The sequence below is a fragment of the Ursus arctos genome, unplaced genomic scaffold, assembly GCF_023065955.2.
Source record: "Ursus arctos isolate Adak ecotype North America unplaced genomic scaffold, UrsArc2.0 scaffold_1, whole genome shotgun sequence".
Taxonomy (NCBI): Eukaryota; Metazoa; Chordata; class Mammalia; order Carnivora; family Ursidae; genus Ursus; species Ursus arctos.
In genome coordinates this window covers 97,615,972-97,748,446 of record NW_026622763.1, presented here as the reverse complement: position 1 = coordinate 97,748,446, position 132,475 = coordinate 97,615,972, and the positions used below count along the sequence as shown (strand labels likewise).

The 132,475-nt window shown below is 42.6% G+C and overlaps 1 protein-coding gene and 1 long non-coding RNA gene across 2 annotated transcripts in view; one reads left to right on the top strand and one right to left on the bottom strand.

The window, feature by feature from the left end:
- Positions 1–12,711: 12,711 nt before the first annotated feature.
- On the top strand, positions 12,712–74,504 carry IRS1 (insulin receptor substrate 1). Its single transcript, XM_026491815.4, has 2 exons — positions 12,712–16,446; positions 69,902–74,504. The coding sequence occupies exon 1, from the start codon at positions 12,712–12,714 to the stop codon at positions 16,423–16,425; it is 3,714 nt and encodes a 1,237-aa protein (XP_026347600.2). The 3' UTR covers positions 16,426–16,446; positions 69,902–74,504.
- Positions 74,505–126,257: 51,753 nt separating this feature from the next.
- LOC130542272 (uncharacterized) overlaps positions 126,258–132,475 on the bottom strand; it is an 11,677-nt gene continuing 5,459 nt past the window's right edge. The window contains exon 2 of the long non-coding RNA XR_008956727.1: positions 126,258–128,973. This is a non-coding gene — a long non-coding RNA (uncharacterized LOC130542272). The remainder of the gene's footprint in view (positions 128,974–132,475) is intronic.

Sequence of the window (132,475 nt, the reverse complement as noted above, 5' to 3'; positions counted from 1 at the left end):
AGTATAAAGAAGCTATTTAAATACATCTCTTATAAAACATCCAATATTCTTAAGCCAATTTTCTCAGTATCCCAGAAAACCCCAAGCTACATTCCTACCTCCTTTCCTGTAATCTTCTTTGCTCCTGGCCTAGAATTATCCTTTTTCTCATTTGTCTATCTAAATCTTACCTATCTGCATTAGTAGCACATATCCAGTTGCAAGTAAGAAAACTCAAATGAAACTAGATTAAGGAATATTAAAAGAGAGGGGAGGATAATAATTGCATGGATTCTAAGTCATTCACAGAATTGAAAGATGACCTGCAGGTTCTAGAGCGTTTCTAGAGACCTAGGACCAGAGCCTGCACACACGGCTCTAACTATTCAATTATAACTCTGTGAATCTCTGTATGCTTTAATTTTCTTCAATGGTAGGCTGACGGGTTTCATAACTACCAAAAATGTGAAAAGGTAGCAAAGTAAAAATACGAAACTTCAAAAGATGTTTTACACTGGCAAACCTCTGGCTCTCCATACTTTTGGTATCCTCTCCTTAGACGGAATTCAAATGAGAAGTTTAAAAGGCACTGGTAGAATGTCCAGAAAAATCATTCCTCCTTAATATCAGGGAGTTGGAATTTCACTGTTATTCTTTATAATAACGTCCTTTAAGTGTAAGTTGTCCAGGGACGCCTGGGCGGCTCAGTCAGTTAAGCGTCTGCCTTTGGCTCAGGTCATGATCCCAGGGTCCTGGGATACAGTCCTGCATCAGGATTCCAGGGAGCCTGCTTCTCCCTCTGCCTGCCGCTCCCCCTGCTTATGCGCTCTCTCACCCTCTCTCTCTCTCTCTCTGACAAATAAATAAATAAAATAAAAAATACATTTAAAAAATAAAAAATACATTTAAAAAAGTGAAAATTGTCCAACAACAATTCCAGAATCATCTCTTCTCCACCTACATGACTAGGATATTTTGGAAGTCCCCCTTGGTCACGCTCTCCGTGGTCCTGAACTACCACATAGCGCACTGTTTTAGAGTCCGTTGAAATGTGATAGGAGGAGGAAAAGGGAATAGAGAAAGTGAAGAAGCTGTTGAGAGAGAAAAGAAAATATTTTTGTTTTGTTAATTTTTAAATACTCTCAGTAACCAACAAAGAAACCATGATCAACTTTGGCCAAGCAGAAAGAGAGCAAGCAATTTTGTGGGAAGCATGGGTCAATCTGTGCAAACGTCCACCTGCACAAGTGTGGTCACACGGGGAGTCAGCAGATCATCACTGGGGAGAGGCAGGATGGGTCAACTGTCATTCACAGTGAACATACAACAAATTACATGGATTTTCTTTATTTTTACTTTTATATTATGGTGGGAAAATTGCAGAACTAAATAAAGTCTCACAATTCATAAAGCTGTGTTTAAGTATATTTTATAGTTCTATAAAGATTCTAAGAGGTATTGTTTCTACTCTGGTAAATTGTGTGCCTATCAATGACACAGTCATTTTTATCTTACATAATTATATTGTTGGTATTGATTTATTTTCCATATGATTTTATTTCTTACTTTTCCAGCTTAAAACTAAGTACTAGTATTAATATTTACCTTTTGGATGCACTGTCTTACTTTCCATTAATTGTTAACAGTAATTTAAGATAAAGGGGAGAGCTATCATTTATTTGGGAAATTTTTTGATCAGTAGGATTTGATTAATCTGTAAGTAAACTTCTAGAAATAAACTTTCATCTAAAAATATTTAAAATTTGGTAAAAAAAAATTAGGACATACTCTCTTGGAAATTTTTTCTATGACTTTCTCTCCCTCTCCTCCCCTTCCCCCTTCCCTCCTTCTGTCTGAATTTTAAGAAATGTCTAGAAGTCTAAGTTTCAGGGATACATACACACATGAGGAATGGGTTGAATGCTAGTGATTTCCCTGAAGAATCAAATCATACCCCAAGCATTCTCTGTGTTACTGAGATCAATGGTAATTGGTCCCACATACAATACAAACACATTAAGGCTAAACCCTGTGCCCATTCCAAGGTTTTCCCTGATTGGCTCATCAGTGGCAATTGACTCAATTGTTGACTTTCTTCTCCCTGATACAGTACCTTCCCTTCTCCTTAAAGAGAACAACCTTAGTAGTTGCTCTTCTTAGTCTCCTTTGCTGGTTCCTCTGTGCTATTCTGTTCTCTACTTTCTGTCTCTTGATAGTCTTGTCCAGTATCATGGGCTTTCAATTCCACATATGCCGACAACCTTCACATTTACATCCTCTGCCTGGATGGGCCTTTTCAACAGCAACTTTATAGATACAAATGCCTACTTGATATCTCCACTTAATGGTTGACAAACATCTGAAAATCAACATTCTCTTCAATCAGGAGCTGAATCTTCCTGATCTTCCCATCATCCCTGTACCGGTTTACCCACAGCCATCCAATCTGTGTTACTTTTTTTTAAAAAAATGGCTACAAAGTCTTTGTTATTCTTCTCAGGAAGAAATATGGTCCAGGTTTCCTCCCCTGTAATCTGGCAGGGGCTGGTGACTGCTTCTACCGACAGAGTACATACTGAAGTGAGGCTCTATATCTCTGAGATGGGGTCATAAAAGGCTACACAACTTCAGCCTGGCTCTCTTGGAATACCCCTCCCTGCATTTTTGCTCTTTGGGTACTCCATCTGCAGCCTCGATCCTTTGGAATTTAGCCTTCATGCTGAGAGAAGCTCTAGCCACATGTTGAGAGCAGGTATAAGGACTCTGATTGACCCAGCCTTTCAGTCATCCCCATCCAGGTGCCAGACATATGAGTGAAGACACTTCCAGATGATTCCAGGCTCCAGCCATTCGAGTTGCCCCCAACTATTCATACTATCCCATCCAGGGTCCTAGACATCACAGAAGAGAGACAGCCTTCCTCGCAGTGCCCTGACTGAATTCCTGACCCACAGAATCCTAGAGCATAATGAAACAGTTAACATTTTAAGACACTTCCTTTGGAGTGGTTTGTTAACCTGCTAATAGAAAACTGACACATCACTCCAGCTGATGGAAACTTTACCTTTCTGGTTGCACAGATTAAAAAACCTTTTTCTCTCACATCACATCTAAACTACCTGCAAATCCTGCGAACTCCACCTTCAAAATACATTCAGAATTTGACCACAACTTCCCATCTCCACCGTTAGCTGGATCTCCACCTCTTGATTGGATTTCTGTAATAGTCCTTAACAGGTCTCCCCACCTCTGCTTTCATTCCTGTCTCCTCTCCCCCGACAGTCTGTTCCCAACAGAACTGCCAGAATGGGTCTTTGAAATAGAAGTCCGATTGTGCCGATGCTCTGTGAAACACCTTCCAGTGGCTTCCATCTCATTCAGCGTAGAAACCAAAGTCCTTAAAATGACCCACATGATCTTTTATGATTTCATCTACCATGCTGTCTTGAATCCCTTGCCTTCCTATTCTCTCCTCCCCCACTTGGCTTCAGCAACTCTTCCTTCCTCACCATTTCCTTGAATGTGCCAAGTATGTTCCTAACTTGGGCCCTTTGTATGGCTATTTTCTCTGGATAAACACTTCACCATTTCCAGTTGGCTATTAGCTCATCTCCATCAGGTATCAATGTTACCTTCTTGAATGAGACATACCTGAATGGACCATCTACTTCTAACTGCAACCCTCTGCTACTACCAGCACTCCCAAACCTCCTAATCTTGATTTAATTTCTTTTTCTTCCACAGCACTTATCACCTTCTAACATACTAGATGTTCTAATCATTTAAGATGTTTACTTTTATTGCCATTTGTCTTCCCTTATTAGAATATAAGCTCCTTGAGAGCAGATGCCTGTCTGCTTTGTGCTGTATCTCAGGCACTTGAATAGTGACTGACAAACAGTAAATGCTCAGTAAAGATTTGTTGAGTGAATGAACCAGAATTCGCCTTTAAAAATTGAATTCCCTAGTACTTGGAGAAATTTATGTTTGGTAAATTGGGTACAAAACGGCATTTAACGTTTTCACGAGTTTAATGAAACTAATGTCAGTAAAACTAAATTACTAATAAGTCGTTCATTTTTAAATACATCTCCTTTACAAAAAAGGACAGTCCCTTTCCTATGTAGCCTCAATCCAAAACTGGTGGAAAATAAAATATAAATTTACACGAGTTTATTTTACATGTATTTACATCTACTTCACCTCTTTCCCCCAAATACTTCATACACAGTGCAAGGTAAATGACATCAACTCAATATTACAAGGGAATAAAATTGGGAAATGATAATAAACGTCTGTAATCTTCAAGAAAACACTGACTGAATTACATTGTGTTGTTCATTTGCCTTTCGCCTATATTTAGATTCCCATTGTTAAGATACATGGGAAATTCGAGTGTAGCAGATTTCATTGCTTAGCAGGTACAGATTGGCTTTAGCTTAAGAAAAAAGGTAGTGGGAAAATCATATTTGGTTCATACTAAAAATAGTATAATTTAAATGAACTAGAATCCATCGGAAATACCATGCACGTTTCCTTAAGAGACGTGATGGTTAGCAGGACCTCGGAATGAGAGGTGGTGGTTGTTTTGCTTTTGAATTCAGAAATACGCATGTAGTGAGGCAAACTGCAGATCCTGACACCTTAATGTGCTCGGAAACTAATTTAGTGGGTCTTAGCGAGCATTAAAAGAAGAGCATGAGAAGGAGAGAGAAAAAGAAGAGGAAAAAGATCTGGGTGCACAGCAGGCCATAAGGGTAGGTTGTATTTCAGTTGCTTGCCTGCCTGTGTAAGGGCTTGCTGTACAATGTGTTTGTAAATATTTTTACCAGGGGTCATGGTCAAAAGATTTTAAGTCACGGGGCACCTGGGTGGTGCAGTCTGTTAGGCGGCCAACTCTTGGTTTCGGCTCAGGTCATGATCTTGGGGTGGTGGGATTGAGCCCCAGGTCAGGCTCTGTGCTCCGCCTGGAGTTTGCTTAGTTTTCTCTCTCCCTCTCCCCTGCGCGCTCTCTCTCTCTCTCAAATAAATAAATAAATCTTTACCAACCCCCCCCCCCCCAAGAAAGTTTTTAAGTCACTGCAGTTGAGTATTTCAGAATAAAACTATTGACCAAAGGTCAATCCTTATGTATTTCATAATATTTTCATTTAAAATATATAGTTTAAGTCATAAGCTGATCAGTGCTTTTCACATCTTAGCACACGTAAAACTCAATGGGGGAAGTACACAGTAACCTAGAGAGCATCTGATTTAGTAGAGTCAGGGGTGGGATAGAAAAAGCTGCACATTTAACAAGCACCCAGGTGATTCTGATGTGGGTAACCCCCTGCCCACAGGTAGAGCTGCTCCAGGAAACACCAGAGGTATCCATGTAATCACAAATGTCGAGTTCAAATTAACTCATATGTTCCTAATACACACATATTCCTAAGCTTCTAATCAGTTGCATAGTTGTGGTTTTTCATTAAGATTTTATTTATTTATTTGAGAGAGAGAGCACAAGCAGAGGGAGGGGAGGACCGGACTGGGGGGTGTTGGGGAGAAGCAGACTCCCCACTGAGTGGGGAGACTGACTCTGAGCTTGATCCCAGGACCCCGGGATCATGACCTGAGCCGAAGGCAGATGCTTAACCAACTGAGCCACCCAGGCATCCCTGCTTTTTTTGTTGTTAAGTAAAGAAACTTGAAATCATGAGCCAGCCCCAGTTTGAGGAATTACTTCAAAAAAAAAAGAAGAGGAAGAAGAAGAAGAAGAAGAAGAAGAAGAAGAAGAAGAAGAAGAAAAGAAACAAAAGATATGATTATTAATCTTGTCACAGGGGCGGGGCCGGGGGGGGGGCGGGGAGAACAGTGAGCCGCTGTGGGAGACCGAGGGTTCTTTGTTAGGAAAACCAACTTATTTTACCGCCAGACCCTGACTACTAAATAAAAGGCATTGCAACTTCATCGTTACAGAAACTCTTATTAAAAAACAAGTGAAGTTGCAGAATTATTTTGAAGACATTTTTTGGTTATCAAATTTTAGACTGAGGGCACTGCAAAGACGACTTTATGATGAACAATGGGACAAAACCAAGAAGAGGTGTTGTAAAGTCTATAAATCCTTCTGGGCATATGCTTTTCCAGATACAACAGATGTCTCTTTGAATACAAAAAACAGCTGGGGGTTCCTTCCTTGGATTAAGTGACCAAAAGATTTGGTAGCATTATCTAAGATGACAAATTGACTGGCAAACCTCCAGTCCTTACAAAAGAATGTAGAAAATGAGAATATATTAAATCAATAAAATTTTTAAAAAGACAAAGCAAGTCTTTCACATAGATGTCAGTAATTAGGGACTAGCCTAAAAAATCACAAATCAACAAATTTTCCAAAATGGAAAAGTTAAATAGTGACATAGAGTTTTCACCTTCTCCCTTTCCTCCAACCTTAGTCATCTGTTTATTTGAGGCTTTGTTTATACCAAAAACAGCAAAAGGTTTGAAATTGTCCGTTGAGGGCGTTAATGCCTTTCTAAAATCCCATGTTAGTTCTCGGTGTGTTTATCATCTCTGAGTTCTCTCAGAGAGGGGGGGGATGAAATCAAGACCAGAGGAGAACTGGAGTCTTACTGGCTGGTTGCCTGTAATTGATTTTTCTCAAAGCCTCAGAGACTTTCCAGGCCTGGGTCACTGCCGGCTCCACCCAGCTGTAGTAAATAGCCCCCAGGTAGAGACTTTTGTTTACTGGTTAAGGCTGTGCATTCACCTGTTCCCAAGATATTTAATTAAACATTTTCCTTTGTACCTAAGCCACTGATTCTTCAATTCTAGTGTAAATAAGAGTCTCTTGGAATGCTGCTGCTCAAAATGCAGATGGGGGGGGGGGGGATGGGAGGGGGTCCAGAGTTCTTTAAGAAATTCTGGTTCAGTAGGACTTGGATGTAGCCAGAACTCTACATTTGTAATCGCACCTTGGAAAACACTCACACAAGTGCTTAAGAGACACAATAACTCTTCACACTTGTCAGAAAGATGTGATACCTGTGAATGAAAAGAGAGAAGCCCCAATGCAGTAATGCCTCAGTTAAGTAGAATCTTTACTGCTGTTGTTCTCTTGGAATGTCTAGAATACTGAAATGTAAGTACTCTGCTTGCATTTTCCAGCAGCATATTATCGTGCCTTTCGACCCATCATCAGTCATCCGAAACTGTGCTAGAGAAAAGGTGGTGCCCACACGTACCCAGCAGAATCAGTAGCCCTGGGAATGTGTCAGAAATGTGGGACAGCAGCCTGCCCTAGACTTGAATCAGAACATTCTCAGGTTTGAGAAGCTTTGATTTAGCAGATTCTCAAGCCCAATGCAACTTTCTAGCTCACTTTCAATTTCCCTACTTCACATTTTTTTTAAATCTGAAAGGATGAGAGATTATAATTACAAGAGAGGACAAGGTCAGCCGGTTAAGCAGGCAGACTCTTGATATGGCTCAGGACATGGTCTCATAGGTCCTGGGATGAAGCCCCGAGTTGGGCTCTGAGCTTTGCCTGGGAATCTGCTGGAGATCCTCTCCCTCTGCCCCTCCCCCCACTTGCCAGCTCTCTCTCTCACTCTCTCAAATAAATAAATAAATCTTAAAAAGAGAGAGAGAAAAAAAACAAGGTTATTAAGGGGAGGGGCATCTCCAGGCTCCCAAATCCTATTGCTTGTGATTGATGACTTTTAAATCAGAAGGCAATAGGTTGTTATGGGATATCATTTGCGCTATGCCTACTTTTTTTTTTTTTTTACAAGAAAGATCACAGTGCTCTGTGATCATATTCATTTGTTTCCCACCTTTACTGTAAGCTCCCTGGGGGCAGGATCATATGCCAGGAATCTAAATCTTCAGAGCCCAGCTTCATACTTGACAAAGGAAGTGCTCCACTGCATCCCAATGGGGAAAAATTTGCTTATCACTTATCTGAGTGATAGACACCCTTTGAGTTCAAGCTTAAAGTTTCTCTCCTCCACAAAGATTTCTTTAGTTATTTCATCTGCCATGATCTCTACCTGCTCTCAGTACATACCCCTTATTCAACATTTAACACACACACAACACACACACACACACAACTATGGGTATCATTCACCTTTATTTTGTATCTCTTATTATCCCATCAAAGCTTTGAGAAGCTGTCTTTTTTATATATTTCATACTTCCTTGCCGAGTAGGCAAATACCTGTTACTATGAAGCTATCTTAAAATAAAAAATAGACATTACAATGAGAAAATTGACAAGTTTTTATTTCCCTTCAAGCATCATTCTAAATTGCCAAAATTTTAGAGATGACAATATTTAAACAGCTCCTCCAGGTACAAGTTATTTATCCTAAGTAGAACATGTTTTGATACAAGAAGTACTTTTTAATTGTCAAATGCTTAGTTGTACCTTCAGCCAATTCGAATCTAATTTCTGCTATTTTTGACAGTAACTTATACTTCCTTATGTTCACAATATATAAAATGTTTATTTATAACAGATTAATTCATAACCAAACTAAGTTTCTAGGTAGAGATCACTTTAAGGATATATGTAATAATTGATAAAGTTCGTATAATGTTCCTGATAGCATTACACAAAGATCAATATTTTTATTTCAAAGCTAATTGTAGACATATTGCCCAATAGTGAACCCATGGAATACGAAGTTTTAGCTCCTGGAAGCATAACTGCATTTGTGAATATCAACATAACTGACCCAGTGTTCTGATGAACCATTTCAGCTCTGAACAGTTTTAAGATGCGCTTCAGTCTATTACACAAATCATCTCTAACTATCCTATAGATGGCAGCATTGAGCAATATATTTGGTAATAGGTTGCTTTTTGGTTTCGGTGAATTTTCAGCTAGGTCTGAATGTTTCATACAGTGTATTTCATTACAGTATGCCACAAGACTAATTTAGCGTACGGTGACAGGATAATACTTGTACCTGCTCCAGATTACTTCGGATTCCACAAAAGCATCTCTTTCTAGTCTGTATCTTATATGAACCAAATGTGCATTTCCAGAGCTATCTCAACCATTAATAAAAAAATGTGAAGAACAAATGAACTTACTATAGTATAATTAGAAGAAATATTAACCACCCTTAACGTTGGTAGTAAAACATCAGCAGGGAAGAAGAAATGGCACTAACGTCCCATGATCAGCAATTACCCTCCGCCTGAAACCCACTGGCCTGAATGGATTTTGTTGCAGCAATCTGGCTTATTGCATGGTTTCTATAGAATATTTTGCCACTGAAATTGAATTTTTAAGGCAGAAATCCTTTCCCACTGAGACTTTATTTAAAAAAAAAAGCTTTTGTATTATTATATAATAATTTGTTTTATATGATTAAAATCCAAACCTTTCTGTGAAGGTTATTGTAGAATATTTGTAAATTAAAATCATCTTCCTTCCTTCTCCTCCTTTTAGTAAAGAGTATTTTGTTTTCCATAGGGGTATATTCCCTTTAGCTTTTGGGGGGAAGAAGGGGGGAGGGAGAGGGTCATTTGAACAGTGAAAGTCTATGGATTTGGACTGTTTTCCTACAAAATGTGAAATATCCTCCACTCCCACCCGCGCTAACCATCAAACCTGTTAAAAGCCCTTTGACCTTAGATTACGTTGTTACTAACAAACAACCCTTTATCTTACTTTTTTCTTGCCAAGGGTAAAACCCCACACAATTACACTTTACTACTAACCCCAGTCTTCCCGGCTCCGCATCCCCCTCCCCTGCTCCCCATAAAGCAAGCTATGCTCCCAGAATCTCGGTCACTGTTGTTACCGCCTCGTTCCCAGCTCCAAATATCTGCTATTTATAGCTTTGCTGTAGTGGGCACGTGTGCCCTCATCGCCAAGCTGTCAGAGGGAGAGAAGGGCGGGCTCTCAATTCAACAGTGTGTACACAAATGATAGATTAACCACGTTTAGACGAGCTCGCGTGATGTTGGGGAACCTGAAGGTAAGAGGAGAAATGAGGAGCTCCCAGGCTTCCGCAGATGCCGGGTCCCCAATTCTCGTATCACACGCCACTGAATGGCGCCTATGGTTCTTCTCTTTTATTTTTTTTACTACGCTTTGCAACCTACCTTGGTACCCTCACCCTCTGTCCCCACCTCCCCTCCTGCAATGCAAGGCTTGAAAGACAGGCAGCCCTACCAATCAGAAGGCTTCCCCAAGAAACAGCCCCCGCCCCTCACCCCCGCTTTAGGCCCAGGCATGCTCCTCCGCGGCCCAGCCGGCCGTGCCAAGGAGCGTGCCCAGCGTTTCTCTGCTGCGTTTCCCCCGGAGCATCCCGCAGTGTCAGATAGCCGGAGGCAAAGGATGGTCTCCGGCGTTAAGAGGGGGGCAGAAGCCCCAAACCGGCCAAGAATGGGGTGGATAAATAAGATAGCATTACACCAAATGACAAACGTCATCCGTAGGGTCCTTCCTGCCAGCTGGGCAAGGAAGGGACACATTGCTTCTTTATAGGTCAGCTTTAAAAAAAAAAAAAAAAAAAACCAAAAAACTTTGGGGAGGTTTTGCTTGTGGTGAGGCTGATACTCCAAGGTAACTGTAAGAGTCTGTTCAAGTAGATCCACGATGCTGGACTGTTCTACTCATGAAGTACCCCTTTTCCCATAGCGTCGAGCTGGCACGATCCTTGTTTTCTCCCGATTATCCTTGTGGTCAAGGGTAAAAAATTTATGGGGGGGTTCAATGGGTGTGGAAGCTGTGCGTGAAACAAACACTTAAACTAGTATTTATACAGTAGGGTTTTGGTCTTATGAACCCTCCGTAGGTCCCTAATATCTTTTTAAAAACACAGATTCCGGACTATGATAAGGGGCATCTCATTTTTTTCGCCAAGTCTTTACCCCTGTGGATCCCCGCCCCTTCCCTAGGAAGGAGGGGGGGGCAGGGGGAGCCGTGATATTTATATTTTCTCCCTAATTGATCAGCAGGTTGCTGCACAGCGCCGGACAGAGGACACTCTACCGGGATCCTTCTTCTCATTTCGGAGTGACCAGAATCCCCCAATATATGCCCTTGGGAGCCCCTCTGTTCCTTCCAGGGACCTCCCTGCAGTGATTTCGGGGATTCCAAGGTGGAAGGCTGGCCCACAAGTCCCTTAGTAGACCTTATAAAAATACAGATTTCCTCACTGTGGCCTATCACCCTGAAACTGAAATCTAGCTTTTATGTTTTCTGGGAGAAAAGGGCTTGACTAGAAACCTCCTTCTCTAGGGGTCGATCTTACCTGTTCGGTAAGATCTAGCCCAGCTCCCGCGCCCCCTCCTCCCTGGACCCTCCCACTCAGGGCCCCGTAGCCGCAGTGCCCCCCCGTCGCCCCCCACCCTCACTCCTGCGTCTTCCCGAGCTCGCCCCCCCGCCGCCGTTTTCCCAGACTCCCCTCGTGCTTTCGGGTAGCCACCCAAACACACCCGCCCGCACCCGCCGCGGGGATTCCTGCGGGCCGGGGGCGCCCTGGGTGGCGCACGGGGAGGACGGCTCTGTGCCGGGGCGGGCGGCCGCGCAGGGGCGCTGCCCGAGCGCTGCGCCGGGGCCCAGCGCGGGCGCCGCTGCGGCACGGCCGGGGGGCGGAGAGGGGCGGGCGCGGGGCGGGCTCGGCCGGGAATGTAGAGACCCGGGCGGGAGCCTCCCGGCGGCGGCGGCCGGGCTGCGGAGCGCGGAGGCTCCGTCACGTGTTTTTCTCCTCCGAGTGAGACGGCGGCGCGGTCGGCGGGGGCCGGCGCGCAGAGCCAGACGCCGCCGCTTGTTTTGGTTGGGGCTCTCGGCAACTCTCCGAGGAGGAGGAGGGAGGAGGAGAGAAGTAACTGCAGAGGCAGCGCCTCCCGGGGAAGAGGCGTCTTCCCCGACTCCTTCCCAAACCTCCCCCTTTGCCTCCCGCCCTCTTCCCCTCCCCTCCTCCCCTGCCGACTGGAGCGAGGGGCAGGGATGAGCCTGTCCCTCCGGCGCGTCCCCAGCTCCCTCGGCTGCCTAATAGCGTTTTGCGTGGAAAAGGCACTTTCTCCGCCTGCCGAGATGGGCCCGAATGGGGGCTGCAGCGGACCCGTTCGCGGGCGGCGGCAGCAGCAGCAGCAACAGCCGCAGCGCCGCGGTCTCTGCGATTGAGCTGGTATTTGGGCGGCTGGTGGCGGCGGGGCGGTTGGGGGGTGGGAGGAGGCGGAGGAGGAGGCGAAGGAGGAGGAGGAGGGAGAACCCCGTGCAACGTTGGGACTTGGCAGCTCGCCTCCCCCTGCCCAAGGATATTTAATTTGCCTCGGGAATCGCTACTTCCAGAGGGGAACTCAGGAGGGAAGGCGCGCGCGCCTGGAGGGGCAACGCGGGGACCCCCGGCCGCCGCCGCCGCCCGCCTGTGCCAGACTCCAGCCCGAGTGGCAAGAGATGCATCTTCGCCCCTTCCTGGCCGCGGCGGCTGTGAGGAGACTTGGCTCTCGGAGGATCCGGGCTTCACTCACCCTGGACGCACTGCCTCCCCCCCAGGGCATGAAACGCCCGTAAACTCCGGCCGAGGCCATCTCCTTGGCGCAGCAGCTGCGTCCCCCTTCGGCTGCCCCTCCCCGGAGCGGGGGGCGGCGTGGTTTTCGGAGTCGGGGGTTCGGCGATCTCCAGCCCTGTTTGCATGTGCGGGGCCGCGGCGAGGAGCCTCCGCCCCCCACCCGGTTGTTTTTCGGCGCCTCCCTCTCCTCCGCGGCGGTGGCGGCGGCAGCATGGCGAGCCCTCCGGAGACCGACGGCTTCTCGGACGTGCGCAAGGTGGGTTACCTGCGCAAACCCAAGAGCATGCACAAGCGCTTCTTCGTGCTGCGGGCGGCCAGCGAGGCAGGGGGGCCGGCGCGCCTCGAGTACTACGAGAACGAGAAGAAGTGGCGGCACAAGTCGAGCGCCCCCAAACGCTCGATCCCCCTCGAGAGCTGCTTCAACATCAACAAGCGGGCAGACTCCAAGAACAAGCACCTGGTGGCCCTTTACACCCGGGACGAGCACTTTGCCATCGCGGCGGACAGCGAGGCCGAGCAGGACAGCTGGTACCAAGCCCTCCTGCAGCTGCACAATCGGGCCAAGGGCCACCACGACGGGGCCTCGGCCCCCGGGGCAGGAGGCGGTGGGGGCAGCTGCAGCGGCAGCTCCGGCCTCGGGGAGGCTGGGGAGGACTTGAGCTACGGGGACGTGCCCCCAGGACCTGCGTTCAAGGAGGTCTGGCAGGTGATCCTGAAACCCAAAGGTCTGGGTCAGACAAAGAACCTGATTGGCATCTACCGACTCTGCCTGACCAGCAAGACCATCAGCTTCGTGAAGCTGAACTCGGAGGCGGCGGCCGTGGTGCTGCAGCTGATGAACATCAGACGCTGCGGCCACTCAGAGAACTTCTTCTTCATCGAAGTGGGCCGTTCCGCAGTGACAGGACCTGGGGAGTTCTGGATGCAGGTGGATGACTCTGTGGTGGCCCAGAACATGCACGAGACAATCCTGGAGGCCATGCGGGCCATGAGCGATGAGTTCCGTCCTCGAAGTAAGAGCCAGTCCTCCTCCAACTGCTCCAACCCCATCAGCGTCCCCTTGCGCAGGCATCACCTCAACAACCCCCCACCCAGCCAGGTGGGGCTGACGCGCCGCTCTCGCACCGAGAGCATCACCGCCACCTCTCCGGCCAGCATGGTGGGCGGCAAGCAGGGCTCCTTCCGTGTGCGAGCGTCCAGCGATGGCGAAGGCACCATGTCCCGCCCGGCCTCGGTGGACGGGAGCCCTGTGAGTCCCAGCACCAACAGGACCCACGCCCACCGTCATCGCGGCAGCTCCCGGCTGCACCCCCCTCTCAACCACAGCCGCTCCATCCCCATGCCTTCTTCTCGCTGCTCACCTTCCGCCACCAGCCCGGTCAGTCTGTCGTCCAGCAGCACCAGTGGCCACGGCTCCACCTCGGACTGTCTCTTCCCACGGCGGTCTAGTGCTTCTGTGTCCGGTTCCCCCAGCGATGGCGGCTTCATCTCCTCCGATGAGTATGGCTCCAGCCCTTGCGATTTCCGAAGTTCCTTCCGCAGTGTCACCCCGGATTCCCTGGGCCACACCCCACCGGCCCGCGGTGAGGAGGAGCTGAGCAACTACATCTGCATGGGAGGCAAGGGGTCCTCCACCCTCACCGCCCCCAATGGTCACTATATTTTGCCTCGGGGTGGCAACGGTCACCGCTACATCCCAGGAGCTGGCTTGGGCACGAGCCCTGCCCTGGCTGGGGATGAAGCGGCCAGTGCTGCAGATCTGGATAATCGGTTCCGAAAGCGGACTCACTCTGCTGGCACATCCCCTACCATTTCCCACCAGAAGACCCCATCCCAGTCCTCTGTGGCTTCCATTGAGGAATACACGGAGATGATGCCTGCCTACCCGCCAGGAGGTGGCAGTGGAGGCCGACTGCCTGGCTACCGGCACTCTGCCTTCGTGCCCACCCACTCCTACCCTGAGGAGGGTCTGGAAATGCACCCTTTGGACAGGCGTGGGGGCCACCACCGCCCAGACACATCCACTCTCCACACTGATGACGGCTACATGCCCATGTCCCCAGGAGTGGCACCAGTGCCCAGCAGCCGAAAGGGCAGTGGGGACTACATGCCCATGAGCCCCAAGAGCGTGTCTGCGCCGCAGCAGATCATCAACCCGATCAGACGCCATCCTCAGAGAGTGGACCCCAATGGCTACATGATGATGTCCCCAAGCGGCAGCTGCTCTCCTGACATTGGAGGCGGGCCCAGCAGCAGCAGCGCCGCCCCTTCTGGGAGCAGCTATGGCAAGCTATGGACAAATGGGGTAGGGGGCCACCACGCTCATGCCCTGCCGCACCCCAAACTGCCCGCAGAGAGCGGGAGTGGCAAGCTCTTGTCTTGTACTGGTGACTACATGAACATGTCGCCAGTGGGGGACTCCAACACCAGCAGCCCCTCCGACTGCTACTACGGCCCAGAGGACCCCCAGCACAAGCCAGTTCTCTCCTACTACTCATTGCCAAGGTCCTTTAAGCACACCCAGCGCCCTGGGGAGCTGGAGGAGAGTGCCCGGCACCAGCACCTCCGCCTTTCCTCCAGCTCTGGTCGCCTTCTCTATGCTGCAACGGCAGAGGATTCCTCCTCCTCCACCAGCAGCGACAGCCTGGGCGGGGGATACTGTGGGGTGAGGCCGGATCCTGGCCTCCCACATATCCACCATCAGGTCCTGCAGCCCCATCTGCCTCGAAAGGTGGACACAGCTGCCCAGACCAACAGCCGCCTGGCTCGGCCCACGAGGCTGTCCCTGGGGGATCCCAAGGCCAGCACCTTACCTCGGGTCCGAGAGCAGCAGCAACAGCCGTCCCTGCTGCACGCTCCGGAGCCCAAGAGCCCAGGGGAGTATGTGAATATTGAATTTGGGAGTGATCAGCCGTGTTACTTATCTGGTCCTGTGGCTTCCCGCAGCTCGCCTTCTGTCAGGTGTCCATCCCAGCTCCAGCCAGCTCCCAGAGAGGAAGAGACTGGCACTGAGGAATACATGAACATGGACCTGGGGCCAGGCCGAAGGGCGACCTGGCAGGAGAGTGCCGGGGTCCAGGCAGGCAGAGAGGGCCCTGCACCCCCTGGGGCTGCTAGCATGTGCAGGCCTACCCGGGCAGTGCCCAGCAGCCGGGGGGACTACATGACCATGCAGATGGGCTGTCCGGCACAGAGCTACGTGGACACCTCACCAGTTGCCCCCATCAGCTATGCTGACATGCGGACAGGCCTTGCTGTGGAGGAGGCCAGCCTTCCAGGAGCCACCGCGGCGGCTCCCTCCTCATCCTCTGTAGCCTCTGCTTCCCCCACTGCGCCTCAAAAAGCAGGGGAGCTGGTGGCCCGCTCTTCCCTGCTGGGGGGCCCACAGGGACCTGGGGGCATGAGCGCCTTCACCCGGGTGAACCTCAGTCCCAACCGTAACCAGAGTGCCAAAGTGATCCGTGCGGACCCACAAGGGTGCCGGAGGCGGCATAGCTCTGAGACCTTCTCCTCCACACCTAGTGCCACCCGGATGGGCAACACGGTGCCCTTTGGAGGGGGGGCTGCTGTAGGGGGCGGTGGTGGTGGCAGCAGCAGCACAGAGGATATGAAACGCCACAGTTCTGCTTCCTTTGAGAATGTGTGGCTGAGGCCTGGGGAGCTCGGGGGAGCCCCCAAGGAGCCGGCCCAAGTGTGTGGGGCTGCTGGGGGTTTGGAGAACGGGCTTAACTACATAGACCTGGATTTGGTCAAGGACTTCAAACCGCGCCCTCAGGAGCGCCCCCCTCAACCGCAGCTGCCCCTGCCCCCGCCCCCTCATCAGCCTCTGGGCAGCAGTGAGAGCAGCTCAACCAGCCGCTCCAGCGAGGATTTAAGCGCCTATGCCAGCATCAGTTTCCAGAAGCAGCCAGAGGACCTCCAGTAGCTCAACTGGATATCACAGCAGGTGCGTTTCATGGTGACAAAGTCAGAAGACAAAACTGCTTTTAACCTTGTGCTGGAATTCTCTTCCTCTTTGCCTAGGCCCCTTTCCTCTCCTTCCCATTGCTTCCTTAGGGAGTGCTTTCACAGGATGGGGGAGGGGAGGGCACACAAGGTGCTCCCTCCACCAGGACACTTGGCTGACAGTCCAATAAACCTGTTGGAGCCACGGTCCAGGAGGCCTTTCGTTTGAGGCTCCCAAGTGAAGTACTTATTGTAGTATTTTCAAAACACATGGCCTATACCGGTTCTGAGGCTTGTGGAGTTCGTATATAAGTACCTTTTTCTCTTTACTGAAGTTTTCTTTTGACTATATATTTAGGTCAGTCCCTAGAAGGAACAGCTCTACAAAAATATTTGTTAGCACAGGGGCTAAACCAAACCTTTCATTTCAGATAGTTTCTTGGAGCTCTTAAGGGTGATCTTATCAAGTTGCTCTGTGTACTTTAATTCTGTGATTTCACAATACCAAGGCAACATAAATAGCAGTGGAAACATCCCTTTTTATTCTTGCTGCCCTAAAAAGATCTGAGAGTAAGAGCTTGTTTAGGCTTACATATTTAGGGAGATATACCTGTCTCTTTATGACTCTCTGTAGAAAGTAATTATGGGTGACATTCTCTTTTTTGCTCCTGAGCCAGGATTTGTGAAATATTATTCACACACCAACCCACCACCTCACAGGCATGGCTGCTTTTGCACGGAGTCTGCAGTGAAGTCTGCATGTGTCTGGGACTCGTTATTAGTGAAGAGTTATGGAAATTCATCCCAGCGTGTCTGCCTTACAGTTTGTCTGTTCTTGCAAAGGCCTGCAGGGAGACATCACACAGATCATTTGGGGGCTACTGTACATCTTCTGTAAAATTACTTAACGTTTTTACATTGAAAAGAAGGAGTATTATGTTGGGGAAATGCAGGGCTTTGGTTTTGTTTTGCATTGAATGTAAAGGCTAGGAGTACTCTTCCATTTTTAGAGCATTTGTTGTTTGCCTCTAAGCGCAGGAATAAACATATCAGTACATGTTGAAAGTTGGCTTTACGTCTTCAGTGGCTAAGGCTCTATTGAAAATGAAAAACATTTGTGATAGGAAATTTGCCTGTCCTTCATTCTGTTGAGCCTATTTTCTGGTGGTCATAATTGTGGGAAGAAGAGAGGAGTATAGTTTGCAAATAATGTGATGAGTTGGCAATGCAGAAGTTTCCAGCGTTTGGAAACGTTTTATTCTGACAAACTGATTATCTTGTGATAGTCTTTTTGATGTATGCTTCATAGAATGAGCTGTTAAATATGTGTCCATTCATAAGAAATTGTGCATTGGGTTCCTGTTGGTAGGTATTTGTTCTGTGGTCTCAGTCTCCTTGATCCTAACCAGTTTCTAATAATTGACCCATATCATTCGCTGTTTTCTAGAACAAGATATAGGTACACAAACATTCAGACTAAGATTTTTCGGTGATACCAGGCATCATTTGATTAGCATTTAGTATTTATTTTTGTGATTCACTAGAAGAGATTTGATTATATTTGTCAACATCAACAGTTAAAAACTTTGGTTATTTTTAAGTGATTAAAAAAATGACATTTTTGGGAATGCGAATCCCTCTAATACTCTAACCATTTATATTGCACAGTGTTTCATTTATAAAGTAATGAGGATTTGTAGGAAACAAACCCAGCAGAAGCAAAATTTTCATTTTAGAGAAGACGAAAGAAGAGGCTAGGAAACAATAAATTTTCCTCACCTGTTTTCTTAGTTTGGACAGGTTTCTTTTTATAGAGAGAAGAAATAATATTTGCTTTGAAAGAAATTGATGACCACATAGAGTTTTCGTCTTTTAAAGGAGCTTTAAAATAAAATCCTCTTTATGAGGCGGGTACATTAAAAACAAACTGACCAAAGCAAAACGATCTTCTAAGCTTTCTTAGGGAGAGTGTAATATGCTGGAATAAACATCATCATATCCCCAATAATCTTGGAGTAGCAATACACCGTGCTTTGACAGCCCCATGCCAGAAAAATTCTACAGTGTGTATTTTGTAAGATGTAAATGGAAAGATGAGAGGTGTTTGTGGTGTGTTTTAAGTGAGGCACCAAATGCTACTTGACACCCTTCCATCCTGAATTCTCCCTTGCCTTTGCCCTGTTGAGTTTAAGGATGTGATCTGATCGTCAATTATCATCTGAAACAAAAAAATCTGACCTGCCTTGGCAAACAGCTTTTCCTAGGAATGAGTATTTTGGTTGTGGAAACATCCTTTTCCTAACTTCCTCAGCAGTTCCTATCTGCCTCTCTTGCTCATGGCTCAGGTAAAACCTGAAACAGGAAAGGCAGGGGTGCTGAAAGGGGTGTGTGCTTTCTCCTAACCCCTCGTTTTTAAACGTTGAGGCTTGTCTAATATTTTTCCCTGTCTGTTAAAGGAGAACATTTGTGAGGCAGCTCAGGTGCTCAGGACTGCTGGTTGCCCTTCTCATTGACCCCATGTCCAGTTTCCAATTTTTGTCAACCGGTGCCGCCTCTAACTTCGTTCTCATTTTGAGTTCTTGCTTTCCAGCATCCCCTTCTCCCATTCCCTTTGTTTCCCACCTCTTATTACTTCATGTTTCTGGCCTTGTCTTTTTTTCTCTTTTTCTCCATTTCAGAATTTCGCAGTCCTTGTGGCCTCCTCTCTGCAGAGAGTGGATTGAGAGCCCAAGAAAGAGGGCAGAAAGGACACGGCAACCCAGTTATCCTTAACCCGCTTTTACCTCAAATTTGTTTTGTAGTTTTTGAAATCGCAGCTCGGGCACATAGAGCAGGCTTTGGCAAAGGCACAGCCCCAAGCCGCCCCCGTTTAAGTGCCTTTTATTTATTTATTTTTGTCATTTTATTATGCCCCCCCCCCAAGGGGGGGCATTTCTCCTCCTTTCACTCCATTTGCTTGTGGTGATTTCAAGGATTCCGTACCTCCAGGGCTACCTCCCATCTCTCCCTCCTTCTTCCCTTCCCCTCCCTGTGTGGCCTTTTTTGTCTGGCGCATACCGTCTCAGCTCTGGCACTTTCCCGTTTCCCGGGTCACCTCCGCTTCCTGCATTCCTCCCTATTTATTTGGCAGTTGGCTCCCCTCCCTCCTCCGAGCCCCTTTAGCCGGGGGTTGGGGAATCTGTAGCAGGGCTGAGGCCGCCCTCACAAATCTCCCACCCCGCCCACCTCCGGTAGCCTGGAGGCGCCGGGCTGCCCGGCCCCTTCCCCGCCCCGCCGCCGCCGCGTGGTCCGCTGAGGCTGGTGAGCCCCGGCCCCTCGGTGCAGGACTGGCTCTGAGTGGGCGGGGCGGAGGGCCCTGATTGGCTCCTGCCAGAGCCAATCAGCGCGAGTATCTGCCGTGCTGCGGCGGGCGCGGGGTGGGGCCTCGAGCCGGAGGTGGGCTGGGGGGTTGGGGCTGGGACCTGGGTCCAGCGGTGGCCCCCGGGGCTGGGCGTCGGGGGCACCAGCCCTCCCAACTCTCCCTCCACCTCTTCCTTCTGGTGCCTGCGGAACTGAGCCAAATACGCGCCCCCCTCCCCTCCCAGAGGATGTTATGCACTCATCCTTATTCGTGCATCCAGCCCAGAATCCTAGGAATGAGAAAGTCCAACCAGCCCACTGACAGAGGCCGGAAACACACACTTCCTCTTATTTTTAATTGAGAAAAATCCAGGCCATGACCATGTGACGTGCCCCATTTTGTTTCCCTCCTCTCTTTACTACGGTTTACTACGACGCCACGTTCCTTCATCTTCCTGTCTGGAAATTCACGAGCACGTGGTTGTAGGATTGATTGGGTTGGCTCAAGATTCTAACATTTACGTCCCTTACTAATGGGAAGGAGGAGGGAAAAAAAAAAACGGAGAAGGAAACACAAGTGCTGTGGCTGGCACTGTTTGGGGATCATTCAGGAAAAACTCATTTGGCTGGAAATTGTATTAGGGTCAACACTATATATCGAGCAGCTGCAGTTTGCAAAGCGCAGAGCCGGATAAGATCAACAAAAACTGACCCTTCTAGGCCCAGGGGAGCTCACAGTGAAATGAAAACGCCGGATATGGCTTGCAAATCATGAGAATCTAGAGATTCATTGCAAGGGCCTGGGTAGAGTTTGGTACTGAGGTTGGAGGAAACGCTGCTTAAGCTCTCAAAACCAGATTTGTTTTTGACCAGTGACAGCCCACGTGACAGCTCCTCAGGGCTGGCTGGGCTAACCTCCTGAAAGCTTGCTAGATTTGTATTGTGGCCCTCACGTAACCAACGTTATGTGAGGTGTATTGCTCTATGGGATGAAACATTTGTTCCAGTTTTCCGTTCTAAAATAAAGGAAAGTAAGAGAGAAATTAATGGAGGTGTTCCCCTTCCCTTCCCCTCTCTAATAAGTCTTTCTCACCAGCCAGCCAGCATCCCTCATGCATCACTGAATCATAAGCCCCCAAGGCAGCGTTTTTCCGTAGGTGTGAATGTAAGGAAGAAGGACTGCCCTGGTGTAAATGCTATGCCTCATGCTGCTTCTGAGCGGTGGGTGAGTTTCTCTGTTGTTCAAGAAAACTTGGAGCATCTAACAATCTTCTTAATCTCTACTGTTGTTTAAATAGCTTTTTATGTTAAAAAAAATCTGTAAAAAATTCCACATACTATAATCATTTCTCTGATTGCCACCCAGATAAATACTATCTAGTATATTGCCTACTACAGTAAGGGACTTGGAATTCAAAACTTCATGCCTCCCCTGTTCCCTGCTGTTTGGTTTTTTGTTTTTGTTTTTTTTTAGTTTAGTTTTGTTTGTTTTTTGGTTTTTTGTTTGTTTGTTTGTTTGGTTTATCAAAATTCCTGGAAAATAGCTTTATGTTATCTTGAATGATGCAATGGAAAAAGCAGTTCCTGGGAGCCAGAGAACTTGAGTCATAACACAGCCTGTACCCTTCACTAGCTAAGTGACCTTGGGCATGTCACTTGATTTCTCTGGACCTATTTCCTCATCAGTAATTGAGAATTTTGTTCTAAATTATTCTGACCTCCTTTGCAGCACTAAACATAGGAATATTTTGGAGAGAATGATATTTTTTAATGGGTCAGTTGTAATGAGGATTCTTTCTGAAGAAGCTGTTGATGGGGTCATAATGAAGTACGTTAGAATATTCTGTTTCTTCTTGTTTTGGCTTTTGCATCACTCATTATGGTTTGATTCAGGACTTATTTTAACCTTTCTGGTTTGGAGGGGAGCAGACTTTAACAGACCTTATAACAATCCCTCCACAGACTACACAAGTCTGAATTTTTGGAGCCTTTTCTAGACTGAACTGAGCTCCTCCCCCTCCTCCCTTTTAAAAACATCAAACTTGTGTGAGAAGCAAGTCAACAGCTAGTTCCTTGTGTCCTAAGGTCAACCGTTGGAAGCATACCACCCCACTGTATAGGTCAAGCTTTAACCAAGCCATGTCCAGGACATTATTCTGTTTATTCTACTGGAAATCACCCCTTCTTACGCAGGTGTTCTGTTTATGGATAATGTTTCTCATTTGTACCATCAGAAGCCTTCCTTCAGTGAGGAATAACCACTTGAGTGAATAGAAAGGAAATCTGAGAGGCCAACTGAGGACTATAGGAAGTCTTCCACAATTTTTTGTTCGGTTTCAGTTTTCTCTGTCAGGTGTATGGAAAAGCTCAGTTATTTCTCTTGCCGGCAGCATGAATGTTGTCCAACTTTTTTGTGTTTTAGGATTTTTGATTTGTTAGTTGAGCTGTATACTGCTTTGCCGACCTGTTATTATCTTGGCTGTCAAGTTGCCAATGTATTCAGAAGTTCTGGCCCTTTGGGTACCTCTGTGTGGATTGCGTAATTCATTAGAATAGTCTATTGACTGTTTCATTCAGAATTTCATTGACTTATTCTTTTCCAATCCTTCTGCTACAATCATATATATTTCTTGCTATATAGTATGTAAATGTTTCCTTTTATTTTGGTGGGTTGGTAATTTTAGGATAATGGAACACTTCACAATTGTAAGGTTTTGTTTTAAAGAAAGCTATTTTCCCAATGATTTCCTCTTGTTACAGAGGTACTGTAAATTGTATTCAAGGAAAATAGTGTCTCGTGAGTTCAGTTTGAAGTCAGTTTCACACTAAAGATTCTGTAACTCTTTTTGCCACATTTACAATTATATTCTTGATTTATTATTCCTTGCCTTACAAGTCCATAGCTATGCGGCAAACACTAAAAAGCACTTTTTAAAATGTTACTGAAACATGTTTAGAAGTTGTAATTACTTTGAATTTTAATTTAACAGAATTACATTCTAATATGTGTATGGTATAATAGCATGCTAGTTTCTAACTAATATGAAATAGTTGCAAAAAAAAAGTTATCGTAAAGCTTTTTTAAATGATGGTCAGGAGATGTTCTTGTCTTCCATCGTGCTTTTGTCTTCTATCGTGGAAATGGTAGCATCTCTCCCATTCTTGATTCACAGAAAAAAGGAGAAGATGGATTAGATGAGTATAAGATACTGTCATCTATGGGGAAAGGAACATTTTCCATCTTAATAATATTCTTGCTGCAGGCTCTGCTATAATCTATTTGTTAAAATAAAGTTGGTTGGTTAAATGTTATTTGTGCTTCCTCAATGAGCCAGTGATCTTTGAATAATAGAACTTTTAAAAATGATGTGTTTATATTGAAAAGGCAGCTTTTCTTTTTTTTTAAGCCCCTTTCTGCATTTTCATTCATGACGGCAGTAGAATTGAATATATTGGTCAGGCTATAATTTTAATTGGATCATCGACTCTATCTTCAAGCAGAGAGGAAATTTGTGGTTTTATTACCCCACCCTGAATGTTTAATTGAGTAATGTTTTACTAGTAAGTATTCACTGTTTTCCTTTTGCCTTTCCATGTTTGATCCTTTGTTTGCTGCCCACTCTGTGTCACTTTCTGCCATCCACCCCGGTCCTGTTTGAACCAAAGCCACATACATTGGATGCTAATTGGTTGGCCTGAAGAAGATGCCAGTAAACCCAAGTTCATAAACTTTCGCTCTTGTTTTCTGTTGACCGAAAAATACTTTGATGCGAGTTCTCTGATCCGCCCTGACGTATTTAGGTCATGTTGCTGAACAGTTTCACTTAATCTTGAGAAATTGATAGTTGTGTTATGTTTGTTGAAATGATTAAAGAAACATTCTTTCTCTCTCTTTTTTTTTCTTTAAACGTATCTAGCGTGGCAAACAAATTCTATTTTGCACAGAAAGTCATGATTCTTGGTTTTAGGAAGGTTATGGATCCATGTGAAACAGGAAAATGTAAGAAAAGACATTTGTAAAAAATATAGCAGTTAAAGGTCTCCAAAATATTCAGTAATTACTCTGTCTTCCACTATTATTCATCTATTATTCTCCAATGATTGTGTCCCTGTTTATTTTAAAATAATTTGAAGGGCTTGCTAGGATACCGGAAATAATCATACTTACCCTTGAATTTTAGGGATTGTGGGAATAATCAGAAGAACCTTAGCTTCTTTGGTTCAAGATCAGAGGCCACCTGCCCCCCAACCTCAGCATGAATGCTCTGTCTTCAAATAGGCCCCAGACCTCAGTTTCCTGTTGGTCCCTTTCCCTTTTTTCTTCAATAAACAGCAATGAACACCTCTTGTGTTCCAATAACACATATTTTGTTGTAAGAGAATGGGGGTGGACACATGGAAAGGAGGGGGAAAAAGGTAGTGAAGGGAGTTCATCCAAGTAATTACCAAATTTCTTATGGCACAGCTTATCTGAGGGAAAAAAAAATCAAGATTCAGGATATGTAATCCATGAAAGTCAGCATTTTTCATATACTTACTGGGTGAAAGTGCCCATCTACTTCAAAGTATTATGCTTTTCTGAATCATTCTAACCCTGGCTTCCTGGCTGGCAATAACACCAGCTTACTTAAATAGCTCACAAGGCTCTTGAAACTATTTGGAAGAGTGGCCCTTTTTTGGATACTCAGCTGGCAAATATAATATTAGCAAGAAGCAAGAAAAAGCTATCTTTGGCTCTTTTGTCCAATGAAGCAGCCAGGAGAGGGGTCCAGGTGTTAAATGAACAGTTCATGAGTAGGAAGCATGGGGTAAAGGTGGGGCTGCAAAAGAAATTGTCGTTTTTTCTTTCCATCCTAGAAGCTTACCATTTGAGAATGTTTTTTTCCCTTTGGGTGGGTGGTTTTTATTTTTAGTAGTGAAAGGCTTTAACCCTCTGACCTGTGGTTCCTGTGCTTGCTTTTGGCTGGAAGTATAATCTCCTTTGAGATTTGGTCATTGCTGTTTCTTAAGTGTGTTCACTTGCACTCTTTCTGCTTTGATGACGTGCAGTCGTATTTGTTTGTAAGTTCAGACTAGTTTCCTACAGAAACCTAAAAAAGCATTTTTTTTTTTTTTTTTTTTAAGACCACCTAAGACCATGATAGCGTGCTGGGTCTATTCACACTTGTGTTTTCCCTTTCATTTTTTGGTGTTGGCAATTCATGCACATACTATAAGTTTCAAGTAGTTTCAAAAAATTTTTTAAAGGTATAAAGTGAAAAATAAGATTCTCTCCCACTCTTGTTCTCCAGCTTCTCTTCTCATAGGCCACCATCAATGCTGGATTTTGTTTATGTTTCCAGAGATGAACTGCTCATAAATTTTGAAGCTTAGCAATAGAAAGTTGGTGAAATGCCCAATTGCTTAGAGTCCCCACGTTTTGCACTGAAGGAACACAGCAGACAACATAGCTCTTACAGTAGACTCACTGCTTTTTTTTTTTTTTTAAAAGGAAAAGAGAAAAGGAGTCTGTACTTCCCATGCCTCTTGAGACTCTTCAGGTTTTAAAAATGCATCATCTAGTATAACCCAGTGATGGGGGGAAAGCATTAGTTGGGAAATGATCTGCTTTTCTAATTTTGAACCATTTATGAAGGGAAAGGTGTCTAAGTGTGAGTCTTTATTACTCTGTTTCTCCCCTGGTCCTTCTGCAGTAGCATGTCAGCACTTCCCTGCCCCTCCACCAGAGTGAATAACTAGTTCTTAATATAGTGTGGTAGGATTAACTCTAAAGGTTAAGGAGCCTTTTGAAGACGTTCTGGTCACCAAGGTCTCATATTTTCAAGAGTTCAGAAGAATTAAAGCTTTCTATTGGAATAAGCAGAAAGCATGGCAAAACCATTTCAAATTCTGGGAGCAGCTTATTTTAGACAGAAGAATTACCTGTAAATAATAGAATAAATTGTTTAGTAATTTTCTCTCACTCCAAGTATTGATAACTTTGGAGGAAATTAGTGGAATTTAGGGAATCTGTTCCATCTCCTAAGAAGCATATTACCGTGTGTATGACTTTGATAATCTCTACTTTGAACCAGAGAGGACCTCGAATAGTTAAAAACATTTATAACTGATGCCCTGATGTTCTTGCTGATTGTGGTCCACGTATAGGGTGAATAGGATGGAGTAGTTATCATTACAAAATAGAAACTTTCAAGAATATGATAATGAGCTTTAAGTCTCAGTGATCAATATTGTATCATTTCCGGCAACTTGTCAATAAGGATATGCTAAAACAGTAATACCAGTTTTCTTCCAGGTCATCTGCAGTGAGGAATGGAATTCAGCAACATGCAGAAACTTTTAAGAAAGCTGTTCAAGAGTTTAGTCTATGAAACAAGCTAGTTTCTTAGATGTATGCCTCATTTAGCTTTGATCTGTCACAAACCACCCCAAAACCAATGGCCTTAGAACATCAGTCATCTGTTAGATTGCAGTTCTGAGGGTTGGTGACGGAGGCTGTGTTCTGTGGGGCAGTGCCTGTCTCACCTGGGGAAGCGCACGTGGACAGTCGGACAGTTGGCCGAGGACGGGTTGATGTAGAATGGTTTCCCTCACTTGTCTGGTGGACGATGCTGGCTGTCAGTGGTGCTTGCTCTTGACTGACCCAGAGTGGGCTGACTCAAACTTCACATAGTATTTGAATGAGCAACCCGCAGCAGTGAGAGGGGGCACCAGTACTTTCCAAGCCTCTGCTTACATCGCATTTGCTCCTCTCCCATTGCCCAAAGCAAGTCCCAAAGCCATGCCCAGTTTCAGGGAATAGAAAAATAGATCCTGGGGCACCTGAGTGGCTCAGTCAGTTAAGCAGCTGCATTCAGCTCAGGTCATGATCCTAGAGGCCTGGGATCGAGCCCCACATTAGGCTCCTTGCTCAGCAGGGAGCCTGGTTCTTCCCTTCCCTCTGCCGCTTCCCCAGCTTGTGTGCTTTCTCTCTCTCTGACAAATAAATAAATAAAATCTTTAAAAAAAAAAAAGAAAAGAAAAATAGATCCTACTTCTTGATGGGAGAAGCCATTGTGTCTGATTTATACATTGTACAGTGTATTTATAAACACAGTTATGTATACCGTCATTGACTATTTATCCAGTCGCATGTTGAACGCCTAGGATGAAGTGATTCTTAAATGTTTATAATGTTTATAATGTTAAAATAGCTTTGGGTGAAATATCAATGATTTCCTTCATATTGGTGGTATCACTTTTTTTCTTTCTAATTTTTCTTTGAGAAACAGGAAAGCTTATACTGTCTCAATGAACTTTTATTGAGTTCATACTGTGAGCCAGGCACTGGGGACCGAAATAGGTGTGTTGCTGTCTTCCTGGTGCTTGTAGGAGGCAGAGAACAAAGAAGGGAACAATGAATTACATTACTGCAAAGTGTGGGGACAGGAAAGGATTTGAGAAAATAGTAAATAATGTGGTCCTGTCATTCAGGTTCTTGAAGGGATAGCAAGGATTTTTATATCACAGATGCAGATCTTCTTTAGAGTTTGATTCTCTCTTTTATAGAATGAGTGGAAGCTGGAAGTTCACCTCTAAGAAAAACGTGAAAAATGACTACCGAGGTTTCTTACCAGAGACTGTCGTCTGTATTTTTAATGCCATTGGTGGTTGGTGAAAATAGTTACGCTATTTGCCCGAGGTCAGAGGACAACACATTCTAGCAGTCCTCAGGTGGCTCCCACAGGCCTAGAGATGAAATGTGGTATTAGAAAGGGGCCCAGAGCCACAGGAGAACATCAGGTATCTTGTACCGTCCTCCCTCCGTTCTTCACCAGACTGCGCTTTCCCCACATACACGGCTAGCTGGGCCAGAGCAGCGCTTGCTTAGAGAACCAGGCTTTTAGTGGGGAGTGGTGGGGAGCAATGGGTGAAATGGAACCAAAGACTTGAATGGTTTGATGGGGCGCCTGGGTGGCTCAGTTGTTAAGCATCTGCCTTTGGCTCAGGTCATGATCCCAGGGTCCTGGGATCCAGTCCAGCATCAGGCTTCTTCCTCTGCCACTCCCCCTGCTTGTGCTCTCTCTCTCTCTCTCTTTCTCTGTCCGATAAATAAATAAAATCTTAAAAAAAAAAGACTTCAGTGGTTTGAAAGAAGTGTTCCCACCTGAGCACAGGTAAGGACTCTGGTAATGCGGAGTTGCTGATTCTTGGGAAACCAATGCGGATGGTCGGCAGTATCCCACTCAAAGCCACGGCGGTGGTTTCTTGAACCCTGTCTCAGATCTCTTACCAGCCAGTATTTACATTTTCTGACACCAGAACCTTGAATGCCTTAAAGTTCCTGAGGTTACAGAACAAAACAAAATTGGGACACTGAGTAACCTACCTCCTATCGGGAGGGTGGGGGGGGAGTCCATAAAGGGTTTGGAGGGGCCTGTTGAGCGGTGTATTTATATCCTGATCTTGGCAGCTCCCACCCACCCCCCACCCCCCAGCTCCTCATTGGCTTGCCCTTTCTGCCCCCTTCCCAATTCCAAGGCACTCTTTGAACCATAGTTAACAATACCTTCCTTTCAAAGCTGATCCCATTCCCTCTGGTTAGATGAAGGAATATAAATATTACATGTTTTTCTAAAGAATGGGTAATGACTTGACTTCTGAAAATATTTTACTTCCATTGGTAGGATACCCTGGAAGTCATTGGGATTATAATGAAAACTTTCCTTTTGCTTAAGCTTGTCCTGTGTAGTGTGTGTGTGTGTGTGTGTGTGTGTTTGGAGGTGAGGACGGTTAGGGAGTGGAAACTGCATTCCAATAAAAAAGGTTACATTCCTAGAACTAGGTCTTTAAAAATATTTTGCAGCCTGAGCCTTTGGCCCCTCACAAGTTCCTACAAGGGACAGCCGTCAGACAGTGTACAGGCTTGTTGATTCTCGGGCCTTTGAACTGGGTGAGGAATGTGTCTCAAGTCGGAAAAGGGAATGGTTCGTTCCTGCTTTTAGCCTCTAGCTTGAAAGCTGGAAGAATGTTATTGTGTCTTCAAAGCCTTTTTCCCACCATGCTGTATTAGCTGGGCTCTTGGAAAGCGTCTTTGCATTATCTAGTACACAACAAAAACCCATGCCACCCAATTCGATCTAATTCAATGGCTACTGGTAGGTGCAATTTAAATTAATGTGTCTCTTCTGTAAGAATGGAGCCCCATTCCACTCCTCCCTCTTCACCCCAGTTGAGGTGATTTCTAGTTATTCACTAGATAAGAACACCTTAGGTCTTTGTTTGGAGGGGGGGACTTGGGGAATATTATTTAAAAAAAATAGTGGCAGAAGTATTTAGGAAGGTAAGAGTTCTTAGCTCTGTAGAGTTGAGAAGGTATTTCTATGGGAAGTAAGTCAAATTGTGTTTGCATTTGTAAAATCGATACATTTAAATGATCAAACATTTAGAGTATGTTATTGGCTGGGTTCAAGTACACCTACTGTCCTCTCTCCCTCCTTGCTTTCAAAAAGTTTACCCCTTCCTGTGGGGATGGAAACCCCCATCCTTGCTCTAATTACTCATTTCCCAGCACTCTCTGCTAATAAAAATTGTGAGCTCATTGAGAGCAGATGCCAGTGTCTGAGGAGGAGAGGACCCATGTAACTCTTGCCAAATTAAAAACTTGTTTATCAACAGTCTGGAGGATAGTTGTTGAATCAAGGCAGAGGATAGCTTTAGAAAAGTCCCAAACAGAAACAAAGCTGTGGATATATTCTGGGTACCTCAAACCATTTCATTCACTGGATATTTTAAAAATCAAATTCAAGGAGCACCTGGGTGGCTTAATCAGTTAAGGGTCTTCCTTTAGCTCAGGCCATGAACTCGGGGTCCTAGGATTAAGCCCCATGTCTTTGGGCTCCCTGGTCAGCGGGGAGTCTGCTTCTCCCTAGCCCTCTGCCCCTCCCCCTGCTCGTGTGCTCTTTCTCTCTCAAATAAAATCTTAAAATCAAATTCAAATTCAGATTTCACATGAATCAAACAAAATGACAGGCGTTCTTGCCATCTGATAGGACTAGAAATGGAAGCTTCGATGAAATTAATTACAACCGCATCATTCCTGCATCTGAAATCCTGGAATACTTCCTCTGTTTCCCCCAAACCATTCTCTTATAGACTGAAGGAAACTTTGCTTTGTTTTGAGGAGATTTATTTCTCGGCTTCCAACAGTCCTTTACCACCTTTTCTTGTACTAGTAGAGTTGTTCTGATGTTAACTGCAGTTTACAAATGTAGGTCAGAGCTTAGCGTTTTCACTGAGGTTTAAAGATACCAAAAGCGATGAGAAAATGATTTGAAAAATAATTATTGTATCATAGTTACCTCTATTTTTAAAAGGAGGCCAGTTACTCCGTGCGTGATTTGGAGAGTCCCCTTTTCATTTGTCCCCTGTACTCGTGCCTTTTCTTCTCCTGAGTTAACGGTTGCTAGTTAGCCCCTCTACTCAAGTGCCAGTAAGATCTGGGAAAAGGAATTAAATTTCCGTGAGTGCGTTTTGCCGCTGTGGCACTTGTTAGCTACGGTGTTAAGCTTGGTCTGGGAAGTTGAACCTAATTGCCAAGATAGGAGTCTTGTTTGCCTGTGTTCTGTTTCCACACTTCATGGAGGCGGGGTTGTGTTGACGGCCACGGTGATAGAATGTGTATTCTATCTGATAGCAAGTCTTCTTAAATATTGCTTGATATTTCAAGTATTAAGCTAAAATGTAAAATCCAAGCAATGTGACACATAGCAAAGCATTTGTCACCCTTTGTTCTAAAACCCTACAACTCCCCAACATCTGTAATATAAATGTGTTCTATTTTATTTTAAAGAGGATTTCCGTTTTCCTGGCCCTTGGCAGTCATTTGACATGTATGCTCCTTTCTAAAACTTAGTAGTGTTTTCTAGCAGGTATGCGTCTGGTATCAAGCTAGGCTATTTCTCTCTCCACCAGCGTGGTTGACTAAGTTCGAATGCTTAGTGCAGTGAGTTTGGCATTTGGTAGATACTGTTTGTTGTAGATACTGAATGAATGAATGTGGGACCATATGTTTTTAAACCACAGTGTGGGAAGTATGCCAGCACTTCATTTATCTGTAGACCAGAATCATATTCCATGCAGGAGGACAGAGAGTTTTTAACTTCGCTACTGCTTCCTCCCACTTGGTGGGTACTTGTCTCCAGTTTTTCTGCTCATTCCATAATTAAGCTGCTGCAATTACTGAACCTGGACATATGAAGAAATCATAACTGGTCGTAAAGATAGTGGTGGGCAATTGCCAACGAGCCAAATGTTTATAGACCAGACATGAGAGAATGTTCTGGTTCATTAATGCAGCAAGGAGTTAGTGAGTTGCTGCTGAGTACCAGGCATATTCCTAAGTTCTGGAGTTAGCAAATGTAAAGAAAAAAGACACTAATTCAGGCCCTCATAGAGCTTCTTTTCTTAGGGACTGGTTGAGGGAGAAGGCTGTCAAGGATCAGCTTCCCCAGAAGACAAATGAGACCCACTGAGAGACAGGACAAGGGTGTCTGGCCCACGTCGTGGACTGGAGAGGTTGACAACATTGATTTGTACATACGCTTTTACCTTAAAATTCATCACAATTCCTTTGCCTGGTTCTAAGTACGTCATGTGTACTCTGCATGGCTTATCAGTTATGATTAAGTTTACCTTGTGACTCATAAATGGAGCAAAGTCACATTTTTTCTGCTGTAATGGGGCAGTATATGAGAGAGAAGGAAGTAAGGGTTGAAATTGATATGTGTCTGCTTGGAAGAGATGGTCTCACATGTAAAGCCAGGATCTGGAACAGATGACAACTAGGGAAAGAGGGTGAAGAGTATGTGATACCTCTGGGGGGGCCCTGGAAAACATGGGGATTGGCACAGTATGGCCACATGTGTGTGTTGGTATCATGAATCATAGCTTATGTTGCAGCATTGAGGTTAGTAATTTTCACTGGGTATTAAGGCTTTTCTTTTGAGCATTATTATGCAAAACTGGTAATGTGTAATACCCATCATTTCTGAAATTTTGTCTGAAATTCTGTTGGAAAAGTATTTAGTATGTTTGCTTTTCTCGACATTTATTCCTTGTTCAAAATGTTTGCAAGGAAAGACCAAAATCTTGAAACTACTCTTATATAAAAAGCTTTTATTTCGATATTGTTGTTTATTTTACTATTAGGGATCTTCAGGCATAATCCTGTTGGATCCATATACCACAAGAGGAAATCCCACAGTTTGAGGTAACTCTTTCTAGTGGTTTAAAGCTTTTATGGTGAGGAAATGTCTTTATAACTAACTTAAATCCCTTATTGTCAAGGGAGAGCATTTCCCTCTTTCTGCTTTTGGTAGTGGTGACAAGTGATGGCCCCTGTCTTTTTTTTTTTTAATTGGGTATATAAATTTTATTTTATCCAAAGATTTAAACATACATATAAAATCGACTTAAGGGACAGTAAGGTTGTAAAAACAAATTAAAAAATAAAACATAATGACTATGTTTAAATGTGCAGAAGATAAAACAGGAAATCATAACAACCTTGGTATTGTTACTAGTCAGTTTGCTAAAAGAGGAGATAAGGCTGGAAATGAATTTAAACAAATTCTTAGAAGAAAATAGCCATAAACATAAAACGTTTCATAAGTGATTAGAAATGATAATTAAACTGGATATGACTTTCCGGGTTTCAAATACAATATATATTCATTTGCTGAAATTACAGAGTCAAGTTCCTCTGAAAGAAACTTTCCATCATCCAACTTTTTGATAAAAAAAAATGCACCCAAAACAGTTACAATTTGGGGTTCTTTAAAGATTTTATTTTTAAGTAATCTCTACACCCAGTGTGGGGCCCAAACTCACAACCCTGAGAACAAGTTGCCCAACTGAGCTAGCCAGGTGCCCCCAATTTGGGGTTCTTTAAAATGTCCAGGAAGTTTAAAGGTGCTTGAAAACCAGGTAGCAGAAGTCATGAATATTTGTAGAATGTTTTTTCAAGCAGACTTGTTTTGTCATTCATTTTTAAGGATTTACTTATTTATTTGAAAGAGAGTGCATGTGCGTGCTTGCCAGTGCACAAAAGTGGGGAGGGGCAGAGGAAAGAGAGAGAGAGAGAATCTCAAGCAGGTTCCATACTGAGCACAGAGCCTGACTCAGGCTTGATCCCAGGACCCTGAGATCTTGACCTAAAGCTGAAACCGAAGAGTTTGTGGCTTAACTGACTGCGCCACCCAGGTGCCCCTCCTTCATTTTTAATTCAGTAGTATTTTTTTTAAGCATTTCCTTACTTTCTGATACTATAAGATGCTCTGGGATCATCTTATTTGTTTCCTGCCCCAGTCCTGGAATCTTCTGTTTCTCCAAGAGGCCCTGGTTCCTTTTATTGGAGAATTGTATTAGACACCCACATATTGGCACTAGGCGTGTTTGTTGCTATTGGGGTGTCATTTATTTTCTGCCCTCTCAGTTGTCAGAGCAAGGAAATACATGTGTGTATGCTACGTCACATGTATACACATATCTATAAATATTTCTATATGTAACCATCTGTATCTCTACTAAGTTCATACTGATGTCTCTTAACTCTAATGGATTTCCATATGGATTATTCTAGCGTTTCCCCTTGTTTATCTGTCACTTCCCACTCCCACAGTGAGAAACTTGGCTGTCACCCTCCTCCATCCATTTACTTACTTGTTCAATGCAACTGCATGCATACACAGAACGCTTCCAGAATTGTTAAGCTATGCCCTATAGGAAACAACTTTATCAACCAGAGCGTGGTGCTTACATACAGTTTCTTTTGCCTTAAGTCTTACAGATTCACCTCATTTCCAAAGTTACACTTTGGTTAGCACCTTGTTCCTTTGCCCCCTTCAGTGAGGTAGTTTTGTACATTTGTGATACATTTCGATTCTTCTGTCACATTCTATGTTCCACCTGTGCTCACTGACCTCTTAATGATTTTTTAAAATTTGTATCCATAAGGTTTATTCTTTGCGCCAAAGAATGCGCTACGTTTTGACAAATGCTTAATATCATGTGTTTGCTACAACAGTCTCATGCAGAATAGTTTCCCCACACAAAACATCACCCGTGTTTCCCTATGCAACCCTCTTTCCCTCTCCCCTGCCTCTGGCAACCACTGATCCCTTGATCATCTCTGCAGCTTTGCCTCTTCCCGAATGGCATATAATTGGAGTCATACATATGTACATTTATCAGACTGGCTTCTTTTATGTAGCAGTGTGCACTTCACATTCATCCAGGTTTTTTTGTGGCTTGATTAGTTCCTTTTCTCTTGACTGCTGAGTAGTATTCCATTGTGTGGATATACCCCGGTTTGTATATCTAGCCCAATGGCCTTTTATGGGCTGTTTCCCTACATGCGTTCGAAGACCTCCATGAAGTGAGCTCTCAGTTTTCCCTTAATATTAACCATTTTTAGGTTTTACTCATCATTCTGATTTCTCAAACCTGCAATCAGTTTTGTGGTTCTTTCCAAGACCTATAAAATTTTCCACAATTTTTCCTCCCCACAATTGGCCAATGTTCTATAGTTGAGTGTTTCAGACCAACCCAGGGTACAGCTGGAGATCTGCTTCCTGATTTGTCCACATTCTTCCCATTTTAATCTGCTCTATGTCAGTGTTGAGTTGTGCAGTAACAGCAGAACGTTACAGATTTTTGCATCCCCTTGGAGCCTCTGTGAGTGCGAGTCCGTTTCAGCCCTCTTCCGGGAAGGACCTGGCTGTTTGGATGTTTTGAAACCATGTTATTTGAATCCTTCTACTGGGAGTCTTTTAAAAAAATTATTTTGTCATCTTGCCTCATGATCGATATTTATAAAATCTTCCTTTTGCCTCTGCATACCTGACTTCCCAGTCTCTGGGAATCAAGTGAACACAGTTCATTTGAGCCTGGCCATCATCAGCTCTAGACACACAGTGGGAATCTGGCACTAGGCACACACTCCTGCCGGCACCGGGCACGGCGTGGGTCCTGTGAGGCAGCCACAGGGTTCATCCCCATCCGAATTTGTCACCTGGGGACAGGGCTTTCCTTGTTGGACTGTAGGAAATTGTTATAATTATAAAGGGGCCACTCAGTGGTGAATTCACGCTGATCATTCACGCTGATCACCTTTGCATGAGAAAAGGCAGCTACTTAGCAATTGGCTGAAAGGGGCTTGAAGATCATATTTATACAGAGTCTTTCAACATCATTGAGTTTTTGTTTTGTTTTGTGTTTTGAGCATTTACTAAGTACAAGGTGTAATCTGCCTTAAGGCTACTCTCCCCTGGGGTGGCTGCCATTGAGAGGAGACAGACCCCTTTCTAGCCCTGGGGAAGTGGGTGTGCTGTGGGGCAGGTAATCAGCAGAGGGAGTGACAAGGGGGCCATAAAGGCACAGATGTTTTGTTCAAACACTAGGACACAAAAGACAAATAAAATCCAGGTCATTTGTGCTCCATAGTCTCATTCTATACAGTCTTTTTTTTTTTTCCTTTGAAAACACAGACATTGATTTTTTTTCTGTCTCTCTGTCTCTGAAATTGTCTCAACTTGTGTTTCTGGCAGTGGCATTCCTGACATATTAGGTCATAAAGATTACAGCTAGGCGTCTTTTATATCTGTGTGTGTGTGTGCGCGCGTGCGTGTGTTTTCTCCATATATTTAACCTTGGGTTACATGTGTAATTTTTCAACATTCCCTTATAATCAGTTTTGTTGCCTGTACTTGTTGGCTATGAAAGCCTCTGGAAAAGTTGTTTAAAATACAGGGCTCGGGTTTCTTGAAACGTATCCTTTTCACCAAAATGAATCTCTGGATAAAAGTTATTTTTAAAACCATTTAAAAATTAACCGACCTAAAGCAAATCTTACGTTCTTTTTGAACCTCATATTAAAAATAGGAATGTATATCTGCTAATGGCCATGATTTCAAAATATCCAGAAATATCCAAGCAGTGTTGCATAGGTCATTGGCAAGAGACATTCATGGTGTCCTCCATAGAGTTTCTGGGGCTGCTTGATGTTGCACATTCCAGATTGTCACCAGAGTCTAAAAAGAATTGGTCTGACCGGACTATATTTGCATTTAGAGTGTTAGCAACCCTCCAGAGTATACACACTGGGCTATTTATGAAGCAACTTCAGCTGACAGCTGAAGATCAGAAGATTCTATTTTGGGAAGTGTCCTAAATGTGAGGTTCTGTGGTGAAAAAATTTAGTGCCCTACAGATAAGAATACTTAAAACAGGAAGCAGTGGTAATTTATTGCTTCCTGTGTAAGTATTCTTATCACTATGATAAGCTTTAGGTTTCGGTTCTGCTTTCCTGATCCCAAGATTTCTTTTCTTGTAATCAGCACCTATAAGAGGATTAAAAACGGAAAAAAAAAAAAAAAAGGCAAATGTTGGGGGTGGGGGGTGGGGCGAAGAGAATTTACTAGCATGATTTTTCCGGTGTCGAGAAGATTCTTGTATTTCCTACCACTCAATAGTATTTGGTGTAGGCTCAGAGAAAAACTGTCTACCACTGTTGGCTCATCCCTTTGGCTCCATCTGTTGTGTGTGTGCATATGGCATCCATTCCAGGTTCGTGTTAATGCAAGACTGGGTTGACTGTTGCATACGAAAGGTCGAGTAATGCACACAACGATTGCACATGGTAGAACCAGCATGGGTAAGGAAAGAGGAGGTAGGGATTTTATTCCTGATTCTGCCACTTCCTGGGATCTACGCTTCTTTGACCTAGTTTTCTGGTTCATAAAATTAGAGGTAGTACTATTTCCCCAATCTATCTGATAGCGTTGTCCCAAGGAGCAAGCGAAGGAATTTATGGAAGTACAGTTAAGAACTGGGAGTTTCATCTTGAGCCCGAGGTTTATAGTGGCTCCGCTCACTTCCTGCCACTCCCCTTTCGCCCCCAGAACACAAGGGTGCTTTTGGTGCATGTTCCTTCCTTATTAAAAATATTTTTCAAATTCAGTCCGCTACCTAGATTTCTTGGCAGGATGACTGTATCGTGATTGAGTGCCGGAACAGAAAGATGCGTCAACGTTGACTCTCTAGTTCAGATATTTGTTTCATGAAGTAGGAGTTTGTTGTACTGTTAAATTCAAGGGAACTGGGTTGCGTTTATTAGCTTGGCGTAGAAAAATCAAAGTTCTACACATGGGCTAAATTATTTTATAAGCTGTAAGTATAAATCAGGATTAAAGACTGAAACGTATTTATTAAATTTTAAAAGGAAGTACGTACATGCATTTTATAGTTCCTATGGATTTAATTATATGCCAAATACGGAAAATAAAAGTATTACTGGGTCACATTGAATGTTTTCTTCCACAAAGTTCTTGTTGATAAATGTCTTTACTCTTGAGTCTCTGCCCTCTTTGCCCAAGAGATCCGGTGTTACGTGCTGTGCCAGGTAGAAGGGACGGCCATCTTGAAGAGATGGGTAAAGGAAAGTCAACAGCATGACTCACTGATTTAAGTGAAGGAGCTAGATCGACTCTTTAACGTAGACTCTAGATGATGCAATGTACTTTTCCCAAAAAAAGGCAGCTTTGGAGAGTACGAACCAGTTAAATCATCTCCTAGTTCACGCTTGCTCTTACGGAATGACTTTTTGTAGTGTTGGCTGTGCCGTGATTTTATAGGGTGCCATGTTTCTATGTGAGTGTTCAGATGTGAGCTCATTCTTGGTCCTGACTTGGCGCTTGTCGAGGTCACAGGTTTATGGGCAGGATGATGATGATAGGGTACACATGGCTTGTGGAGGAGTTCACAGCTGGGCCCTCTTTCCTGTGTTCAAGTGTATGATACTAGCCAGCTATCCCAAACAATTATTTCAGTGGCTCGCTAGGCTTATTTGTGTTCCAGAATTATTTCAGAGCATTGGCTTCATTGGTCAAGGAAAAACAAAATAGAGATAAAATGAGAAGAACAAAGAGGTTAGAGGAGGAGTGAAATTCATGCAACGGTTTGGTAGCTAGCCACTGACCATAGTTAATTAATGATTTATAATTACCCAGAGGTCAGAAGTTAGAATTTTTGTTCTTTTGCTATTTTGTTTTATGTAGAATGGATTATGCGAACCTTCTATGAATCTTTGAATTTATCGTGAAAAATATTAGGCCTGGAAGTGTCCTTAAAGATGATAACACTTAAAACATTCATTCTATTGATAAATAAATTCAGGCCCAGAGAAGTTAAGTAAATTGCTCAAGATGATACAGCTATTTCATGGTAGAGTCAGCAAAGAATCCTAATATATCTCCAGCTTGATGCTTTTCCCCCCATGCTAGACTATATAAGGATGGATAGGCATGGAATGCTGTGTCAATTTTATATTTATAAATGTTACTCATGTTACATTCTCACGTATATATGTGTACAGAGAGTATGTGTTGCAGATGTAGTTGTGCATTTATTTGTTCCTCAAATAAACAAACAGATACTGTTTTGGGTGCTAGGAATATTCCTAGGTACTGTTTTGGGTGCTAGGAATAAGGGCGTCTGCCCTCATGGAGTATGTACTCTGATGGGACAGACACTAAGCAGATACGTGTATTTCAGATGGTGGTTCGTACTCTTCAGGGAAAATCCAGCCGGACGGAGGGAATGGGCAAAATGCATGATCATCAGTTTATCAAAGAAGCGAAGTGGACTACACTCAGATTTAGTTTTAATTTTTGTTTTTGAAGTAGTTTTGAAAACTTGGATTGGGCCAGAAGCGTTCAGATTTTCAAAGATATGTTTAGGAAAAAATTGTAAATTTATGAGAATAATTAAAGGATTTAAAAGATTGCTTGTTAAATGCAGTTTCCTCTTTTATATGCAGAGTGTTTGATTATTAGCCATCTATGAAAATAATTTATGAGCACTGGTAATTAACTGCCTGTATCCTTGACTTCGTCAACCCTCTCCATAAAGTTTTAAAAATGCATTTATGACTCCTAGGACTTTATTAGTGCTCTTTTTTCAACCTCCTGTTTCCTTTCTGGGGGAGGAAGTACTTGCAGTGCTCTGCCCACAAAGGGGAGGAGATAGGATCCCTGAAAACAGTGATGCTGTATTTTATATAACTTGGAAGGCCATACCTTAGATAACAGTAAGGCAGTCAATGGATGATATGTCTTCACTAAGACAAATGTATGCTTGTTATCAATGAATAGCCCCTAGTTCATTCAGAAAAGTCGGAAGACTCTTATTTCATTGGCTTATGACTTATTTTTATATGGACCTGTTTTCCTGCAGCCATAGATAAAGCGTTTCCTGAACATAATGACAGAGGAGTCCTTCCCTACTATCTCCCCTGTTCCCACTAGAAAGCTCGCTTTGTTAAACTACTTTGATGTTGTAATAATGGGTTGATAAGTTGTTGCTTTTAGATTGGAAGTGAAGTCTGGAGCCTCCTGTGAAACTCTCAGGAGGCCTAAGATGGTATGCCTTGCATGTGGAGGTCTTCCATCCATAAGCTGGGTGGCTAGAAGGACAGGCCCAGAAATGGCTCTCTGGTCCCATGGGGTGCTGGGGGCCTGCATTGTTTTGACCTGGTGTTTGGACTTTCTGAAGACACTCTGGGCAGTTTGGCTTGAACTTCTTTTCCTTTTAGTCACTAATCGTTTGAACCTAGGCTGTCCTGATTTTAGTGTCCATGTCCCGCATGGCCAGTGTCCCTTCTTGGCTGGGCAATGGCTGGTGTCCTAATTGTCTTCAGTGTTGTTGTTTGTTCGTGGCTCTTTCCTGAGTGTGCTCAGTTGATTGCAATCTTTTGCATGTCTTCTGTGCTTTAAGAGCATACTTGTGGCCACAGAGTAACTTGGTGATAGTGGTAAAGTTGAATTAGGAGAATTCTAGTATCAGTTTCTAGGTTCTGATTGTCTTTCCACATGCATAAACTATTTGCAATATATTGAACAGGGGCGCCTGGGTGGCTCAGTCATTAACCGTCTGCCTTCAGCTCAGGTCATGATCCCAGGGTCCTGGGATCGAGCTCCACATCGGGCTCCCTGCTCAGTGGGAAGCCTGCTTCTTCCTCTCCCACCCCCCCTGCTTGTGTTCCCTCTCTCGCTGTGTCTCTCTCTGTCAAATAAATAAATAAAATCTTAAAAAAAAAAAAAACAAACAACGAAATATGATGAACATAGTCACATAAAATCCATAGAACATGAGTGGTCCCATTACGCAAAGAAGCGTTAGGACATTGTTGGGGACTAGGTTGCAGGTAGGGACATCTATCCTGTCTCAGTCAGTTCTGATGACTTTAAAGAAGAATCAGGATCTTGGTGACTTTACAAGGGCCTCCAGATTGTTTTGGTAACAGCCAACGCCTACTTTCAAATGGATTTTGAGGTTAGCAAATATAGGGGAGTACGCAAGGCAATTTTACCTCATCAACTCTTGACATACCCTCTGGTCCACAAACACCTAAATCTTTGATTAGCCCTTTGGCTTTGGTTTGGTTTATTTTCATCTTATCAATGGTTATTTGCTTATTATATTCATTATTATTTCATTATTTCATAAAATATATTTGTATCCATGCAACTCGTTTATGTCCATTCGTTCATTTCATAGGTATTTACTTGTTGAGTGGCTACTGTGTACCCAGCTACTTCTTTGGAAGATGGAGAGTCCAGTAAATTAGGCAGAATTAGGTTTTTATCATCATAGAGTACATATTATCCTAGTGGAAAGAGGCAAATGATAAACAAGTAAACAGAAGTACGTAATTTCAGGGACTAAGAGCTACCAGGAAAAATTAAGTAGCGTAAAGTGATGGAGAAGAAGGGGGAGGGTGGGTTGTTTCTGAGAAGGGTAGTCAGAAAGGAAGGGTTTGAGCAAACACCTGTGTGAAGTGAGGGAGAAGGCCATGTGACTGGTGAAGAGTGTTCTCAGGAGTGGCAGATGCAGTTCTGCAAAGAGAACAATTCTAGCATATTCTGGTTCATCTGGAACAGCAGAGAGAGGGGTAGCAGAAGCTACTGGAGTAGCAGGTGAGGGCCAGATTTTGGAGGGCTTGATAGGTCATGCTGAGTAGTTTGTATTCCATTCTAAGTGAAATGGGAAGCCCAGTTAGAAGGTTAGCTTCTGTACCAGGACCACCCTGCAGGCCCACCTGGAGTTCTTCTGTACAATTTCTTATTCCCCACATCTTCACTTTTGATTGAGACCAATCAGCTGGAGCCTCTTCTATGAACGAAAGCCACCTCTGACCTAGATTTTCATCGATTCCTTCCTAGCATCACTCAGGCAGGCATATTCTGGGCGTACCTCAAGGAGATTTCATCTTTATCTTGCCATGTTGCCCAGGCTGCCGAGATGCTTGTGGACCAAACCAGGCCCCTGGGGATATTGTGCCTACAGTTTAGTCTTCCTTCTAGGGCTGTCTGGATGCTTGGCCGCCCACCTAGTGATTGTTGACACATTCCTTGCAAGACACCCCGACTCTGGTTCCTTTCCAGCCAGATCACAATTATTCTATAAAGAATGGCAAGGGCCCTTCCTTCTGGGGTGGGATCATCGATGGAAGCCTCCAACAAGCATTCTAGCTGTAAGTACTAGAACCCAGTTTTGAACTGTCATTTTGTTTTGGAATACGTGTCACCTGCCATGACCCGTTCTCATGTTGGCCCTGTTAGGGCTCACACTTATTTCAGCCCTCTTTTTATCTTAAGTGGTTTTTAGGTTATGAGATCCAAATTTAGACTTGCTGATAACACTTGGCTGCCAGTGGACTGGCACTGAGTAGAAGTCTGTATGTTTTAGGAAGTACAGTATTAGCTCATTTTAATCCTTTAATCTTCCTGTATGCTGGATCCGAGTCTGCTCTAACACCTCCATTTCAGAGCATTTTTTTTTTTTCTGTGACATTTAAGAGCTATAATGGAAACATATGGCACTAGTCGGGTCGAGTGAGTTAGCTTTGACTTTTATTGCTTTTTTGTTGTTGTTTTTTAACTGGATTTTACCTACTTCCTGGAAAATGTTGGCAGAGTTCGCTTTCAATGATGTTTTTGATACGCCATTTGCTTTTAGGTGTTCATTCTGTGATCATTCTTGTTCCGAGCTACTCTGGACAGCTGGCTCTAGCGGTTTCGTGGGGACACGCTTGCGGGTCGATGAGACCCTGACTATGTGCGAGGCGGGGGGAGAGTGATCTTCGTTAGCTGAGGTCCTGCAGTCGTCAGGTTTTAGCAGGGAAGCGGAAGCGATAAAAATATTCACTAATGAACTAGCCACTTCTAGAATCTCCTCTTGCTGATTATGTCTCCATACTTATGACCAGGGACGGCTACCTCCCTCAGTTTTGTTCAACCTTGAAAACATACATTTTGCAAAAGATGCAGGATTTCATGAAGTCCGTGAAAATGATGCTGAAGGACCGCTGGGATTCCCAAGTAGTCAGTGACAAGTACAGATCTAGCGGAATCAGATGAGCCAGCTGTTGACTCCTGGGGCGCCTGGGTGGCTCAGTCAGTTAAGCATCGGACTCTTGATCTCGGCGCAGAGCTGTGAGATCGAGCCCCACTTCCAGCGGCCCGCTCAGCTCCCAGTCTGCGGGAGATACTCTCCCTCTGCCCCTCCCCCTCCTCTCTCTCTCTTTCTCTAAAATAAATAAATCTTCAAAACAAAAACAAAAAGATGATGACTCCTTTAGGGAATGGTAAAAATACAGGACTAAGAGAGGCCCATGGGGAGATGGATAAATATTTGACTATTTCTATAGATGTGATCTTTTTTTATGATTGTTCTATGAAAACCACAGAACTCAAAGATGAAATGTGCAGGGAAAGTAGTCCAAAAAATGAACACGTTGATCACACTTTTACATTCTAAGACTTTGCCGGTAGATGCAATTGACTTATATTTTGTTAAAGATAGGTAAGATAGATTTTCCCATATATTTTTAGTTTTAATATTTATAATATTTTAGTTTTCCGACATAAAATTCCGTCAAAGTGCTTTTTACTATAAAAATGGGCTCCCTCTTTTAAGTGGATTTCACTTTTTTAAATGGCCTTTTTCTGGTACCAGTTATGCTCAGCTGATAAAGACATTCTGTGTATTTATTTTATGCATGTGACATAAGACAGTCATGGGGAGCCCTTCCCTTTTCCTGCCCAAATTTTGCAAAACAGAACCTGGAGTTCCTCGTTGTTGAGTAGGCAGGTAGGAAAACGCCAGGATACTTCCCTCTTGTGAGCCCAAGAGAGACCATTAGTGCTCCTGGGTTGTTTTTAAAAACACGTTGGAACAGAGTGATGCTAGCCAACTTTATAGAAAACACAAATACGTTGCCAATTCCACAGGGTCCCAATAAAAATTCTTCCTGGCCCTTCCAGCTGGATATGGATCAGTCCATAGAGAGGAGCTTCTAAAGACGATTGTCTGACAACAAATAGCCATTCATGAAAAGCTTGCTACTGGCTAGTAGATAAAATTTAAAATTTTAAGGCTATTGTCTCATGTCTAATTCCTATTTCAGCTCAACTGCGTTTTTCCTGAAGGAGGTGAATTAAGAGTAGATTTTTTTCCTAAGAAACGAATGTGAATCGATGAAGCCAGAGTGTGAGATTGGGCTAGATAGGGATATCATCCAAGGGGAGGGAGATGAAAATATAAACAGATTTTCTTGGCTCTGAAGAGAATTACCAAGAAACGAAGTTTGCTTGGTAGAGTTCTAAGCACTCTATTGATGGCATTCCCATAACCACTACTTCAGTGTGATGATGCCGTGAGGTCCTCAGGGAGCACTCAATTAGTGTTCTGTAGAAAACAAACAGTTAGGCAGCTGACCAGTTTCTGATCTGCTCACACAGAAATGAGCATTCCAGACCTTAAGACCTGCAACACCAAGGATAAATTGAAGCATCATTTGTGTATGGAAATGATGCCGCAGATGACCGCCGAGATCTGCTTTTAACTCCTTCTTCTGGATGCATCACAGTGTCCTCATTCGTTCTTTCTCTTTTTCCCGGTCTTCTTGTTTCAGGCTTATGGAGTACTTTCCCTAGGAATTTAAAAATCCATATTTTAAAATCTGATTCTTTGTCACATTCTTCTGGTGATTCTGTGTTACTGCCAAGCGAACACATACTTTTATTAGTGCAGTGAAAGCAAAAGCAAAATATTGTTTAGAAAATCTGGTAGAGGGAGAAACCTTAAAATTTATTTTCAGATGGAGTATTTTCAGATGAAATGGTATTGGATTGTGTGCTGTTCAAGTTTACCCATGTTCTATCTTTCATCATTTGGCATGGACTACAGAGTTGCGTATAGGGATTTTCGTTTTATTGCTATTTGAAATTCATTTACTGTAAAACACTGATACAGATGAGTTTTGAAGCCCTGATGACTAAGTGATTGACCTAAAGATTATTATACGAAATAGGACATATTAATGCCCTGAGGCTCATTGTTGGTATTGACAAGGAAGGGAATGGTAGCTTGGGTATTGCTCAAGAGAAATTTGATTCAAAAGTCAAAGTTTTTGTGAATGGAACATTTATGTAGGGTCTTTTTTGATGACATTTGAAGTGGATTTGGAATTATTGGGAGGATAATGAATAATTCCAGATGGAGTAAAACTTGGCTTATATCATCGAAACCAAGACAAAAAGACCACAAAAATGTTGATACCTTGGCCATTAGAAAGCAAATCTAATATTTTGGATTGCTGGCGCTAGAGAAGAAGAAAACTATCTTGCTGCTTTTCTTTTGGAAAGCAGATGGCATCTTTTTTAAAAATACCCTTGAAATTCCAGCTCTCTGGAGTGCTCATTTCATTTTCACGTTGGCATTAAAGGAGGTAACCACTGGGATCTGAGATGTGGCATCTATGGCACTTTTTGTGGATTTTGTTTGTAATATTTTTGTCAGAAATGTGGATAGCAGCCTTCCAGAGAGCCTTAATACAGGACTCTCAGAATCTTGCATAATTTCAGGACCGAAGAAACCGCACCATGGTATAAAAAGAAAAACCCCAAAAATGTAGTAATTTGAATAAAAAGGAACCCAAAATAGGATGGTATGGGAAATGTTTAGGCAATGACGAGTTAAAACTAACAAGACCCTCCAGTGTAAGGTTCGCAGCCATACATTTTCTCCACTTCTTGTATTTCTTACGCTAGCCATTTTCCTTCCTTGCCTTCAAGGGTGTTGTCTCTTCTCCTTTTGTCTTTCCATTCAGAAAATTACTGTACATTCTTTACTATGAAAGCATTTAAAAAGAAGAGGGGCGCCTGGGTGGCTCCGTCGGTTAAGCATCCGACTCTTGATTTCTGCTCAGACCATGATCTCAGGGTCATTAGATCGAGCCCCATGTCAGGCTCGGCACTCAGTGGGGAGTCTGCTTGAAATTCTCCCTCTCCCTCTGTCCCTCCTCTCTCTCTCAAACACATAAATAAATCTTTAAAAAATTAAAAAAGCATCTCAAGGAAGGTAATGACACACAACTGCTCTAAGTTAGTCATACTGTCTTCTGGGTGATCAAAATAGTATTATAATATTTTGTAAGAATAACAAATAGATGTTTATCCTTGACAGACTCCTCGTTAGCTGTTTGCTTGCCTGATTCCTTGCATTAGAAAGGTGTTCGTACTCGCAGGGTTGTTACTCTGAGCTGCTCTGGGTTTTATGTGCAGTCCTCTTTGTCTTCTTATTCCTGACTTAGAGTAAAATATGTAATTCTACTTTACAGTACATAAGGAGTTGACAAACTAGAGCCTCTGGGCTAAAATCTGGCTGTTGCCTGTCTTTTATAGTTTTATGGGGGTAGAGCCACCCTGTTTCTTTATAGGCTGCTTTCGAGCTGTAAGAGCAGAACTGAGTTGTTTCCATAGAAATTGTAGGTCGAGATGGTAGGTAAAACTTATGTTTTGATTGCTCTTTAGTTATTTTGTGCATTTCTAGGGTCTCATGGCATTTTAGACGGTTGTACCACAGGCATGAGCTGTGTGTCTTCAATGTGACATCTGCAATGACGTCCCAAAGAATCCTGGACCATGATTCCAAGTCAGGATGACACCTTCAAATGGTGATAGTGCCTTTTTATAGTCACTAAGAGCAAGGTTTTTAAAAACTTAACTAAATGAATAAGTCATACCAAATTGGAATGTGTCATTTCTGGAAAGTAATGACTGCCAGTTGTTGAAAGAAAGTGAACCTTAGGGAGCTTTCTAGCTTGTGTTTAGAGTGTTTCTGTAGTGAGTAAGGCCTGGCTAGATACAGGGCTACAGGTCAGCCCTTCGTATTGATTGATCATCCTAGTCCTCTTTTATATGTTTCTTGGATAATCAGGATGACGTACCTGTGTGATCCGGTATCCAGTACAGGGGTCTTTGCTAAAATTAATGAGAAACTTTAATTTTCCTATAGTTTATGATGGAAAGTAATAGCACTTGGCAACCTCTGTTCATGACCATGCTTACGGCTCTGTCATAATTTCTAAATTACAGTCATGAAACAGTTATTCAAGATTCATGGTTCGTAGTCGAATCAGGTTAGACTACGCTTCCTTGGGCAGATTCCTTGGATTTGGAGAATTTCGGGTTTATCGGAATACCTATAAAATCTTAGTTCTGTTCGAACGTTACAACCTGTATCATCCACAGTTTGGATTCTTTGTGGGAAGAAGAAAGCTCTTTGAAACCTCAACCAGCCTGTATTCAGTATAAGGTTTGTTAAGAAGCAAAACTTTGTGTTTGATAAGAAGCAAAACTGTGAATGGCAGTTGACCAGGGTGGCCAAGGTGGCTGGAAAAAATTACATAGGCAAGTATCAGGGATAAAATGGATAATTTCCAGCTTTTTCTGAGGCGTAGCTCTTGGTAACTGGTTTAGAATGACTTAAATAAACACAACCACCAAACTGTGTATGGCGCTGTACACAGGGCTGTTTTCACACAGACAGTGGTATAAATAGCGCCCCCTATAGTTGTACTGGCCTAACCTCAGTTACAACTAAAGCCAAATTAATACCGAAACACATTCCAAAGCCATTATGTTGTTTTAAATTACCTGGACAGTTTGGTTTTATTACCCTGCTTTGCTCATTAAAACTGAGAGTTAAAGGGCGCCTGGGTGGCTCAGCCAGTTAAGCGTCGGACTCTTGGTTTCAGCTCAGGCCATGATCTCAGAGTCATGAGATCGAGCCCAGGTCTGGGGCTCCCTGCTCAGCATGGAGTCTGCTTGAAAGATTCTCCCCCTCTGCCCCTCCCCCCCTCGTTGGTGCTCTCTCGCTCTAAAATAAATAAATCTTTAAAAATAAATAAGATAAAACTGAGAGTTGAGAATTGGCATTGTCTGTAGGTTCACACCCCTGCTGGTTAGGTGGTGTAGTTTGCTACAGGACTCAGCTTGGTTCTAAGTTTAACCTCATGTCCTGAGCCAGCAGTGAAGCCTAGAAGTATCGGTTTTCAGGGAAGCAGCGTGGAAAACCTCGGCAATGCCTGCCTCTCTGCTGAAATGCACATGTATGAGACCGCTGCTCTGGGGAGGACCGAGCTGCCCCGTGAGGGCTCACGAGGTGGGCCTCAGCGTTCTGCATCTTTGCTCCCAAGGCTTCTAGTAAGGCTAAAAGACCGATCCCTGGGCTTCGGGAAGCTTCCTGGACAAATTTCTGAGTTTTGTCCTTGCAACATCTTTTCAACAAGGAATGATTTGGTGTCTAATAAAAGTACAGAATTTATCTTTTTAAAAGATTTTTATTTATTTATTTGACACAGAGAGAGAGTGTGAGGGAAAGAGAGAGCGAGCACAAGCTGGGGGAGAAGCAGGCTCCCTCGTGGGGCTCGATCCCAGGACGCTGGGATCGTGTCCTGAGCTGAAGGCAGATGCTTAACCGACTGAGCCACCCAGGTGTCCCAAAGTACAGAATTTAATTAAAAAAAAAAAAAAAACCAACTCATATATATATATATATATATATATATATATTTTTTTTTTTTTTTCTTCTATCTTCATTCAAAAGTGGGAAGAAGAGGGTGCTGGAGGGATTCACCATTTGGCCAGTGTCTGCAGGCACATGAGTGGGTGCCTTCATACGTGCCCAGATCTCTACCAGCTGTGTTCTTGTTCCTCTTTCACAGGGGTGAGGGTTTTCCTCTGACGTAGAGACATTCCAGATGGACCAGCGTGTAAATGCCAGGTTACATTTTTAGGGGCTTACTAATGGAGCCACAGCAGATTAAGAGGGGGGAAAAAAAGTATGACTGCATGTATTTGTAGGGAAGTGTGGACCGGACACCATTAGATTAGCTCTTCGTGAGATCCTCTTTTATTGACATTTTATAAACTCATTGGGTATTTTCAGCTCTCTCCAAGGAATAGAAAGTAGATTCTTAATGTCACCTTTTGTTGAAATAATATTTCAGGCAACCTTTTAGTAAAGCCACTTATTGAATCTTGGTTTTAAAATTAATTGCTAATCTTGTCTTAGGGCAAAAGACAACAATGCAAGGGGAAAAAACAAATTTAATTTGTGCAATTAAAAGACTTGTTTGAAGGGTGGGCTTATTCTGTGAGTGACTTTTCTTTCTCATTCAAGCCCGTGGACACGTTCTAACAGCACGAAGTCAGGGCATTTCAGTTGTATTTTCCTAGTTTCGTTATTCATGGCGCTGCTGCCATATTTGCGTTTTACTGTGACTTTTGGTTCTCTTGGGTTTTCTCTAGCATAAAGAAAGTGCCATGTTTTAAATTATAATTAAAAAATGGATTTTGTTTGTCTTTGCCTGATTTTTGAAAAAAGAAGTTGCTATGCTGCTTTTCATTCAGTTTTTAAGTGCATTTGAAAACGTATATCTGCTTTGATAATAGTCCTTTTCTGCTTGCATAATTTCATTCAGCCTTAGTGAGGAAATAAATTTCACTGCATATCAACATTTTACTATATTATAGGAAGTGCTACAGAGTTTTGGAATGTGACTTGCTTCAGCTGCTGTTGGTGGTTAATGGTTCAGGACATTCGCCAGCTGCCATGGTTTGCTGGCGATGTCAGAACCTTTGTAACTTCAGGCTCAAGAGCCCAGTGCTTATTTGCCCCTTTATTAAGTGCAGGTGGCATGTTTAGAAGTTCCTTTGCTCCAGACCTCCATAAAAGTTTTCTCTGGACAAAGTGTTTTGCTTTGTAGAAAGAACTTTTTCCATTGACCAACATGGCATCATAAACATACAGCAACTTTATCTCGCCTTTATAAATAAGCATTTGGATTTGGCTTTCAAAAGCACATGGATGCCTAATGACTATTACTTGCTAGTAGTGACTTTTATTTGTGCTTTGAGCCTTGTGTAATATTTTTTCCCCCTGAAACAGGCAATTTTGGGTATTAGGGCTTATTTTTTCATTATCCCCCATTGGGCCTCTATGAGTCATATTCTGGGCACAAACAGAAGTGAATGTATAATTGTAGAGCCTCTCTTATTCCACAGTTACTGGATAAAATAATTTTTAATGTGCAGTAAGTGCCTTTGTTAGAGGAATTTACAAAAACGTCTTCAAGACAATCCCTGTATCTATCTGTAGTTTCAAAAATTCCACTTACTTGGATATTTTAAGAACCTTGGATTATGTCCTATCTGGTTAATTGTGGGGGGTTGTTCTCATTTGCATCTGATAATTCAAGGTCATCCCTTCCCTGCCACCTTTTCCTTTTTACTCCCTATAAACATTATGCTCATTGTGTTTCATTTCCATATTTCTGGCAGTATACGATGTATACACATAAAGATATTTTAGAAAATATGTAAATCATTCCAGCCTTTTGGAAACCAAGAAAGGGATGCAAGTAGTAGTCGGCTACATTGTAATTATTTTTATATTACAGAAGAGTTTAACCCCATATGGTAAAACTGCTACCCAAGTCCAAATACTCACATTTAGACATTCAAACTTCACATGTTCCCAATATCCATAGCTGTATATTGAGAAAATATTTAGGCTAAATGGGAATATAACATTCTTTTTAATATTTTGAATAAGTGTGGTGTTTTCATTTATAACGTTTTTTTGTCATTTTAAAGTACTCATTGGGGACGCCTGGGTGGCTCAGTCAGTTAAGCGTCTGCCTTCTGCTCAGGTCATGATCCCAAGGTTCTGGGATCGAGTCCTGCATTGGGCTTCTTGCTCAGCAGGGAGTCTGCTTCTCCCTCTGCCTGTGGCTCCCCCTGCCTGTGCTCTCTCTCTCTCTGACAAATAGATACAAACTTAAAAAAAAAAATAAAGTACTCATTGTGTGTTTTGGTCATGGTGGCAGACTAATTAATGGTAGAGTTGGTTTTCCTAGCAATGTAAAATAGTATTACTTTTGTTTGTGCTTCTCAGATATTATTTAAAATTACTTGCATAGTAATAAACCATTTCATTTCTATGACGTTCTTCCACCAGTGCCATGAAGGTAAAAATAAAACGGGCGCCTGGGTGGCTCAGTCATTAAGCGTCTACCTTGGGCTCAGGCCATGATCCCAGGGTCCTGGGATTGAGTCCTGCATCAGGCTCCCTGCTCAGTGGGGAGCCTGCTTCTCCCTCTCCCTCTGCTGCTCCCCTGCTTGTGCTCTCTCTCTCTGTCAAATAAAATCTTAAAAAAGGTAAAAGTAAAACAGCTTTCATACATGAGCCTTGAACACTGAACAATGGTTGTCTGAATTGAAATTGAGTCTGAATAATGAGGGGACAAAGCTTGCTATCTCCACATTCTCTCTCCCCACCCATAAATGAATGAATGAATGAATAAATAAATAAATAAATAAATAAATTTCATTTTCCTTCACAATCTGAGCAGCCGATTCTTTTGACCTATAAATTGTATGCCAAATTATAAATTATTGGGCATTAACATCTTACTGACTACAATATGAAATAATATCTACATATTTTCTGATCCTGAGTTTGGGAAACACAGGACTAAACAAAATGTGAAGGTTCGAATGTCAAGTGGGAGATATATCCTGAATGTTGTTAGCCACAGAACCTTCTTTCTCATGGAGCTCATGATCGAACAAGTTTGGTACGGCCAGCTTACTGCCTGCCCAGAACTGAGTTTGCGGGAGTGCACAAATTTGGGGGCACCAACCATCTCCCCTGATGGAAGCTTCTTACTTTGTATGTTGCAGGTTCCCCCAAATGTCAGTATGACTTGGAGTCATTGTCATGACCCATTAATTGTAGTGCTTTATAAGTAGATAAATATATTTGTACTTCTTACACATGCCCTTCATCATTGAAAGCAAACACATAGGCATTTAGACCTTTCTTTGCTTTTTAGATGGCTGCCTTCTCAAAAGCCTGTTAAGGAAAGGAGGAACCATTATATTTTACAGGAGACACTTTGGGGCTTCCCTAGAAGTCTGTCCCAGTTGTGGTTTGGACTATTGCGTTTGAATTCACACTGCTTTTGTAATGCATGGATAAGGATATAATTGATCAATAAGTCATCTGATTTCTAAAACTATCTTCTCTACTTGTATTCTGAATGCAAAATATATTAGTTCTGTGTATACGTCCTCATAAACTTTCAGATGGGTGTTAACACTTAGAGCTTTGGATGTCAGGACATTGACTTTTAGTCGCACAGTGAACGTTTTCAAACAGTGCCTGGTAACTTTGGGGCGATGGATTCACTGACATAGGAAACATCCAGGACCGTTTCACCACCTTCAGTGGAGCGTATGTTTTGATTCAGTGAGGTCATCGATGCCAGATTTGCACATCAGAATTATCTCGGTCAGATGAAGTTGGTGATTCACCTTGGCTCGTACCTCAGACATGCGGGTATAGGATAAATGCTTCCTTAATGATAGCCCAGGGCAGCCAACTCTTTTATCTGCCTGAACTTATTGGCTCTCTCACCATTGATATTAATTGGCTACTCCTGATGGAAGTGAGCTTGTGTTCCAATTTAAAAGGTACTTAGAACGAAGTATCTCCCTTTATACAGACAGTTGAAAATAAATGTGTGAAGTCTGTAGATGGACGTTGTCTTTTAAAGACTTTTTTGCCAACTGCTGAGCTCTTGAAAAATCTAACAGAATGTTCGAGATTTGCTCCTCTTCTACCTACATGTGTTGGGATGGGGGAGATCCATGCTTTTTGGGTTAGCTTCTTGTTGCATTCACGCTTTAATGCTCCAAGGCAAGGATTTAAAAACTGGTTGTTGGGATGGGGCCACCCAGTTTTCTAAGCCTGAGTGTCAATACTAAGGCTGATAAGTCTTTATGGGTGGCACTCACTGATCGGGAGAAGCTATTAAGGGAGAGTTAAGAAAAAAAAAGTTGGGAGGAGGAAGGGGAGGGAAGCAAGGGAGGAAGGGACAGAGTGTCTCCAATACTGGCCTCCCCTGTCACCCACGCCTGGTGCCCCCCAAGTTCCACGTACAGAGCTTTTCGGCTGTTTTGATTTGTTAAGCTGCTTGTATCCCCTACCGTGCAACAGGGAACACGCACTCGGGCTCGATGCCATTTTAAAGGTTACATGTATATTTTGGAGTTTTCTGTAGACAGAGATAATTGACACAATTACAGCTCTCCGCTTGAGCCATTCAGATCAGTTGCTGCCAACTAGAATAATGACACTGAAGCTCTATTTATATGTAAACTGTGTAATATCTTAAAGCTAACGTCATTGTTTTCCTCTCCTCAAGTACAGCATGTTTTGATCTACATAGGGAATATTTTTAAAAACTGGATGTCTAAGAATGTAAACACTTGGAAGGGGAGATGCAGCTGTTTGTGATTTACTTTTTAATCTTCTGTTCTTTGGTGGCTGCCAACGTCAAAGGACTTTTCTTTACATATTATAGTGTATGGCTTATGACCATGAGTATGCTCTTTCTGGTTTTTATTTTGGCTTTCTAAATAAAGGACGGAAGGACTGAAGGAGAAGTAGTTGGATAAAAATACTCCCCCCGCAGACTGGGTCCTGCACTGGGAGCACCGGCCCAGAAGAGCCTACAGTCTTGGAAGGGACAGGGTTTCTATTTTATGGGGCCCATAAATGTCAGGCCTTGTGCTTTACCTTTCGGCTCTGTTTGTGTGTGTTTGTCAGAATCTATTAGTCACACCCAGTTGCTTGCGTCTACCACTGTCTAGACTCTTCAAGAAATGAGCAATTTCGTAGTTAGTGTTTTTACAGGAGGGCACATAATAAGGGATAAAAGCATGCTTACATGATGGCAATCTCTTTTGCAGACTGTTTTCCAGAAGTGGAGGTCTTTCTGATATCCAGGTGCCTATTGTGTGAAATGGTGTTTTAGCTGATTTCGTTTAGATTTATCAGAATGGCATTTCGCTATGTAATTTCTCATCACCCTTTGTAAACAACGAAGCTTACCCCCATTTCCTGTTATAAAAATAACTTTGTCTATTCCGGTGGACTGTGTTTAGATGAGAGGCTTGCCAGTACTTCCACCCATGCTTTTTCTAGCATTGTCTGTAAATGTGTGGTCATGAGCATGAATTTTGAATCCTGGTGGCCCCGTTTACTGGCTTTGAGATCTTGAGGAATTTACTATCCTTTCCAAACCTCAGTTTCTCAGTTTTAAAACAGGAATGGTAATAAAATCTCAGGATGGTCATGAGGATTAGATGAAATAATGCACATTCAAACTGATGACATAGTGGTTGACATGGGACAAACGCTGGCTGTATTACTGGTGGGGACTCTGTGTGTGTGTGTGTGAGAGAGAGAGAGAGAGAGAGACAGAGAAATGTATTTACATATCACATCCTCACTCCAGGAGTGGTTTACTCTAATATTTGGGGAGGGAGGAGGATGCAAGTGAAATTTGAAAACAATTGTAATCAATATAAAATTTGCTTTACTTTTTTAGTCATATTTAATTTGTAGTATTAAAAAATAGATTGAGCTTTTTAAAAAAAAATTTATCAAAAGGGGGATCATACTTTTAAAAGGTTAACAAACCCCTACTTACTGTTAAATGTAAGGGAAACCCGAAAAACTTAAGAGCCATTTTTCTTTGTCTAAAATTACTTTAAAAAAAAATTTATTTATGTATTTATTTTAGAGAGAGCTAGAGGAGCGGAGGGGCAGAGAGAGAGGGAGAAAGAGTCTCAAGCAGACTCCATGCTGAGTGTGGAGCCCGATGCAGGCCTTGATCTCCCTGAGATCATGACCTGAGGCGAAACCAAGAGCTGGATGCTTAACTGACTGAGCCACCCAGGTGCCCCTAAAATTACTCTTAATCAAGTCATATGGACCTTAGCATATGTGTATATGTGCATCTGATTTTCTTATATATAACTTTATATCTATAAAGTTATTTATTGAGTGCCAATTATGTATGAAACACGATGATAAATCAGATAGAGTTGGAGATGACAAGCATCAGGAACAATTTGGCAAACGATGTTTATCAAATGGAAGTTTATTCACAGAGTCAGAAAATTAAATTTCAGGGCATATGTGGAATATAGTATGATTCTACCATGCCTAGATATAATTTTACCTTTCAGCTAATGAAGTACAAAAATTCAGGTTATAAAAGTTTGGGGTGCTGGGGCACCTGGGTGGCTCAGTCAATTAAGCATCCAGCTTTTGATTTTGGCTCAGGTCATAATCTCAGGGTCATGAGATCAAGCCCCACGATGTGCTCTGAGCTCAGCACACTGTCTGCTTGTCTCTCTCCCTCTGCTCCTTCCCCCACTTGCACATACCCACATACACGCTCTCTTTCTCTCTCAAATAAATAAATAATTAAAATCTTAAAAATTTAGGGTGCTTTAGAATTGCTAAGGACAATCCATGTTAAATCATGGATCAACTGTTAAAATGATAAGTTCAGAGAACAATAGGAAGCACCTTCATACCCAGTGATAAAACGATGGGACAGTATTCCTTATTGACGATGAGTGTCATTGTCGGGCTCTTACACCATTTTTTGAGGTGCTCCTCTGCAGACACCCCAGGCATATTGCAAAGTGCAGGGAGCTTCTGTGGCAAATACCTTCCTTTTCCTCTGAGTTCCTCTTTCTCCAGTCCCCTCCCATGGTCCACGGTTTCTTGCTACTGGATGGGCTGAATTAATTGTTCTATAATTGCAATTGTTCTATAATTGCCTAATGGTCAGGCACGTTTTACAATCACCATCTCATTTAATCCTCACAACAGCCCAATGAGCTAAGTGGGCATTTTTAGCGCCATTTTACCAGGAATAGCAGCTCAGTGATGTTGATCGAGTGCCTGAGTGCTCCGGGGGGAGCTAGGGTCTTTCCACCATCAGGTAGCCACAAGGGTAAGTGCCTTGCAGACAGTTTCCATTCCTGCTGTATCCCACAACCCTTGATGAAATGTATTTTCATTCTGTCCCCACTGCTTAGGAAAACAACTCATGTATTCACATACATACATTCACATAGCATGCGAACTGCACTCCCCAGCAGTGGTTTTAGAATTAGCTCTTGGGGAGTATGTCTGGCCATCCCATGTTCCTTCCATTTCCTAAAGCCATTAGAAACCTATGCTTGCCTTGCTGGGGCTTCTCTTCCAGACCAGTAAAGCAGCACCACCTGGTCAGAACAGCAGGTCCGGCCCAGTGAATGAAATTGCCATCAAATAATGAAGACCTTTGCGCTGCCGTAAAGCTTCATTGACGTGAAAACGGAGCCTTGTCGTAACTAACTTGCTAGTAAGTTGGACCGAAGGGCATGCTCTTGAAGAAGGCTGTTTGCTTTCTTCTAAAAATCGGACCAGTTTGCTTCTGTTTGTTGATGTGAATGGAAGTTACTAGTACACACAGTCCATCCTTCTGTGCTTGATGTTTAGTCTTTTCCACATTTTGATACCTTGGAGTCACGACGGCTTTGCCGTCTTCCCGGATGCAAAATGTGCTGCTTCCGGATCTTCGGCTGCGTGCGTCCTATGGTTGTGGGGGTGAGATCCCTGCACGTAGAGTCAGCCTTTTTCTACAGAAACGTTATGGAGGATAAATGAATGCTCTGGAGAAATGGGATCATATTTGGATATCAGTACTTTCAATGCTTCAAAAGTGCAGGTGTTGTAGATCACTATAAGCATTTCATTGATTATGTTGATTCTCCTCGCGGCATTCGAGATGAGATCTGAGTTGGGGATTGGTGGCTTTGCCTACCTGCTTGTTCCCTCGAATAATAAAGACCGAGAGTTAAGAACTAACCTCCAATTTGTGCCTTGAGGTTTATTTGGTAAAAGATGGCTGGAGGGCAGGGTGTATGTTTTCCTTTGGGTTGTGGTGAATGCTTGTTTATTTGGGTTCTATCATCTGTGAGCTAACACACATGGCCCCCGCTCACTTCCTCTTGACCAGGACCTCCAGACATCAAAGTAATCTGCATCCGTGTTTTTTAAAGAGATAGAAATGTATTGGATCACAGTTTCCAGCCCTCTTTTCCCAGTCCTCTTTAGTTTCCTGAACCCTGAACACTAAGCAGGTAGAAGAAACCCACCAGTGTGGGGTCTGTTGTCTTCCCAGTGTCGTCTTTGCAGTCATCCAGGTCTTCTGTGTTTTTTCAGGAGCCCCAAGGCAGAGATTTCTCATTCTTGTCCAGTTAACTCTTCTAGAACCTTTCTGCCTGGAAATTTTTCTTTGTGTTTCAGTTCAAAACTATTGCTGTAATTTAAGCTCGTTTTCCCTCCTGAGATGGAGAACAGATGACTTATCATGTAGCCCTCCTTAAAGTCCCCAGTTAAGCCCTCTTATTATTCTTTTACTGAAATTAAATAGTATGTTTCCCCTCTTCTTCAAGGTTCTTTCCTCCTTTGCTGCTCCGAGTGTGGTCCCCAGACCAGCAACATCGGGGTCACCTGGCAGCAGGGTAGACCTGCAGAATCTTGGGCCCTACCACAAACCTAGCGAATCAGAATCTGCATTTTAACAAAACCCCCAAGAAATCCTAAGCACATTAAAGTTTGAGGACGGCTTTATTTTATCACTTCATAATTTAGATTATTATTTTCTCTGTACTTTTCTCCAGGATGCCTGAAGAGTAGAGACCAAAGCTAGACATGGTATTATAATAAGTAGAAATACCTAATGTATATCGATCTCAAATCCCTATTAATTTAATACCTATGATATTATAATAATTTTGAACTAAATTGGTGTGTATTCTTCATTTATAATAAATCTGTAGCCTTCAGAGACTTTCTGGGGTCTTTTTCTGCTATATGGTTGCCCCATTTACCTAATGGAAGTCCCCATTGTATAGTTGAATTACTCGGCTACTAAGAATCTTGCTTTGCATTCATACTGGGTACCACCTTGTTTTTGCTCATTGGGGGATCTTTTCTTTTTTGCGGGGGTGGGGGAGCTCTTTTCTTTTCTGAATAGTTGGGCTATTAAGATTTTAATGACTCATGGTTAGAAAGAGGACTGTTGGGGGTGAGAAGACCCCAAATCTGACCTCAGTGCTATTCTTCACTGGTTTCATGGGCTCAGGCAACATGATTCTCTTAACAATAACCATAGGATCAAGGAAGTCCCCGTAATACCAGGTGTAGGACTACTTTGATTGTTCTGTTTATATTAATCTATGAACCCTTTCTACAGTGACTTGGTCACTCATTGGAAGTCACCTGTTGAAATGGGAATGAAGAATCTAAAACAAAAGTTGGAATAATTGCCATCCAATTGCATATTTAGGTTAGTGCTTATACTACCGTTTCCACCAGCTATTTACTTATGTCGAATGGTTCTCAAGTCACCGTCCTGTTAACTCCCTCTAGCTCTGCGTTAAAAGAGGAAATTCGCAAGGATCTGGCTGCTCTTAATCCTTGCACTTCTGTTGGAGGGCCTTTGTTTCTACTGGAAGCTCTGTGGGGAGGATCCAGCAGAAATAATGTGTGTAAAGTCAGTGGCTATGTTTAGAGGCTCTGTTTGGTGCTGCTGATGGTTGGGAGTGAGGTGAGCTCAGGGTGGAAGGACAGGAAGGAAGAGAGGCATCTTCTAAGAATAAGATTTGACGTAGACACTTACGTAGTCATGCTCTTCCTTATGCTGTTCAGGAAGGAAAGCGGGAGTAGCCAAACGCAAGAGGTAGACCATTGCCCATTTGGGACATGGTTTTATGGGAAAAACATAAGGCCGTTTTTGAGCAGAATTAAGCAACGTGCATCATAGGGGTGTTCATTAAATGTTAAGTACAGCCTGTCGCTGTTGGGTGATGATGGTGAAATTGTGTGCTTGGGTTTTACTCTGAAGGCCTTCTGTCAGCTTCATCGGCAATGATGCAGAAAGAATAGAGGCTATTGTTTTCTTTATGAACTAAAGCACCCCAGTGACTTCTGTGGCTTTATTTCAGGAGGCTTTGTTCTTATTACCATTACCTTCGGGTTCCATCTGAAAAGCTTCATACTTAACCACCGGGAAATCAACTTGTTCTTTCTGTTCATCGTCCAATTTTAGAATCTTGAACCCTGCGTACTCTCATTGATGATGCTTTCTGTGCTCTGCCCCCCACCCAGCTATTTTTCAAGTTTAAGTTTTAGGGAAAACAGACCCAAAAAGTATCCTCCTGGAAAGACATCTTATACTTAGAAACAGCAACTGAAATTTCTATCTTGAACTTTGACTTTTTTTTTGTAATTAATCATCTTCCAGGGTGAGTATTTCATAAAGTGAAAAAATCCCTTGGAAATGTATTCTGACTTAGGAGTCGCCTCTTAGCAAAGTTAGTGGATTTATTTTTAAAAGTTGACTAATTCTGGAACAGAGGGGACTTCATTCTTAACTTCCTTTTTCTCCCAGATATTTGAGGACGATGAGCATGACCAATAGTCACAGATAACAAAAGGAAAGTCTCTTCTTTCTTACTGAGTTTTACAACTGATTGTGAGGACTAGATATTTTCTCCATTTCATTGAATTGTGAAAGCAAAGCGGGGTCAAGTGACTTGTCCAAGACCAACCACAAAGTACTGGCTCCGTTGGATGAGATACACGCCTGGGAGTGATCAGGGGTATCTGCTCGTGGGGTCCATCTGTCTTTCAAGGTCATTGTGGACGGAGCAGCCTCACACCTGCTGGTCTTCCCCAGACTCTGTTGCTTTGGCCTCCACCGTGCCTGGTATTCTCCCCTCTTTAGTCATTGCTTTTGTATCACGTCCAGACAGTCTTGTTTTCCTGTGAGGAGGGACACGTGAAAACATGGGCCCCGACTGGATAATCAGATCAGCTGTCTTCTCGTAGAAAAGGAACAGAATGGGATACAGCAGAATAAGTTTCCAGCAGTGACAAATTGGGAGAGGCTGTGAGCATGGAGTGTACCCATTGGGATTCTGGAACTGTGGCCATCATAAATAAAGGAAGACCTTGGAACAGGAACACCTACCCCTTCCCTCCCTCTCGTCCACAGAATGGGTGTGCTCCACAGAAACAGTTAACAAGCGCATTTGGTGGCTTCAGCAACAACTCTGGAGTGTGGTTTCTCAGCCTCGGCTCCACTGACATCTGGGGCCAGATAGTTCTTTGTTGCAGGTGGCCGTCCTGTGCGTGGTGGGAGGTTTAAGCGTATTCTTGGCCTCCACCCACTAGATGCCAACAGCTTCTCTCCCACCTCATCCCACCCCCAGTTGTGACAACCAAAAATGTTTCCAGGCATTGCCAAATGTCTCTTGCAGGGAGAGATTATTCCTGCCACCCAAATTGAGAACTCGAGATTTGGTGAAATGCTTGGAGGCTAGAAGGTCTCCGCAGAGAAAAGTGGTTTGGCCCCGTGAGTGCATTTCAGCTGAAATCCAGATGGTTCCTGCCTGGCACACAAGCGGGCCTGGGGATCACCTTCACAGATCCCCCTCTCTCTCTCCTGGGGCTCTGATCCCCTCAGGGCCACTGATATTCTTTTTTTTTATTTAAGATTTATTTATTTATTTGGGGTGCCTGGGTGGCTCAGTCAGTGAAGCATCTGCCTTTGGCTCAGGTCATGATCCCGGGGTCCTGGGATTGAGCCCCACATCGGACTCTCTGCCAAGGGGACCCTGCTTCTCCCTCTCCCACTCCCCCTGCTTGTGTTCCCTCTGTCTCTCTCTCTGTCAAATATAAATCTTTAAAAAAAATTTTATTTATTTGAGAGAGAGAGCACGTGCGAGTGGGGGCTGGGGGAGGGAGGCAAAAGAAGCAGAGGGAGGGGGACAAGCAGACTCTGTGCTGAGCGAGGAGCCCAATGTGGGGCTTGATTCCATGACCCTGAGATCATGACCTGAGCTGAAATCAAGTCAGAAGTTCAACCAACTGAGCCGCCCAGGCACCCTGAGACCTAGCCTTCATAAGGATCCCTTAGTTGAGAGTTGCCACCACCTCTTAACGAAGAATTTGGCCCCGCTGTCCTCAGGAGGCTTCTCGTTCAGCCGGGTGGCCAGCTCAGGACCTGGCGCAGCTCAGCTCAGCACGCCATCCCGGGGAACTTATCAGCGGGTGCCATTCTCCAAATGAAAAAGCGAAAGGCTGAGATGTCAGATAATGGGGAACAGAGAGAGGAACAAGGCCAACATGGAAGTGAGACTTGAGAGATGAAAGCAGAGGACCACGAACTCTGGGGTCAGCGGGTGAAAGGTCAGCCACTCCTTGTCAACTGGAAGAATTTTGCCTCCTTCTCCTGGACAATAGAGAAGTGTTTGCAGTCACTTAGAAATCTGCACCATTGTCTGCTTCAAAGACCTTAGAGAGGCAAGCAGTGTATACATCATCAGTGATTTCAGATTATCTTTCCAGTTGCTCCCCCCCTCCGGCTGCCCAACCATTAGCCGTGTGCATCTGGCAGCAATTTTTCGTCAAGTAAGGCAGGCAGTGTTGACTGGCTGTGTCACACTCCTGTTCAGTTCCTTCCGAGGCAAGACTGGGGACAAGAATTCAGAAACAAAAGCCACCCATTTCCTCCCCCAACAATTAGAAACATGCTTCTTCGGAACCTGGAAATAGTGCCTAAGAATCTCACGGAACATCCATTTAAGCCTATTCAGGAGAATTCTTTGTGAATCCTTTCATGGAGCATTGCAAGTCTTTCATTAGCCGACTTAGAAGGGATGCGGGGGTGGGGGGGGCTTCAGGCTTCTAATTTCTTCTGAGAAAGCAATAGAAGTGGGCTTTCAGCAGTGTTTCTGTGGATAGCATTAATTTAAGATCTGCTCAAAGATATGCTAATGCTATCTGTCCTAATATTTAACTCCTGCCGTTCCCTGGGTAGGTAGATGGGTCTTTGTCTAAAATTTTATCCCAGGGTCTTATTTTTAGCTTCACCTCTACTACTTTTACCTTTTCTTTTTGTTCTGCCACTTCCCCCATACCACCTCCTCTCTCAAATAACGTTGTCTCCCTTCCCAAGACACATCCTGATCTTGGCTTCCGCCTCGGCCCCTGGCCAATGGACTCATTCTTGCTTCCTAACTCCACCAGCACATTTTCGGTTGGTGTGTGTTTTCAGGCATCAGGAGAAAACTGGAGATCCAGGGATATCTAGTTCTTAATAAGAAGTCTTACAATAAGAGCTAACAGTTGAGGGCTCACAGTGTGTTAGGCACAGCGATGAGAATTTTTCACGTATTATCTCATTTAACCTCAAGGGATAACCCTATGAAATGGGTACTGTGATCCCCATGTTACAAATGAAAACATTGACATGAAGAGAGTTAGTCACATGCCTCTGATAAATCACAGACGTACGAGAGATCAAGTAAGTTGTCTTAGTTTCCTTTTAAATTTTAACTTGGAAATAAGTTTTGAGTTAAAATTGATCAGGCTGTAAAAAGCATAACAGCCATGTGGCAGAACCGTCCTCATTGTCAAAGTAACCTTTTTGGGATTGAATTTCCTAAATTACATTTTAGGATGCAGAATCCCATACAGAATACTCATCACTCAGGTAGTGGCAACTCAAGGGAAATACACACTGGTTGCATTACTTTATTGCAAGCAGTGTTAGAGCTTTTCTTGACCATAACCCAGTTACACAGAGGTCCCACCTGTGGCCTTCTGTAGCCCAAGACGGATGGGACAGTTTTCCATCCTCCTTCACACCGACTTCTAAGACTTGCTTTCATAGCCCAGAAATCTTTATGACTTGCACTTCTTTAACAAGAATTCTTTAGGTAAAACGAGTCACAATTGTGCACTGAATACATTTGAAATATACTGCCCTATACTTCTGTATCAATGACCAGTTTCGATGGGTTTCAGACAGTTTTCATTCATCGTTTAGACCCCAGAAGTAACAACAGCTCACCCAACGTTGAAGAATCTGGATGAAATTCTTCCCCACAATCTCCCCATAGTTCTCAACGCAAGAAGGAAGACAAAGGGTAAAACCTTTCTCTCTGTGATTTATGATGATGGCCTCCAGGAGATGTTAATTAGATGTGTGCAGAAGGGAAGGTCTTCTAGTGAGCTTGACCTTACCGGGAACAGTTGGGAATGGGCCTGCTGTCCGTTGGGCCCGTTTAATGACCAGAATACCTCCAGAAGATCAGGGCCACACGGCTGGGGTACTTCGTGGTTCCTTTTAAAGATGCTTGTTCAGTTCAGTACATTTTTCTTGCATTACCAAGTTCTTCCATAAAGTCAACCACAACCCATATTATCGGGGACTCCGGCTAAAACTTGTGGTGAGTAGGAAGTCGATTAAACACAGGTTTTCCCTTTTCTCCAGCTGCCAAAAGTGATGTCAGTGGTGTTAATGATCTTTACCTCAGCCCGCTGCAGACCCAGGGCCGTCTGTGTGAACGCTTGGTCTATGCTCTGGTTCTTAGGCTCTTACGGAAGAGCTGCTGATGGTTGATAAGAAACAATTAGGTAGTCAGACAATTACTCAAAGGTAAAATCAGGCACTTGCCTTCTTGAAGCAATTTCTGATAGGACTCTGGGGAGTGTGCAAAGAATGTGAAATCTATTTCGTGTTTACCAGAAAAATTAAAGGCAGTACGACCGGGCTGAGCCTGCTTGATTCTCTTTTGCCTAATTACAGAAATGGTATTGCAAACACTTTTTTACTATCTCTACACCACATTGTAAACTACGGTGGGATTTTAATTTAAGTCTACTGGTTTGTATCAAAGCCAGACCAATAAAACCTATATCCTGTATTTCTGAACATTAAAAAAAAAACAAAACAACAAACTGATGTGAAATTACAATATAAACCATAAACCTCAGAACTGGAGTTTAATTCCTAGGAGAGAGCATATACTGCAGAAATAGGTCCCATAAAAGGAGAAGAAAGCCTGACTTTTATGACTTGCTTTCTCAGGTAAGGAAGAGGGCATCATCTTACTTTCATGTCTTCAAGCAACAGGCTTATTTTGGTTGAGCTCCATTAAAATTAAAGCTTCCTGTTCCACGTTATGGGGTCTGACTTGTAATGTAGAGGGATTGTTTCTCGGAGTTCCGCTACCTTGACTGTCATGCATGTGGGGATGCATTCTAATTTCGGTGGAAGAGAGGTTGGAGACATTTTGAGTTCCGTTGCGAGGGGATGGGGTAAGGGCTCTTATGGTGCTGAACCCCCATTTGCCTTATCTTCTGCTTTATCAGCACACTCCCTATTAATAAAAAGAATGGGAAATAACTAAAGTGGATATTCTTCAGCTTAAAAGATTTCTGAATGCTTATTCAGATTTCCTTAGTACATTATTGGCAGGATACTTTTTTTTTTTTTAAGATTTTATGTTTGAGTACTCTCCATATCTAGTGTGGAGCTCGAACTTAGGACCCCAAGATCAAGAGTCACACGCTCCACTGACTGAGCCAGCCGGGCGCCCCTGGCAGAATACTTTTAATTGTTGCGAACCATATGTTGTTGTTTTTGTTTTCATCTGTCTTCTCCATAAATCTCTAACCCTCTGGACAAGTTTCCCGCCCCAGCTCCTGCCCTTTGTTGCTGGGGTGGGAGAAGTCCACAGTGCTGACCGGATTCACAGCGGGGGCGCACAGGCTGGACCGTCAGCTCCTGGGTCAGCCCCTCTCTTCTCTTCTTTTCATAATAATGTGCCTTTCTTCACTGGTGGACTCCTGAAGTCACCAGCCCTGCCAGAAGGACTTTCACTGGGACAAAAGGGGAACTGGAGCGAGGTGGCCTCTCACATGTTGGCAGCTCTCCCTGAATGTTCCTCCCTGGCAGCCCTGCACGCTGGAAGGCCTGGCCAGCAACCTTGTTATCTGCACCAGCTCTCACCCATGTGACTCGCACCAGGCAAAAGTGCTCTTAAAGCAGCTCCGTGAAAACACTGGCCTGGCTGGTCAGTTACCCTTTGCCTTTTAAGACCACAAAACCAAGTCTTGCCAGCTCTGTTCTGGCCTATTATAAAAGATGTTGGTTTAGCTTCTTGTTAACGTAAAGAAGCAAACGTCTTATGGTCTTACCTCTAATTCTTTAGTTCAATCCTGTCTTGATTTTTCTTTTCTCTCTCCTTCCTTCCTTCCTTCCTTCCTTCCTTCCTTCCTTCCTTCCTTCCTTCCTTCCTTCCTTCCTTCCTTTCTTCCTTCCCTCCCTCCCCCTTCTCTTCCCTTCCCTTCCTTTCCTTCCTCACTCCCTCCCTCCCCCCTTCGTTCCTTCCATCCAATCATCCATTCTCTCTCTCTCTCTCTCTCTCTCCCCCCCCCCCACCCCCCAGCTTAGTTCTGTCCTTTGCCAGAGTCTCAGCTTGCCCTGACACTTCCAGGTGCACCTTGTAAAGAGCAGAGTGATTTTCCTTGTGTCCAGAACTTGAAGCCCTCTGGAGTTAGCTTTTCTTTTTATGTAGGTGATTACCATAGCTAACAGGACTGAGCTCCTCCCTAAATGCTGCCCTCCAACCCCCGGTTGGTAGAACCAAACTCTAAGTCAGGAAGTTTCTTTAATAAGCCTTACATAGCCCATCAGATGGGTCAGTGGTCTCCCTTATCCAATGGGGATTAAATAGTGTAAATGTTAAAATGCAGGACACCTGTATACTCCTGGGACTATGAATTTATTTAATACTGATGATTTTTTTAAATTTACTGGCCTATTCACCAGGATCAGGTATGCTTAAAAACGAATACTTTTGCAGTGTTTTATAAGGTGCCTTATTAATATGTAAGCATTCTAGAAGACTTGATCTTCTCTGACTTAGTGGTAGCATGAATTATTGCATCAGCGTCAATGAAGCGGCTGAAGAATGGTTCGCGATCACAGTAGTGCAATGCAGTTGAATATAATTTTGTCAAATAGGAAATTGACAGGCTTGGGAAGACAAGATTAGAGAGAGGTCACAGGTGCCGTATTCAGCATCCTACCACGGATGGAGCTACACACCGTGCCAACCATTTCTCTCTTTATTCCCAGGCAAAGGGAACTGTTTTCTTTTCTGAGAGGGAGTCTCCTGTCCTGTTCTGCATACTTCGCCTGTGCCATTCCCTTAAGGATTTGGCTTTTGGACATCAAAGCCAGGAAGCCAGAGGCTTTTTCTACTTCAACCTGCCATTCCCCTCCCCATACACAATGAATTGGGAGGAGGGAAAGGAATAGAATACCAACAAGGTTTAAAAGTCAGTTAACATTTCAAATATCTTCTCATCACAGAGTTTTTAGGAACAGGGAAGATCTAAATATGATGGAAACATTATTTTCCTGTCCTATTGAAACATTTTTGACATTGAATGCAGAATTTTAAAAGTTCAAGTCCTTTAAGCGAACAGTAGCACCACAGCTGAATCGTGGCTTTCCCTGGGTGACAAGAATTCAAGAAATGTTGAGTCCTTCTTTATATTTTCCTGTGGTGTCTAAATTTTCTATATTATAGTCAAGAATATTTTTAAGTCACAGCTGTTTATTTTAAGTGAAAGAGAAATGTGCTGTTTTGACACATTTCTTTAAGTGGAGGAATTCATTTATACAAATTTTTCTAGTTGAATCTACAATGTAAGACTTCAAACAATGATCTCCACTGAAGAAAAGTCATTACGATAGTCATTTTTTTTTTCCAGCATAGTTGTGTGAGGAAGAGTTCTTTTGTGGCTACGTTTTGGTATAGAACAATAGCCAAGCAACTTAGAATATTTTACTCCTGCTTTCTTAGTGGAAGTAGAAACTGCTAGTAATGCTTTAACGAGATATTTATTTATAACTGTGTTGCCCTTGACTCAACAAATTGGCAGGAGGTTTCGAGGCATTTGAATACAAGATAAAACTTTTAGTTAATGGGTTGGACCAAAAATTCATTGTTGAAGGGGTGTGGATCCTTCACTGTACACGTATCATAACCTTTTGCTGTTTTCAGCTGCTTTACAGTGAAGCCTAATCAGTAGGCTGAGTGTGAAGGGAAGCAGAAGCTTTATCTGTTTCTCAGCTCTCATAGGCATAGTTTAAGTGGGTCGAGTCCAGAAGATGTAAATTCCGACCGGATGCAATAACGCAGTAATCCATAGGTCTCAAGTAGCATCGCTCAAGTGTTGACTTATTTGATAATGCTTTAAAAATTACATTTTTCATTACTGGCAACAGGATTAGGTGGGTTTTATCTTACGAGAAGACACAGGGAAGGGGACAAGAGATGCGGATGCGGTGATGAAGTTTTGTCAAAATGTAATTTCCTGCTACTAAATCTCATGACAGGTGCATCGTCTTTCTGGGTTCAGACGTTATTCCCCCGTGAGGTAACGAGAGAGGACGTATCATAGGAACCTCACCATTTGATATTTGCCCAGCTCTTCTCCGAGGAGATGTTTTGCTTTTTTGTTTCCACTTCGTGGGTGTTACAGATGAGTTTTTGTATTTGTAAAACATTGCTGCAATATTTGCTTCATATGGCCGATATGAGCCAGTCCGGGTTGTAGATATAAAGTGCGTCAGAGTACCTCTACCCATGGCTTCCTGTTCAGTGCTTAGAATCGTCCTTTTCACTGCGTTTTTATTTGTCACTCAACAGGTGTTTCTTGAATTGAATGACTGCGGGAGCCTAGTGTGGGTGTTGGTTTTTTAAAAACATATCCCCAAAATGTATGATATACACGTGGGCCTTTCTTCAAATGCATTTGTGGCCTTCTTGACCGCAGTTGTGTCGAGGCAGGCATAAAGGCAAATGAACCTTAGTCCCATGAACCTATGCTAAGGTCTGTCTGTAATGTCCTCAGAGTTCATTTCCAACAAAACTCATCAGAGCAATTGTGAACAGCTATGTGTGGGGAACCTTGGTTTTGGGGTTTTTTTTGATTTTAGATAATACCTCACTCGGAACCATTACCCAGCTTAATCAGCCCCTTTATTCACCATATTTGACTCTCAGAGCTTTTTGGCCATTTCCACAGATCAAATATGCCCTCAAAGGGCCGAGACTGGCTGCTATGGAGACCATTCGAAAGACAATGCCCAAGGCTGAGAAGGCAATCTCGAAAAAGAAATGGGAACTTGAGAAAGCATTCCAAAAATGCTTCCAAAGGCTTGGCTGCCTGCTTGAAATAAGTGTGCAGACCCCAAAGAGGCTGCAGGGAAGGACAGTTCTCACTCAGGGGTGTCTTTTAAAAATCCGTTATCATTTACTCAGGAGCTACGCTTTGCGCGCACGCGCGCACACACCCCTTGAACAAAGGTAAACAGATGTGAACTTCAGACTTTCCCTTGAAGTTTTTCCTGGCCTCTGTTGCCTGTTGATCGCCTCTGTGCCCATCCCCTCCCCTTCAGCAGAGCCTCCCTCTTTCCCACTGGCTCCCTTTTTCAGAGATCCCCAAGGTGATGGCACAAGCAGGTAGCATTGGTGGCTGAGACATTTGTTGATCAGGATTGACGATAAAGGGCTTCGAAGAGTAGTGCGCTGAGACTTTAGAGGGACAGTTTATGGTGCCACTGATAGATCCTTTTATTTCCTGCTCTTTGAACATACATACTTGTGGGGAATTACAGGGAGGGGTTCAGAGTGGCCCAAAGCAATAGATCTCAGCATCTGGTGAAGCCGGAGTGTGTTCCCTCCTCAGAGAGGCCCCCAATCTTCGCCCCTCTGCATCCACGCAGGTTGGCACGTGCGAGGACAAAACTGGATACAGTTTGTGGTGAGCTGAGCTGTTCATTCAGCCCTTCTGGCTGAGAGCCAGGTATAAAATGAAAAGCATACCACCATGTGCCCTTCGCTCATCCTGCCCCCCCCTTCTATAAATAAGCATTTTGTTTGTTTGTCTCAAGCCCTTTAATAAAGTGTGGACTTCCCACTTCATCTTGGGCCCAGAGCGGTGAAGCCGTGTGAAGCTCTGTCTGCATATTCTTGGAGGAACATTCTGAGAGATTGCAGTGTGAGGTCAGGAAAATCTTGAAAGTAAATTAGCGATCTGGAGATCGGTCTCCGGGGTTTTTGAAGGGGTGGGTTTTCCTTTCACTTGTAGGAACCACGCAAAGTAAGACCTGTTTCTCTGACAATCAGAGGGACAAGCCTGGAGTCCTGTTTTGTTTTTACATGGGTGTCTCCATGGGAAGTCTTTTTTTTGTCTGTAGAAAAACAGAGTGTTTACCTGTCATTTAGAGGCAGCGTTAATATTTTAAAAAAAACAACAGAAATCTCATAAAACTGGAGTCCACGTTTAGTAAATTTCCGCTTACCTGAAAGCCAAATGGTGAATGCTGACTGGTCCCAGCCATACTCTCCTTCAAGGGAAGAGATAGACAAGCAGTTGTGTTGGCAACATATACACCGTATGGCTTGTGGAAGCTGTTCCTTTCCTTGGTGCTGACATGCGTTAGTACTGCTTCATCTGGACATATCCTGAAACGTGTCCTGTTGTCCCTAGACTTAGGTAAAGGTACTTTTGCCTTTCATTCGAGATTCTTCGCCATCTGTCCCACCCACATTTGCAGATCTACCTCCTGTGACCCTTTTCACAGACCTTAGGATTCAACACACCCATCCTTTTCCCCCTGGCCTGCCCCTGGCCATACCCTTCATTTTATCACGTGCTCTCAGTGGGACCTGGGCTTTGTCCCTTTGATTCTTTCCATTCCTATTTAGTTGAGTTTTCACTGTGCGCCAGCCCCTGTGCAAGGCTCTGGGGATGCAGTGAAGCAGCGAAGACAACGAGCCCATTTCCACAGCCCCACACTGTTCCTTTTCTTCCAGTCCAAGCCAGACGTGTCAGTGGGCTACTTCCTTTCTCTTCCTGGCTAGGAGCCTTCTTTCCCTCCCTCCTTGCAGCGAGAGCATCTTCCCTGTGCATCTGCCATGGGACGTACCCCCTTTTTCTTTTGCATTCTTTCTATTTATGAATGGAGCTTACCTTCCTTTTTGGGTTTTCTAGAAAGCAGGGCCTGTAGCACAATTCATCTTTATATCCCCCCCTAGCATTTAATGCAACGAGTTACCCATTCGGCAATATTTATTATCTACTCTGCGCCATTCTATAAATCTTGGTATTTATAGATAACTTTGGACTACATAAAAAAATGTGGGCTTCAGAAGGACTAATGTTAATACTGGAGAGCAAAAGAGGGCTTATGAGGTTAAATAAGGTGTCTCGTCTCTGGAATGGCCTGGGTAGTGCCTCACAAGGTCTGCCTTCTGGAATTGCATAGAAACCATGTGCCTCTGCCAGAATAACATTTCTATTAGATCTAAATCAGAATCCCTTTCTTTTTTAATTTAATGATTAACTACGTCTGTTTCACTTGGGTCTCCTTTGCATCTAAAATGCTCACGTCAAGCAATGTCACGTTAGAAACTGACTTCAGATTTTGTAATGTTAGGCCCTGCAACTTGAAATTCTAAAATCTGCAGTTGACTTTGAACCAAAAGAAGGTGAAGCATAGCCTGACTGTAACCCGCTTACCGTATTTGATATACTTTGACCCAACAACTATAATTCACATTTTTTGTTCGGATCCTCAGAACATCAAAGTATTTTGTGTTTTTGTGTTACTAGACTCTGAAGCCTCCAAATCACATCGATCTGTTGACTGATTTAATATTGACTATTTTGAGTTTGTATTTGCTTTAGACTCTTGCATTTTGAAAGGGGGGGGAAGTTAAATACAGCGTGTTGATTTTATTTAAGTACACAGTACTGTTTGTGCCCGTAACTTCTGCCTCTCTGACACTGCCTCCTTTTTAAAGAAAAACCCTTCAAAGCTGATGGAACGTGCATTTTGCGAGGCCAGGGGTGACGGATCCTTTTGTTTTCCTTTTCAGAATGAAGACCTGAATGACCTCAGCAAATCCTCCCTTTCCTCATGGGTACCCAGACTCTGAATATTTCATGATTCACAACCAGGACCTCACATCTTTCTCCTCAGTAGATGGTACGATGCATTCATTTCAGTTTGTTTACTTTCTGCAATCCTCAGGAGTTCCTTGACTGAACTGCACGTACTTACATTGTGCCAAGCAAAAAAGCACTGTGACACCCGAACCATGAGTCTGCATAAACTTCATCTTCGACCTTAAGGACTTAGCTGGCCACGTGAGCTGATGTGCCCACCACCACGCCACGAGAGAATGGGTTTACTCTCATTGCATTTACAAGATCCATTTCATCTGCTGCTGAAACTGTGTATGACAAAGCATCCTTGTAAATTATTTCATACAAAACTGTTCGTGTTGGGTGGAGAGAGTATTAAATATTTAACATAGGTTTTGATTTATATGTGTAATTTTTTAATTAAAATGTAACTTTTCTTACAGCACATCTTTTTTTTTGGATGTGGAACTGAGGTATACAATGTTCTGTTGTAAAGAGTGGAGCAGATACTTAAAACAAGGCTAACAAGAGTAGACTAGGGTACGATCCTTGTTTTAAGATTGTAATTCAGAAAAATAATATAATAAGAATCATAGTGCCATTAGATGGTTCTCAATTGTATAGTTATATTTGCGGATACTATCTCTTGTAATATAGCCCTGATGTTGAGCTGAGATCCTTACAAGAATTGATCTTAATTTTGTATTTTTTCCTGTAAGGCAATAGACCATGTTAATTAAACTGAAGAAGGATATATTCTACGGGGTATTTTCAAGTGTCAGCTTAAAATTGGCCATTGAATGGAAACAAAATTACAAGCAAAGGAAATCAAAGTCTTCCATTGTATATACTGTAAAGAGGAGGAGACTTGGGTGATCCCTTTAAATCAAGAGCTCTCTTTGGAATGAACAATGTGGGTGTTTGTAAATTCTGGAAATTTCTTTCTATTCATAATAAACTAGAGACTGTTGATCTTTTCTTCTCCCCCTCCCCCCACTTCTGTAAGCTTCCTGCTCCATTGCTACCATTTTTTTTTTTTTTGTGCACACGTTAGGGTATTTTATTTCTGGCATCGTCTCGAGAAAAATGGTAAGACAAGTGAGTACTTGTCTTTGATTTCTAACCAGAAGTTAAAATTTCAGAAAAATGGTTTTTAGCACGACCAGGGCTACGTGTCATTTCCCACAAGACCCTTATCTCTTGTTTTCTGAGACCCTCCCATGTTAGTTACATGATTTAGCCGAACGTAACTGGTTCCATTTGCCCTGGTGGGTACTGGCCTATTAGCGATTCGTTAATAAAACCCAGTATACAGAGAGCATGTCAAGGCATAATGACCGGCTCCTGAGACATCAAGCCAGCAGTGAAGATGTCAATCTTCCTCTTGGTTGGAAAACACACACATCTCGGAATTTTTCCTTGTGAAAAAGAGAAGGCCGTGAACGTACTTAAAGATATCACCTACCGTGTTTTTAATCTTTTTTGCCGGGAAACTTCCTAAAGGTTAAGTGAACAAATGCCAAGGTCAGGCTCCCTCAGAGTCCGTGTAAACGATTAGAAGTTCCCAGCCGGGCTGTGGAGAGGAGCAACGTTCCATTCCTCTGATGGGTTGAGCTCCCTGGGTCGGGGAGGGGCTACAAGGAAGGGACAAGGTTGGGGGCCTTTGCAGTGGCTGCTGCCCCTCGTCCAACAGGTCGGGGGGACCCCTACTCTACTCAACAGGGAGTGGAGATAAATGGAACCCCTCGCGCTGCTGAGGCCTGTGTTACTGTTAATTCAACCAGATGGCATGTACCTCACAGATTGGGGAACGATGTTCATTGTCGCAGATTCTAATCATTTGCACGCTCATCAATTTCTAAGATGAATAGGTCCGTAGTCATAAGAATCCATTGTTTTCAAGGAACTTGCTGAATTACATCATTTCCTATGAGGAGAGAACACTACCGATTTAAAAAATCTATGAATTTTTTTTTTTACACTTTTATAAAAAAGACTTTCTTAGTCCAACTAACTTTACATTTTTTTCAAATATTCTGCCTCCTGCTCCTGCTAGTGGAGGAAGAAAGCAAGCTGTCCTGCTTTCGCTTGCTCTCTTCCATTGAGGACAGAAGTCGTTAAAGAGACATCAGTGAACAAAGTCAGCCCCAACTGTTTTCCTGTAGAGCTGGTTATTATTCCTCAAGGAAACTATACTTTGAATATGTATTCCCGAGATACCTCTGCATGTGGAGAATCAACATATTTTAGGTGAGAACAGAAATGAACAGACTGGAAAAGCCATCTCTTGGTTAATTTCTCTGATGTTTTGTTGAGTCAAATAGTATAAAGGTAGAAATTCTTATTTAATGAGCTGCTTCTAGTGGTCCCTGAGCTGGGTTTGGTGGTGGTATCAGACTTCAACAATTTAAAACTGGAAGTTGCTGGTATTTAAGGCAAAAGCTCGTGCTCTGCCTACGGAGCATGACCTTGAGCAACGGAGCATGACCTTGAGCAACGTCAGCTGCTAAAATCCTTGTGTTCAGTTCCTATTGAGAGCTGGCTTTTATCCATTTCCAAGTATTTGTAGGCCAGCCAAGGAATTACATTAATGGGGCTTCTCGTGGCCTCTGGTTAACCTATAAGTTAGTGGCTTTTTCCTCATGAGACCAACCTTTTATAGTGTTCTTTCTTAGAGACCTAGGCAGAGTTTTAAAATTCTCCTTTGTGGAAAGAACAAATATAGTTCATGACTTTGATGATATCTTCATTCGGGGAAAAAAAAAAGTCCTAGAACGAGCTAGAAGTGAAGAGAATCCATTAATGATCAACCACCTGAGTCAATAATGACAATTCAGTACTGATGTTACGTCTGTGGCTATTTCTTGCTAACTTTCAAAGGTCAGGGACTCTGAACTAATCTAGGTTGACTGCAAAAATGGGTTTACTAAAAATCATCTAGCCAAAAGTAGAGATTTTTAACCTTTATTTTCCCCTATTGTGTCCTAGCTGTGTTTTAGATCTGAGACATTTTAAGTATTAAGAAACAATATTACGATACTGTAAGGAACAGTATTGTATAATACCGAAGCCCTGTTTTGTTCAATCTTGCATCCTGAATGCAATTTGCCAGGTAGTTGAAAACTTTAATTTTCTTTACTGCAGGTGGTTTAAAAATGCGAGGGGAGCTCATCGTCCACTGACAGTAGAGCCATGAAAAATGGGAGAAATGTGAAGTGCTCTCAGTGCTCTGGCGGAATTCTGTGGGTCAGTCCATCACGCAAAGAGGCTCTGAAACCAGAGACACTGTGGGAATTAAGACCTTGACTGGGGAGAGACAGGAGGACCCTTTGGAAGGCACGCAAAGGAGAATGGATGGAAGCCGCACACGAAGTCGCTTCTTTGTGATGATTGACAGGGGAGTTAGTGTTCCTAGGACACCGTGTGTGTTATTAGCTGGAGGTAATGCTGCATTCATAAAGGTGGCTGAAAAACTTTAGGGGAAGAAACATGCACTTCTTGGGATGTGGGGAAATATGGCCTTGCCAATACTAAGAGAAAGACCTCCAGTCTTGTGAGCTTAGTTCTGGAGAGCAAAATAGCCTTCTTCTAGTCAATAAAACATCAAGGGTTAGACACTGGTGCCTTTGATCACCTCCAAAGTCAAGCCAGATAAGGTCGTGGAGATCCCACCATAGCTCTGTCCATCCATCTCCTAAGCGTGGGTAGAGAATGTGTGGGTCAGAGGGCATGTTGGGTTTCCCACTGCTTGTAACCAGAGCATCCAGTTAGGTGCTGAGAGGAGGTAGAAAGATAGTGAAGGTGTTCGATCCTGTTCTTAAGGAATTTGTCAGCAATAAAGAACTTATAATTAGCTAATAAGATTAGAAAACGTGACTTAGCTGGAGAGTTGTCCCCCTTTCATCGTTTGTTGATGACTTGGCATTTGTGATGTGTACGCCAAGAGCTCACCTGGCATTTAAATCTCTCTTTGCTTATGTGGTTACTTTCCCTAATGTTAACCAATACGCCACGTGATAGGACAAATTCGGTAAACAGGAAAACTTGTCCGTATATGTATAGGCATCTTTAGTGCTGTTTTGTTTTTGTTTTTTTGTTTTGTTTTGTTTGTTGACCTTAGAACTTTGCTATTGGCTTAAGAATGTAGTTCCCGGAACAATTTTTCTTACAAAGTTCTTTCCTTACACCTCTTGGCTGCAGGGTGGGCCAAATGAAATCCATATATATTTTTTCATTTGATGTATGTGCAGTTTGGTTTATCATCTTCAGATGGTGGTGCTGCCGATGGTGCTGCTTCATCTGTGTACAAAAGGACCAAGGCATGGTCTGTGTTGCTACCAAAACATTGATTGTATATACGTGTATAACATATGTATTATGTATATATGCAATGGGTACCAGGCCAGGTATATATTTTTATTTAGAAGTGTTTCACTTTTCTGAGTTTTCTTTATAGTGTTATGCTTATTTTCGGGTTTTTTTCCCCCCTGATTCTGTCTGGTACTTAGAATTGTAGTGTCTTCATCGTTAATTAAAGAAAACTGTCTAAATGAATTCACGGATGTGAATGCTAGTGATCCTTAATGTTTTTGGTTATGGGACATGGAACAGAAACTGCCAATTAAAAGTTGCTGGGGAATTTGGGTAAGAGCAGTATACACTATTTAAGATACTTTAATTAATAAATGATTTTGGAACAGATAGGTTTGCCTCACACGATCCCTCTTCAGTTGGCTTTCAGTGGCCAAGAGGATAAAGAAAGAGCCCTCTGGAAAGATTTCAAGCTGCTTTTGTTGGTGGTGGTAAAATGGGAAGAGGGAGTGGGGAGCAAAATGCCGTCCTCCTCGGGATGGAAAGATAGATGTTCTGTTGATAGGCCCTTTAACAGCCTCGTCCAAACCGTCAGTGTGCACATGGATCCCCCAAGAGGTTGTTCAAATGCAGATCGCCATTGAGGGGTTGTGGGCACGGGGCCTGAGATGCGCTGGCTACATGTTACCATCATCTGGATAGCTTTTAAAAAACTTCAATGGCGGGGCCACGTCTAGAGGCGCTGATTGACTTTGGGGTGGGGTCTGGGCGTTGGTCGTGGCTACAGGCCGCCGCTTTTTACACTCTCCACGAGACTAGTACAGGGTCAGGGCTGAAACCCACTGTGGAGAAGTGTTACCCAAACTTGTCTGACTGCTAGAGTCACTTAGAAATGCTGATTCCCTGGAGCTATCTAGGAGTGTGTGTTTAAACAGGCAACTCATGGTGGGCGAGTTGGGAAACCCCTGATTTCTGTGCCAGTGGAATCTTTTGGAATGTTTCACCACTAGAGCGATAGGACACTGATGATTTTTGTGAATAATAAAACACATTGCTGATATAGAAACAGTCAACTCTCCCCACTTTCTCCCAAACTGAGCTTTCTTGCTCAAACAATTTAAATAGATGATTGGTGTGTCTTACATAGTTAGGGCAAACTCAAATTACTGAACATTGTGGAAACAGATTGGAGATTTTTTTTTTAATTTCATTTTTTTTGAATGAGCGTGATACTCCACTGAAAGTAAGCAGCCTGAGTTTTCTGACTTGGCACATCAGGCTAGAGGGGTCTTCCGTCTGCCCAGCATCGTAAACGATACCTGCGTTGCTCACAGGTGGCACAGAACGTGATTGAATAAACGCTTGAAATCATTATTTCATCTACACTGTATATTCACTGTGTCCGTTTACTTTTAAAAGAAAAACAATGACCACAACTGATTGTTGCCTCCCAGCGGTATCACACGGCAAACATCACTCTAACCTCTATTGAAATTATACGTAGACATCGCTGTTGAGCGGTAATTTGAGGGCAGTCTAGTTGGAACGAATCGGTGGTGCGATTTATAGCATAACTGTCTTATTGCCTCTGCACGTATACAGAAACAAACCGTATCAAGTAAAACGTCAATAAAGGGTCTGCGAGAATTAATCATCAAGAGTTGGGGATTATGTCCCTGGTTCTGCTACAAACAAGAGCGACATTCGTTCTGCATGCATTCTAGGTTAACTGCGAGGATTTGCAGCAATTATCTCCCTTCAGCCTTCCGGTAACCCAGAGGTAGGTACCGTCTTTTTCCCTGTTAACCAGATGTGCAAGCAGAGGTGAGGAGGGGCGTGTCTCTGTCACCAGCTCCAATGCAACAGAGCAGCTTCTCCAGGGAGGACGGCCTGACCACAGAGTCTCTATTCTCATCGGCGCCGCTGCAAGTCTCTGGGTTCCAAGAACTTAAACGAAAATTAAGTTCTGTACATGAAAAGCATTTATCACTCCAGCTGCCTTGTGTCATGAATTTGCCGAGCAAGTATGATCTCACAGGAGCCCAGAAGTAAAGCTCTGTCCAACTTACGAATTTCACCCTACAAAGTAACAGGGCCTTACTAGGTTTGTTTCCATTCTTTATGTCTTGCTTAGTTAATTCATGTCAAAAATCTCTTTCTGATCCCTATTGTTTTTCTCAATAAGTACCCCCCCCCCCTTTTCAGCAACAGAATAGAAATACTCAGCTTTATTTTAGGAACAAACAAGGGCAACAGGTGAAATGTGAAAGGCACATAAAATCCAAACCTGTGGATTTTTAGGCATTAGGTTTTACATATTAACTCTGTGAACAGAAGTAAATAAGAGCTTCCTAAGTTCTCTGTTAGAGATACAGGTGATCAGGTGAATGACCAAGATTGGCCAGAGGAAAATACGTGAGGAGGTAGATGCCTGAGTCTCAACTGAACTAAAAAACGAGACCTCCCCTGAAGTGAAAGCATGGTGGGAGCCCCTCCTATACAGGAATCCCTCTTGGATAGACCCTGCAGGGGAGGAGAGAGTTTCCTCCACTTTTGAGGTCCCTGAAAATTAAACTGACAGATTGACAGGAGGAGAGCATCCAAATGTATTCTGTGTAAGTTTTGCATAACATGGGAGCTTTTCTCAGGAAATGAAGACCCAAAGAAACAGCTAGATGAGGACGTTTAGGCTTGGTTTGATGAAAAGTGGGTAACTGTGGAAGAAGGCGAAAGGTTAAGGAGTCTGAAGCTATGGTAGTAAACAGGGAAGCAGCAAAGCCTGCTTATTCTGATTCTCCTCAGACACCCCTTTGTCTTCGGAGATAAGTACACTCTTTTCCTGTGGGTGTAAGGCAGGCACCATTCACATGAGGGTGTCATGACCTGTTCCAGGGGAGAAGGTCAGAATGATCTTCCTGCTTCTGCTGTTTTCTTAAATTTCTTCAGCTTAAAATATTGAATATGCCAAGGTGTCCTATTTTGGGGTAGCATGTCCTGAACCCCACCAATCCACAGCGCTTCTCAAAGCTTGGACTGTACAGGAGCCACACAGAATTTCCTGAAGAGCTGATACCAAATAGATTTGAACAAAGACCTCATGAGACTCTATTAGTAATCAGTTGTTTCCCAGAACACACATATCTCTCCAGGGTTATTTTATACCCTGACGTTAGAGGACCGTGTTATTGGTGTTCACTAGGCATTATCCTTTCTGTTCTCTTCTGTATGTATGCTGCTCCAAATCTCAAGTGTCATGTGCTTAGTTGTAAATGTGAGAGAAGAAATGATACAGCTGGAGATCCTCACCGCATCTGGAAAAAGCAATCTATAAAGTAGAAATTAGTAAAATTGGTCTAAATTTCGGTAGGAAATAGCATGAATTCCAAGGGCATGAATTCCAGTTAGGAAGATAATACCTGGTAACCTACAAGACAAAGATAAGAGATTTCAGGATTATTGGATTAAAAAAGAAAAAGAAGAGCCATTGTCATAAATTGAGTCATTAGCTAGGAAGGCAATGCCTTGGTTATTTTTTTATTATTATAGAGTATCAATGTTTTATTCATCACACCCACAATATTATTGAGGAACTAGTCTATGCTGTGTGTGAGAGAGACCCTCATAATGACACAGTTCTTGCCTCCTTGGAGCTCCCGCTGCAAGTAATCTCAGATCCGCACCACTGGTTTACGTATAAGAAAATTGTATTTTAGTCCCACCCTCACTGATGGTGACTTTATTTTAAAATTGAATTTATAGCAGGTTGATCAATGAATTTCTTAATGCCCCCCACTCCTGGTGAGTTTGTGGGGGTTCTTTCAGGGGCCCAGTATGCTGTGTGGAACGCTGATGCACGGATTTCATGACTTTCAAAGAGACCAGAAAGCGTCCTAGACTCAAGAAGTTTTGCTGCTGGATGGAGTCCTTTATCTGTCATCTGGTACAACTCCTGATTCTCAGGTAAAGTCAAGAAACTAAGGTCCCATGAGTTCACAACTTCTCCTGAATCAGATATAGTGAAAACCCAAGTAACCCCCCCAGCTCACCTTTTCTGAGCATTTTGCTACTTGCCTGTGTCTGGTCAAGGGATCAGCTTATGTGCCCGTGTAACCTTTTATCCCAAAAGCTTGTAGATATATAACACCATTTTAGAGAGTAAAAAAAAAAAAAAAAAAATCGAAGGCCTAGGGAAGAACGTGTCTAAGGTCACTCAGTGGGTAAGTGTCGAGCTGGAATCCCAACTTGGTTCCAGTGAATTCCAGAGCTTTGTTTTAAAGTTTAATAATTGAAAGACACGGAAACAACAACAAAAATCCATGTTCTTTGAAATCCTGGTTTACATTTATGACCCTAGGTTGTCAGAAAATGCCATGTGGAAAGTTCTTGATTTACAGTTCACTACTCCAGACACAACCTGTACCCCCTCCCTGAGCCCCCCCCCCCCCAGGTCCAACTTTCTCTAGTGCTTTGGAGGGTTTCTGATTAAGTCAGGATGAAAGTGTTCCTGGGCTGTCTCTTATTCATTTCTTAAAACTTGATTCTTAATTAAGTGATTTTCCTCACCAGGTTAAAGGCAGCTTCTAATTTGCTTGTCAGAGAAGATGGCAGCCAAATGTACACGCACATGCACACCACTCGCGAGCGCTTGTGCGCACTCACAGCGCCCCCCCCCCCCATTCAAGGAGGAAATGTTAATGAGGCATCTAAAATAGTCAACTTATTTTTTCTATCAGCAGCATGTTTCTGGTTTAAATTTGAATTGTTCATTTAATTTTACAACCTTGTCTCATCCCCACCACATACCAACTATTCCAGTTAGCAGGGACCCAATGCCCCGTATGTGAACAAAAGTGAAGACTTCTGAATCTGGTTTACTTCATCTGTTGAAAAATAAAATGTGTTTGGCTGAGCTAAACAAACTTCCCCCTGAATAGAGTAAGCCTACTATTTGTGTTTGCTGAAATGTTTGACAGATGGGAATCTGATGGGGGGCTTGGGCTTTCTTTTAATGGCTGTGTAACTACTTCAGTTCTTGTCTTTGCCTTGCCACTACCTGTGTGACTCTTCTCTCTGGCCCTGCACTTCTTTGTTTATAAAATATGAGGATTACTTAATCGTAACCTGGGCTTCAGAAACCTGTCAACACGAAAATCTGATGCAATGTTTTTCACAGGGTTGGCAGTGTTCATTTTCTCCCCCCTGGGGAGAAAGGACTGTGATTTCTAGTGGATTCACCAAAGATTCAAAGCAGGGAGATAGTTTCTTGGAATCACAGAATTTTACATTTTTATGATGCCCTGCAAATGGTATAGAATTAAGGACTGGCCAAGGGCAAAAATATTAGGTCAGCAAATTTGTCCCTAGTGCTTTTTCTCCTCGATTCTACACATTGGCTGAGGTGGGGTACCTCTCTTCGCCAAATATTTTCATGGGGCCCAGGGTCTTTCTGGAGTGGAGAAAACACATCTGATAAACTATTTTTTCCAGAGGTATATGAAATGAATGTATTAGCTCCCAGGGCATTTGGCTCAAAAAAGAAAACATACCCAGAAGGAAGAGAACACTTTGGCAAACAGAAAGTAATTGCTAATGGTGGGATTTTAGGTACCCATGTGGGGTTTAATAGACGGTGTTTAGTTTAGTTGAAGCAGATTTAATACTTTATAGGCACTGAGTCTTGAAAAGGAGTATGATGAGGTGAACCCTTTCTCCTACATGTAATTAAAATAAAACTTGACTTTGACAATGACATAATATTTGCACGTTTGCTAAATTAATGATAACCTCAATTTCTAGATATTCAGAATCATTCCAATTATGGGTAGGTTTATCAAAGCTAAACTTTTTCTCTCCTTTGTTTTCTGGGGGTGGGGGGGTCCTTGCCTGGCTGGTGCTCTCAAGTCTTTCCTGGGTTCAACACCCTTGTCTTCACATCCCTGAGGTCATTTTGGTAGGTGACCACCTATGCCACCCATTTGTGAAGTTGGCTCTGGCCCACTCAATGATGAACCTTGCTTAATTGTTGGCAGAAAAAGAACTGAAGCAGGAAAAGAATGAAAGAATTTCCTTCTGGCAGACAAACAACTCCTACTTGTTGCTACTAACGGGAAATCTATTTTTACTCTTCCGTGCCCCAGCAAAGGAGCTGATCTTCATGACACAAAGAAACCCTCAGCCAAAAATTGAAAAAGAGCATTTCTCTTTGGAAATTACAAACTCAAAATAGGAAACCACACTATAGTATTCCAAGTAAGAAGACGATGCCACCGTGCGTGTTCCATACAATTGCTGAGCCCCCAATGAAAACATCATCAATGATCAAAGATTTTCAACATGGATGACCACGCGGTTGAAATTCACCATCTAATTTTTCCTTTTGTGGTCATGTAGAGATAAGTTTTTATTCTAGGAAAGGATTGGAAAGTGTTGGAATTAGACAGTTCTAGGCCAACCAGGAAATCCTGCTTACTAGCTAAGAGACCATGGGAAAATTGCTTAGCTCCTCAGAGCCATAGTTTTACCATATATAATGTGGGGATGATGTTGTTTACTCTGCAATGGTTTGGTATGCATTACAGGTCCTCCCGCCATACCCAGTGCATCTGGACTCGTGCTTCGCCCATAGCTGGCACCCCATACATGCAGACTCTGGATGGTAATTTTGATTCTAAACATTTTCACAACTTTTGGATGATAGCTCCTCCTTTGTGCCAACATGGTTTGGGCTATCTTTTTGTATCTGTAAAGTTTAAAAAAGCCTTAGACACAAGGAGTCTAACTTGCCTGTTCCTTATTCTGTATTTCTTTTCTTTCTTTTTTTTTTTATTAAAGATTTTAGGCATTTATTTGACAGAGAGAGAGACAGCCAGCAAGAGAGGAACACAAGCAGGGGGAGTGGGAGAGGAAGAAGCAGCCTCCCAGCAGAGCAGGGAGCCCGATGTGGGGCTTGATTCCAGGACCCTAGGATCACACCCTGAGCCAAAGGCAGATGCTTAACGACTGAGCCACCCAGGTGCCCCCTAATTCTGTATTTCTGGCAAAAAAAAAAAAAAAAAAAAAGGCCCGTGCTCCAGAGAAAGTCAATGATGGAGCCCCAGGTGGAATTTCGTGATCTCCACTTGGCTTCAGAAATTCACTCGTGCAGCTTTCTGAGCTCAAGACTGGCACCCATGAGGAAACTGGGCGTTAAGAACAATAAAGACATTAGCCAGTTCTACCTTTCAGTCCACCTACTGCATTACTCTCCTTGAGATAGGAGCCGGGACGGGACACTTGCCTCCCATCCAGGCTCCGTAACCTTTCCGTTGGACTCACCTAGGGTCCCCGAGTCTCACCCTCTCACACTCCCTGCTCATCCAAACACTGCTGTTCCGGTGTCATTGCAGCACTCTTGGGGATGCTTGTCAATTAGCCAATGCCCCCTGCGCCATTTGGCCCCTGGGGTTGGCCAGGCTTGAGTACCACTCTTTTCGTATTTAAGATCAAACTTCATGAAGAAAAAATATTGACGAGGAAGCTGTCATTCCTGTTTCATTTATAGGGTAGGTTCTCCCCGCCACAGCGCTCTTAAAGAGGGGGACATCCAGGGGACCCCGCTAGGGCAGGTTCAGGACCCCACGCTGTGGAGGAAGCCTTCTGCCCAAGACAAAGAAGCTGGGCAGCCCTGAGCAGGCCCTGCCTCTGGCCAATGTCTTATCATCCTGTGTCATCCCATCTCCTGCCTTTCATTTCTCTTTCCCTCCATTCTAGGGCTAGGCCAACCTCACACAGCATTATTTTTAGTTCTCACATGGGAACACTGACTTGTCTCTCTCCTGCTTTCTTTTTCCCCCTTACCAAGGATAAGGATGTGCGATTGTTTTTCTGCCGTTCGTTCAGGGGCTCGGGAACATCGTGTGCTCACGTTTAACCCTTTGCATTTCCCCGAGATGCTTTGTTCAGTTGCTCATGAACTTTTAATTTTTTCCAGGCTTGTGTGTTCTGTCCAGACTGCAGCTTTTCTGGAGCTTGGCCAGCCTCTTTGTTTTGGGGAAGCTTATTGCTTCACAGGGAGACCATCTGACAGTTGTTATCTGTGACCTGAAAGCCAGAGGCAGCCAGGAGCCTGTTCTTCTCGAAGACCTCCCAGCTCCCCAGCCCCCACCGCCATCTGGGACCACCCCAGGAAAGAGACCAGTGTGACACCAAACGTTAACAGGAGGATAGATGTTTTCTCCACCCACCAAGGCTGGCCTCAGTCTGTCCTTGAGCCCCTGAGAAGGAGGAGAACCATCAGACTCATCTGTGTGGGTGTCTAGTAGGATCTCTCCCTGCCTCCAGCTCTCCCTCACGCTCTCTCTCCCTTCCTGGCTTCCTCTACCTTTTTCAAAAATCTGTGGGCTAACAGCTCTCCAGGAGGCAAACACAATGGCAGATAGAACACTGAATACAAGTCAGTGAACCATGTCTTTCCAGAAGGTTCCCAATCACATTGAGAGTAAAATCCGTGCTCTTGACCAGGGCCAGCCTGGCTCTGAGGGACTGGCTCCTGCCTGGCTCTTCCCGCCTGACCTCTAGCATGCTCTCCTTCACTCACTCTGCTGTCAGCTCCTTCCCCGCCCAGACCCTTCACCTCCCTGCCCTCTCCTCTGAAATGCCTTGGCTTCAGAACTTCTCATAGGTGCTTCCCTCTCATCCACCAGGAGACCCCTCAGTCCAAGCTCCCCTCCCAGTGTGGTTTTCCCTCATCTCCCCTACATCTCTTGGTCCCCACTGAGTATTTTGAGTTTCTTCACAGGGCAATCTTCATCTGAAATTAACTCTGTATTTCTTAGTTTGCTTATTTATCTTCTGCTTTTATCCTGCAAACCCTCTGTCTTTTGCTCCACGCGGGCCCCCATCGCCCGACACAGACTTTGTCTTCAATAAATACCTGTTGAATAAATGGATAAATAAATACTATAGTAGGGGACATAAGAATTAACCAAAATAACATCACAAATAATGATAATAATAATAATGATTGACTTCTCTTGGTATTTTACCAAGCACTCTGTTTTATGTATGATATCTCCAATCTTCAAAACAATTCTGAGAATATTATTTTTATATTTTGCACTCCAAACCCCCCCCAAAAAAGGAGGCTTCCAAAAGTCGGTATTTTCCCAAGGCCACCCACCTAGTGAGGGACGGACCTGGGATCCATCCACAGACAGGTCTGACTCTACAGCCAGCAGTTCTTTCCTCTTGACCACGATGTCTAATACACGTAAACAACTAGAATACAAGCCAGAAAGAGATAAGCTCCATGAGAGGTACAGATAAAACATCATGGGAATTCAAAGGAGGAAGAAGTGGCCTCTGGATGAGGGTAACAGGAAAGCCTTGTGACAAGGTGATTTTGTTTTTCTGGACCTGTGCCCCTGACAACTCAGGGGAGGGAGGCGGGGTGGGGGTGGATTTGGACAGTTGGAGGTGGGATGTGAAATCCCAGGGCGTGTTGAAGTCCAACACCAGGGGGCTACGTGTGTGCAGCGTCCACATGGTAGATGAGGTCAGACAGGCTAGAACGACAAGACGATTTTAAATTCAATTCAGACAAAGCTAGGAGTAGTAACAGGGAGTCTTTTCTTCTTGTCTCCAGTTCTAACTCTGATTATTATTTAAAGACAAAAGCACACATCCGAATCTAGTAGGGTAAGCGCTTCATATAAACAGCTATTATCTCACATTTCTGTTTAAGCAAACCTCACTATTTATCTGCAAAAATATGTATTTTCCTACTGAATCACATCTAAATCTCAGATGTAGTCTAAATGTTCCCAGGCCGATCTGGCCTGAGGGTCACATGTGACCCGGTTGCCACTGAAACCCAAGTTTTCATGATTCAGTGTCCCCATCTCCTTGGTAGGATTTATGTTCCCTGCGGAAGCTCTGACCAGATTTTCCTTGAGTTTTCAGGGACACATCAGCTATGTTTATAGCCAAGTCCTTCCTGCTTGCTCTGCTTTGCCCTCTTTCTGCTGCTTCAGACTCCGCAGGCTCATGAACTCGGTACTTCGGGCCAAGCCCCTGCCTAGGGCTCCAAACCCATTTTCCTCGTCTCCAACCGGCTGCATTCCTCTCAGTCTTGCTGGCACTGGAGGCGTACCCCGTGGTCCTCACAGGACAGGGACAAAGGCCTTCTCTTCGGGAGCCTAAGACCCGCTGGCGGAGGGCTGGCAACCAGAATCGAAAGCACAGGGAAAGGCCTGGCAGTCACGACAGATTCCATTTAGATCGATACCGATGCGTTGTTATGGAACCGAATGTAAATGTTATAAAGCCTGATGATGTCAACGTGATCGTGATAGCGTGACACAGCCCAGGTTGCATAGGTGCGCGGGTTTCCTGACCGCTCAGGGGAAGAGAAAACACAATTTACAGCGGATGCACCAAATGGTAGAAGTAAAAGTATATTCAACGTGTAAAAATACATATTCGAAACTAAAATTGATAGGGGAGGGAAGAGCCATGGGGAGGAAATAGAAGTGTAATAATTCTGATATACTGGTTGCCTTCCTAACTTGCATATATCACAGTTTAGTATGATTAAAGAGTACAACTCAGAACAAGGTTCTAACAGTTTTGAATATACCTAAGCCTAAGAAGGCGGTATCAACAGGCATAAAGAAAAACAGTTCAATACAAGATACAGGCAAAAACACTTGCTAGAAAGAGACTTACATGCCTTCTCCTAGCCCATGGCAGATCGGGGGAATAAAAAGTAATAAAAGCAGTAAAAGGCCTACACGAGGAAATTAACGATGGAAATCCAATTGCTGTATCTCAGACCGTGTTCCACGAACACAGAGCATACCTTTTCCCCTAAGTGTCCATGGAACATTCACAAAAAAAGACCAACTATTAGGACATAGAGAAACTTAGCAAAGTCCAATCTGTACAAAAATCATCTCCTGATCATTATGGGAAAAAATTAGAAGAAAACAAACAACAACAAAAACTCTACTCACCTGGAAATTTTCTTTTCTCATGTTTCTTAGGTAACTCTTGGGTCACACAGGAACCCAAAACCAAAATTGCAGAACCCTCAGGAAATAACGAAAATGAAAATATTACCTACCAAAACTTGTGTTATAAAACTATACATTCTACTCTATTCTCTTCATATGTAATAAAAAATGAAAACTAACAAAGAGGAGAGATTAAACCAAAGGAAAGTAGGAGAAAGTGTGAAAGAGGAAAACAAATTAATTGAGAAAATAAAGAGTAGAGTCATAAACCCCCCAATATCTGTTTTTTTTTTTTAAAGAAGCAACGCAAAGCAAAACTATCAGCTAATCTAAATAAGTGAAAAAAGAAGACACAAATGAAAACTATATAAACTAGTAATAAGGAAATAACCAGAGAGGCCCGCCTGGCTGGTTCAGTCCGAGGAGCATGGGACTCTGGATCTCAGGGGTGTGAGTTCCAGCCCCACGTTGGATATAGAGATTATGTAAAAGATAAACAAACAAACAAACAAACTTAAAAGAGAGGAAAAGAACCACAGAAAAAAAGGTGATTAAAAAGACTTTCAGGGAATGCACTGCATCCCTTCATAAAAATAAATGTGTGAACTTGGTTGTAACGGATAATTTTTCTAGGATAACAAGTTATAAAAACTGATCCCATAATAGATAGGAGTTGGAAATCTTAGAAAATAACCAAAAAAAAAGCTTAAAACTCATATATTTGGAAACTAAGTAACATAATTATCTGACTCTCAAGTTAAAGTGGAAATTATAAAGAAAATTGGGAAGTATTTAGTAATGAACAATAAGAGAATTCTATAGTTCAAAATCTGTGGGACAACACAAACACTCGAACTCAAATGTTCACAGAAGACTTATCTATATTAACCCCAAGTTTGGAAACAAGTAAAATGCTCATTAATAGGTGAAGAGCTAAACAAATTGCAGCAAATCTGTATAGTGGATAATACTCAGAAAAAACAAGGACTGAAGTATTGAGTCACTCCACAGCAGGGATGGACTGCAAAGACATTATCCTGAGTAAAAAACACCAGGCATAAAATAGTACCTCTTGTATGTTTCCATTTATATAAAGTTCCAGAAAAGGGAAAACTGATCTATAGATCAGGGGTTGCTTTGGTGAAGGGTCAGAAAAGATTGACTGACAAGGGGCATGAGGGAACTTTTGGAAGGTAGTGGACACGTAGAGATGTGACTGCAGCTGGTTACTCTGTGGGATGCGTAAGTTGAAACAGCAGCCTGTGGAGTTAAAATGACTACATTTTATGTAATTTAAATTACACCTCAATAAAGTTGGTTTTTAAAGTTGTGTGACAACATAGCAGCACTTTGAAATAAATGTACTTGGAAACAAGGAAGAATAAAAAATAAAGGTGCTAATCAAAGAAATGGAGAGATATTCATGCCCTTGTTTGCAACAAATTAACCTATAATTTTGGTACAACCCTAATCAAAATTACATTCAGATTTTCAAAAAGAAACTTGATAAATTTATCCTAAAATGTACACGGAGGCTTTCCATATAGAGTATCATGTCATCTGCGAAGAGAGACAGTTTGACTTCTTCTTTGCCAATTTGGATACCTTTTATCCCTTTTTGTTGTCTGATTGCTGTTGCAAGGACTTCTAGTACTATGTTGAATAATAATGGCGAGAGTAGGCATCCTTGTCGTGTTCCTGATCTTAAGGGAAAGGGTTCCAGCTTTTCCCCATTGAGAATGATATTTGCTGTAGGCTTTTCATAGATGGTTTTTATGAAATTGAGGAATGTACCCTCTATCCGTACACTCTGAAGTGTTTTAATCAGAAAAGGATTCTGTATTTTGTCAAATGATTTTTCTGCATCAATTGAGAGGATCATATGGTTCTTGACTCTTTTCTTGTTGATGTGATCTATCACACTGATCGATTTGCGAATGTTGAACCACCCTTGCATCCCAGGGATGAATCCCACTTGGTCATGATGGATAATCCTTTTAATGTACTGTTGGATCCTATTAGCTAGGATCTTGTTGAGAATTTTGGCATCCATATTCATCAGGGATATCGGTCTGTAATTCTCCTTTTTGATGGCATCTTTGCCTTGTTTGGGGATCAAGTTAATACTGGCCTCATAGAATGAGTTTGGTAGTGTCTGTCTTCGCAGATGACATGATACTTTATATGGAAAACCCAAAAGAATCCACCCCCAAACAACTAGAAGTTATGGAGCAATTCAGTAATGTGGTGGGATACAAAATCAATGCTCAGAAGTCAGTTGCATTTCTACACACGAACGAGACTGAAGAAAGAGAAATTAGGGAATCCATTCCATTTACAATAGCACCAAAAATCATACGTTATCTCGGAAATAACTTAACCAAAGACATAAAGGATCTATATTCTAGAAACTACAAATCACTCTTGAAAGACATTGAAGAAGACACAAAAAGATGGAAAAATATTCCATGCTCATGGATCAGAAGAATTAACATAGTTAAAATGTCTATGCTACCCAGAGCAATCTACACTTTCAATGCCATCCCGATCAAAATACCAATGATATTTTTCAGAGAACTGGAACAAATAGTCCTTAAATTTGTGTGGAACCAGAAAAGGCCCCGAATCGCCAAGGAACTGTTGAAAAGGAAAAACAAAGCTGGGGGCATCACAATGCCGGATTTTGAGCTGTACTACAAAGCTGTGATCACAAAGACAGCATGGTACTGGCACAAAAACAGACACATAGACCAGTGGAACAGAATAGAGAACCTAGAAATAGACCCTCGGCTCTTTGGGCAACTAATCTTTGACAAAGCAGGAAAAAACATCCAGTGGAAAAGACAGTCTCTTCAATAAATGGTGGTGGGAAAATTGGACAGCTACATGCAAAAGAATGAAACTTGACCACTCTCTCACACCATACACAAAGATAAACTCCAAATGGATGAAAGACCTCAATGTGAGACAGGAATCCATCAAAATCCTAGAAGAGAGCATAGGCAGCAACCTCTTTGACATCGGCCACAGCAACTTTTTCATGACACATCTCCAAAGGCAAGAGAAACAAAAGAAAAAATCAACTTGTGGGACTTCATCAAGATAAAAAGCTTCTGCACAGCCAAGGAAACAGTCAAAAAAACTAAGAGGCAGCCCATGGAATGGGAGAAGATATTTGCAAATGACACTACAGATAAAAGACTGGTATCCAAGATCTACAAAGGACTTCTCAAACTCAATACACAAGAAATAAACAAATCAAAAAATGGGCAGAAGATATGAACAGACTTTTCCAATGAAGACATACAAATGGCTAACAGACACATGAAAAAGTGTTCAAAATCATTAACCATCAGGGAAATTCAAATCAAAACTACATTGAGATACCACCTTACACCAGTTAGAATGGCAAAAATTGACAAGACAGGAAACAACAATTGCTGGAGAGGATGTGGAGAAAGGGGATCCCTCCTACATTGTTGGTGGGAATGCAAGTTGGTACAGCCACTTTGGAAAACAGTGTGGAGGACCCTTAAAAAGTTAAAAATTGAGCTACCCTATGATCTAGCAATTGCACTACTGGGTATTTACCCCAAAGATACAGACATAGTGAAGAGAAGGGCCAATGTTCATAGCAGCATTGTCCACAATAGCTAAATTGTGGAAGAAGCTGAGATGCCCATCAACAGATGACTGGATTAAGAAGCTGTGGTCCATATATACAATGGAATATTACTCAGCCATCAAAAAGAATGATTTCTCAACATTTGCTGCAACATGGACGGGACTGGAGGAGATAATGCTAAGTGAAATAAGTAAAGCAGAGAAAGACAATTATCACATGGTTTCACTCATTTACGGAACATAAGAAGTAGGAAGATCGGTAGGAGAAGAAAGGGAAGAAGAAAGGGGGGGTAAACAGAAGGGGGAATGAACCATGAGAGACTATGGACTCTGGGAAACAAACTGAGGGCTTCAGAGGGGAGGGGGTGGGGGAATGGGATAGGCCGGTGATGGGTATTAAGGAGGGCACGTATTGCATGGTGCACTGGGTGTTATACACAAGTAATGAATCATGGAACTTAACATCAAAAACTAGGGATGTACTGTATGGTGACTAACACAATATAATAACAAATATTATTATTAAAAAAACGTACATGGATGAGTGAAGTTCTACAAATTGTTAGGTCAATCAAAAGACAAGGAGTGGGATTTGTCCTAGCAGGTGTTATGACAGAAGTCATGGACTAAGTTTCACAAAAGAAGGATTAATACTAAATCATTCCATCAGACCAACAAGCAGGATACAGGGGTTAAGGCCAGAGCCCTGAATGTATGGTCTTAAATAAATAAATTATGTTTAAAACTAAAACTACAGTATAAGTCAGGGTTCTCTAGAGAGACAGAACCAGTAGGATATGTGTGTATATAGATTTTTTTTTAAAGGAATTGGCTCTCAGAATGTTTACAGTTTATCTAAACTACTCCATGGTACTGCTGCCTTGGCATCCATTTTATTTGGCCAAGGAGCCACTGGGGGCTTTAACCTCACCCTTGCCCCTCATGCAAGCCCATGCCCTACATAACAGCCCACAGGTCCCAAGTAAGTGTAGGTTATTGATGTGATTTCCACAAAGGCCCTTATAGTAAATAGTCTCCTGTTCTCCCAGGACCTTCCTCTTGGATAGAATCCCCATGGAGCTTACCAAAACCCTGCTTTTTAAATTCGAATTTACCAATCTTGCCTTAATCTGAGAACCCCAAAGCACTCCACCTGTAGATCCTAATAAAGGCATGTGCCCCAGATCCTGTCACTTTCTCTACCTGCTCCTTCCCTTGCCTTTCCCATGTGGAACTTCGAAGAGTGCTGTGTACTTCCTCCAGCACCTGTGAGTAATAAAATTCTCTCTTTCAGTTTCTCTTGTGGTCTTTTATTGAACCATGACTCACCATCCAGCTCCCTGAACCTTCACTTAACAGTGTTAATTTAACAAAGTAATAACACATGATTATAAAGGCTGGCCGATCCAAAGTCTACAGGGTGAGCCAGCAAACTGGATACCCACAGAAGTGCTGCTGATGCTGCAGTTTAAGTCTGAAGATGATCTGTTCCAGAATTTCCTCTTGCTCAGAGGAGGTCCATCTTTTGTTATTTTCAGGCCTTCAACTGATTGGACGAGACCCACACACATTACGGAGAGCAATCTGCTTTACTCAAGTATACCGATTTAAATGGTAATTTCCACCAAAAATATCCTCACACAAATATCCAGAATAATGTATGGCCACATATCTGGGCACTATGCCCAGGCAAGCTAACACATTAAGTTCACCATCACAACCATACAACCAATTAAGGTGGTATTAGAAAAACTTAGAGGAAAATTCAGCTAGATTCTTCCTGAATATCTCAGTTAAAGGTAAACTTTAGATGGATTTAATTAGATAATTAAATCTCAAAGGTAAAAAAAAAACAAGTTAATGAAGAAAATAAGGAAGAATATCTTTGTTGCCTGGAGCAGGTGTGATATTGTGATTAACAATCATAAATGAATATTTGGTCTTTGTCCCACTTCTGGCACAGAGCTCTTAAACCATTGGAATTTCCTAAGTCATGAGAACAAAAACTGTGCCTGTTGTGATATTAATGAAGTAACTTTTGAAAAGCACCTAGGTAACCTAAGGATGGGGGCTGGTTGCTAGGAGAGATGACCTTCAGGCTTAGAAATTTTAGCCCCATACCCCAACCTCCAGGGAGGGGAGAGAGGCTGTAGACTGAGTTCAATCACCAAAGGCCAATAGTTTAATCAATCATGCTTATGGAACAAAGCCTTCATAAAACCCCCAAAGAATGGGATTCAGAGAGATTCCAGTTGATAAAACGTGGAGATCTGGAAAGAGTGGAGTGCACAGAGAGTGCTTGAAAGCTCTACACCCCTTTCCCATACCTTGCCCTTTGTGCCTTTTCCAGCTGGCTACTCTTAATTATACTCTTTTATAATAAGCCAGTGATCTAGTGAGTGAAATATTTCTCTGAGTTCTGCGAGCCACTCTAGCAAATTAATCAAACCCAAGGAAGGGGGGGAGGGTCATTAGAATCTCCAATCTATAGCCAGTCAGTCAGAAGCACAGGTAACAACATGAACTTATGACTGGCATCTCAGTCTTGTGGGACTGAGTCCTTAAGCTGTGGGATCTGATGTTACCTCCATGTGAATGGGGTCTCAATTGAGTTTTGCTGTAGGATATTCAGCTGATGCCAGAGAATTGCTCAGGTGTGTTGGAAACCCTCTCCCTCCCCCAAATTAGAATTGGTGATCAGAAAGTTAGCAGGAAACATTTTTCAAATGAAACCTCAAAAGCAAGATCATAAACTAAAATTCTGAGATCAATTACATCAAAATTAAGGATTTCTAGTGCACAAAGGTCATCATGACTAAAGCAGAGAGATCAATAACAGAATAGGAAAAGGCATTTGCAATGTCTAAAGCCAAGGATTAATAACCAGATTAATCAAGAAACCCTTGAAAACCAAAGAGAAAAATAGAGCAAATCCATTAGAAAAGCGGGCAAGGGATATAAAAGGCAGGACACTGAAGACCAGTATTTGGGTAACCAGTACTTGAAGAAAAATCAAAATCAAAATTAAAGTGACAATGATATTATTGGTGGGCAGCTCCTGGGCTGACAACAATCAGAAAACCAGATAATCAGCAGGGTTCAGGGAGTAGAAATCCTTATACACTGCCAGCAGGAGCGTAGGCTGCTCAGCCATTTTACTCAGAGGAAATAGTCGGTCCCCTGTGGCTTGAGTCATTCCAGCCGTGGATCCTCACATAGCTTTCCAAGGAGCCAGGTTCAAGAATATTAATTGCACAGCCACTTGGTGGTGGTGATGGGGGGGCGGGAGATGAGGACCACCTGGGTGGCCATCACAGGAAAAATACAGATATTAAAATCAAGAGGATGCACGCTTTGGAGTCTATTGTGCCAGTTGGAAGCAGTGGATTTCATGTTTGCCAAGTGACATGAATGGGTCTTAACACATAGTGCTTGGGAAACAAGGTAATGAATGGAGTAAGACACACGGCACAACACCCTCTATGTAGATAAAGGAATACACACACACACACACACACAAACACACACACACACACACACACACACACACACGAAGTTTGCCGGGATGTGTGTGTATGTATATATATATATATATATATATATATATATATATATATATATATATATATATTTAGAAAGATGCTTATGAAACATGTTAGAATGGTGGCCTGTATGAGGGGAAAGACAATGGGAAGAGAGATGTGGGGGCAAAAGGAACAGATGCTTTTAAAAAATGAATAAGGAGGAGCCCCTGTGGAACAAAGGGTTATGATGTACCACGAAATGAGGTGTCTGATAAACCCAACCTTCTGTTCCTGAGCCTTAAAAAACAAAACTAAACTAAAATATACACTGGATAAATAATATAAATAAAACAGAGGCGTTTATGAAAGCAAAACCTTGGAAATCCCTGAGCCCAGACAGTTTCACAAAAAGTTCTACGAAATCTTTAGAACAGAGAACTCCTGTGTTACTCAGGCTGTTTCAGAGCAGAACAAGGAAAGCTCTGAAAAAAAAAAAAAGAACAAGGAAAACTTCTAAGCAATGCTTATGAGTGAGGCAAAGATAGTACTGGTCTCACAACCCAACAAAGAAAGCACAAAAAGAAAGCCATAAACAATATTACGTGGCTATCAACGCAAAACTCCTAAATAAAATACCAGCAAACAGAACTCTAGCAAGAAGAATCATTATTAAAAGAAACAAATCACCACAGTCAAATGGGGATTATTTCAGGAACATAAGGATGATTTAAAAATAAGAAGTTTAACATAACTTAGCAAATCAGTGGTTAAAACTATGAGAGTTATTTGTCTCAATGTATGTGGAAAAGGCATTTCATAATATTCGATGTCCATTTTTTTAAATTAAAAAGACTCTTTAATAGAAAAGAAAGAACTGGAAACCTGTGTAGTCATCAATGGGGATTTGTTCTGTAAATTATGGTGCATACACACAAGGAAATGTTCTGCTCCTGTAAAAGAGAGAATGAGAGAAATCTTCATTGCTGACATGGAAATATCTCCAACATATATTGTTAAGTGAAAAAAAAAAGCAGGGTACAGAAGAGAGAACACTACATACTCTTAGTGTATAGAAAGGAGGGGAAAAAAGATGTATTTGTGTTGCCTTGAATGTAAAAAGGTATAAATAATGTCTGGAAAGATACTAAAGTGAAATCATGGTAATGGTGTGTGTGCACACATGTGTTGTGAGGGAGTAGTTGGAACCAAATGGGGGCATGCAGCCTTTTTATACCTACTTTTTCATTCTTGTAGTTTTTGGATCATAGGAATCTATTACCTATTCAAAATCTTAAATAGATAATTTGAAAAAGAAGTTACAAGTTTGTGCTACTGTGGTTATCTGTGCTCTCACTACAAATGATAACACTTCCAATGTTGCTTTCTGATCCAATCTTGGGTCATACTGAAAATAAATGAATGATCACAATGCTGTAGGGAGTGTACCCATAGGACTTTTAAATCTGGGTGGACGCTAATAATGGTCATCTGTTGAAATCCAAAATCTCATTTGCCAAGGGCGAAACATGCGACCCAGAGAAGTGAAGTGGTCTGTTTTACCTACTGTCAGAGCTAAGCGAGAATGAAGGCATCTTGCATTTTCCTGTTGGTTCACTGGCAAATTTAGTTATTATTATATAATACATTTTAGGCTCTTTGAACTCCCCTGCTCTACTTAGGTGGTTCTTCCTCCGTTTTAATTGTGTAATAAGTACTCCATGGTTCCAAGTTTGTTTTTCCCCACTAGGGAATTAGATCCTCGGAATTCATGGCCAAAGACCAGAGTGATAACTAAATTCATCTGTGTACAGAAACATTTTACTTGGGGTCTTATTCTGAAGTTAGGGCTCATATAACTCCGAGGAATAGAAATTTGATTCTGAGTCAAGAATGTTCAGTGATTTGGGGATGCTGTGCAAGCTTTCTGTTTTCCTGGAATAATAACAATAATAAATAAAAAAGCTAACGTCTATTGGGGTCTCTCTATAATCAAGGACACACGCGAGGTCTTCTACCTGCATTAACTCGCTTAACCTTCTTGGTAATCTTATGCGACATATTCTGTCATGAAACCTATTTTACAGAGGAAGAAACTGAGGCTTGCAGGGGTGAAGTGCCTCAGGTCCACAGAACTGGTCAGTGATGGAACCGAGCTGCAGGCAGAGGAAGGCTAACTCCTGAATCAGCATCTGTCCTAACGATTGTTTTTTTTTTACATCTCCGACTCTAGTTTCCTTCCCCCCTTCTCCTCTGGTACCTGCTGAGTTAGAAATGTCTGTATTTCATGAATTTCTGAATTCAGTGAACTCTGATGACCAAACATTCTGTTCTTCGACACTTCGTCTTATCTAAGACTTCATTTACGTATTTATTTTTGTTTTTTATTTTTTTAAGACTTTATTTACTTATTTGACAGAGAAAGAGAGAGCACAAGCAGGGGAAGAGGCAGCAGAGGGAGAGGGAGAGGGAGAGGGAGAAGCAAGCTCCCCACTGAGCAGAGATCCTGGGATCCTAGGATCATGACCTAAGCTGAAGGTAGATGCTTAGCCCACTGAGCCACCCAGGTGCCCTCTAAGACTTCGTTTAAGACATCAGGATGCTACCAGGTTATTTCTCTTCAGCAGGTACCTACACTTGAGCAAGAGCAATTTTGAGTACAAATATGTTGTTAACATGTAGCTGATGTAGGTTACGGCCATAGGAGTAACATGTTAACTGTAAAGTATTTTTCCTAGAGAAAGTAGTCATTGAGGATTAGAATAACTCAAATGCATTCACAGTTATGCAGTATGGCTTTTAAGGGAATGCTGGGGGCACCTGGGTGCCTCAGTCGGTTGTGTCTGCCTTTGGCTCAGGTCATGATCTCAGGGTCCTGGGATGGAGTCCCCACGCTGGGCTCCCAGCAGGGAGCCTGCTTCTCCCTCTCCCTCTGCCCTTCCCTTCTGCTTGTGCATATGCAAGCACTCTCTCTCTCAAATGGTTAAATAAAATCTTTTTTTTTTTTTAAACGAACACTGCTGGCATTGCTTTCAAGTAAAAATAATAAGTTAAATAAAGTGAATAATTTGTTACCTAATGAAGACCTTAGGGAATCTCTTTTAATACATAAGGATAATTTATAATGTTCATACCAATAAATATTTGAATTTGTATAACAAATAAATGTTTTAAGTACTTAAAATATTAAGTACTTAAAATATTTTTCTTTTATGGCATAGTTTTTTTGGCACCTTTTATTTACAAAAATATAATTGATTTACTTATATAACAGGATGCTGAGTTGGAGGTTTTCATGTGCTGTCAAGATACAATGAATGCTCACACCATATACAAAAATTAACTCAAAATGGGCCAAAGACCTCAATGTAACAACTAAAATGATAAAACTCTTCAGAGAAAGCATGGTCGTAAATCTTGGGTTAGACAATGATTTCTTAGATATGGCACAAAGCACAAGTAAACAAAGAAAAAATACACAAATTGGACGTCATTAAATTAAAAACCTCTTTTACCTCCAAGAACACTGTAAAGAATGTGAAGAGCCAACCCATAGAACTGAAAGTAGTTGCAAATCATGTATCTGAGAAGAGTCTAGTATTGAGAACATATAAGGAACTCTTCCAAGTCTACAGTAAAAAGCAAGTTACTCAAAAGCTGGGCAAATATTTGAATAGACATTTGTCCAAAGAAGACATACAAATGGCCAATAAGTACATGAAAAGATGGTCAACATCAGTAGTCATTAGAGAAATGCAAATCAAAACCACAATGAGACACTATTTCTCATCCACTCGGGAGGCTGTGATAAAAAAGGCAGGAACAAGTGTTGAATAGAACGTAGAGAAATCAGAATCCTCACACATTTGGGATTGTAAAATGGTGTAGCCATTTGAAAAATAGTCTTGCTGTTCTTCAAAATTTCAACAAAGAGTCACCGTGCAACACAGCAATGTCGCTCTTGGGTATATATTCAAGAGAACTGAAAACAGATGTCCACACAAAAACTTCTAAGTATTACTCGTAATAGCCAAAAAAAAAAAAAAAAAAAAAAAAAAAGACAGCCTAAATGCCCATCAACTGACAAATGGATAAACAAAATGTGGTCTAACTATACAATGGAATTATTCACCCAGAATGGAGGTGGGGGGGAGTGGGGGGATGAGTGATGGGGATTAGGGAGCACACCTGTGATGAGCACCAGGTGTTGTCTGGAAGCACTGAATCACCATATTGTACACCTGAAACTAATATTACACTCTACATGAACTAACCGGGATTTTTTTTTAAGATTTATTTATTTATTTGAGGAGAGAGAGAGAGAGAGAACAGGAGGGGCAGGGGGAGAGGGAGAGAGCAGACTCCACGCCGAGCACGGAGCTCCATGCAGGGTTCAACGTCATGACCCTAAGATCACGACCTCAGCAGAAACCAAGAGTTGGTTGCTTAACTGTGCCATCTAGACACCCCATGAACTAACTGGAATGTATATAAAAACTTAAAAGCATGAAATAGTGATACATGTTACAATATGAATGACCCTTGAAAACACTCTGCTAAGTAAAAGAAGCCACATGGTGGATGATTCCATGTGTATGAACTGTCCGGAGTAGACAGATCCATGGAGACAGAAAGTTGATTAGGAGCTGCCAGGGGCCGCAGAGAGGCTGCTAGTGAGGACGGGGTTTCTTTTTGGGATGATGGTAATGTTCTGGAATTAGTGGTGATAGTTGTACAACCTCATGGATATACTAACATCCTGAACTGTTAAACAAGTGAATTTTATGATTTATAAATTAGTATTTCCATGAAAACAAAGATGTGATAAAATGTCAGATACCAAATGGACCTATGAAAAGATTAACCGCATGTACATTTCAAAAGATATATTTCAGATTTTCTTGGATTCCTACTCAAGTGGCTCTCACCTAGATGAAGGATTTATAAAGTGCGGTCTTGTGCAGACCTCCAGAATCACTCACATCTCCCAACTTTTCCAGGAAACATTCGTTTGTGCAGACGGCCTTGCCAACCTTCCAGTGCTGCTTTCCAGCAAATTAAATGCTTTCCTCTGAAAGGTGAAGAAAAAGCGGTAGCCCTTGCAAAGGAAATAACACAGTTAACAGCCCGATGAGCTGCAAATGCAGTTTCTTACTTAGCAGGTTGATGATGGAAGAAAATATTCACTGATAAGCACTTTCTCACCTATGGCACCTATGTTACTGCATAAATTAATTTCTTTGACGAGGAACGATCAGCACTTTCTACAGAGTGTCTTGATTTTAGAGACTTCGTAAGTTTATTTCAGGAGGTGCTTAAAGATAGTTATGTTGTGATAAATTCTACACGTTTATATCATTCATTAAAGTTCAGGAAAGGATCTAACAGAACAGACACGTGTTTATACCTAGGGTCGGAAGAGGGACTTTGAAATATGGTATTTGTTTAAACGGCATAAAAGCCAATGATCACAAATACGATAGTTATACCAGCTGGCATTATTTTGATGGCTTTCCTGAAATGCTCTCCTCAAAAAATAGTCATTTCTATTGAGAATTTTTAAAGGATGCTGCTTATTCTATAAATTTCTATGGATGGAAAAATCATTTTCACTGGATTTATAGTCTAAAAAAAGCCCAGCACTATTTGTAAGCTATCTATACATGGAGCACTGATTTTAAACTATTGGACAACAGAGGCCAATGAAATCAATAAAGAAGGGATTCTGGTGTGCACTGATCTAATCGAACCCTCAGATTTTATAGATGAGGACACTGAGGCCCAGTGTGACACGTCAAAGGTGAGTTTGTCTAATTCTAAGACCAGCCTACTTTCCACCACCCAAAGCTGATGGCAGATCAGAAGTGCCCGAATGTGGCCAAACACCATTTATCAATGGTCTTGAACAGTTTCCTCAAAGCTCTCACTCAGAGTCAAGTTGACCCAAACAATAGGAATGGAGTTGCAGTAGCTAAGCCCATTTTGTCCTGTAGCTTGATTGTTTTTCTGTTGAGGATGAGATGGAGGAAATTTATACCATGCCCTTGATCCGAGGACATCATTGCAACACTGATTTCCACGCTTCTATACCAAGGGGAGGTGGGGTTGCAGGGAAGCATGGTTTGGGACAGCAACGTCATGCTGACCTCTGTGAATTTGCAGTGTTTCCCCTTGTTACTGTTGTTGAGGAAAAGCAGATGATCTTAACAGAGTTTAGGACCCATGGATCCTACTGAAGCCTGCCCTGTGGTCACACCTTCCTCCAAGCGAACACACCAAAGGCCAGAAGAAATGAGAAGTGAGTCTTCCAGGGGTCATCAGTGGCATGTGACTGACCAGCTGCTGCCCTTCTTTGTTCACAAAGCATCTGGTGACTGTTTGTTACTTATTTAATAAAAAGGAAAGTGGGCGTCCTAACTGCATGCAGAACAAACCGGTTATTCATTAATGAGCATGAGTCTGTGTATTAGTTTCCTGTCCCTGCTGTAACAAAAGACCGCTAACTTGATGGCTTAAAACAACATCCATTTATTCTCTCATGGGTCCGGAGGTCAGAAGCCGGGACTCAGTTTCACTGGGCCAAAATCAAAATGTTATCAGGACTGTGCTCCCTCGGAGTTTTCAGGGAGAGATTACATTTAGCAGCCACCTGGATAACCTGGGATAGTTTCTCCATCTCAAGATGCTTAATTTAATTACACCTGCAAAGTCTCTTTTGCCACCTAAGGTAACATGCACAGGTTCCAAGGATAGCACCCCCGATCTATTTGGGGGGGCATTCAGCTGACTACAGTCTACAAGGTCAATAAGCTTTCTCAAGGGTACAAATGAGCCCCGCTTCCAAGCATCATCTTAAGCATAATTAATGCTTCAGGGCCACTGGGTACAATCACTATGCCAAAGTGGATCTTAGAAGCCCAAAGAAGTTCACCTACTTTCCAAAAGTCCCAATTTACACCCAGAAAGGGGCTTTGGAACAAGATTAGATTTTTATCTGTAACAGTTACTACTCTTACTTAATATTCAGTCTGTACTACTATTAAGAGTAGGCTGTGTTTGCTTAACTGTGTGCAGATTTGGAGATAAAGAGAAGGATTATTCCTTTCTCCTCTTGTGTTCTTCATTCTTCCAATACAGGTCTCATCAGCACACAGGAGCGCGAATGGGAAGTCCTATTGCTGAGATCCTACTAGACCAGGAAGGATCCTGTGTGAGGCTCTGGGTTTGGCCGCTTTCCACTTCACAATTGGGAGGCCCACCTATGACATTGGCCAATGACTCTTCTCTCAGTCTGCTGAACATAAGCCCTTAGATTTAAGGTATATGCGCTCGTAACCTGTGGAGGCAGGGATGCTATCGATGGAGGAGGGGGTGGGTGAATTTTATGGCTGGATACCACGAATAATCCAGATGACGTCAGAAGAAGAATCTGGCTTAAGATTTAAGGGCCCAGGCTCTGGAGCGAGACTGCCTGGGTCTGGATCTGGTTTGTGTGACCCTGGGCAAGTTGAGAAACCTTTGGGAGCCTCGGTTTTCTTAGCTATAAGATGGGGGAACAATTGCAGTTCTTAGCTTCTAGGGTTGCTGGGAAGATTGAATAATAGTCTGAGTCAAGCCTTTAGCACCATGGCTGGTATCTAGATGTGCTCAATCCACGGAAGTACTTGTGAGTAATGCGTCTGGCCATGGAGATTTCCAGGGCATGGACCCGCTTGTTGACTCACCAAGGTTATGCTGAATAAAAGTGTACGGGGGAAAATGGACTGCACCCTGAATCCTAGCTCTCATATTTATGGAGTCTCTTGATAGAAGTCGGTGCTGTGAGAAAGACAGAAACGGATAAAACATAGAACGCAGCATCTGCCATAGAGAGTGACATAGATATAAAAGGTCTCATAAATGCCACAGGACTAAGGCAGCTAGGTCACACTCGAGGAATCTGAAGCAAGATAGGAGCACAGGGGTAGAGAATGTGGCACTCCAATCACTTGTAAATCTCTGCACGCCATTCTCATAATTCTCTGAATTTGTTTCCATGTATGATTATTGGGTGTCCATTTATAGTTAAGAGTGCTGCAAGGAGGTATGATTGGAGGCTGTGTCTGCATGGGCAGAGCCTGTGGGCTCGTGGGCCTCACAGGAGAGGGTTCAGGAGGGGCACCAGCCAGGGCGCTTGGCTTTGTCAGGGAACTCTCTGCCAGTCTCCTGCCTGGAAAGTAGGAATAGCAGGCTGATGAAGGTATCTGACCTTTCAGCATGTATATTCCACTTTACCTTCCTATATCCAGGAGATCCTTATTCCTTCAGCTCCCTGGGATGTCCTCTCCAGATCCGGCTGACTGGATTAGCTTCCCAGGGCTGCCAGATAGCAACGTATCACAAACTGAATGGCTTACAGCAACAGAGATTTATTTGCTCACGGTTCTGGGGGTCATAAGTCCTAACTGAAGACGTTGGTAGGGCTGGTTGCTTCTGCAGACTGTGAGAGAGAATCCATTCCACGCCTCTCTCACAGCTTCTGGCAGCTGTTGGCCATCTTTGATGTTCTTTGGCTTGTGGCTACATCAGCCCATTTTTTGCCTCCAGTTGTCACATGGCCCTCCCCTATGTTTCCTTCTTGTCCTGTCTCTAATAAGGGCTTTCCTCATTAGATCTAGGATCCACCTTTATTCAAAATGGTTTCATTTCAAGATCTTTACCTTCATTACATCTGCAAAGATTACTTTAAATAGGTCACATTCTAAGGTTGAGGGTGGATATGTTTTGAGGGATACAACTCAACCCAATACAGTGACTATATATTTTTTTTGTTCGAACCAAGGCATTCTGGGATTGACAAATGCTAAACTGTTTGGAATACCAGTCAACTGTCCTTGCCTGGGCAGGCTGTATGACCACCTTCTGGATAATCACCCATCATCTTCCCCTGGGAGGAGCATCTGTTAGGCCATGTGGGTTAGAAGAGGAAATGTGAGAATTGCATTATTCTCGCTCTCTCTCTTTCTCTGTTTAGGATTTATTTGTTTATTTGAGAGAAAGAGAGAGAGAGAGAGAGAAAGCATGAGCAGGGGAAGGCGGAAAGGGACAGAGAGAAAATCCAGACTCCTACTGAACTCGGAGCCTGATGTGGGGCTCAATCCCAGGACACTGAGATCATGACCTGAGCCAAAATCAAGAGTCCATGCTTAACCAACTGAGCCACCCAGGTGCCCCGGATTGAACTATTCTCAATACAGACTTGTGAGTTTTTCCAATATTCTTTGGCAAAAATTCACTTGCTTGTTGAGTCTTCTCCTTTAGGGACCCTGAAGTTGAAACCAACATCCAGCTTGTCCATCACTTTCCCTTTCAAACTTTGTGGTGTCCTCTTCTGTCATTCTCCCCTCCTCTTTTTATTAACCATTGTACATCACTTTAGTAAAAAAACACAGTAAGGAAAATAGTACTTCAGGAGTTGGGAAGGAGGAGGGACAGGTATGTATGTTCCCTCTGCTTTTGTGGACACACTTGTGCAAAGCCCAATTGCAGTTTGGTTTTACTTGAATGTTAAAACATGAGGAGTGAATAATTATAAGGAAATCCTCCCCCCTAAATTAAGAAATTTCAGTTAAAACAATTGATACTTATATTTAAATGTCAACCCAACAGATTCTTTTTACAGTGATCTTGTGATATTTACTGTTAGTGGGGACATGAGGAGAATAGGCAAGTCTACTACATTGCTGGTAAAATGTAGAGCAGCAGACTTTTCTGGAGGACAGTTTGACGCCAGGTATCAAATGCCTGAAAAACATACACAGCTATTCACCCGGTTTCACCTCCTGGAAGTTACCTGGAAGAAAAACAACAACAACAAAATTTGTCACAAACTATATATGAGAAATATGCATCACAAACTATGTGCAAGTCAGAGTCACTTGAAACACTGGTACGTTAACAGTAATGAGAGGGCATCCATGCAGCACGCAGCTGTTAAGAATCACGTTTTGAAAGAATATTTAATGCATTGCCAAATGATCGAGAAATTATTTAAAATTTAAGAGGCAGGTTACAAAGCAGTCTTTTCATAATGATCTCTGATTTTAAAAACCCAAACAACTTTATACATTGTAAAAAAAAAAAATGACAGCTGGAGAGATACATGTCAGAATGTTAAAGGTCAGTATCCCTGAATGATGAGAGGACAGGTGGCATTTATTCCTATGTTTGTGTTATTTGCGTCCCTATCTTTCCTACAGTATGCATGCATTACTGTGTATTGCTGTTATATTAAGAAACTAGGCCAAGAGAGCAAACACAAATGGGAAAAATGAACACAACAGAAAAACACAATTTGAGTCCCTGTCCCTTCCCCTTCTGTAGTGTTCCTTACATGGGGCAGTGGCAAGCTATTTAGGGAATGGAGTATATATATATATATATATATATATATATATATATATATATATATATATATATTCCCCTGGGACTGTTGGCCTCTTCCTACCACCTGTGTCTTTGGAATCCAGCCCTTGGTGGCCCTGTTTCGTTGAGATCTCTCCCCCATAATGTTGCTCTAAGCCTGCCTTGTTCCTACGTCATAGTTGGGAAACTCTTTAGACCTTGGGGATGAAAGAGATTTCTTTTCTTTTAGCTACCAATTTAGAGCCACATTCAAACAGTCTTTTGTATCGCTTACTACCTCTCCGTGGTGACCCATTTCTGCAAGTCACTGGGTTGGAACAGAGTTGTCACTGCTTAGCGTACGAGTAGTGAAGAACTTAAGGTGAACCTGCCATTCTCCCCTTTCATGCAGTCATAGCTTTACCTGACAGCTAATCTTCTGATTAGACAGATAATCGTGAACTTCTTCAACTTTGGATATAAATAAAGCATTTGAGGCTTTTTTTGTTCCTTCAGAGGTGTTGATTGGTTAGTTCCACATACTTGAGAAAAATCAAACACCCACTCTCCCCCCAACCCCATATCCCACCTCCCCCAAATCCACTAATCAGAGCTGAGATGCTCTAATTTCTTATCTCTATACCATTGTCCTATGAATCACTTTCACCTAACTTATTATGCCTTCGAGGAACCCTCTTCCTGCTCAGCATTGTTTCTCAACTTGTGTGTGTGTGTGTGTGTGTGTGTGTGTGTATGACTTGCAGATAAATTACAAAATGACAGTTGAACAATTGGATGTGTTTGCACACATGTGATAATCTGTTTGGGATTAAAATGTAAGACTCCCCATTTGGGGTACTCCGTGAACATTGATGAACTTCTCTTTGTTTAGGTGACCTTAGATTTTGAAGCAAAAAGTGGGATACATATGTGGTTTATTTTGTTCCAGTGTTTAAAAATCTATTTGGTGAGTCTTACGAAGGGATTAAAAATTAAAGAATGCTTAGTTAAGGTTACCCATATTAATAAATAAAATTCTATGACATTAGGGCTGTTTTAGAAAATCTTCTGCACCTGGCCACTATTGTATTTTTCCTTTGATTGGGTGTGTGTGTATGTGTGTGTGTGCAGGATGCTCACAGATACTCAATCTACTTTGTATACAAGTAGTAGTATGTAGATAATTCCATGGTATTAGAATACATGGTATCTCAAAATGCAGTTTACATCGACCTGTCAGCTCGTTAACTTATCAGCCCCAAACACATTTAACTCTGAGCAGCCATTGTTCACGGCCGGTTATTGCTTGCTCTTCTTGCCTGCCAGATAAAGGGATGCTAAAAATGGCTTTGTAGATTGGGAAACTTATACTTTAAAAAAGCGATATTATTTCTTAGAAACACACAGTGGGAATTTTTAGAGCACGAGTTTCAGATTCCTGCGGCTCAGATGGGTGCATTACTCATTGTCCAAACTACTCCATTGTTTATCTGACTATAAAAGTTGTTTATGGAAAATCATTTTTTAAATATTGAAATATAGAAAAGCATAAAGAAAAACAACAATAACTCAATTTCAACACTCAGAGACAACTTCTATTAAGAATTTGACTTTTAAAATGATTTCTGTGGATATATAAATATATAAAGATCTTATTGAATATATAATTTTGTATCCCGCTTTTTTTTTTTTTAAGATTTTATTTATTTATTTAACAGAGCGAGAGACAGCCAGCGAGAGAGGGAACACAGGCAGGGGGAGTGGGAGAGGAAGAAACAGGCTCCCAGCAGAGGAGCCTGATGTGGGGCTTGATCCCAGGACCCTGGGATGTCGCCCTGAGCTGAAGGCAGGCGCTTAACGACTGAGCCACCCAGGCGCCAGGTATCCTGCTTTTTTATACTGAACAACACATGTTAAGCATCATGTATATAATTAAAACTCTTAAGAACATAATTTTTAAATTATATAAATCCTACTGTGGCAGAGATGTTTGGATAGTGCCTGGACAGAGTAGACATTTGATAGCTATTGAATGTACTCTAATTTACGTGTTTACTCTCTAGTTGTGGGCAGTTTCTTTCTTTTATAAATTATATTACTATGAATGCTTTGGGCACATTATAAATCCAAGCCTTGGGAGTTATTTCCTTAAATTTGATCTCCCAAAAGTATAATTATCAAGTCAAACAGCACAAACATATTTATGGCCCTTGATACAAATTGTTTTTCAGTTATGGTGCTCGACTTCAAGAAGACTAGTAGAAATTATACTAAGATTATCTCTTTGGACAGAACATAGGTAGCTGGTTGATAGGATGATCAAACCATGACTTTCCTGAAATCACTTAACCAAGATAGTTTACTAGTCACAGGGGATAGGGAGCAAAGGAGTCAATATATCTAAATGTTGACCACCCTACAGTTAACCCTAGAAGGAATTACTTATTCAATAACTGGGTGTGGAGTGCTTATAATGAATTGTGTGCAAACCCTGGGAAAACCATGTTGAAGACAATCTCTGCTTTGAGAAAAACCAAGGGCTTACAGTTGATTGGGGAAGACTGAGGTCTATGAAGGTCTGGCACCATCTGGGAGTGTTAAGTCAAAGAGAGATCTCAGAACTCACTTCTTTCAGTAAATTGGGGGGAACTACATGTGATTTACATATTTCTTAAGACATGCTGTTTCTTCTCTTAGAGAAGGGATATTCAACATCATTAGGTAGAGTTTGGAGGGAGAGGAGACCGAAAGGGAACCTTTTATAAGGCATGTGTGAGCCATGTATGAACTAGGTGTGAAGCATGTACATGGCACATACGAACCATGTATGAAATGTGTGAGGCACGTGTGAAACATGTACACAGCACTGTGAACCATGTGCGAAACATGTATGAGGCATGTGTGAACTTGTATGAACCACGTGTGAACTCCAGCAGAGGTCTTGGCCTCATGATTTAACTTCCCCAGGTCTTGGCTTTTCACTGGTAAAATAAAGAATTATAAATTCAAACCCAGCTCCAGTCTTTGAAATCTAAGCTTCAAGGTTCTCTGCTTAGCAGTTTAGAGGTGATCTCTAGGCTACCAGATAATATTTATTGGTCTCTAAAGGCAGAACTTTATGTTTGCTGACAAACAAAGATTTTGGAAGCTTCCTGAGATGGTTTATGATTAGTTTTTCTTTAAAAAAATACTTTATACGAAAAATTGGCAAAATTGAGCCATCTGTCTTCTGCCCACTGATCTTGACGCCGCACCTTTTTTTTTCACCAATGTTTTGGCCATATCCAGAGTCCAGAGCATCTAGGAGCCAATATTGATTCCTTTTATCCTGTTCTTTGGCTTAAAATGTGTTTTAGCATGATAGAATGATGGATTTATATTGTTGCACAGATATCAAGTACATGCCTTTTCTTTCATCTGTTTTATATTATTTTCTGGTGTGGGTCCTGGATGATACTCCATCATGTCCTCTCCTAGATGACCAGGAGCTGAGACACTTATTGGATGGTCCTGAGGGGGCCAGGGTTGGCTGTCCCACACGCTTGGGTGCTAAAACTCAGTCTCTGAAGGAACATTCCAGAGAGGCAGTATCTGGGGTAGAAATTGAAAACAAAATCACACAAAACTATCCAGCTGGTTTGTCAATCAGAAGGACCCATCAGAGGAAGAAAATCCTGTCAATGGGAGGGAAGCCAGATGTGTCCAAAGGGTTAGAAGTGGAAGGGCAACGGAGCCTGAGCTGTGAGAGTGGTTCTAGCAGCTTTCTGTGGGCACCTTGTCACTTCTGGGGATTGCAGAGAGTTACCATTAAGAGCAACATCTGGACCTGGCCAACTATTAAATGACTCAAACAGTACTAGTAAACAGGATCCTGGCTGGCCAGCAGCCAACGGCAGATTTCGCTGGAACTGCCACGCCAGCTCAGGGCCAAGGAACATATGGCAGGACCCCTGAGTCATCTGTGCTCTCTCTAAGCACTTCAAGAGATGCTGTGGAGTGCTCACAGTGGAGCATTGAGTGAGACTGAATGAGTTTTCTTGGCTTGTGTACCGACTATAGTTACAATAGAATTTATCTGATTGGATTAAACTTCCTGGTGATGCTTTGTTACCAGGGAGCCCATCAACAGGTGATTTGGTGTCAGCCGTCAGGGCTGCTCAGTCGATGGGCTTGTTCGGGCGAAGAGCCATTCGGACACAGTACTAGATGACAGAGTGCTAGATTTCTCTGCCTCGGGGGCTCTGAGAGTCAATAAGGGACCAACTGAAGATGAGTTAAGAGAGAAAGAAAACGTCTCTTCCATGGGGTATAGATTACTGCTGAGAAGAAATTGTCATACCTCACATTCTCTCTCCCAACTTAAAAGCCAGTGAGAAAGTTATGTCTTCGCACAACCATGATTACGCTGAGACTAATGTTTGTCTTATTAGTCCTTGAGTGTTTGGGTGACTTGGACTTTAGTTTTTCTTCATGTTAATAACTTTAGGGCTAAATTAGTACTGTGTGTGCTGGTTTAAAGTTTTCCTTTGGGAACCTGCATCATTGCTTCTAGGACTAGCTGTTCCCCTTTCCTTGAACAGTAGCAAATATGCTACCCGGTTTTAAATCCATATTTGGCAAGTTCTTCGTGGTTCAGTGTCAAGAGAGAGGTGGGGCCAGCTTTACTTGATTTTTATATGAAATTTAATTCTTTATTTTAAAAGACGTCTGCCAAATGTTTACATTAAAAATAAGTATATCTACACAAACATTGTTTGACTCAAATTAGGCTAAGCTATGCTTTGAACTTAGATGAGATGAATTGTTTGCTAGAATGGAGACTTATTCAATATTCAACAAACATTTATTGACTTCTCACTGTTGGCCAGGAATTGTGTTAAAATACTATGAGGTTTGTACTGATAAATGAGATAATCCCTGCCATCAAGTCACTCGCAGGCTCTTGAGGGAGACATATAACAAAAGACTGATGGCACGTTGTGGAGCTCCTGGGTGGCTTAGTTAAACGTCCGACTCTTGATTTCGGCTCAGGTCATGATCCCAGGCTTGTGAGATCGAGCCTCATGTTGGGCTCTGAGCTGGCCGTGGAGCATGCTTAAGATTCTCGCTCTCCCTCTCCCTCTACTCCGCTGCACCCCACCCCTGCCCATCCCATGCTCTCTCTCTCTCTCAAAATAATAATAATAATAATAATGGCATGTTGTAATTAATATTTAGATATAAGTAAGCTCAGGAGGCTTTAAAGCCATTTTCAGGGCTCCAGACGTGGAACACCAGGCTCAGGATATCAACAACTACCTATGTGGATACTTAGGGTTTGAATTTCCTAAATGTTCAAGGTTTGATAGCCCCTTCTCTTCAGGTCTTTCCTCAAATATCACCTTCCTACTGACCATCAGATTTAAAATTGTATCTTCTGCCCCCTTCCACCCCAGGCCCCTGCCCCACCCTCTAGACTCTACTCTTCTTCTGCTCATTCTTTCTTTCTCTTCAGCAACTGTCACCATTGGCTAGAACATATATTTCACTTATTTGTTGTTATTATTATTATTAATCAACTATTTTTCTCTCCCATCATTGGAAATATAAGCTCTGTTCTTATATAGTCATATTCTGAGCACCTAGAATAGTGGCTTTCACATAAGAGAGGCTCAGTAAATATTGTTGACCCAAATTAAGGATGAGGACTTTTATCATTTGTACAAAGTAAAGGATATATCTAAAACCCTATGCATTTTACTTTTATTCTTTGCACAGCCAAAAAAAAAATTCTAAGGAGGAAAATATTAGTAAAAGTTAGACGGGAAAGTTATCTTGCAATTAATCAATTGATATTTATCGAGTGCCTGTTACACATTAGGCACAGTGCTGAATAGTATGGTAAATACTGGAAGCTCAAGAAAAATCTTTGCCTTCAAGTATCTTACAGTTTAAATGGTAGGAAATATGGAATCAGGCATGAAAAGGTAAGAACACAGAAAAATAGTATGAGGTGTCTTACAGATAAAACAGAAGGAGTTAAGGGAACATCTAAGTAACTTTGGCTGAGTTGACAGAGGGTAGGCTGGTTGGTCAGGGAAATTTCCTAGAAAACAGTGGAATTGATCTGGGGTGCAGAATTTAGGGAGAAACAAAGGAAGACTATGGGGCAGGGGGAGACAGAGAAATGTGCAACTCTGCAAAGCCATGGCACTGGGTGGCATATTCTAGCATGGGAAACAGCCCTTGGATTTTTTCGTGAGTGTTCTTTAGCAAAGTTATCTTGGGACACAGTAAACTTACTCCCATAATACTGCCTTTGCTCCAACCATCGTAAAATGCCTCTTTGGAAATGATCTTTGGAGACCGTGACTTGTGTTTTTGAACTCTCTCATTGGGGACATCCTTCATTACTGGAGAATGTATTTAATGTTTTGAGAAAAGCTAACACTGGTTCAGGGTCCAGCGAGGTGCTATAGACTGAATGTTGGTGTCCCCCACACTCCCAAATTTACATGTAAAATCCTAATGCCCAACGTGATGGTATTAGGAGGTGGGGCCTTTGGGAGGTGACAAGGTCATGTGGGCTCTCATAGGATTAGTGCCCTTATAAAAGAGACTTCAAAGAACTCCCTCACTCCTTCCACCATGTGAGGATGCAGAAAAAAGATGGCTGTCTATGAATTAGGAGGTAGGCTTTCTAAAATCAAGCTGGCACCTTGATTTTAGACTTCGAAGCCTTTGGAACTGTTAGAAATAAATGTTTGTTGCTTATAAACCACCCAGTCTATGAGTGCCTGGGTGTTTCAGTTGGTTAAGTGTCTGCCTCAGGCTCAGGTCATGATCTCAGGGTCCTGGGATGGAGCCCCTGCATCAGGGTCCCTGCTCAGCGGGGAGTCTGCTACTCCTCCCCCGCCGCTCCCCCGGCACTCTCTCTCTCTCAAATGGATAAATAAAATGTTTAAAAAAAAATAAACCACCCAGTCTCAGGTGTTTTATTGTAGCAGCCTGGATGAACGGAGACACTGGGTTAATAAAGTGACTGATCACACTGGACAATACTGTTTGGGCCTCCACTGAAGTAGGATTTTAAAGTAATGGGCTAGATTTTCACATGTGTCGCCTGCCCTGGAGCTAAAGGCAGCTCCCAAGTCGGGGCTTAAAAACGTGTTGAGGAGAATTGTGTCTTTGTCACCCATCGCCTTCTAAGATGACCGTTTTGAAAGCCATTGCTCATTTGAATGACTACTCGCTTAAAAAAGCACCACTTCTCCTTCATAAGTTACTCTTCATGATTGTAAAAGTGGATTCCTTTCTAATTTCTCTGGATTCCTTCTACGAGCCCTTTGCATATGGAAATGTTTTCTCTGCTTCTGTATTTATTGGAATCGAACCAATTAGCTGTGATGTTGAGAAATGACCTCTGTGACTCAAGAAAATCCCAGGGAAAAGAGCACAAACTCAGCTGTTACTTAATTATTACGTGAGCATTATTGGTGTGGTCAAAGGAGATAATTAACTTTGACTTTGTCCTTAATAAAAGAGAAAAATCAGGCAGTGGCTACATCACGTGAACAACTTGGGGTGCCCGCTTGAGGACACACGTAACCCATGCCCCTTCTCCTGTCCCTTTATGTTCTGCCATACCCAGCTGTGTGCCTCAAGCTTTGGCCTCAGGCCTCGGTCCTGAGACGCTCCGATGGCTGGCTAGCTGCAAGCACCATCATCTCCGAACTCCGCCTCAGCTTTCCTGAGTAGATGCCATTTCCATCTTCTTCCGCATTGGACTCTTTTGGTGATAGAGGGATTATAATCACCAAACCATTTCTATTTTATATATACATAGGAAGACCAATAATCCCATTTGATAGTTAGCATTGATAGAAATTATTCATTGTAGGAGCTTGCAGAAGACTATGACAGAACCAAGTGTTGGTGGAGAACATTCAAAAGGCCAATCTGTTCACTGTGGCTTTGAAAGTAATTCACATCCATGGATCTATCGGGGGGCGGACCATCGGAGAGAGAAGAGGTAAGTGTAGATATCCACTCGGCTAGAGTTTCACTAGCTGCTGACAAATAGATCCTAAGTGCAAGGGATCACTTGGTAAGAACCAGCCTTGTTAGAAGGGGCAAGGTCAAGTTTCAGGAAGAGCAGTTCAATTGTCACCTCGGGTCTTAATATCCACAAGACTTATAGCCTGCAAGGCCTAATGGAACCCCCTACTTATGCTGTCCTCGACTACATGGAGCACCAAAGGAGAACGGGACTGGGGAAAAGAATTCATTTTTCCAGATTCACATGTAATGAATCTACAATTTGTCATTGGTGCTTAAGGTGAGTTAGACGTATCTCCAAGACTAGATTGCATGTTTCCTGGGTATAACACAGAATATCTGCACTTACACCACCTCCACTCAGGTTAGCAAGTATTAGACTATTTGGAAACACACAGTTAAGTATGTTGAGTTACTGTGGGGACTAACCATTTGTAATTATGTTTGCGTTTCACAATATCTGTAGAAACACAAAGAGCGCAGAAATAAAGCAGGTGGGAGACACAGTGCATTCTGTTACAGGCAAAGTGACAAGAAACGAATTATTTTCCAGCAGACTTCCCTACCCCTCTGTAGTTCTCATAGCTGTATAAGTCACTTAGCTATGTGGTTTTAGCTTTTTACTGGTGATCACGGTCAGATCTGTAATTTTAAAGGCAAAGGTGTTTCAGCAGGAAAAGAAAGACTATGGTATTTGCAATGAAATGCAGGAAGAACAGGAAAACACGAGCATGTTGGCCCTTTGTAGATCATTATTGCTCTTGCTTCATAAAGTAATAGATGCTTCAAAATTACTTTGAAGTGGTTGCCAACTTCCTCCCAGGGCTGTGAAACCTGATACTTCTGCCTTTAAACCATGCGTGAAAGTGCAAACGGTAGTACTTGTGAATTCATTCAGCGACTTCCAAACTGTAGTCCAAGCAGGGAATGGGAACCCAAGACAGAGGAAGGAGGGAGAAATGGCCTCGGCAAGATTCGGTGGTTGGATGTCAGATCTGGCTGACTTTTAGTTATGCAGACTTGAACTTTACAGAGATAAACACTGGTTTCCCCAAAGGACCTAAAGGAATTAAAAGGAGGAACTTTGATCTTCTTAACAATTTTCTTCTAATTTAATAAGCTCATAGCAGAGTTAAGTGAAAGCCAGCTCAACCCATATTTAATCAAACACTTATCAGACTTCCAAATTTAATAGATGTATTTTAGAAGGTGGAAATCAGCGTCCAAACAATAAAAGGGTAAGTCAGAAGAATATTGTCTGTGCTTCAACCGAGACGACTAGTGCGAGAGACTGGCTCAGGCCTGAGGCTGAAATCGCTTTCTGGTGTCTGTCCTCCCTCTCTGAGCAGGTGGTCCAGGTGCTGAGGTTCTTGAAAATGTCAAGTGTCATTTTCAGAAGTGTCCTCAAGGCCACACAGGAAACTGAGGAAAATAAAAGCCTTATTTTTAGAACTGCATCATGGCCTTGGTTACAGATGCACAATCTCTGTTGTATTTGGGGAGAACATGACAACAGATTGTCGTCCTTGCCCAATTCACTTGCTAACAAAGTGGTTTAGAACAAAGGTTGACTCCATAGCTGCTCCTTGCCTACCGGGTTGTGTAACAGTCAGAAGTCTGAAATCCGGGACGTCAGCTATTCCTGAAGCAACTAGCCACTAAGTCAGACAAGCAGAGAGACGATTTTCTTGTGCAACACAGTGGGCAGGACCACGGAGGCATGTGGTGAAATGGAGAGCCTTTATGGTCCAGAACAGCAAGTTTCTCTCTAGCAGTTCTTCGTCCGGCTACAGGGCAGATCTCCATGAAAATTCCATGCTCCTCAGCAGCCTTGTTAAATGGAAGACTTGCCACAACGAAGGAGCTGTTCTCTATCTGCAGTGTCCAACAGGGCAGCCACAAGCCACATGTGGCTCCTGAGACTAAGAAAGTGAAGTTTACTTTTGCTTATTTTTTTTTTTAAGATTTTATTTATTTATTCGACAGAGATAGAGACAGCCAGCGAGAGAGGGAACACAAGCAGGGGGAGTGGGAGAGGAAGAAGCAGGCTCATAGCGGAAGAGCCTGATGTGGGGCTCGATCCCAGAATGCCGGGATCACGCCCTGAGCCGAAGGCAGACGCTTAACGACTGAGCCACCCAGGCGCCCCTACTTTTGCTTATTTTTAATTCATTTTAATATCAGTACTCACATGCGTCTAATGGATTCTATATTGGACAGCACAGTTCGAGAGGGGCCACCGTGGGGCTATTTGTGAACACCTGCTTCGAGTGTAATACAAAATTCATGAACACAATGTCTGGTGTCTGTTTTAAAGTTTGGGAACTTCCGTTTATGTTTCTCATGAAGCTGCAGTGCTGATCATAAAAACAAGACACATTCCTGAAATATGATAAAGAGCTCATCAAAAACCGGAAAGAAATGAAATGAAAAGGAAAGGAAAAAAAAAAAAAAAAGCTAAAGTTACAGGTGTTTCTCGAGAAGGACTGATGATTACTTCTTGGCCAGACATTTGCTGTGATGAAAAGCAGTAACGTCGCAGCAAGCGGACCACTCTCCTACTGTCATTCATTTCTGGATTCTGGGTTCCTGCACTTTTATCTGTGTTGGAGAGCTGTCTCCCTCCTTTCCAAGCCACATCTTAGAAAAACAAAACAAAACAATAAAACAGAGAGAGGAAGATGTGCTAGGTGTGGGAAAATGCTTAACGATGCAGGTTTCAACTTGCTACCAAGTCATTCCGTATGTGACTGTAACTTACTTATTTGGAATCGGGAACACGCTGTCCACGGAAACACTTTTGTAATTGGCTAGCTTCCAAGGCTCATCAAGGCTAGTGTATTTTTCTGATCATGGAGTTGATGTGTGCATATTTGCAAAAAAAAAATGAGAAAAAACTACAGTAGAATACTTGTTGCTGGAAACTCACATCAAAACACAGCAATATTAATTATTTGATCCTACTCTCCAAAAATACGTATGAAGTTTGAAGAATTGCATAAGAACTGATTTTTTGTTTTGTTTCGAAGTGTTGACTACTAAAGAAAAGCAGATTAAACTTAGAAGAAGAGGGAGACTTTGGAGAACATTCTGAAGAAGCTATTTGGCGTATTCTTATTTTTAAGAGTGTTTGCACTTATTAGCCCTAGTCCTGTATTTCACTTCAAATACTTTATTTCAAAGTCGATAGCTTCCCTTTTCTTGACTGTGGGTGTAACAGTAATGTTGCTCTTAGAATCATTAAGTAGCTTTGTTTGGATTTGTGACTGGAACAAATTGCTGGAGAGAAAGAAAAATTGAGAGAAACAGACTGATAGAGAATGGACAGAAGTTGAAAGAAAGTAAGAGGATCAAGTCAAGGTTTAGTATGATTGCTGGAGGTGAAATTCACAGACTGGGGAATAATAATTGTCCCCACTTACAGAACATTTCCTTCCAACACCACGAACAGAGCTGGATGATTTACATAAATTGTCTTGTAATTTTCGTGACAGCCCTATGAAGTTGACCGTCTCCCCCTGTGCCTCAATGGGGAGACCAAAATTGAGGGTTGAAACAATTCACTCAAGGTACCCCCCTCAGCCTCTCCTGGTAAAAGTAGATGAGTCTGGATTTAAAGGCAAGCCTGTTGAGGGCCAACGCCCCCGCCCTTCCACTACACTGACCCTGGTGAACCATGGAAGACGTGGATGGTCACGACGTGTACGAGCCCTTCGGGAGGGACGAAAAGGGCCATGGAAGAGGGTGTTGGTGGCTTCTGTTGCTTGTCAGGAGATGGGTGACGAGCTCGTGAGGAGAGAAATGGGATCCATCATGGAGCAACTAGCTGGTCGCTGTATGAGAATTTTAAGGAGCCAGGGGATCCAAACTCGGGAATGCCTCTTGTTGCATCTGTGTGAGGGAAAGCACACTACCAGGGAGAAACAACGGAGACGACTTGCAGACTCCCACTGGGGGTCCCATTGCTGGGAATGTGGTGGACGTTGGTGGGTTTGCAATGCTTACCTTTCCAGGGAAATTGCTTCAGAGAATGTTCTCTCTGATCTCAAAGGGTCAACTATGAAAAATGATATATTCATTCAAGCAATCCACCTTTTCTGAAGACCTGTTGCTCATTGTCAATCCTTCCACATTCCACAAACATGGAACGAACGCCCGTTATGTGTTAGACGTTCTTCCATCCCACCTAATGTGAACACTAACTCCATGTATCGGATAATGTGTTTAAAGAGTCAAATTCTAATTTACTTGACCTCTGATTTTAATACCTTTTAATACTCTCACTGCCCTTTATACCACAACACTGTGTGGCCCTAAAATGGTACTTAAAGTAAATGAGAGCATTTTCCTTGCAGTGTATTTATAACTTTCTCTGGATTTAGGGCTTGACAGGGCTGAGTAGAAAACTAAATATAACCAGCATTTGTATTTTTCCCTCATCAGCCTGTTGGGCATTGAACAGGAAGGACGAGAACAAAGGCTTTGTGAAAAAAGGCTTCCAGTGTTAATGAGCAGCTGTATGTATCTCAGGAGAACAGTTTGTAACTAAAAATAGAGTCTGTCTAACTATAGCAACTCAGAGCATTTAATCCCCAGATTCTACATGGGCAGAAATGGATTCCAAACAAGTGTGCGATTGAGGACGGTGGAATGGCCGTGCGGAAGGGGTCTGAAGAGCCAGGGCCCCAAATCCAGGATCGCATCAGTCCTCCTCAGGAACATCAGTCAAATACGCTTAGTACATTCACATGAGATTTTCGGAGTCTCAAAGACAATTAGAAATCAGTTGGTAACAATGAAGCGAAAAGGAGACACAGTGCACACAGGCTATTTTTAGCACACTTCACCAGATTGGTTTTTTGTTGTTGTTTTGTTTTGTTTTTTGGCCGAAGAGTAAGTAGAAAGAAGGAAATATTAATACTCAAAGGAAAAGGTAATGTCAGTTTCTTGGTGTGCAGCCATAGTTTACTAAAGATTCAAGGTATGTCCAGAACATTAAGGACATTAGTTTTAAAACGGCCGTCTCTGTTATTTTATTAATATTTGTTAACTCTGGATATCTCGAAAGTGCTTTCTAAGCTGAATTAGAACTTTGAAGATCTGTTGTTGTTGTTGTTGTTGTTGTTGTTAACCGGTTCTGTGGACTGAATTACACCCCACCTCCACCCCCATTCCTCAACTGAACCTTAACCCCTACTGTGCTGGCATTTGGAGGGGTAGACTTTGGGAGGTAATGGGGTCTAGAGGAGCTCATGAGGGGATTAGGGCCCCCATCAGAAGACACACCAGAATGTTCTCTCTCTCTCTCTCTCTCTCTCTCTCTCTCCGTCTACTCTGTGAGGACACAGTGAAAAGGGGCTGTCTTCAGGTCAGGAAGAGCTCCTTCATCAAGAGCCAAATCTGCTGGCATCTTGCTCTTGAACCTCCCAGCCTCCAGGGCTGTGGGAAATCAGTGTCTGTTGTCGCAGTCACCCAGTCTATGGTATACTGTTACAGCAGCCTGGGCGAACCAATACAACTAGCGGTGGCACTGTTGTGTTGAAAACAATGAGTTGTATGGCTACTGTTGAGTAGTCGAGGAATGACCAATCAAGCATTTTTGTTCCTCTCCATATTCTTTTTTCCTTCTTCTGTGATGAATGAAATCTTTTGGAAATGTCAACAGTAAAGATGTCTCCTAACACCTGTTCTGATCTGGACTGGCTTTCACTTGATATAGCATTTCTACCATGTGTAGATTTTTAAGTTTTAATTAAAGGCAGGACCCGAGAGGCTAAGCATTTTTGTGTCCTTGGCAGTTTAGTATTGGAAAGAGAAAGAGGGAGGCTGCCGATGTTCCAGTGACTGATAGCCACACCTTTGTTTTGAAATCGTAATTGTTATGTTCTTGGCCGTGCAGGTTGACCTGATTCCATAAATACCTGTAAACACATTAAGGAAATAAAACTTCCCACATTGAAGGATCTTAAGTATGATAATGCTTACTTAAAATGTAGTTGGTGAGTTCCCTCCTTGCAACAACAACCAATTATCTTGAGAAATGAAAATATAACAAAATTTTAAAAAGAATACAATCATTCTTTAATCCTTTACACGCATTATCTCATTGTTATTTGAATTTTGGGGTCAAATCACAGTGCTAGGTATCACTGTACCCTGTTACTGATGGAGAAACCCAGTCAGAAAAGTTCAAGTAAAAGGATAATTTGTTCCTCTCTGTTGGATGCTTTCTCAGAAACTTTAAAATAATAGCTTTCCATTTCTAGAGGACTGAGACCGACCATTCTTAAATTCCGTGGATGTACTTTTTTGCAGTGATGAAGGGTCCAGAGCCGAGGAAGAAATTCCCTTGCTATTCTCAGATGTATATTTCCAAACATGGGTAAAAACAGGGAAGCATTTCTAGCGCCATGTATTGTCGAAGTCCCCTAGGGTAAAAAAGGAATAAAACAAAACAACATAAAACAACATAAAAACATTGTGGGCATCCTCCTTCCACCGACCTCAGACCCATCGGGTAGGACTGGCTGATTCTTCTCGGTCTCTTCCTGGGTCATTTGAAGTGCAATGTGAATACTAAATTGAACCAGACGCAATTGTTACTTTTGTGGGTCAGAAATGGTCAAGTATTGGCAATTCCTTACAGTCCTACTTCGGAGAGAAATTTCCAGTTTATATTGCACAGGCTGATTGTAAAACTGATCAGTAGAGGTTCAGGCTTTTTAAACGTTCTTCTCTCCCTCCTCCTTCCTCCACTACAACGATCAGTTGACATTTCCGGGTGCTACACTCTCGCTGGATGTATTCAGATCTTATTGAAACACCAAAATAGGAGGGGAGTCAAGGGAGGAACTACGGACAATAATAGTTTTTATCATCATAAGGATTAAGAGCCTCTGGCTTAGCTAACGTAGGCCATAGGATGTATTTTATTCCAGGGCAGAAATCTACAGCTCTCTCTCTCTCACAAAAGACAGGGTGAATGGAGTTGCCACTATTATAGGAATAACCTAGAATCGGCTGACTTATTTAGGAAGTCAATCATTTTCCGACATTGGTAATGAATTATTTCCAGGACATTTTATGCCTAATATACATGGTGTCCTGACCCCATGGATGAGAACCCCTAGCATTGCCTACGAGTCCGTGGGAATGAAAGGGTTAAACCCTGAAGCCTTGAGCCTGGGCCCCAGGGAACATGTAGAAGGGGCTTCCCATCAAGATGACCAGGAATCCCACAGGTCTGGGAAACCTCTTCCAGCGTGTAAGTTACAGTCAGTTGCATTAAAACCCCTTCCAGATGCTCCAGTCCCTTGGAGCAGGCTGGCTGGGGCCCCAGGGGCCAAGCTCACTCAAGGTACAGAGTAAAGGCAGAGCTGGAGGGCCTCAAGAGCACAGCCGACAAGTCCACGTCCGATAGGAGCCGACAATTCTGAGGGCATAGAATGAAAGCAATTGCAGTAGCGCTGGCGTTGATAGACTTCACGTAAAATCACCACTCAACGCATCGCGGATTGAGAACCATTGGCCTCTGATATGAAATACTTCCCTACAAAGGAACAGTCCACCAGGACTCCTAGGTTTCCAGCCCCTTGAAATGGTCTTCAGGTGACAGCACTGGGACTCTAACAGCAGGAGAGGATGCAGATGAGGCCAGGGACAGGCTAAAGCCTACCTGGCTAAGAATGTCCACTGATTCTTTAGTAAGAAAGGAATTCGCTTAGAAGAGAAAACCAGAACTGCATGAAACAGTATTTGTAGTTTCTTTTCTGGGCGTGGTGGCCGTAGCTGTGGGCCAGCCGATGTGTGGGAGCATATGCTTATATGAATTAGTAAGTCATCTGTCTCTAGTTTTTTATTGTGTAGCATGGGTTTTATCACTTTCAATGGACTCTTTATAAAGGGTGGAGTTAAAGAGCCTGTTGAGATAGTTTTATAGACATATCTGCACCAGGTGGAATCAGTTGATAAGGTCACAGGAGATTTAGATTCTCCGAGGAGGCAGAGCAGACGGAGTTCTTACACAGTGCTGAGATGAGGCTTGTGGCAGCCCGGGCGTATCCCCCTACCCTAGGACAACAGCATGCTTGGTCCTCCTCACCAATTCATTGCCTGTATTTGCCAGAGATAGGCAAGGAAACCCATTTACATATTCTTTTTTTTTCCCCCTCAAATCAGAGTTCTGGGTTAAAGATAATTAAATTTGAGGGATGCCTGGGTGGCTCAGTTGGTTAGGCATCTGCCTTCGACTCAGGTCATGATCCCAGTGTCCTGAGATCGAGTCCTGCATCGGGCTCCTCGCTCAGTGGGGAGCCTGTTTCCCCCTCTCCCTCTGCCTCTTCTCCCTACTTATGCTCTCTCTCTCTGTCAAAGAAATAAATAAAATCTTTAAAAAAAGATAATTAAATTCTAAAGGCTTTCAAAATAGGTATATAAATGAAGAGAATTGGATATTATGATAATGATCAAAAAAGGGAAAAAGACTTGAATCTTAGGAGCAAATATTTGTGCTATTAATTAAATAATAATAAGAATAAAGAAATTCCGAAAAAGAGGCTCATATAAGACAATAAAATGCACATGAAAACTTGAAGACTAGGTCAGCATTAGAACATCAAGGTTTTGGTTTTTTTTTTTTCTCCCTTAATTTCTTCTTTCCTGGTTGGGCAATGGGATTATAGTGAGGGGAAGAAAGTTTGAACTCTACCTCGTCATGGACACTGAAGGTGATGTGGAGTCTGACCCCACCACGACTTCTGCAAACACCCACACACTCTGAGCTTGATGGGAAAGAAATTTCCTTCCAGAAACATGCAGTTCACATACGAAGTCGTATCTGAAGTGAGAGTTTCTAAATCTATTTTTTATCAATTAGCGGTGAAGCAGCCCTCATTGCTGGTGCCTGCAGTTTCTTACCTGTTTCTCTGGAAAGAACTGGCACTTTTCTCTGTGGGGAAAGCAGGACTGGAACGGCGGAGTCTAGGGCATGGAACTCGGGCATCAGTAAGCCGCAGAACTGCCAGTCACTATAATTAGGAATATTGGCATGTGATGGTCCCAAAAGGCATGCATTTTAATAACCCCTAAAAATATTTTTGGAAGAAGGCAGGGCAAAGTAAAAATTTACATTTAACACTTTTGCCTCGTTTCAGCAAGTTGTGATCAGAGAGGAGAGGAAAGAAAGAAAACAAAATCTCCCACCCACCCGTCTGGTCTAAGAGATTTCCATTTCACAGCCTTGGGTTTTGAGGGGTCTGATGGAAGGATATGACAGGATTCGAGGCAAGGAGGGAGGAGACCTCGAACCTAGAGAAATAAATTAATTTAGTTAGCTATTATTTATTAACATCGCTTGGGGGCAGGGCAGGGTGGGGAGGGGCTTTGTTTCCACTGCCCTGCATTTCTACATGGAGGCACTTCATTTCAAGCAAAGATTCTTTTATGTTGGGGGGTCTTTTTGGAAGTCTGGCAAAACTGACCAATCCCTTCTCAGAATAATGTTTTTATTTTTATTTTATTTTTTTTAAAGATTTATTTATTTTAGAGAGAGAGAGAGAGCATGAGCGGGAAAGGGGGGGAGCGGAGAGAGACTCTCAGGCAGACTCCCCGCAGAGCGTCCAGCCTGACGCAGGGCTCGATCCCAGGACCCTGAGATCATGACCTGAATTGAGACAAAGAGGCGGAGGCTTAATCGGCTGTGCCACCTGGGCACCTCTCCAAATGTTTTGAGTTATATAACATCTATTTGTATACATGTATATTGTGTTAGTAGAGGAAATTATATTGTATCAAAGAGGAAATTAATTATATCAAAATGCTGTTATCAAAATACTAAAACAAATCTAAATTTGTGATTGAAACCTATGGGTTTCTGAATATACGAAATCACAAGATCCAGCACCACCTCTGAACTTCCTTAATGTCAAAGGACTGGTGCGCGTGAGTGGGCTTCTGCCTCCCTGCACCGGGATAACGTGGCATAGAAACATCCCAGACGTCTATTGCCCACAGAATCACATGCACGGCTCGTGCAAGTCTGGCTTGCTGCCTCCTTTCATAACTGGAGGAAATGCTAAATTTCAGCTAGAGGTGAGTAGGTCCCATAGAGTTCAATGACAATAAAGAAGTTATTTTTCCCCTCTCCAATTGCATAGCCCCCTGAATTTTCTCCGGGGACAACCTCCGGCGTTGCTTCCCTCACTCATTTCCAGATCAGGAGGGTGGGTTATCTGCCTGGTGATTTGGGGAAAAGAAATGCAGCCTGCGGCTCTCCGCTCAGCTTCTTTGCAGCCTTCTTGCTCTCCCAGTTGGCCTGTCTGCACAACGCCTTCTTTCCCACATCTCTCTGTCCTGCAGAGAGGCCTGTCCTGTAAGGGAGACCCGTGGTTGTCAAGCTGGGCCAGACAATAAGTGGGCAGCTCTGTCTCTTTCAGGGCCCTGCACACTCTCCTTGTCATGGTGCTCGGCCATGTGTTCCACCTCAGTCTTTTATCGGGAAGAAAGCTACCGTCTTGAGCTCCAAATGTCTTGCTTGGTCTGCCTCCTTTGACAGCCTCCCTTTGCATCCCCAGGCAGCCCGAGTGTGCGGCCGAAGCCCACAGATTCTGGAAGCAGACAGCTTGGGCACCAGGCCTGCCTCTTGGGACCACCTGCCGGGCACTTTGGAAAGTGATTTACTTCTCTGCCTCAGTTTCTTCATGTGTAAAATGGGGCAAATAGAACCCCACCCCATAGGGTTTTATGAAAATGTAATGAGTTAATCCACATAAAGGTCTCGGAATGGTGCGGTGAATGGGGTGCCAGCTCTTATGATTCTGAAAGGGGAGTGGGGGTAATGGGATGCTGCTGATGGAGCCCCTGACCCCAGCAACTTCTACTTGAGATCTCTAACACGCAGTGGCGTGTGTGGGTTAAGTTAACTAGATACTTGCCAGATCGTACCTCCCTGTGCTGGGTTGCCAGAGTGTCAGACTCTGCTTCCTTTGGAAGAGACCTAACCTCTGTACATGCACTGATACTGCTGTGCTGGTTAAGAAAACAGTGAAGCTTTATGAAATCAATAGTTTTGTAGGCCGACAATGGTTGGTTATATGTCAGTATTTTCATGTGATTTAACCCGATACTCCCATACTGGTTGTTAAATAGCCACTGTTTCCCAGTCCCCAAGCCCCGCCCCTGAGGTTCCCTAGAGCTCTGCAAGCAAAGGGGACCCCAGCATCTTGCTGTGGTGCTGAGGCTGATACCCAGTCTGGCTGTTTGGTGCCCTTTCAGTTTTTCTTCTTTTTTTTTTTTAAGATTTTATTTATTATTTGAGAGAGAGAGAGCGTGCATGTGCTCGCATGAGCTGGGGAGGGGTAGAAGGAGAGGGAGAAGCAGACTCCTTGCTGAGCAGGGAACCTGCCAGGGCGCTCCATCCCAGGACCCTGGCATCATGACCGGAAGAAGGCAGACACTTAACCACCTGAGCCACCCAGGCGCCCTGTGCCCTTTCACTTAAGGGAAAGGTTTTTAAAAGTCTGTTATTTATGGAGTATCTGAGGACTTGTGCTGGATGTTGAGCCTGTGTAACGCCCTCAACGAATGGTTTGGACTTCAGTTTTCTGAAGCAATCCCTAACACCCCCACCCCCCAAAAACCCATACAAAACAAAAACCCAAACCACCCTCCCCAAAACAAAACAAAACACCAAACAACATAAAAAAACAACAAGGTTCAAAGCTTCTGATTGTCTATTTGGAAACATCAAGGCGTCTGTGACATTTCTTGAACCTCTGTGCTGTGTCCCTATAACTCTAATATCTCAGCTCTCAGAGCGAGAAGACTTAACGTGTAGTACTCTTAGGAGCAGCAGAGCATGAGGACTGAGAAAGCAGACGCTCCTCGAAGGATTATCAGCGTGTGAAGAGGGACTCTGCTATGGCGTGCGAAGAGGGACTCTGCTATGGCGCGACTTCCGGCCACTGTGAAAGTCACACATGCGCACAACCACTCTGACGCCTGAGCCAATCTGGGGGAGCTGACCGCAAAAGAATAATTAGTCTGGCTTTTAAGAACTGCTGGGATCTGACACTTTCCTAGCCTCTTCGCCCCCAGGTGTCCCAGGAGGATTTTCGCCGCTGTGTTTTTAGTTCTGATCCCCTCCAGAAGTATCTTTTTCTTCCACCGTTTGCCGTGGAGACTTACAATCGAGCCCAAACGCTACTTCCTTTTCAAAGCCTCACCGGGCAGACTGCACACCGCGATGGTTTCTGGATCACATCAAGGCTGCACACAGACTTCCTCCACTGTGGGATACTCAGGTCAGAGCTCCCTTTTCTCAAAGGCTGGAACAGTAGCAGGAAGAGGGTTGATGGAGATAAACACCAGTTGAGCTCTTGTTATGAATCAAATACTTCTGAGAACTATTGTTTGATCACTCATAGGGCAAATATTTATGTGCCAACCATGTTCTAGGCACTGGAGATAGAATGATAAGCAGGACACCGTCCCTAAGTTACCCTTAAAATCTAGATCTTTCTATTTATGAAGCATGGCTTGTAGTAAGGTTGTTTGCTATGCTCTGTCTCTGTAAGATCACGTACACAAACACACAAATACATATGGAATGGGAACTAGAAATATTTCTTCCACTGTGAAATTTCCTCCTTCTCCAAATCAAGAATTGTGATCACTGTTTTTCTAACCTAACCCCTACGGGCACTAGCATAAAATAGAATAGTCACAGAAACAAACTGAGATGAAAAAGCCCAGGGTCTATATGCCTGTTTTCCCTTGTGACTGAAGACCCACTGACTTCTGCCATGTCTCTCTGGACGGCGGTGTGTGACACCCCCATAGCACCAAGCATTTGTCACTGGGCTACAAAGGCCGTGCATTTGCAAGCCAGGCCACCTGCATGCGGAGGCCTGCTTCATTTACCAGCCAGCGTGTGTAGATATGGAGCGGTCCAGACTGAACTCAGTGGCGAGCTCATGCTCAGATAAGCAAGGTCAGGCGTCCCTGGGGGCACAGGCAATTACACAAATGACAGCTCATTGCAGCCCCACAAATAGGTTGCCATTTGCTTCTGGCTTTGTTTTGGGCTTGGGGCCAATTTTATACAGGGAGAATTATATTGTAGTATTCACTTGCCAGGAAGAAAAAACAGCCTGTGCTTGTATTTTTTTTTTTTTTTGTAACCATAACAAATAATCTTGTTAATGTAACCCATTTTGAATTTCATAGTTCTATAGGCCTCATTTTTCATTTTTAAGGTGAGTGGCTTTTTTGAAAATGTGTCTGCTTTTTGCTTATTTTTGCAAGCCTTTCGTGAAGTGTAAAAAAAAATTATGTGTGTGATCTACTGTTGAATATAGTAAGCTTTTTTTTTTTTTTTTTTTTTTTTTTTTTTTAGTGAGAACAATGTAACTGCTGCATATTACCAGGTGAAGATATTATATATAAACTATTCTCTAGATATTTATGTCCAAAGATACTTATTGATTGGGGAAGTTTCTCAGAGATGTTAGCTTGAAGTTAGGGTTTGGATAAGGATACTTACAAAGAGTTATGCATATTAATGTAGCAATTTCTAATTAGCAAAATGACTTTCAAATAAACAATCTAGCTATGTGTCTAAGGAGCAATGTCTTTAATTGCCCTGTGATAAACTACTAACGAAACCCACAGCTGGATAACAGATAGCAGTAAAATCTGTCAATAAAACCAATATTGTTATGCTTCACCAGCTCTGCTCACTTGTTAGAGTGCGTTAGGCAGAATTTTAATGGAGAATTATTTGAAAGACATTTAGGCACGCTGGAACATATTTCTGCTCGTATGATGTGATTTGCTAGAATGTATTATCCTTTAAAGCTAATCATAAAAAAGCAAAACACAAAAACATTTAGGTAAAAGTTTCTTTTTTCTTCTTTCTTTCTCTCTCTCTTTCTTTCTTTCTTCCTCTCTTCTCTTCTCTTCTCTTCTCTTCTCTTCTCTTCTCTTGTCTTTTTTCTTTTCTTTTCTTTTCTTTTCTTTTCTTTTCTTTTCTTTTCTTTTCTTTCTTCTTTAAAGACGTTGTGTGTCTAAATGGAAAACCTAGCCCGGATTATCGCCCCTGTATCCTGTGATTGAACTCCGTGTACTAGCCCAATGTGGTTACCTTCTAATGAGGTTAAACTTCATTCAGGGTTAGTAGACACTTTCATTACACTAGTATTCTTGGTCTGCTTGATGATTTTATTATTAAACATTTAGTTATATTGGGCACCTGGGTGGTGGAGTCAGTTAAGCATCTGACTCTTGCTTTTGGCTCAGGTCGTGATCTCTGGGTCATGAGATCAAGCCCGGAGTCGGGCTCCACGCTCAGTGCAGAGTCTGCTTGAGATTCTCTCTCCTTCTCCTTTTGTCCCTCCCACTCATGCTCTCTCTCTCTGTAAAATGACTCAATAAAACTTTTTAAAAAACCACATTTTGTTACATTAAATTTTCTGAACTCAATCTACTGTGTGATTTTTTAATAATCTACTATGTGATTTTTTTGGTATGACTGATTTATGTGGATAGGAATTACCATGATTTTATATTCAAGGTGGGGGATTGAACATATTCAGATTACCTTTCAGGAAGTCATAGAATAAAGATTAAGACCCAGAGAGCAGCTCAGCCTGTGGGAACCATGGCCTCTCACTGTCCTGCATGCTTTTCCAGTGTTCCTCTGATAACAGACCTTTGTTTTCCTTTTGGTGCCAACCCTGCCCATTCCACGTGAACTTTGTGGGGCTGGCGGTCACGTTGGCCTGCCCTCTTGTGACCACGGAAGCCAGACACAGAATTCAGAGTACCTTTTTGGCATGGCTATGGTGATTAATTCAAAGATTGGCACATGGACCAATTTGAGCCCATCACTAATGACGTCTCCTAAAATCTCTCAGAGTTAACTGTTTTCTGCTGGAGTTGCTAAGCTGAGAGAATGTGGTAGGCAGCCACTAGAAGTCATCTCGGAGACATGGGTTGAAGAATGAAGCCAAAAGAGATGAGGAATGGAGAATTGGAGACCTGAAGGCATTATTTAGTTCCTGACACCAGCTGTATCTGAAATTAGGGATAATTCTAGACCTTCCAGAAATACAGAATTGGCTTTTTTTTTTTTTTTCAAGAACTAGTTTGAGTTGCGTTTCCATTATTTAAAACTCAGGGTCATGATTAATACAGAGGGTTACCTGTTTGTTTGGGCAACATTCAAAGCAGGCTTATCTTGATTAGAAAGCCTAAGTATAATTACTAACAAATCCCACCAAAACAGGCGTCTTCTATTAAGGTGGAAGTTTGGAAAAGTCATGCTAATTCAATAAATATATATCGAAGAATGTTGCCAGAGACTCCGAGAACTATTTTACACTATTTTCCCACATAATTTCTGCTTCGGTTGAACACTGTATATATTCATAGAGGGTCTCCACTTTGTGAGATAATTCATTTAGTGTGTTGATTTATATATACAAAGCGGTATGGGAAACAAAAAGCACATTGCACAATAAAAGCAAAAGAGAGCATGCTTCTTTCTTACTTGGTAGTTATAAATACTACCCCAGAATTGGCTGAGTCTTGTCTCTGTGGCTCCTCTGAGAAGGTAGTAGCCCTCGCCTTCTTTGTGGTTTCAGTTCCCCGAGGTCAACTGCGGTCCAGAAGCAGATGATCCTGCTTCTGATGTATTGGCAGAAGGTCGGTTGTAGCCCAATGCTAGGTCACAATGTCAGCATCATTACCGTCACTTCATCTCATCACATAGGCATTTTGTTCACCTCATATCACAAGAAGGGTGAATACAGTACAATAAGATATTTTAAGTGAGAGAGAGGGACCATATTCATGTAATTTTTATAAGAGTATGTTATTATAATTGTTCTATTTTATGACTGGTTATAGTTGTTGATCTCTTACTGTGCCTAATTTATAAATCGAACTTTATCATAGGGGTGCATGTATAGGGAAAAGCATAGTATATACAGGGTTTGATACTATTTGCGGTTTCAGGCATCTAGTGGGCATCTTGGGATGTATCCCCTGTGAGTAAAGGGGGGTTACTCTACCACTGCTAGGCTTGCCCGGAAGACCTCATGTCCCCAGGTTTTTCTGATTTAAGTCCCCAATTTTCTGACCCCATTGGCTGAAACCCAGCTTCCTCTAGGTCTTCATGCCTTCATCTTGTCTTTATTTTGCTATTTCTCAGCCTTGATCCAATTTCTGAGACCTTCTTTTCCACCCCCAAACTGTCATTCCTTCTGGGCTTTGCGTGTTTAACAGTAGTTCTTTAGGAAAAACTCCCCCTGGGCTAACCTATACTCCAGGACTCTGTCTTTACTCACACTGACTTTGAGAAGTCTCTTTGCCTCCCAAATCCACTCTGTCATTTCTAGTATATAACATGAGAGTCGTTAAGGGAGCCTTTCCCCATCAGGTCTCTGAAATCTAAATTTCAGAAGCACATTCTCTTGTCTTGTTTCCTCCCTTGATAAAATGTCATCGATATTGTTTTGTTGGGGAAGGGGGGTTGTGTTAGACCTTGTGGTTGACTCTACAATGTCCATCCCACTGCCACCCCACCCAGTGGGGATTGGGGGATCGTGCCTGCTCCAGGGTGGGTGGGACTCTGATTAGTCTCAGTCAATAATGGCCCTTCTTCCCTTTATCAGCAGTTGGTTCAGGAACTCAGACAGAGCACAGCATTCCATGTATGTCAGATTAAGGGTAAATGACATCCGTTGGTCTAAACAGACAGAAAAGAAGGCTTCGGTTCAATGGCTGGGGAAAGTGTCTGTATCTCCCTCTCCTGTCCCTCTTCACTTGCCCCTCCGGGAGACATGAAAGGAGAAGGATAGGGCCCTAAGTGACACATGTAGCCGTCCTATAACCACAGGGAAAACAACCTTAAGCTGAAGCCGACGTTGTGTTTGGCAGAGCAGAGAGATAGAAAGAACCTGAGTGTTTCGTGACATTGTCCAGTCCCCGGATCTCCCAATCCTTATCAACACTTCCAGATAAGTGAGTCATACATTCTGCATTCAAACCCTTAACTTTAAAAAAGCGAATGTAACTAATACAATGAGTTTATTAGTGTTCTTTTCCGTGATCAGGTTTTGAATCCAGGAGAATAAATAGAGCCCGGAAGGAGGTCGAAGGAAGGAAAATATTTCCCAGAGGAGGACTGAATAGGGTAGACTCTGGAGTGAGGGAGTGAGGAACACCAGAAATAAACTTTTCATACTTCACAGCGTGCCGGAGGTCAGCTTTCTGTCCAAGTAGCCTGGAGATACGATTATTTTTTTCCCCATTAATCAGGGATAAAGGCTCCTTTTCAGAAATTTTCCTTGAAACCCTCTCAATCATGCTACAGTGATGGAGAGACTTGTCTGGTGTTTCCAGGCAAAGATCATAAGGTTGGGTCACAAATCCAGCAAATAATAAGAGCTAACATTAACATTTATAAACCATTTTCCACTTTACAAAGGGCTGCCACTACCTGATTTCATTTTTGCCCAGAACAATTCTCTGGAGTAAATGTGTATCATCTGCCCTGTACGAAGCAACAAAGGTGCAGGGAGATGAGTTGAATGAATGGCACAGAGCCACCCAGCAGGAGATAAAGAATCCAGGACCACATGCTGGAGTTCTGACCCCGGGCTTCATGGCGGTGACCACCCACGCCACCTCTCTACCCTTCCATGTTGCTTCTCTGTTCCCGGGGTACATAGTGGCTGCCTCGACATTCAGAATTAGTTTTCCTTGTTGGCCTTTGGGAAGGCAGCCCCAGGGCTTTCCTTATCTGTTTGCGGTTGCTGGGCTTCTCTTACCATGAAAAGGGCTTTATTTCTTGGCATCTAATCCCCTTCCTTATCCACTCCCTCTTCTCCATGACCTCACTGGATTTCCTGTTGGTTTGGAGTTCTGAACCGGGTGGATTGACAACTGGAGTCAATTTCTGCATTTGATTCAAAGGAAACCGGGTGGGATGCATTCCACACAATGGCGAACTCACTGGATCATTACATCTGAAGTAATTCCCAGGATATGTGATGAAACTGTAGAGAAGGTATCCTTCATCATAAATAACGTGAGCTGAGAGCGAATAAGCTCATTGATTCTTAATAACACCCAGGAGACTGTTGATGTCTGACCCTAAATGTAGAAGAAAGAAAAAAAGAAGAAAGAATGAAAAGGAGTCAACAAGTAGAAGGAGAGAGGGAGAAAAATAAACATAGTTACAAATATTGGGAGTCAGATTATGCATATGCAATAATTTTCGAACCTCTACAATTTTTCTCCCATTTTTGAGTTAAAGTAGGCATTGCTTAGTAAGCGCACTTAGCCATTCCTCAGAGGCTCTTACGTGCCACTGAGCACATTAAATCAGTAATTTGCGTGATGGACTGATAGAGTTAGCAGCTGACAAAGTGGCAGATGTAATCACTAACCTACTGACTCACAAAACGGTTGATTTGGCCCCCAAATACCTATTATGTTTATTTGTGAATCTCATGGACAGAATATAAATTACAAGACAGTGTTGATCATTTCCTAGAGTTGTTTATTTTTCTTTCCCTCAATAAGCACTTACAAATTAAAATGCAAAGTAGAGGTTAGGAATTCATAGGTCAGATCTTGTTTTGCTCATTTTTCCAAGTGCACATTTACATTTTTGATGGCTAACATCTCTCCCTCCCTGCTTTAGCGAGGCATGCAGTTGTTTTATTCTGCCTTATAAATATTATGATTTAGCTAAGGTGAACCTTGGATAAGGATCAGAACATGTCAACCAGGAACTATTAGGTTACGAGAACTTTCAATCATATTTGTCCTAGACCTCTGGCCTCTCTTTGTGGCTCCTGATATCTTTGAATCCCCCGCATGGGAGGTTTGGGTTCTGGGGTGTCTACACTCAAGAAAACGATAGGATGAGTTTCACGTATACTTAAATGTTGTCTTTTATAACCAGGTGGCAGCCAATTTATTTAAAGCACTGATGAATAAGAGCAGCTCTGGAAGGGAACATCTGACTCATCCTTATCTTGACTTTTAGGATGACGCTAATCCTTGGAATCAAGGAACATTCAAACAGACCATGTAATGCTGAATTCATCGGATTAGCTTCATTAGTAGAACCGTGAGATTTATTGAGAATAATGAAACGTTGGATTTGGCACGTATCTTAATTGTTAATATGCAGAAGGCAATATAAGAAAAGATTTTAAATATACCAGATGAGAGAGTTATAGTGGAGATAACATTTGCAAAGTTTGTCCATATAGCACTCCTTAAGTTGTCATACAATATATTTGTGTAGTGAAAAATGTTCAAGAGAACAGACATCATGGGATGCCCATCCTGAGTGATGTTTCCCTGTGTTGATTCGGGGGAACTTGGTCATTAGGGCAAAGCCATAGGCTGTGCAATCATTCTGAATTTGCATTCACTTAAGTAAAGATTTTTAATTTTTAATTTAATTTAATTTTCAATTTAAAAAAATTTTAAAAATTTTATTTATTTAATAGAGAGACAGAAACAGAGAGAGCACAAGCAGGGGGAGGGGCCAAAGGAGAGGGAGAGAGACAAGCGGACTCCCTGCCGAGCCCGGAGCCCAACTCGGGGCCTCGATCCCAGGACTCAGAGATCATGACCCAAGCCGAAGGCAGATGCTTAAGCGACTGAGTCACCCAGGCGCCTGTTAAGATTCGTAATGTTCCAAGCTGCTTTTACTTTTTCTGAACTTCATGATTCCTAGCTCATTGCCTTAGTGTGCGTTTACATGGCTCACTCGGCTCTGCAGGGTGTTTTGGTGTTGTTTTTTTGTTTTTCTTACTTGTTCACTTTCTGTCCAATCCGAAGTGAAGCTTACATGTGGGATGAGGGCTGGCTGCTCTTAGTGGTTACGAATAGGTCAAGGGGTATGAGCAAGCCTCGCTCGGCCTCCACGCTACTCAAGCTTTTCTCTCTTAAGGTTTCTGCTGTGTGTGTGTCTGGCAATGCCGAGAGATAAAGCGAGGTCATCTCTCCAGTTCCTACTTCAGAGAGAATAACCGGCACAGCAGCCACAGCAAATACCATCGCTATTTGGGCGCCTGGGTGGCTCAGTCGGTTAAGCGTCTGCCTTTGGCTCAGCGGGGAGTCTGCTTCTCCCTCTCCCTCCGCCCCTTATCCCACTCATGCGCTCACACTCTGTCTCTCCCATATATAAATAAAATCTTAAAAAGAGAAAAAATACTGCCATTATTTAGTACACAGTAGAAATGCTTTTATATCCATTGTCTTGTTTAGTCCTCTTACTACCCAGGGAGGTTGATGGTCTTACTGCTTTTGACCGATGAGGAAAGGAGATGCAGAGAAGTTAGGTAAATGGGCTCACACTTGCGCAGCTCTTGTGAGCGTGTAAACCCAGACCTGGCGCCTGCTGAAGCCTGTGCGTTTATTACCGAGCCCCGCTACTTTTTTAAAGCAAAGTTTTGAGAAGGTAGAGGGTGAGATGGGGCCGCTGGTTACATGAGTCCTTCTACAAATGGCCCTATTCTCTCCTGATTGCATTTCCCCCTTGCTTTACTACCCACCACACCCAAGCAGGAAATAATGGGGCAGAACCAAAAAAGAGACACTACTAGTTGTCACTGACTTAGAAGGAACAGAAGCTAGTCTTCTTAAGTAGACTTTAGAATGCAATTTGCCATGTTCCCAACTTCTAAACTTGGACACTCAGCTCTTTCTATTGAGCAAATTATCAAGAAAATCATTTAGATGGGCTTCCTCTGAAATGTAGATAAATCTTATTTCAGAATTTTGGCTACAGAAGACCCATTATCATGTATTTGCATTTCAGCCTTACTCTGTGGGTCTGATCCAGTGGTTCCCAAATCTTCTTATGAGTAAGACTCATCCAGGAGTGAGTCAATTAGTGTTCTTCGGTTGTAAGTAACAGAAATCTTCCCTGGTTACTCTAAGCAGCAAGGATTTGGGCAGCTCACAGAAATAAAGGGCAGCCAGAAGAACAGGGGCCAGAAAGAGGAGAGAGACAGGCAGCTCTCACGGTGTGGTAGGAGCAACTAATTTTGTTTTCTATCTACATTCAACTTTGTGATGTCATTGAATCCCAAGATGTTTAAGTAACTATCTCTAGTGGTCAGAATTCTAAGATGGGCCTCAAGATTCCCACCGACTGTGTCTTAGTGTTCTTCAGAGAAACAGAACCAGTAGAATATATATATATATATATATATATATATATATATATATATATAAGAATATATATATATTCTAGATATATATGCACATATATATGTATGTGTGTATATATATTCTGGATATATGTATATATTCTGGATGTAAAAAAATAAAAAATATATTTATATCTACATATAATATTTATATATTTATATATATTCTGGATATTAAAAATCCAAACTATATTTATATTTATAAATAATATTTATATATATTCTGCATAAAAATATAAAAATAAAAATACATAAAATATATATTTAAAATAAAAATAAAAAAGCAAATATAAATATTTTATATTATACAGGTTTTAAATAAGTAAAATAAAAATAAAAAATATATGATATATAAAAATTTTGAAATATATAAGTATATATCATACACATATACACATATATATATATATGTATATATA

Bases quoted from the DNA above. Each gene is read 5' to 3' on its own strand.
- IRS1 (XM_026491815.4), top strand. From the start codon at position 12,712: ATGGCGAGCCCTCCGGAGACCGACGGCTTCTCGGACGTGCGCAAGGTG.